Source organism: Bidens hawaiensis, unplaced genomic scaffold (assembly GCF_021521415.1).
Source record: "Bidens hawaiensis isolate Kalapana, Puna unplaced genomic scaffold, B.hawaiensis_p1.1 tig00000001_1, whole genome shotgun sequence".
NCBI classification, from domain to species: Eukaryota; Viridiplantae; Streptophyta; class Magnoliopsida; order Asterales; family Asteraceae; genus Bidens; species Bidens hawaiensis.
The window spans coordinates 2,068,319-2,212,497 of NW_027491014.1; the positions used below are offsets into that span (position 1 = coordinate 2,068,319).

Here is a 144,179-nt window from a genome sequence, read left to right on the forward strand (position 1 = left end):
ACTTGGTGTTTTGATTATTATGGTTGAATAGGCCTATTAGATCATAGAAGCTTGTTGATTGTTGATTAGGATTTTGAATGCTTTGCTATATTCCAATAGCTGTAAGGTGAGGAGTTTTTCATGTGTCTTGGTCAATTGCATGCTAGGATAGATAGTGAAAATATTCTTGCTTATTGTGTTGATCCATGTTCATTATGTCATGTTTAGCTTATCAAGTTATCTAGGGTTTAGTGTTTCGTAAGATTGCTTGCTTTAGATACTATTAATTAACCCTATTTGATAACTTTGCGAAAATCAATTCAACTGATTGCTTAATAATCTAATAATTGTTCTTTGGGATTTCATATGATTCGGTCAAGGGTCCTTTAGGGTTTGTTAGATTAATACGTTTAGAAATCAGTTTCCATAATCATGTTATTTGTCCATTGCTTGGTGATTGTTGATGCATGAGATTCTTACCTAGGTAGATTCCTTCTCTATTTGGTTTCGATCTTGTGTTTGTTTGCTCGTTTCTCGTTTACTGCTGATTTATTTTCTTAGTTTAATATTAGTTTAAAAACCCCCTTAAAACATTAATAATAAATAGTCATGTTGTAATTGAGTCTAATTAGTTAATAAACGTAATTTATAGAGTCCTGTGTGTTCGATATTCCGGACTTACTTAGTTTTAGTACAATTGACCGGTTCACTTGCCGGTGTTTTGTTTAGTTGAGTCTTAGGTCTGGTTTTTATTACTTTTTTAATTTAGTTAATATTTAATTGACTGTTTTGAGCACATCAGTACCCGTCATCAATGCATGCAACACTGGAATTTCCCAATTTATGACTTGAGTTTTGTCACCTCGCTTCGGCTTGACATTAAAGGCCATCACCCTCAACAACAATCTCGCTTGCAACTTCAGATTGTTTCTCAGCATCGTATGGGAAATCCCGGTTTAAAGATATCCAATTTCATTCTCTCGTATAAAGGATGTTTATCCAGGTTTGCATACAAATCATCTTCCTAGGGATACACATACTCTCCTGATGGTTTCGAATTGAATGGTGCTATCCTACATAAGGTGTCCAACGACATAACCACCACTTTGTTGTTTGCCTTTCCAATCAACCTCATTGACTTGTTCGGATTACTTCCCTAATCAACTCTCAACGATGCGACCCACTCTTGAATAGCATCCATGTAAACTCCTTACCTTCATCATCCCCACTTCAACACTGCCTCCTAACCCAAGTTCTCATACATGGTTATAATACCAAACGGCCTCAATAGATTCTGCGAAACCCGTTGCTCACACATAAACCCATTTCTTTTGTTTTTAAGCTTTTCTATCCCATCATTAAATAACTCTGCTTGCCAATACGGATCCATTCCCGATAGCGGCCCCCCACCCGAAAATGGCTTAAGGGGAGGCGTCATTCCTTCTTCTTCGTATGGTTCTTGCAATGGGTCATCCTATCCTTATAATCCCGTAAAATCAATCTTCTCTTGGGAAGAGGCGGTGGGTCGGCTGACGATGAGGCAAATTTTCCGTTGTTCCTTGGTGGGTTTTTCCTAGTATCACCAGTCCTTCCCATCCTACACAATCACAACCAAATAAACAATGCAAGTCAAACAACAAAATAAATCCCCCAATTTTCCCCACACTTGTTGTTGGTTATGGGTGTATGACTTGCTGATAAAAACCACTTCAAACTCTAAGTTGTAAAAGTTTTATCTATGCCATTAACCCAACATGTTTCCATTTATTATATAAACATCAATCACTTTATCATCAATTTCCATCTTGTAAAATTTCAACAAGCCAACATGACCAAATCATTATAACCAATGACACCCATATACCAATTCTTTAACAAATCTAATCTTACAAGTGTGGAGAAATTATCACCATAACAATCCCTAACCTCAATCAATATTCATAGTAAAACTTGAACTTTATCACAAACCTTAGAGTGAAATACATGTCTTTTTAGTGATGAAAGTTGATTTACTAAGCTTCAATTACAATAAAAAACACTTAAACTTGTAAATCCCCAAACTTGATTTTTAGGGTTCTTCACACCCTTACGAATCCGGCAGAAATCGAGAGAGAATTGATGAAAACCGACACCATTAGTGAGTTCCTCTCGAAAAATAATCGGTTTAGAGTCCGGAATCAAGAGATTTGGTTGAGAATTGAGAGAGTTAAGGTTGTGGGTTATGAGTGTTCTTTGGTGGATGGAGATGGAGAAAGAAAAGAATGAGAATAAAGAAAGAAGAAGAAGAAGTAGGTTAAAGTAGTGGTGGAGATTTAATGTCTTTAAAATATTTCTATTATAAATTTTATTTTTTTTATTTCAGAAAAAACTGACCCCCGACTGTAAGCTACAGACGGGGCGGCGTAGCTTAGGACTACATGTCGCAAATAATATGGCGTAAAGCAGTTTCGAATGCTCGTAGCTTACGGACCGACCGTAAGCTACGGTTTTCCGGCAGTAAGCTACGATTGCTAAAGTAAAACTATATATATATATAACTAAAAACAAGTAATAAAATAAGCTCAGGTTGCCTCCCGAGAAGCGCTGAATTTAGAGTCTACAGCCCGACGTTACCTGAACCTTATCACTCAGCTAAATATGATGGTGCAATAGCTATAAAGCTCACCACCGACTCATGTATGCTCTTATTCAAGTCCACATCTTCAAAATATGGTTTCAACCGATGCCCATTCATTACTTGCCTTAGATGATCGTCAAAATCCTCAATTTCGACCTCACCAAACCGACCGACATGCTTTAACTGATATGGTCCCAGCCACTTACTCTTTAACTTACCCGGGAACAGTTTTGCTCTCGAGTTGTATAAGCGAACCCGTTGTCCTTCTTCAAAAGTATTCCTCTTGATCTTGGCAACATGCACATGTTTCACCTGTCGTTATATGCTGACGCACATTCATATGCGTCATCACGTAGCTCCTCCAACTCACATATAACAACTTTATTTCTTTACCTGCAAACTCAAAATCTAGATTAACATTTTTCACGGCCCATAAAGCACGATGGGCAAGTTCCAAAGGTAAATGACACCCTTTTCCGTAAACCAACCGATAGGGGGTGATACCAATAGGTGTTTTAAAAGCAGTACGGTAAGCCCATAAAGCATCATTTAATTTTGTTGACCAATCTTTTCTATCGGGTCTTACTGTCTTTTGTAAAATTTCTTTAATTTGCCTATTGGATACCTTGACGTGACCACTCGTTTAACGATGATATGGTGTGGCTATTCGGTGGTTTACGCCATACCGTTTAATTAATTTGCCAAAATTAATGTTTTTAAAATGAGAACCCCCGTCACTTATAATAATGCGAGGGATGCCAAATCTTGATAAAATATTTGATTGGACAAATTTGCCAACAACGGCATGGTCATTTGTTTTGGTGGCTATTGCTTCAACCCATTTTGAAACATAATCAACCGCCACCAAAATAGAGTAAATCCAGAAGGAATTTGGGAACGCGTCCATAAAATCAATCCCCCAAACATCAAAGCTGACCACAACGAGGATTGGTTGCATGGTCATCTAGTTCCTCCTTGAAATTCTACCTAACTGTTGACATCTCACACAGTTCTTAACATATTCTGCTGCATCTTTAAATAAACTAGTACAATAAACACCATAGGCTAAAATTTTATGACCCATTTTCTGCCCGTTAAAATATCCACCGCAAGCAAGTGAGTGGGCATGTGACAACACACTTCGAATATCCTAATCTGGAATGCATCTCCGATAGACTTGATCATCCCCAACTTTAAACAAGTCCGTATCTTCCCACACGTATTGTTTCACCTTAGACATAAATTGATGTTTCTTTTTCTTGGGCCAGAATCTGGGATGGTACCTGCAACAAGAAGATTAATGATATCAGCATACCATGGTAAGGTAGAAACAACAAATAATTGCTCGTCGGGGAATTATTCATTTATAGCTATGGTATTCTCTTCCTCTTGACCCATCAGTCTAGATAGATGATCAGGAACCACATTCTCGCTTCCTTTTTTATCGCGTATCTCCACATCAAACTCTTGGATCAACAAAATCCATCTAATTAAGCACGGTTTTGCATCCTTCTTCTCCATCTAATTAAGCACGGTTTTGCTCTCACAAATATAAGATCTAAACTTATCCAATGCATATACTACTGCAAGCAACTCCTTTTCTGTAGTTTTGTAATTTATTTGAGCATCATAAAGGGTTTTGCTTGCATAGTATATGGAAACGGGTCTCTTATCCACCCATTGACCAAAACAGCCGCAACCGCATAATCACTTGCGTCACACTTAATTTCAAATGGAATTGACCAATCAGGTGATAGCAAAATTAGGGTTTCAACCAATTTGTTTTTAAGAACGTTAAATGCATTTAAACAATCTTCATCAAAAACAAATGGTACATCTTTTAAAAGCAAATTGCACAACGGTTTTTTCATGACACTAAAATTTTTAATGAACCGTCTTTGAGCATCATGTGCGGAAAATTCGATATGCCATTAGCTTTTGTCCAGTCAACCTCAATCCCCTTACCCGGGATGACATGTCCTAAAATCGTACCCTCTTGAACCATGAAATGGCTCTTTCCCAACTTAAGACCATATTCGTTTTCACACATCTTTTTAAAACCTTTGTTAATTCCCTTAAACATGAATCAAAAGATGAGTCAAAATTAGAAATATCATCCATAAAAATTTCAAGTGATTCCCCGACCATATCTGAAAAGATACTCCTCATGCAACTTTGAAAGGTGGCCAGGGCATTACACAAACCCAAAGGCATTCGCCTAAATGCAAAAGTACCGTATGAACACGTGAAAGTGGTCTTATGTTCGTCATCGGGGTGGATAATAATTTGATTGTACCTCGAGTAGCAATCTAAAAAGCAATAAAATTTCCGACCAGATAGTTTTAGATGATTTGGTTGATGAACGGTAGAAGGAAATGGTTTTTAGATGTCGCGGTGTTTAACTTCCGATAGTCAATGCAAATCCGCCACCCGGTCACTGGTCGGGTGGCAATTTTTTCACCTTTTTCATTGCCGGTTATCTGAATGCCCGCCTTCTTTGGATTCGTTTGCGTTGGACATACCCAAGTACTATCCGAGATAGGGAAATGATTCCCGCATCCAACCACTTCAAGATCTCTTTCTTCACAATTTACCGCATGTTCAGATTTAACCGTCTTTGAGCATCATGTGCGGGTTTCACCTCGGGATTAGTGATAATCTTATGCATCACGATAGATGGATTAATTCCCTTCAAGTACGCAATCGTCCACCCAATTGCTGCTTTATACTCTTTCAATACTTCCATCAAAGCCTTTTCCTTAGTTTCTTCTAAGTTTGAGGCTATGATGGCGGGTAAAGTATTGTTGTCTCCCAAAAACACGTATTTGAGGTGTTTTTTGGAGTTCCTTTAACTCAACTGCTGGTGGACTCTCAAGTGACGGACTCAATTTGGAGTCAATAGTGTCCAGTAGTTTCTCCACATGTTGAGATCATGGTGGCTTCCCGGTACTTGCAGCGTAAACTTGAACTGCTCTTTCCTCTTCCTTCAACTGATGTGAATGCTCTACTGCTGACCAGCAACAAATAACACACTCCTCTGTGGCATCTTCCTTATTTTCGTGAAGATTCAACCCGTCAATGATGTTAGCCTCGAAGGATTCATCACTCACCAGAGGGTTAGACACGTTTGAAAAAAACATTCAACCTAAGATTTTTATTCCCAAAACCCATGTCAACTACTCCGGTTCTACAGTTTATTAAAGCATTAGCGGTTGCCAAAAAGGGCCTACCGAGAATCACGTTCGGTTTCCGTTTTGGGTCAACTGTAATATAATCTAGAACCAGTAAGTCGACCGGGTAATAAAAATCTTTGATCATAACAATCACATTAGTTTCAATTCCCCTAGGAAGCTTAAGTGTCAAGTCGGCTAACACCACGCTGGTGTCGGCTTTTCTAAGTGGACCAAAATCATAATGGTCATATTAGCTTCCTAGGAGAATACTCAACCCCGCTCCAAGATCTAACAACGTCGTTGTCAATTTAAAATCACCCACTTGAATGGGTATTATTGGCATTCCCGGATCTTGTATCTTGGGTGGGAGGATTCATATCAAAACCGAACTCACATTAACTGTTAAATCGACCTGTTTGGGCATTTTGTGAGTTCGCTTTTGAGTGCACAAGTCCTTCAAATATTTAGCATATGTGGGGACTTGTTTAATAGCATCAATGAAGGGTAAGTTAATTTTTACTTGTTTAAAGACTTCCCACATTTCCTCCTGTTGTGGGCCCCTCTTCTTTGATGATGATGTTGCGGGATTCACCAATGCCTGAGGAAACGGAACGGGTTTACCCGTGGGCCCCGTCTCTTTGATGATTGGTTTTTTTTTCCTTTTACCGATTCGTTTAAATTTTTATTAATTGATTTTTTTTTGTTTATTTATTGGTATAATTTCCACCTCATCATCACTGTTTGCATTTTCCCCCAAATCTTCCACCATTCCATCAACGAAGGAAGACAATGTTTTGCCCCGTTATCATAAATCTTACCATTCCTAAGGGTATTTACCTGGTTAATGTGGGTGTTCTTTCCACTTGAAGAAATGTTATTTTGATGGCTAGGATTCTTCAAAGTGTCATTTAGTAATTTGGATGGATTTCTCTTTTGGCTCGCCATTTCTTCAGCCAACTGACTCACCTGTTTATCTCTTGCAGCATTTGCCTTCTTTTGAAGTTTCATTCTTCGACTGAGGTCTGTCAAAAACATCATTTGATTTTTTTAACATTGTTAATACTTCTGAATCTTGAGATGGATTTTGACCTTGCTCTGCTCCCTAACTTTGACTTTGTTGATAACTTTTTTGATAACCCTTTTTGTAGCCCCCATAATCTCTCTGATTGTACCCACCTTGACCATTGTTTGAATTGGTTCCATACTGTTTCTGGTTTGACTAATAACCTGTCTTCTGAGAACTGCCTTGAAAATTTGGGTTATGTTGTGTATTCGGGTTTCCATAACTAAAGTTTGGATGATTCCTGAGGCCCGGATGGTAGGTATTCGAACTCATGTTATTATATATCCCTTCACCCTACACATAATTGACCTCATCTTCCTCAGTTTCTTCTTTTTGCACAACACCATAACTTGAAACCTCATGTCCTAACTCACCACAACCTTCACATACTGGATATGTTTTCCTCGAATTTCCAGCTCCATGTAAACCTGCAACCAACAACCTATCCATCTTCTTTTTCAGTCTATTCATTCTATCATCTGAATCATGACTTTCAACTACTTTTACCACCGCCCTTTTTCCCATCCTGTTTGACTGTGCTTTCCTCTTCGAATTGTTTGCATGTTTCTCCAAATGCCCCTTATCCACATTTTCATCATTTGTAAGAAAAGATCAATTAGTGGTGGCTTGGAGATCACGAACGTCATCGGATCGTGGAATGCCTTTATCAAATCCCATATGGCGATTCCATGATATGGACAACTTTTCAGCAGTCGTTTAAATATCTGGAATGATTCATAAAAGGTTTCACCGGTAATTTGCTGAAAGTTTTGAATGTTGTTGCGGGCCTCGGTGGTTCTCTACGGGGTATAATACTCATCTAAAAATTGTTGCGCCAAGTCCCCCCAAGTGAAAATTATGGCTGATAGCAACGATAAAAACCACTGTTTCGCGGCATCTATCATACTTAACTGGAAGACCACCATCTTTACTTCTTCCGCGGTGAAACCTTGACTTGTGATGAGTGCACATATCGAGTTGAAATCACTTAAGTGTAGGTACGGTTCTTTTGTAGCCTTTCCATGAAATGTAGGTAACCCTATCATACTACTCTGCCTCATAGAAAAATTCTTTTCCCGTCTGACCGGAATAATGATGGGTAGAAGAATCGTAGCCACTTGTGGGATGAATGGCTTTGAACTCTCCTGACTGGTGGTGGAAAAAATGCCCTTGGGACTCCATCATCAAAATCATAGTACGGCTGTTCATGGTTTGGTTGAAGTCTTGGTGCTCGATCTATCTGATTTTCTGGATGATTTTGTTTAATTTTTTGGTCATCACGGGATCTTGTTGCTGATATCAACCCCCCTGTTCATCTCTAAACTCCACCTCATCCTCAGAATCGAAACCAAAGTCGTCCCCTATCTGCCAATTTTCTACCCGTGCACGAGCACGATTAATCTCGGGTCTTTCCTCTCTCAAATCATCGTGTCTTTGACGGTAAACTGGGGAGGATCTAATTGAAAAGTTGTCGTCCACGTTAAACTGCCTCCCGTGGTTACGGTAAACATCTCTTTGGTGGAACAGATTGTAGTTTCTGTCACGGTTAACGTTTTGGTTTTGTGGGACTGGTTTCTCTTGGTTGTTCGGTTGGTAATCATTCTGGTCTCTTCTGTTTCGGGTACTCATGGTCTCTTCTTTTGGTGTTATTACTTCAGGCATTCGGTTTAATGTGGGTTTCTGAGCTGCATGATTTCGTCTTGCTGTTTTCTCGATTTCTTGATCAAACTGTAGCGGCTCATTCTCATGGAAATATCCCGTCTGCATCAACTTGTAATGTTACCTGCACAGAGAAAAACATTAACACCCCGCGTAAAATCAACGAAGAAATAATTAAAAACAACAATTAAAACTATGCTAAACTAGCACTTTGGGTGTTGATTCCCAGGCAACGGCGCCATTTTGATCGATGCCGAGAGGTCAATCAAAAACACTTATAAAATACCTTTAGTAGCTAGGGCAGGTAAGGTGTCAAATCCATAGGGAATAAGTGAAAAGTGCAAGTGAAACAAGTTTATAATAAAAATAATTAAAGTGGAGAGACTATGTCAAGCGGTTTACTTGATTAGTTTGTAAACAATAATATAAAAATAACCAAACTCAGGTTTCGGGTTTTTAAACAAGTTAGGAAAATGATAAACTTCTTTGGACGGGTTCTTGTTAAAATATGTAAATCAAGGACTTAACTATTGGCTATGTTGATCGTCAGAACTGAATTCGAACAATTGACACGGCTTAATGAAAATCTATTTGATAATAGGATTTACTTGTTGAAACACAAAATCAATAATATGGTTAACGATAAATGGGTCGCTGATGAAAGAAGTTAAATCTAATTGTTGATGAACACAAATCAATTAATTGACAAAAGATTAAGAAATCAATTAATAAAAACCATTTAAGCACGAAAGCGAACACAAAGAATTGATCAACCAAATGATTAATCAATTCAAATTCCGAAGTTAAAGTATTTAATATCAAAACCTAACATGCAACTTAACCCTACACCCGGAGATGGTTATGAAGCCTTTAGCCTTACATCTTGATCTTCATGCTCTTGATTATAATGTTAAAGAGGGTGTTCATGGATCAATCGTGTGATTAGGATGTATGTTGGTGGTGTAAGATGGCCTCCAAGAAGTCCCAAAACTGATGATGAATGAATAATTTCAACCTTAGGGTTTTATGGCTTTATATATGAAAGAAAAATACCAAAAACCCATTTTCCGTCAGACCAGGCCGTAAGCTACGGGCTAGCCACCGTAGATTACGGCTCAGTGGCTTAGCTTATGGTTCCTGTAGCCTAGCTTATGGCCCAGTCGTAAGCTACGGCTCTTCTAATCTGCCTTACGGGCACTGCCAGGCCGTAAGCTACTGTATGGAAGGCGTAGCTTACGGTTGGTTCTTCTCTAGTTCCCCGTTTCCTCGTTCTTTTTATTCTCAATCATCCGATTAATCTCCCGATCACCTCTCTTCACATAATCTTGATTCTTCCATCCTCAAACACTACAAACTAGTCCCGAATAATCTCTCTTAATCTCTGCACAACTGTAAACATAAACACACTCAAAGTACTCGTGTTCACAATATATAACTACTTGAAACACACGAATGTAGACACTTAATGATCATACTTTTACCCACACATCAGGAGTACTAATTGTTTTTTCTAAATCGGATTGCTAAGTTTCTTAACCTACCAATCAAGTTGGTCACACCCTTTCGGTTTTGGTAGGAAGTGGTGAAAAATTGCCTTGTTTGGGTTTGGCGAAGCAAGTTGAAGTTGTTCAGAATCCATCCGTATTGGTTGATTTTTATGTATTACCATTATAGGGCTGGGATATGGTGCTCGGGGTGTCATGGTTATCTACTTTGGGTCCTGTGGTGACTAATTACGCTACATCGACTTTTGGGTTTGAATTAGCGGGTACACAGATTTTTTAGCAAGGTAACCCTAGTCTTGTAGCTCAACCTATTCAATTCAATGGTCTACGCCGGTTAGCACATAATGATGCCATAGCAGTTTTTTATCACTTATAGTTGCTTACCCCTGATCATACACTTCAAGTTGCAATTCCGATTGATATTTAACCGTTACTAAAAGATTCAAATTTTTGAACCTGCCAAAAGGTTTACTGCCTATTAGATCCTAAGATCAAACCATTGAGTTGTTTCCCATCAGTTCATGAGTAGCCATTCGTTCATATCGTTACCCTCACTTTCAAAAGAAAGAAATAGATAGTTTGGTTCAAGAAATGGTTACCCAAGGCATCATTCATCCTAATAAAAATCCATTTTCCTGGCATGTTTTGTTAGTCCGTAAGAAGGACACCACATGGTGGTATTGTGTTGATTACCGAGCACTTAATGCCATTATGGTTCGTGACCAATTTCCTATTTCGACTATTGATGAACTTTTTGATAAATTACACGGGCCAATATTTTTCTAAGTTGGATTATTGGTAGGGTATCATGAAACACGTATTCAGGAGGGCGCCATTGCTAAATCTGTGTTTAGTACTCATCCACATTTTTATGAATAACATGAGTTTCTTGTTATGCCTCTCGACTTTAAAAACACTCGATTAACTTTTCAAAGGTTGATGAATGATGTTTTTCGACCCTTTCTTCGCAAATTTGGCTTGGTTTTTTTCAATGATATATTGATCTACACCTCGACATGGACCGATAATATGAGTCATTTGAAAATAGTGTTTCAAACATTTTTAAACCATGGGTTAGTGCAAAATTGGCGAAAATTATTAGTATTCAACAGACCCTAGTGGGCTATTTGGGTCATTTAATTTCAGTCCAAGAGGTTGTGGTGGACCTGCCGAAGATTATTAGTGTTCAACAATGGCCAGTCCCATAATCAGTCAAAAAAGTTCATAATGTACTTGTTTAGCCGGATATTACAGGCGCTTTAATTGTATTTTTGCTTCTATTACGGGCTCGCCTATATATTTACTTTGGAAAGATGCTTGTTGTGGACCATTCATACCGCCACTACTTTTGACCAATTGAAGTCCACTTTAAGTTACACACCGGTCCTTCAATTACCAGATCTTTCCAGACCATTTACGATTGAGACGGATGCTTCCCGGTCTGGTATTTGTGTGTTTCTCTCCCAGGACCATCATCCCATGGTTTTTATAGTAAAAAATTGTGTCTGTGTATGCAACACGCTTCGACTTATCAATGGGAAATGTTTTCAATTAATCAAGCCCTTGCTAAATGGAGACAATACTTATTGGGACGGCGCTTTCATGTCATCATTGATTAGCAGTCCTTATGTAATTTGCAAAAACAATTTATTCAAACGTTGGATCAACAAAATTGGTTTTGAATGTTTTTGGGATATGACTTTGATATCATATTTCGCCATGGTAAAAAAAACACAGTGGCTGATGCTTTATCTCATATGTATTCGGCTGAGTTTACCGCTTTTTCTAGTCAAAGTTTACCGTTTTGGATGAGTTATGGTATGAACTATAAAAGTATTTGAAGACTGTGTCACTTTTGGCTGCTGTTCTCAAAGATACACTTTATGTCCCTGACTACAGTCTTACAGATGGTTTATTATTGTATAAAGGGCGACTTGTGATACCAACTTCCTCTTCCCTCCGGAACCAACTTCTGAAGGAATTTCATGATTCTCTCACTGGCATTACCCACACGTTTCACCGAGTATCTTTCAGCTTTTATTGGAAAAACATGTGCACGAATGTTCATGCTTTTGAAGTTCAAGTCAGATATATCAACAGATGAAGTACTCGTTTCTGCCTCTCGTAGGGTTACTTCAATCATTACCCATCCTTCAATTAGTATTTGAAAACATTTCTACAGATTTTATTACCGGGTTACCTGTCTCCCAAGGTAAAACTGCATACATGGTGGTAATTGTTCGACTATCAAAACATGGTTATTTTATCGTGTTTGTTCCATTGTGGCGGCCGCCTTTGTTGATGAAAATGTTCGTTTACATTGTATTCCTCTTAACATAATATCCGATCGTGACCGCCGTTTCATATAAGATTTTTTGGAAGGAACTCCACCGCTTATAAGTTACCAAACTTTTGTTCAGTACTGGTTATCACCCATGGTCATATGGGCAAACGGAAGCACTAAATAAGTACCTTGAAATGTATTTACATTGTTTAGTTTCTGATTCGCCAAAGGAATAGGTACATTTACTACCATGGGCCGAGTATTGGTATAACACATCTTACCAATCCGCTGCAAAATTGACTCCTTTCGAGGTTTTGTATGGTCGATCACCTCCTACTATTAACCGCTACATTCGGAATTCTATCAGCAACAGGTAAGTCTTGGGTTAGCTTTTAGAACGAGACGCAATTGTGGAGGTTCTCAAAAAAATCTAACAAAGGCACTGCTTCGAATAAAGACTTGTGGTGAGTCACATCGTCGTGAAGTCCAATTTTTAGTGGGTGATTTGGTTTTTGTGAAAATTCAGCCTTACCGCCACGGATCGATCTGACTACAACGTCATCATAATCAAGGTCCGCCTTATTTCGGTCCTTACCATATTCAGGCTTAGATTGCTCCAGTTGCGTACAAGCTCAATTTTCCCATTAGTGCAAAAATTCACAATGTTTTTCATCTTTTGTTGTTGTAGAAGTGTGTCGGTAAACCGGACCAGCAGGTGACTCCCTGTATTTGACTGATTCTTCCGCCACTCAAGCTCTTTGACCGTTCGCTATTTTAGCTTATCGAGAAATTATCAGGGCAAACCGATCAATGGTCCAGTATCTTGTTCATGGGGAAGGTCTAACTTCTGAGGAGGCCACTTGGGAGGAAAAAGATACTTTCTGTAAATCATTTCCAAATCTCCACCCTGAGGACAACGAGGTTGCTAAAGGGGAGGGTAATGTTGTGATAGGATACAAACCTCAACAAGTCGAAGCGGGTGCATTAAGAAGAAGTGACCGTGAGATAAAATTACCATCCAAGCTGAGAGAGTGAACGCTTGCTGCCACGTCACATTTAATTAATTAATTACTTTGTCTTTATATGGAATGTAAGGTAAATGAGTGAGGGAATGAATGTGTGTGATCAGTTTGTTATGTCTTTTCTCATCTTTTTGTAATTGTATTCCCACACACCAATCCTAAATTGTACAATTTATGTTATCTTGTTTTCATTTTAAATCCAAATTCCATTCATACCTAGCTTACTCCATTCACCATCTAAAACCATAAAACTTTAAAAGAAATAACCATTTATCTCACTAGTAGCTCTAAAAGAAGTCGTATCAAAGATTGATTAAACCAAACTTAACCATGTATCTCCACCACAACCCAAACGCATTGAAACCATTGGCCAACCAATCTTTAACCCTAGTCCCTTATCTTAAATCACCCTCAAATTACACACCACCTCCCTCTTATCGCTAATCCCGTTCTTAAATGTAATAAATTGTTGCTCTAAAAGCAAATAAACGATCAAGTGTTGAACATGTATAAGTTAATTACAAATCAAAATAACATGATCAAAGATTTTTAAGTGAAAGAAAAGGAGCATATGTTAAAGATTGATGCACTGACCAAGCTATCTAAAGGAACTCAACGTAGTACAGCCATCCAAGCAACTCAAATAGCTGACATTGAAAAGTAGCTTAGTCAACTAAAGCTCATTGGGGATCAGTTTGAAAAGGAAAAAGGCACTCAAGAAAAAGAATATGATGCTCTAAAGAACACCGTGGATGAATACAAGTATGAACATGATAATCGCAATAATCAACTAGTTGTTGTGCAAAAAGATCTTGATCTATACACGAAAAAGTATCTTCATTTGAAGAAGATCCACAATGATGATAAAGATGTGGTGGGAACCAGTAAGGGAAATGATGTAGATGATGATGATGATGACGACAACAACGACGATAACAATGATAAGGATGATGATGTAGAGGTAGAGGATGAGGATAAGGATGCTAGTGATAGTGAATCTTATGGTGAAGATGGAGCTGGTAGTGGTGGTAAACACAAATAATGATGATGGTGGTGCTGGTGCTGGCAATTCTGGTAAAGGTAATCAATCGGGCTTAGGGAATCAAGATTCACAACTAAAAGAAACTAAAGAACCACAAGTCAGGGAATCAATTGATGTTGCATTTAAAGCTATGATCTCTTAGTTGTCTTTTATTTTAGGTGCACATACTTCTAAAACCTCCAACATTGAGTCAAACTTTGTCCATGATGTGCCTGTCGAATTCAATTTTGAAGAAGAATTAGCAAACTATGTGATAAATTATTCACATGATGGGCAAGAAACTTTCATATGCCAAACGAGAAAAGAGAATCAAGATTGTGAAAGAACCGTTGAAGAAGAACCTGCAAATGAAGATCCTGATAATCCAAACGTGATTGTATATGGAAATCTCTATTGTGTAACCGTGTAGGTCTTCTTCCTCCTATAATCGTTTATTATTTAATAAACAAAAGGACAGGACGTTACCACGAAAACTGAATTTTCATGGTTCAGTATGTACAATAATCGAAGGGATCTTTGGAGCATCAAAGGATTCAATTGCTCCTTGTTCTACTTCAAAAGACATTGATTTCCTCACATTACCAAAGCTTGTTGTCAGAAATTTGGCACGAAAGGATTGTCTTAAGAGGGGTAAAAATTAAAAGCGACGTTCTTTGAAAAAGGTTAGTTATTCAGAAAAGGTTTTCCTAACTTTAAACCAAGAAATGGAAAAAAGTTCCGTTGAAACCCAGTTATCAACGATGTCACACATGAATGGTAGATCGTCTCCAAACACGTAATGTCGGCGGACATCCCCATACTGAATGTTGAGGAACTCTTTCCTAATGATACCATGAAAGACTTTACAGACTGGAAGTAGGATACAAATATTGGTGAAGTTGTAATGTGGTGATGTTGAATTTTGTTTCTTCAAGGAGGTTGAGCTTATTCGATTCAACAATGTATATTTTATGAAACTCTATCGCAACCCACTGCCATTCCTGAAATTTGATCCTTCTACAAACTTCGTGGGAACAATTACAGCATTCAATGACGCTGTCACTACAATATCCAACAATTGATGCGTTATTGATAGTGGTCAGTTCATGCACATAGAGAAAGACAAGCATGTAACTTTTTGACCAAAATCAAAGTGTGCAACGCTGCATCAAAAACTATCACATAATCAAGCTTATATGGAGATTGTAGGTCTAATTTCATTGTATTAGGTTTGTGTATGTTATTCGTACTTGTAGGTTCCCAGCCGGATCTACACAGGAGTATCTCGTAATACGTAGGTGCGGAATCCCTACGTAACACGATACGAGCGTAAGACGTACAATACGTTAAAACCAAACACGAACACACGTTACAATACTAATAAGACACGTTGTATTGCAACTCTTCAACACGTGATATTCAATCAAACAAACACGTTCTGGAATTCTTAAACAAAACAAGCCGTATGCTAACCATATATAGGCTTCAACAACTTCGCCTAACAGACTAGGCGAAGTTGTCTTAACTTCGCTTCTCCACAAGTTCGCTTACATTAGGCGAACTTGTGTGACAACTTATCTAAAACCAAAATAAACAATCTAACACGATTACAGACACATACAAATCACTAGATACTGAACTACTGACATTATGCACCAACTGACTCCCCCTTGGCAGTAGCTTCATATATCTATCTTCAATCACGCGTCTTGTAATCCCAAAAATCTCGTGTCACACGTCTTCAAGCATGAACGCCTTCTCTGACACAAACAGAAACAACTCTCTGATATTTCTTGGCTTCATCTTTCCATGCAGGAATATAGAATATCTTTTTCTCGTTTAGCACCTGCAAGTCAGCTTAAGACAAATTTACCAAGTGCATGGGATCATACACTCTCAGAACTTCTTGTTCATCTTCATCCTCCATAACCGCTTCAGCTGTTTGACTATCAACATACCACCACTTATGATTCTTTAAGACATCCTTGGGCATTGGTTTCATCAGCACTTCTTTCAAACACCGGATCGGCTTATACTTCATTACCATCCAAGGTTTGCCATCAGCTCGCATTCCTCTTTCTTTATCTTCAACAAGCTTCCCTTTCTGCGGCTTTAACAACCCAAACTTTTTCTCTTTTATACTTTCTTTCCACACAATCTTCCCAATAATTATGGCCATATTATCATCACTTCTATTAATCAATCCCAACTTAGCCAAATCCTTCACCTCACACTCAGGCAAGGTATTCAAAGATCTCAACAACCTCCTAATGTACTGAATCCCATCAAAACGTTTAATCATAAATATTCTTAACTGCTCATCATACAACCAGCATATAATACCCTTTTTCGATTCAGCATACCCTTTGATATTGTAACTTTTCTTGAACATTCTCGGAACCGCTGGCTTCTTTGTCTTTACGAACCACTGAGCGTAGCCTTCTTTCCATCTCGGCTGCTATTCCCATTCAGACTCATCACTTTCCATATCTTGACCCACATTTGCCTTATCAACGTCTGGGATATCGTGTTCAACATTGTCATCAACAATCTCTCCCTCTTCAATCCCCCTATCAATCACAATCTCAGCTCCTATCTTCTCAATCTCCTCAACTGGTAACACATCGTCATCACCTACAACATCATCATCCACCATCTCCTCATCATCTACTACCACAACATCTTCACCCCCTGATCCACCTGTTGTACCAGTTGACTCCCCCTGAGATGTGGAAGTCCCAAGAGTTTGTTCAGTTCTTGGCAACTCACCACCTGCACCTTTCGATGCATTGGGATCATCGTCTCTGTCATGACTTTTCTTTGTCCTCAACTCATCGCCCTTGCAGCTCGTCTCCCCTGAGATGCTAAGAACTGTTTTAAAGCATCAAAAAGTTTACCGTGCTCAACCAGGAGAGACGATTGGATCTGATTTTCTGCAAAAAGGCGTTGGATAGCTTGAGTCGGGATAAGATTTATTCTTGATTGTTCAGCCACCACCCTTTCAAGAGCCGCTATCCTTTCAGAGTCTGATAAGGTAGCATCAAAATCAAACCGCATATGAGAAACGTCTTGCGCATACGGTGGAGGTATTCCCAAACTCGCTGGAATATCCGAAGCAGGCTGAAAAGTAACCGCGGGTGGTATTGTCATAGATAACCCCCAGTAGCCACTAATGTCGACTCAACAAATCTTGCAACAACCTCCGATGGAGTAAGAGTAGGAGGTGGCAAAGAAACTATCTCAGGAGCCGAAAATTGAAATGTGGTAGGTGGAGTGCCAAATGATGATGATGTAGTTATCACGGGAGCACTTGAGATGATCGGACCTGTCACAGTCATCGACGCTGGAACCATAGTCATACCGGATAAAGCGGGTGGGGAGAAACGAACCACCCTTGAGCTTTCACCAGCTCCCGAGCCTTCACCAGTTCTAACCCTTTTCGATTGACGTATCAACTGGTCTAACTCCTCCTCAAAGTCAGATTCACTGTCATCCGAGTCTTTCTTTCTTTTTCCATGTATTCTTTCCTGTGTGACCAGAATCTTTCGTGCTTCAGCAATATCGTCAGCGGAGGAGTCAGAGTCAGTTCTCTCAGCACCCGCTACAGACGTAGCTACCATTGAAACATTTACACCAGAAACCTCAGCTACTGAGACTTGAACTTCTGCAGCAGGATCAACTCTCTCCATATCAAAGAACCCTTGGCCCCCAAAAGCAGCCTCAAGATCTACCTGTTCCTCCGGAGCCACAACATGATCAGCAGGCAATGCTTGCTGTACAACAGATGGTGGTTGAGGAACATCAGCCTGTTGCGGTGCCGGGTCCCGAAATTCGTCACCAAGAGGAGCAACATAAGCAGGGTTTATCAAGTAGCCAAATAATGGAGTATGTCGTGGACGAATCTCCGGTTTACTGCGAGCACTCGACGACCTGCATTGCGCAAAGATTCTCTTGCTTACACTCTCTACATATCGAATGGGGCGGCGTTGAGGTAGCGTAGGAGCTACATTATTCAAGATCATCTGTAAGAATCTTGGATACATTAAGAATCTTTCACGAGCGACCGAACGTCTCTAACGATCGATTTCGTAAAACACCATCTGACTGAAGCTGTACGGCTTGTTGTAAGTCAGGGCGGTCATGGAAGATTGCATCGTCGCTCGCATACCGTCAGTACCAGCTTTATGACCCGACATGCACACAATCATTACGTGCATCAGAAAACGCCATTGATCCAATAAGAATCCCTTTCGCCTCTGAGTATCACCCAATGGACCTGAATAGCCCATTCGTAAAAACGCACCATCTCTGAATGGAGCAGAAAAGTCAGTTGGATCATTTGTAGATTCAGCCCCGAACTGCAAGGCGGCCCTGATCTGATTTGCTGAGAACTGTACCACCTGATTGTTCACTGTGGCGTGCATAACCGGGGGCTCAACTCTACAGTCATACTCTACCGTTCGCCAGAAATCTTCAATGTTCGGTAGAGAAATGGTAGAGTTGTAGTAATAGCGTGGAAGATACGAGAGCGAATAAGGAAGGAGATGATCTCGCAATAATCATCGACACCACTAGCATCCGGATCCAGCGTGATATACATGTGGTGCCCCGGAAAGAACTGTCTGTTGTTGTCACCACCTTCGTCACCACCGGCACCACCAGCTCCTGCTACAGCGGCCATATCTGCACAACAAACGGTCTAAGTTAGAACATCGACAAAGTGGATCATAACTTCGCCTGTTACCATGAGCGAAGTTATGATAACTTCTTAAATGTAAGCGAAGTTAGACATATGGCAAAGTTGAGTACAACTTCGCCTTAAACATAACTTCGCCGGATAACAGATAAGAATTTTTAAATAATATAAAGCAGTACGCGAAGTTAAACCTTAGGCGAAGTTGACAATAACTTCGCCTAACTCTAACTTCGCCTGAGAATAATAAGATAACATAATTAATTTAAAATTGATCAGGCGAAGTTATGCCTTAGGCGAAGTTGAGAATAACTTCGCCTAAACTTAACTTCGCCTGAATCTGAAACGGCGAATTACAGAAGTCCGATCTTGTTTTGATTGGTGAATTTGTGATAGATAATATCAAAGGAAGTTACTATGGATATCTAGACGATCACATTAGTTAAGAACACATATGAAATAGATTGGTTATCGGGTGTTTAAAGGTTTGCATGAACGAGGTCACAAATCGGACCAAAACGACATCAGATTAACATCATTGACACGAATTATAAGTTATCCCGAGCCTACACACCTTTAATACGGATTGAAAACGAATAATACCAAGGTTCGATTCAAAGAGTAAGTTCGCCGAGGGTTATGAGATATAAGTTCGCCGGGGTTTGTGAAAATATGTAAACAGTTTGACCAAGTTGACCTTTATATAGGTTTGAATATGCACAGGCGAAGTTAAGGTTAACTTCGCTTACCCTTAACTTCGCCTTTTAACAACTTCGCCCATGCACAACTTCGCTTAGTATTAAACTTACAAAACAGGCCCTTATACATTAGATCAAAGTTCAACTTTCTTTTAAATTCTCCGTTAAACATTTAAACTTTACGATCAAAGAACCAAGTAACCAAGTTTTAAACCATAAATCAAAATATGCAACTTTAATTTTTAGTAAATAAATAAACGGGATCAAATTTCAGTCTTGACGGGTACCAGCATGTTTTAGAAAAGATCCGAACAGGAATCATACTAATTAAGTGGCTGTCACATAGATCCATGTTCAGCAGTATTATGACATAGAGAAACAGGTTGTAAGCAGGTATAAAACTTAGTATGGTTTTCATCGCTTCTGTGATACGGATTAGGTTCAATTAATCTCAAAATTTAGATGGACATCACATGAGAGAATGTGATGCCTCCTATCTATTCTCAAAGCGTATTTGGCTTTCCCTATGTCACCCCGAGTTGACCTAGACCCGTAGTGTCTGATTAATACAATAGGTACATATCAATCATTAGAGTCTTCATCTCGTTCTCTTTCTTGCCTCTTGATTGATAAGTGTAACATCATAAGCTTCAGAAGGCTTAACAACACACATATTTTTTTATTTTTTTATTTTTTATTTTTTATTTTTTTATTATTTTTTTTTACTAATAAGATTAACACAGCTTCAAACAGTAGACGACTGCAAGTCCCGAATCTTGATCACTGCGGGTGCTTGACACACTATCTTCTCAGGAATCAGAACACTCACGGGCTCGTGTATGACTAGGTAATCACTTTTCTGCCTATCATTCGGAAAGATGTATATGGAGACATACACAACTCTAAATGATTCTCCACTTTAAATCGAGGAGATTTAGTTAGTATCACTTCTATTTTTACGCACCATAAAAAGCTATCATGACATACAATGGCCGTTCTAGAGTCTTTTAGGCCTAATAACTTCACTAGTTAAGCACACAGAAATAGTATTTCTATCACTTTCCAAGGTTGGATCAATTTTCTTTTAAACATTGTATTGAAACTTCCTATGAAGTTATAGACTTGAAAAATTATATCATCTCCCTTAAAAAAATTTTAAATTCTATCGCCCCGATCAAGTCGAAGTCTTCAGGTAAACGGCTATCCTGAAGATCCAATGGATCAGCTGGACCGACCACATACGAGTATGTGTCCTTCTAACTAAGTATGAACGACTATTTTTCAGCGAAAGAATAAAAAACAAAAACCCATCATAAGCCGCCCCGGTCACCTTCAGTCATCTGGTTAATGGCTATCCTCATAATCTACTGGTAGAAGTGAGGACCAAACACATCCGAAGATATGTCCTTCAAACTGAAGCAACCGACATAATTTTAAGCGATAGTGACCCCCTTTTATTTTTTTTTTTATTTTTTTTTATTTTTTTTTAATAAAAATGAAAAACACGGTTACTCGGGATTGATCATCCCATTAAGTTCAACAAGATTTTGAAAACGAATTCGGTCAAACGCTTTAGTAAAAAGATCGGCGAAATTATCCAACGAATCAACCTTTTCTAGCACTATTAATTTCTTCTCAGCACAATTCCGTATAAAATGATGACGAATGTCAATGTGTTTAGTATTGCTGTGTTTGACGGGATTGTTAGTTACTGAGATTGCAGCAGTGTTATCAATGCAAATAGGAGTTTGAGTGAAATTCAGACCGTAATCGCGCAATTGCTGTTGTATCCAAAGGACCTGGGAGCAGCAGTTTGATGCTGCCATGTACTCTGCTTCACAGGTGGAAATGGAAACAGAGGTCTGTTTCTTGCACTGCCACGACACCAATCTTCCTCCCAGAAACTGACATCCACCGGTTGTTGACTTTCTGTTCTGGTTGCAACCTCCATAGTCAGAATCTGTGTAAGCGACCAAATCCAGTTCTCCCCCTTTCGTGTACCACAATCCCAACTTAGGCTTGCCTTTGAGATAACGCAAGATCCTCTTCACTCCCTTCATGTGAGATTCTTTCGGGCTTGCCTGAAAATGAGCACAAAGACAAACTGCAAACATAATATCAGGTCTAGATGCAGTTAAATACATTAAGGAACCTATGATTGCCCGATATTGGGTGGGGTCCACGTCTTCATCACTGTCTGAATCAGCACCCAGTTTGTGGTTGACGCAAACTGGAGTATCGAATGGGGTGCTATCTTCCATCTTGAAGCGTTTGAGCACATCATGGACATATTTTGTTTGATGAATAAACATCCCATCTTTCTTCTGATCTACCTGGAAACCCAAAAAGAAATTTTATTCGCCCATTGAGCTCATTTCAAACCTCCTTTTCATGACTTCTTCAAACACTTGACACATGGCGACTTTTGATGTAGCAAAAATGATGTCGTCCACATAGACTTGCACTAGTAGAAAATCTCCCCATTTTCTCTTGACAAACAACGTGCTGTCGATCTTTCCTCTTTCAAACCCATTCTCAAGCAAGTAATTAGACAAGGTTGAGTACCAGGCACGAGGGGCCTGATGTAGCCCATATAACGCTTTGCTCAGTTTGTACACATGATCAGGAAAATCAGGGTCAGGAAAACCCGGAGGTTGTTCAACGTACACCACCTCATCGACTTTACCATTAAGAAAGGCACTTTTCACATCTAATTGGAACACCTTCATCTCATTGTGTGCAGCAAATGCCAAAAATAGTCGAATTGCTTCCAATCTTGCCACAGGAGCAAACACTTCATTGTAGTCGATTCCTTCTTGCTGATTAAACCCTTTAACTACCAGCCTCACCTTGTTCCTTATGATTATCCCTTTCTCATCTCTATTACATTTAAAAACCCACTTTGTTCCAATAGCATGTACATTCTTCGGTTTTGCAACTAATTTCCATACTTCCATCTTCTCGAACTGAGCTAACTCTTCTTGATTGGCTTCGACCCACGAGCTATCCTTTAGAGCCATTTGATAATTCTTTGGTTCAATCTGGCTGATGAAGCAGGTGTACAAACATTCATTTATGATACCCGTTTCTTTAATGCTTGTGTAAACACAAGTGTGTTCATTCAGACTTCTTCTTGTTTGAACACCGTCAGACAGATCCCCTATCACGTTCTCCAACGGGTGATTTTTGTGAATTCCAGTAGTCGGAACTGTACTGACCTCCAGATTGTTTTCTAAGTTTGAAGAGAGTTCATCTATGGGTGATTGATGTTGAGAATGAAATGGATTGTAGAATTCTTCTTCAGTAGGGGCAGCAGAAGTATCAACGGCACTTGACGAAGAAGGTTGACTTTCATCGCATCGCGGACGTTGCACAACATTTTCCTCCTCATCATACAGAATCTGTGAAGAAATTTTCTCATCAACTTCTGCAAAATCCAAGTAAGGAAAATTAAAAGATTTGAAAAGTTTATCATAATCGAAAGCTTCAGCGGGTCCCGTGCTAGGCTTTGGTGATTTGTAACTTGTAAGTTACATACCACCTCAACCTTGTTGTTCGATAAATTAAAGACTCTTCTGTTAGGTGTACCAACAACATATCCGACTAAAATACCTTCGTCGGCTTTCTCACCAAATTTCGAGTTTGTCTTTAATATCGTACATGGGGACCCGAAAGGTTCGAGACCATTCAAGTTTGGCTTTCTACCATGTATAAGTTCATAACAAGTTTTATTCAATCTTTTAATAGTTAAAACACGATTAAGGATATAACAGGCTGTGGCAACAGCTTCAGCCCAGAACACCACGGGAAGTTTAGCATCAGCCAGCATAGTTCTGGCTCCTTCGATTAGCGTTCTATTCTTCCTCTCAGCTACCCCATTTTGTTGCGGAGTATACGGGGTGCTGTACTGGTGGTCTATCCCTTTCTGTAAACAGAACATTTCCATCTGGTAATTCTTGAACTCTGTACCATTATCACTCCTGATGTACTTAACCTTTCTCCCAACAATGTTTTCAACCTTGGTAATTAAGTTAATTACCAACTGAACCGTCTCATCTTTTGCCTTCAGAAAGTATACCCAAGAGTATCGAGAGTAATCATCGGTTACTACCAAGCAGTATGAGGTCCCACCTAGACTCTTTACATTCACGGGACCAAAGAGATCCATGTGAAGTAGGTCTAGTGAACTGACGATTGAGTTAACCTTCTTGGAGTGATGAGGTTTCTTGTGTTGCTTTCCCTTCTTGCACGACAAGCATTGATCTTCAAAGTTAAAATTCTTCAAGGGAACTCCAAGCACTAGCCCAATTTTGACAATGTAATTCATTTTACGAAGATGTATATGTCCCATTCTTCGATGCCATAACTCTGACTCAGACTCAGTTGCCTTTGACAAAAGACATGATTCTTCAGTTGTCATCTCAGTTGACCGCATATCCATTACATACGTGTTCTTTTCTCTTGGAGCTCTCATCACCACCCATGCCTCTGGTATCTTGAAACCAGGATAAAGGACGATTGCCTCGTTTTTATTAAAATGCACCGTGTAGTCTTTGTCACAAATCTGAGATACACTCAACAGATTATGCTTCAATTCTTCAACAAAATTCACCTTTTCTAACTTCATTTTTCCATTTGTCACCGTTCCAATACCAGTGATTCTACCTCCACTCTCTCCAGCGAAACTAACCCTACCTCCTTGAACAGGTTTCCATTCACGTAAAAAATTCTTGTTACCAGTCATGTGCCGGGAACAGCCACTGTCCACAACCCACAGATTGTTTACAGCCCTGTTCAACTGTTCCTGCACAATTAAAGCAAAAGATTAAAATCTGGGGACCCAAGACCTACTGGTCTTGGGTCGATTAAATCTGTTAAACAGCATCCCGTACTTTGGTTGCCCAAAGTCAGTTTGAGGATGATTTCTGTGAGTTCTGAAAGGAAACCTTCTTGAGGATTGACTATGAGGCCATCCAAACCTTAGTGAATTAACTGAATTATAATTGTAAGTTTGGTTGTTAACTGGGAAAAACTGAGATCGATTTATTTGAAATCTTGGATTTGTCCAATGTCTGAAGTTTGGTGAGTTCGCATTCTTACCAGTATAATAATTACCATACTTTTTATACTCAGTTTTCGGAGGCCTCATTCCTCTAAATTTTCTCTGGTTTAGAGGGCAATCAGCAATAAGGTGTCCTACTTGATTGCATCTAAAACAACTCATGTGTTCAACTTTCGTCTCAACCGTTGTTTCAGATGTTGAGGTTACATTATTACCCGTTTGTCTCACATACGGTGGGACGAACGGGTTTAGGGACGAACACTTTTCATCAGGCTTATATTCCTCCCCCTGTTTTAGTAATGTTACCTCTACCTTTATCTCACCCGATTCGGATGACTTGTCCGAATTTGATGAGACAGAACTAGGAACGGAAATCTTAACATTAGGAATTGGCTTACTCGTTTCGCTTTTACTAAGTTCAGGTTCTTTAGTCGAAATTTTGACTGGAACTGTCTGATTAATCTCAACATCAGCAGATTTTTGATTGCTAGGATTATAAGTATAGTTATGGTTATACGGTGGTGGAACTTCAGAAAATCCAATTCCCCCTTTGTTAACTGGGGAACGTTGAACACTTACAATGTGATCAAGCATTGCTAAGGAATTTCTAAATTGTTCAATTTTTCTGTTTAGTTCCACCACTTTTACCTGGTAATCAGCTATCTGTTTATCTCTTTCAGCAATTAATTTGGTTTTTTCTTCTAACACTTCATAACTAAGATCAATTACTTGAATTTTATCAGCTAGACTGGCTTTAAGACTTCTGATGTCCTTTTCACTAGCTTTTATTTTTACCGAGTAACTGTTTTCTCTAGTTTTAGTATAATGATGATCTTCTTTTAACGTCTTAAATTGAGCATCCAAACTAACAAACTGATCAGTTACTGTTTTCAATTGCTCAGACAGATTCTCACATTGCATACAATGAAGTTCAGAGCTTACCTCAGAGAGCTGATCGTTCACTTCTGCCATATATTCTTGATTTTCTTCCGTCTCCCTCTCACTTCCTTCAGTCTCTATGTTTACCAAATTAGCCTGTTCGAACACTTCCTCAACTTGCAGATTCCAGTTGTATCCACCATTCTGTCTAGATACCATAGCCCTGTTCTCACTACCTCCCCCATTTTGTTGTGCAGGTCTGTTCTGACTACGTTCGACTCTCTCATTTGTAGATTCCTTGGCAAAGTGACCATTTTGTTGACAGTTGTAACATCTAACCTTTGATTTGTCAAACCCTGGTCTTTCTCCAACGAACTTTCTACCTGTTTTCTTCATGAATCTCTTAACCCTTCTTACAATCACAGCCATCTGCCACTGCAGATCCATCTCTTCTAAATCATCAGCATCGATCTAATCATAGTCTTCATCCAAAGTTGCAGGGTCGACTATTTTACCTTTGATGTAGTTTTCATACGTTGCAATGAAGGATGCATAGAGAGCAAACTGTTGTTCAGCTGATTTAACACTCATGGGCATCTGTGAGTAATTGTAGCTCGGAACATTTGAGGATACATTACCAGTTGTTGCTTGAGGTTTTGAAGCACTACTACCTCCAGCTACGAAACATACGTCGCCATCCATATTGAGAATCACATGACCATCTCGAGTTGAGTTGGAGTTTGATTCTCCCTTTGAGTAGTAGGCAGACGATTCCGATTTTGAACTTGAACTTGGAGAGACTTTCGCACCATACATTCCCGGCACCTGAACCTGATCAGTTGGTGTCTCCTTTCGAACCATGTTGAGCTCAAAATTTCGTAACTTATTGACTGTTGTTTCAAGATCAATTTTGGCAAATTCTTTATCCTCTCTCATCAAAACCGTATACATTTCCCATTTTGGTGGAAGAGCATCAAGAAGTTTCTCTACTATCTCATCTTCTTTATATACAATGGAGTAGTTGCTGAGCTCGGTCATCAAGTGATAATATCTGGTGATGATATCGTCAAGTGATTCATTTTTCAGATACTTGAATACAGAGAATTGGGTTTTAAGTAGCTTTGTTTTGGAAGCACGTATCCCCACATTACCTTCATATCGATTTTCAAGTGCTTCCCATAGCTCTCTAGCAGTTTTGTACTTCTTGAATGTATGAAGAATCTCTTGTGGAAGAGCCATCGTTATTGCAGCATGAGCTTTACTTTCTGCTTCATACATCTTCTTTTCCTCCTCTTCCATCTTATTGTACTTCTTAATCTGTTCACGACCCTCAAACAAGGCCGTTGGTGGAATGTATCCATCTTGTATGCACACCCACATCTTAGCATCTTGATATTTCACATACTGTTCAAATCGATCTTTCCAAGCAACGAAATCGGTACCCTTAAGCATTTTTGGAGCCTTAGTTGCTGAACCGGCTTCAACCTCCATTTTCACCAGTTCCGTAATGTTTATTGAAGTCATCGTTGAAAGAAACACGACTCGAAAACACAACGAAAGTATTAATTTTTTTTTTTATTTTGAACAGTGATCAGATAGCGAAGTTATGCTTAACTTCGCTTAAGCTTAACTTCGCTTGTTTCCTCAACTTCGCTTAAATCTATAACTTCGCTTAACTTCAACTTCGCTTAACAAACAACTTCGCTTAATTGATAACTTCGCTTAACTTCAACTTCGCTTGATACTCTACTTCGCTTGATTGATAACTTCGCTTAACCTTATAACTTCGCTTAAACCCTACGAACAGTGACGGCAACTTCGCCTGATGAACACAAGGTTTTTGCAGGTTTTAATTTGACGTATTGCAAGGTATGCGAAGGTGTAATGGGTTATATTTGATGGTGGGAGATGGGTAAAACACAGAAACTATGTATTTCAACGTAAACTCGTTCCGCGAATAGTCGAACGGAACGATCTTAACACTCGTGTGATAATCCCGAACCACACAATCACGAGCAAAAGCTCTGATACCAATTGTAGGTTCCCAGCCGGATCTACACAGGAGTATCTCGTAATACGTAGGTTCGGAATCCCTACGTAACACGATACGAGCGTAAGATGTACAATACGTTAAAAACAAACACGAACACACGTTACAATACCAATAAGACACGTTGTATTGCAACTCTTCAACACGTGATATTCAATCACACAAACACGTTCTGGAATTCTTAAACAAAACAAGCCGTATGCTAACCATATATAGGCTTCGACAACTTCGCCTAACAGACTAGGCGAAGTTGTCTTAACTTCGCTTCTCCACAAGTTCGCTTACATTAGGCGAACTTGTGTGACAACTTATCTAAAACCAAAATAAACAATCTAACATGATTACAGACACATACAAATCACTAGATACTGAACTACTGACATTATGCACCAACAGTACATTTTTTGTAATCATTTAATTGTCGTTTTGTAAGTTATCCGTTTTAAGCCCAATGGGCCGCCCCTATTGGGCTTTATGTATAAACTTGGGCCTAGGGGGTATAAATAGGCGTCCTTATTGCCCTAGACCCTCAAACTTGTCACATCAATACACATCATTTCACCTTCGAACACACAAACGATTCTTGCTCGTTCCAATCTTACGATCGAGATTCGAGTATTCAGGTTGCATTCCGCACTCCTCGAATACGGATAGATCTTAAATACAATATTTTGTTCACATTCCGAAAACCACCATTCCACAACTAAGTTACATTTCATCAAATTAATTGCAAAATATACTTACTTTTTATGGAGTATATATTTTAATAATAAAATATATATAAATTAAAGTTTTGGAAAATTAAAAATAAACTCTAAAATTAATAGTAAAAGTTAGATTAATGTGGCTAAGAGAGATGGTTGAGAGAAATATTGTTGAGAGAGGGGTGGTTGAATTATATTAAGGTGTTACTTTACAATGTCTAAACTTAGAAAATGATTATATCTATATAACTATCAGTTAAAAAAAATGAAACTTGGATTTCTTTTAATATAGGTAGCCTTGGAGGTGTGACCCACATATTCGGCCCGAACGACGTCCGGGTTCCCAGACAAACATTCAAGTCGGCCAACTTTGGGTGTGGAAGGTTTGTTGCATGCCACCTCGATTCACTCGAAGGCTTGGGCACGTATTAGTGATTGGTAAGTATATTGTTTTACTGCGAAGTTAAAGCGCATTCAAGAAAATAGTTACAGGGTAGTTGTACAACTTTTAGAGTTAGTCCATGTTATGGTCTAAAATATTGTTAAAGTAAGATAAGATAATCACAATTACCAAATAGGTTACTCATCTTACAAGTGTTTTCTTCTGATCAAATATAAGGCGAAAAAGAAAATAGTTATAGAGTAGTTGTACAACTTTTAGTTGTAGTCCATGTTATGGTCTAAAATATTGTTAAACTAAGATAATCACAATTACCAAATAGGTTTCATCTTACGAGTGTGTTCTTTTGAACAAATATTTGGTAATATAATGTTACACGTTGTTGATGAGAAGTATATTTCAATTATTATTCTTATGATGGGACCATTGGATTCTGTATATTGTTAATAAAATATATAACTAGTATATGTGCTCACGCCAACACGTACGTTTGCATATTTCATAAATCATTTTACTATTTTAACCTTGCCAAATTTAGAAAATTCACGTAAACCCAAAAAAATGACGACAAGTATGTATACATCCAAATTTCATGTTTGAATATTGTCATATAGTTTTACTGACGTGTATGTTTGTGTTTCGATAATTGTACAGTACCATTAACAGCTTGGTTGTAAACAAAGTTTATTTCAAAACCTAAATTAAAATTAAGCACGTTGCTATTGAATGCTCGTAACTTTATAAAATATCATATTTTAAAAATTATAAGAGAAAGAAATAAATATTAGAAATACATTTGTATCTGACTATATACAAATTTATATGCTCCTTGTTTTAGTATATTAATTCACCTAAATATTGATGTTTATAAAGGAGGTAGGGGTATAACCTGCCGAACTCACCAGCGTTATTTAAACAAGTGGTTCGTCCCTTCCACCGACGACACAAAATCTGTTAAACCTCTCTCTCTCTCCTTTCTTCTGTTACCACAACCCGATCCCCCTACCCGATTGCAATACCCGCTAGCGTCACCAAGGTCTCTTGGATTCATAAGACAAATCCATGAATCAAAAGATGTTACTAATTCATGAAGTAAAAGATGCTAAAAAACTTAAAAAAGTATACTGGAATCAAAAGTTTTATTTTCTTATAAGTTTAGACTTTCTTACTATTTTTAACAATTTGTAAGCTTGTTTTTTTGTTTTATTTTTAACATATTTATACGCGTCAATTACTTTAAAGAATACTTATACATGTATTTATGCGTTTAAATAAACCATGAAGAAACCACATATTCGTTGTAGAAAATTTTCACTCCACGTGTATGTATCTTTAATCCACTTCAAGTTTTAGACCAGAATATTATTAATATTGCCAAGAGCTTGATCAACAACGATATTATATCCCTTGTCAGTTAGGTGAATAGAATCCCAGAATAAGTATTTCGAGTCATCTGGGCATATTGGGCTGAGCTCGTTACATAAATAAGCGAACTCTATTGTTCCACTTCCGCAACAGCCTCTGAATTCGACCTTCAAGCCTACAAATAAAGAACAAAAAGGAAAAGAGTCCTTATACAGAAATCAAAACAATTTTTTTTTTTTTTAAAGTTAGCATTAAAGGGTTTCTTATACAAAAAATAGTTGGTATCATTTAGCAACATATGAATTTAACTTGAAACAAAATCGGTTTTAAATTACGTACGTATCATCTGCTAAATGGGTTGACTAGTCTAATCAGTTTATTTTAATGATTTTTGATGAAGAAATGTTTTTTATGTCTTAAACTAAGCTAGTTAGATATCTTATGTTAAAAACTTAAAATTTAAAAGGTATTTTAAACATAATTTTTTTTACATATATTTATAATTTTTGTTTTAAAATGTAGTATTAATGTGCAAAACGTTAAACTAGCTAACAGCAAATTCGATTTAAATAGCGTGTTCATGTCAACACTCAAAAATTCTAGTCGTCTTCAGCTTCATGTGGTCTATGTCATGTTAGGGTTCTCACAAATCCTCAAACATCAAGCATTTAACACAACTAACTTCTACGTATTCAAATACAATATTACACACAACTAGCACATACATACCATATTGGAGAAAGTGTTCGATGATATCCTGCACAATCTTGAAGTAATCAACAATAGTAAATATGGACTCAGGGAGGCTACTGCCAAGAAATTGGATCTGACGATTTAGCATTGTGTTGAAGGTTTGTACTTCTTCATTTAACGGGTCTCCACAGTTTCTATTTACTCCTCCCTCTAAGGTCCGTCCTATTGGAAAACACCCAATTATGGGTGTGTTGAAGAAAACAATCTTTCTTGCTCCCAATTTGAACATTTCCTTAAAACACATATTTGAAACTCCATAACATTTTCATATCATAAAAAAAAAAGGCTATACGTAAACGTAACACAAGTCTAGTAAATCTGTGGAGGTACTTAGCACGGTTTAATAGGTTATTCATAGTATTGTTATGATTTCAAGATCAATCAATGTAGGTTAATTATAAATTTATTCTGAACATTTATATCAATCAAATCAATGTAGTTTATAAATTTATTCTGAACATTTATGTATTTGCTGGTAAAGCGTTCTATCTATTTGTTGGTGTAGCTAATTAGGGTTCGATTACCTGCTACTTTATTGTAATCATTTGAATATTATTATATGATATATGAAATTGATATTATCAACTAAAATATTAGTTACATATTTAAAATACCCAGTCCCTAAGAGCCAAATGAGTGAATGACGAGGCACAGTTTGTTTATAAAAATAAATTAGAAAGAATTACAGTTACCTATAGTAGGTACTCTATAAAAATATAGAAAAAAAGTTAAATGATCAAGATCGACTTCTGGGTCTAATGGTCAACTTGAAAAACCCATTTTGATTCCGGCCAGGGCCGGCCCAAATGAGTTACAAACTAAGACAAAGGCTTTAGGCCTCATTAATATTAAGGCCTCAAATTTAAAAAAAGCTATATAAATTTAAATAAAAGTTTTAATTTGATTTCGAATGTACACAATGTAGCTGTGCCCTACTGTAAAAGTAACTCACATATAATCTAGAAGGCCTTGGTTCAAACCTCATTCCCTACTGTATATTTTGTTTTTTTTTCCTTCAGTATTTTTTGAATCCTACTCCAGGTTTGAACAATTCTCCATATTGGTATTGTCTAATATTATATAATTTAATTTTCTCTTGTTAAGATTAATTCACCATTTTTTTCTACTACTTCAAAGACATTTGATTTCTTTAAAACAAATATTTATTCAATAACTATTGTAGTTCAGCCAAAATTATTTAGAGATTATAAAAGATTAAAATTCAACATATCATTATATTAGATATCATATTTATTTTTCTTTAAATTAAGACGATATGTGTGTACATGCTCGTGCTAAAACTGTCAAATATGTGTAGTATCATCTAAAAAATGTTTTTCATTATCTTCCAGTCAAGTTTTTTCATGTCTTATTTCAATATAGTGACGCGTTCACATTTTTGTTGGTTTATTCCAAAAAAGAAATATGTCAATGTAGTGCACTAGTTTTTGTTACAAAATAGAGTGTCTAAAGATAAATTAAACTAATTTGGTTTTATATTTAGCTTATTGTGAAGCAGACTGAATAAAAATATGATAAGTACTACGAGCCGATTTTTTTGAAAAAGACCTAAAAAATTTTATTCGCTTTAGGCCACCAAAATTGTTGGGCCGCTAATGATTCCGGCCAACGTTTATTATTATAACCGCACTTCACACTATTTCTAGTACACTTTTTTTTCAGAATAGATCTGCATAAATGTTTGAGTAATTTTATGCGAATTATCCAACTGTACTGTCATGCCCAAGTAATTATCCAATGTTAACTGGATTAAGGAATTAAACAAGGACGGTAATATGACAACAAATACACTTTATAGAAAACTTATGCAAGGAATTACCTGTATAAACTCTGTTTCCTTTCTACTAACAAACTAGCATAAGCGGCCATGTCGTATTGAATTCTTCTCACTGGAATAACGGTGTAACTTATAGCCCAATCGTTGGTGCTGCTTGTTACCAAATACAGACTTTTGCTTATTATGTTATTGGCTTCTTCTTCTCCAACAATCCCTTTGATCTTCACAATGTATTCTTTGAACATTTCTATTTGATCCGGTAATGACAAAACATTCTGATGGCATACAACGATGAGAAGTTAAAACAGGTGAATAATCGTCATTCACTACATATAATCGCAAAAGAAAGTGATTAAAAGCAAGTAACGCAAGCATACCACTAGGTTATTAGTTGTGAGATCCAAACCCGAACCAGCAGAAGCGAATGATACACCAGTAACCATATCTTCATCTTGTAGCGAAGGGTCCAAATATGCTGGAAGATAGTCTTTCACTCCAAGTTTCTTAGCTTGATATCAAATAGTATCCAACGAAGTTATTTTAAAAATACATCTAATACATAGATTTTGTTCAACTTACTTACCAACGTAGTCGGCAAGTGTCTTATTATTAGTGAATCTTCCTGTTGGTTTCCCACCAATGAATTCCTTTCCGTAGGGAGGAAAATCAGCCTTGATGATTGTCGTTAAAATGTTATTGTTCCCCAAATCGAAATAAGAATTTCCAAATGCTATGACTGCGGGTACTTAGCTATTTTTTGGTATATTTATCGTTGCCTCACTGTTGCGTAAATATATACAAATGATAAAGACCTTAACAAGAGAATATAGCATTTTTCTAAATATTAGTTGATACTAGAACAGAAGAATATAGTAAGACTTCACCTCCAATGTTGTACAATATATATAGGTATATATAACGAAGTACCGAATGATATATTTATAATTATCTGATCTTGTTATTGTTTTCTAATTTTTATTATCAACAAACCCACACACAACCTACTACTAAAATCATATTATTGAGTTTTTATTAAGTTACAGGATTTTCTTCTTGTTTGTTGAACAACCTCATGATTTCTTGAAACTCAAAAGTTAGGCTTAACATTTTCTAATTTGTTACTTGTTTGATTTTAATTTGGTGGATAGTTAGTTTTAGGGTTTAGCATTTCATGTGAAACTTGAGTTCTTGGATCTAAAAACAAGAAACTTTTAGATGAGTCGATCTGTCAAACAAACTGAAAATTTTTATATCTGGTTCTATGAAATTGAGTGATATAAAAATAGTGACTCCTTTAGAATAAACTCGTGAAATCTCACCGCCAGCCAAATAAGCTCGTTTCTTCTTCGTTTGAGCATTTCCCCAAATGAGTTCAAGCTAAAGTCGTTAGGCCCATTAACAGATAACCAAAGGCCATGATGTGTTCAAGTTATTGACACCAGACATAACTTTTAACGATAGCGGGGAGATAAAATGAAGGCTTTGGGGCTATAACATCATTACATAGAGGCGAATGTGGAGAGCGAGAAGTTCTTGTCGCCCATATGTATGTTTGTTATATTATTATTATTATTATAATTTGTGTGTGTGTGATATATATATATATAAATATATATATATATATATATATATATATAACTATATGATTGATTTCTTTTGATAACCGATTTGAGTTTTAAAAACTCGAAAGAACTCAACGTAACAATTTTTTTTTTAATTTTTTTTACACATGTGTAATACGTAAGTGTAAGTAATTTACAAAAAATTACAGTATTTTTTTACACAACGAATCGACTTTTTATACATGCGTAACTAACGTTTAAACTTGTGTAATCATCTAAAATATTTATTCCCTTATTCCATCTCCTAATTCATTTTTTAATTACATTTAATCTCAGCCAATATATATATATATAGTAAGGATCCTAAGAGAACCCTTTGTAAATTGAAAACTTTGAGAACCATTTTGGATCACTAAAAACATCTTTAAAAAAATACTTAAAAAATCATAAAACAAAAAATAATAAAAATGTTAAAAAAGTAAAAAAACCAAAAGTCTTATATTTCATTCTGGTTTCATTAAAAAAATAGAAAAAAACAAAAAAAAAAACGTTATATTATACACATATGTATAATTTATTTAATCTTTACTTACGTAATATACACATATGTACAGCATCATTTATCTTAAATTATACACATGTGTACAAAAAAACATGTAAATGTATATATATGTATATATTATACATATGTGTATATAATTGAGCTAAACCGAGGTTTTTTTTATGAAACCGGGATGATAAAATAAGAATTTTGGTTTTTTTACTTTTTTGAATTTTGTGTTTTATTTTATTTTATGATTTCTTATTTTATTTTTGGGTTTTTTGTGGTTCAAAATGGTTCTCATAGTTCTCAATTTAAAAAAGGTTCTCTCATGATCCTGATCCAATATATATATATATATATATATATATATATATATATATATATATATATATATATTGGACTACAACACCATTACACCCTAAAACAAAAACCCATAATTTGCTGACTAGACGCCACATGGTTTAATCGTCTCATTTTGTAGTTCCTCCACTACACATAGCATACAGTAAGATAGACATTTTTATGTCAATCATCAAAATATTATTAATTTTCATTTTGACTGAATTAGTTTTAATATATATAATTATTAAATCAAATAAACAGTTTACTCCCATCGCGACGAAGGGTTGTTGATAAGCCCTTTGTCACCATCCCCTAATCCCGTGGTCAGTTCTTTCATGGACCATTAAGAAAATCGAACGAAAACTAGACGTAAAACCTTCAAGAACGCACGCCCGTTGCGACCTGTTAACATGAAAAACTTACACCGAAATATATAAAAAATAAAATAATAACTAAGCCGACTTAGGATCCATGTGTTGCAACGGGGTGTTAAACAAGTAAACAAGAAAAAGTAAACGTAAAAATGTGCAACTACACACATGATTGCAACGTGTAAACTCGCAAAATTTAGACCAAAACATTAAAGAAAAATTTTGTAATAGACGAAGAGTATAGGGGCCTAAAGTTAAAAAGTGTGTTGTGGTTTAAAATGAATGAAAAAAAAAAAAAAAAAACTTTGTGACAAGTTTGCAAAAGATAGAAAGTAACTGCATGTACAACCATTAGAGCACATCAAACTTGCTAAGAGTTAAAAAGAATTAAAAAAACAAAAATATTAACAAAACATAATGTACTATCATTATCAAACTCGCATGTATATAAATTTATAATATTTAATTCAGATTAGTGACGATTAAGTTTAATTTAAAGAAACTAGTTTGTCTAAACGACATCATGTAGTCTCCATACCCATTTGAAGAAAACAAGTTTGACCGAAACACATTATACATATACATTCATATTTGAAATAGAAATTTGATGGTAAATTTATATTTAAGTTTAATTTAGTTAATTTCGTATTTTTTTTCTTGTAAATTTTTTAGAAATTTGTATTTATGTATATTAATATGTGTATTATGTATGTATATTAATGCAACTTTTTCTTTAAAGAAATTTGATTGTACGTTTAAAGTCTTATGAATAGGTTTGTAAAATTATATATGTATTTGTAGCTTATTTTTTTTTCTTTATTTATGTGTATTATATATATATTTGTTTACATGAATGTTTCTATTTACATGCATACACGCATAGAAGAATACGGATAATACATAAACTACAAAAAAACACAAACCTATATATACATTTACATACATACACACACACAATCAGAAAAGAAAAGGATATCTTCAAATTTCCGTTCCTTTCATTATTCTTATATTTTGTTACTCTTCGTCTAAAAAAATTAAAAACTAAAAAAAAAGTTGTAATGAACATACGTATTATTGCATGATATTGTTATATCAAAAATGTGTAATACGTATTTTTACGTTCAAATAGTGTTTTATTGCATATATATAATATTTGTGAATTGTGTGTGTGCAGTAGTGCTGTATTATATGAAAAAAATATATATAAAAATAAAAGTCAATGTAGTAAATATGTGCATTAATGTTGTATTACACATACGTACTAATGTGTATTCGATATGTGTATTAGTCTTATATTTCATATATACAATAGTGTGTATCAAATATATGCAATAGTGTTGTATTCTATGCAATACAACACTCTTGTATATATGTAATGCACACTATGACACATGTACACTAGTCCGACGAGATTACCAACCAGACTTTTTGAACAAGATCAACATATAAGAATAATGAAAAAAGTACAATATTTTTTTTTAAAAAAAAAAATTAAAAATAATTCTTTAAGAATTTTTAAGTTTTCTCTTTAAGAGGAGGTTCAATCAAAAATGAAATTGACGTGCTAACTCAAAGAATTAATCAAGTAGAATATTTATATACAAACAGAGTAATTATGTAATTAAATCATATAATTACTATATAATGTAATTACATAATTACTTTACTTGATTCTCACAATTAGTAAGTTAATTTCATTTGTATGTTAATGTTCCCCTATCTACCTATATAATAAATAATCAACATTTTGGGAAATTGGCTCCGTTAAGTTGAATATGCATCTAAGAGGAGGTTAGACATGTATGTCTTTTTGCAATGGCTTTTTCTCAAGGAAGCTTCCCCAAGAAAGCTTCTCGTTTACACAATCTCTGTGAGAAATCCTAATGCATATTCGGTTATTCATTCTCCAAATTCGATTATAGCATATCTCTCAAACCCTAAATTGTTCAACCAAAACTTCATTTTGTTGATTCCGATTCCAAAACTTCATTCTCCAATTAACAAATTAATTTCATTTGTATGTTAACGTTCCCCTATCTACCTATATAATAAATAAACAACATTTTGGGAAGTTGGCTCCCTTAAGTTGAATATGCATCTGAGAGGAGGTTAGACATGTATGTCTTTTTACAATGGCTTTTTCTCAAGGAAGCTTCCCCAAGAAAGCTTCCCGTTTACACCATCTCTATGAGTAATCCTAATGTATATTCAGTTATTCATTCTCTAAATTCCATTATTGCATCTCTCTCAAACCCTAAATTTTTCAACCAAAACTTCATTCTGTTGATTCCGTTTCCAAAATTCCTTGATTGAACGCAACCCTGCTTAGTTCTCTTTCATTTAATCAAGGTATGTTTTCCATGATTCCACCGTTATCACACTTCATTCTCTGTTGGTGAACTAAATCAGTGAGATTTGTTTAGATATGTGGTTTTTATTAGGGTTCCATTTGGGGTTTTTGTTTTGCGTATATACAAGTTTCATTTGAGATCTTTGGGGCGATTGGACTCAGATGATGACTTCAATCAAGATGTGTGGGCTTTTAAGGAAATTTTATTGTAAGGGATAATTAGATTTGTCAAGTATGATTCATTTAGGGTTTGAAATTATAATTGTGTTGGGATGCTATTAATGCTTTGAGGCTGGTTTATTACTGTTATAGAAAGGTATTTATGACTCATGTTCATGCTCTGGTAATAATATTATTTCAATTTGAAGCATTAATTTACCTGTCATTTATTTTTTAGTTTTCATCTAAATGTTGTTAAATTTTTTTAGTTTTTCAACCGTCTTATGCATCTAAAAAACGGGCTAAGATTGTGCAAGAAAGTAGGCTTATCAGATCAGTTTCATAATAATTTAATATATCATCGATTGTTCATTTGTTTGTTAATATATGTAATACTCTTTTCAAGTTTTATTTGTCATATGTTTTGTCTAGAGTTTTGTGATATAATATTCTGTTTTAATAATTATGTTTTTCTCGGACATCGAGGAAGACTAGTCTTGAAATGGTTTTTAGTAACTAGCTCACACTAGGGATGAGCTCAATATGGTACCGACCGGTACCGGTATCGAAAATATCGATCCCAAAAATCGCTAATTCTTGTTACCGGTACCAAAATATTCGGTCGGTACTGGGATAGTACCGGTACCAAGGGTAAAAATTCGGAAAATACCGGTACCGTACCGATCCCGAAACTTAAAACTTTGGTATCGATTCGGTACCGACGGTACCAAATCAGTACCGGTACCGAATTTTTCATCCCTGGCTCAGACTACCATTTTTGTACAGAAATCAAATTGCCATTTTTGTTTATGGTTCAGGAGTAGCATATTTAGCAAACAAATCAAGGTAACCATTGTTTAGTAACCATTTGAAGGACCAAGGTTACCATGTTCAGTAACCGATCAACAGTGGCGGACCCAGGATTTTTTGTCAATGGGGTCCCAATTTTTCCGGTTTACAAAATTTTTGGGTCGGTCGTTATTCGGGTCGGGTCGAGAGGAGAGGAGGAACATAATAAAACACGAAAATATGGTGTCATCGGAAACGAGTAAGTAGAAAGAATATAGATTAGAAACTAGATAGAACATACACTTTTAATTCATTTTTATTCATACCCGAAAAACATAAGCGTAAGCTATATATATATGGTCTTACATGAATAACCAAGACATGAAAAACCAACTCTTACACAAATAAATGATTAATTATAATATACATACACAAGATAAATAATTTAAGTATATGTAAAATTCATGTTGTCATTATATATGTTGCATGGTGATAATGGTTATATGGGATAAACTAAAGTGATAATGGTTATATGGGATAAACTAAAGAAAAAACACAAATACCCTAACTAAATAGCTAATATTGACTAGAATATTAAAAAAACAACAAAAACTGGGTATGGTGAGGCTTGAACCTGCAACCTCTCAAAGAAAAACAAGGGACTTTCCACTAGACTAGTTCAGCCTTAATAGTATAGGTTCCAAGTATTAATTTTTATGGGGTCCTTAGAAAATTTAATATATCGTCTCTAAGTAATTTTTAAAAAACATTGTTGTCCCGGGACCCCGATGGGAACTATGTGGGTCCGCCCCTGCCGATCAATGTTACATTTTTAGGAAACAGGTCATAATGAGCTATCTTATTAAACCAAAAACATTTGAAAATCTGAAAATCACAAAAATATTGTGCTTTTTGTTCTAAAAATTGGAAAAAACAAAAAGATTGTGAATTTTTGTTTTATAACAATTCGAAAAAGGCAAAAAGATTGTGTTTTTATGTTTGTATAAAGAAAAATCGAAAACATTTAAAAATCTGAAAAATACAAAAATATTGTGCTTTTTGTTCTAAAAATTCGAAAAACCAAAAAGATTGTGAGTTTTTGTTTTATAAAATTCGAAAAAGATAAAAAGATTGTGTTTTTATGTATGTAAAGAGAAAATCCAAAAACATTTTTGCATATGTTCGCTGAAAATTATGTCAATTACTTACATTTGAAGGACGTATACGTGTATATGTTTGGTCCTGATGTTTACTTGTAAAAAATACAAGATAGCTAATTTACCTGACAATGGAACGTAGTTGGGGCGATTGTTATGCGTTTTACTTTATTCTTTCGCTGAAAATTATGTCAGTTATTTAAGTTTGTGGAACATTCTTGCATGTTTTGGTCCTGTTATCTACTTGTAGATTAATATGATAGCCATTAATCTATAGATTGAAAGTGACTGTGGCGATTGAATTTATTTTATGCTCCTCAAAAATGAGTTTTGAAGCAAAAAGAGAAAATGATAGTACATTGATCATTTGACCCCATATCCAGAAAGATATAAGCTTAAAAGACTGAGTGCTTAATTGCATTGGTGCATTGATAGATTTTAAATAAGTTGTTAGAGTAAAGTATGTGATATAAACATAAAGAAAAGCCAAATTGAAAGAGGTGTTAGTCTCTACAAAAAGTCTCGGTAAGGATGGCAGAAATGTAATAGCCTGACATACACAAGCATTATATTTGTCTGATCACCAAAAATATAATAAAGCAAATAACAAGCGTTAGGTTTATGGACAATGTGAGTCTTCATGCGGCTTAATCATCTGGGTATTCATATGCATGAATATTTCAATCGCATTTAGAGCAAAACCAAGTCATTAAACTTGATCACTGTTGTACATTGTACAAACTAAATTACTGACTTGATCTAAATCTGTTGTTAGTCATACATTTGTTCCTCCCTTGCGCGCGTCTCAATACCAGTAAGAAACGGACCCCAGGGGATACAATGTATGTAAGCCGACGGATGGACTCGTGCATACTCACTCATAGTAAAGGAAACTTGATGCAATGCTAAAAAATTTCTATAAATTCAAATTTTGATCGGCATTATAATGGTTTAAGTCAAGTTGGGGTGATATGATAAAAATCAAATTAAGCTTGAACCGGGATTAGAGGCTGATAGTTTCTGATATTCTGTGCTCTAAATGAACGTTTAAGCATATCACAAAAACGCTTGAAAGTTTGTTATAAGATTTAAGTGGACAACAATATCAATGACCGACTTAACGCCAGTCATAATATCGCTGAAATATAAAACTGTGATGGAAGGGCAATTTGGTCAATATGATTCTCTGCTTAAATTCAACAAAAATCCAAAAATATGTACTGCTTTTGAAAAACATACAAAAACACAAAAATATTTGATTTTTCTGCTTTATGTATTACTTTCGGATATTTTACCCGTAAATATTTTGAAACAAAAACGCAAAATACCAAAAAGATTTTATTTTTTAGTTTACATTCTATTTACTTCATTTTAAATTTTGCGTTTGATTGTTAAACAAGTTAAGGTATTACCATTTACCGAATAGGGTAAAGATTAATAAAATATATTATCATCGGGATACGGGATTTCGTTGATTTTATTTATTAATTTAAATATTCTTTTATTTAATTGATTTTTTATTCAATTTAAAATTAAATAAATGTAATCCGTTACTTATATATAACTAATGAGGTTATTTATAACGAACTACGGTAATTCATTAGCTAATTCGCTTCCGCCACTCTGTAACGAATGATCTCAGTTCGTTATACATAACTTAATGAGTTAAAAGCACGAACTAAGCACAAATTGCTGCCAATTCGTTATTAATTCGTGTTAATTATTAACGAATTAACTTATAAATTCGTTTGCCACGTGCATTAATTTTGATAACGAATCAACTAATTCGTTATTTCAAATATAAACGAATAAGATGATTCGTTACCTTGGAGACTGTGCCAAGTTGTTACTTATAGGGATTCGTGAAACCCATTCGTTTCACTCACTATTCATTTTCTTCTCACTTAAGCAAAGAACCTCTGGCAAAATTTTCCAGAAAATCCGAACATTACTATATCCTATTTTGATCTTCATTTCAGATTCACAAGGTAATGAGGATCAAAACATGATGGTTTTCGTCAAATTATATAGTAGTTTATTGGGTTAATTGATCAATTATTTCATCGGGTTTTACCTTAAACATATAACTGATAATTTATATGCTTTAATCCATGAATCAGTTACAATGGATTACATTAATTTATATGGTAATGAATCAGTCAATTTATTATAACGAATCATCAATTCTTTATGACGAATCAATCTATAGAACGAACGACTTTTAATTATTATAAAATACAATTTTAATTTAAATTAATATTATTTATTGATCGTTTTACTAAGTCTCGGGTTTATTTATTATCAGTTATGGCTGACAATATGGATCAAGATCCTCCTGTTGTTGTGCCGCAACAACAACAACAAGAACAAGATCTTCCGTTGCTCTCGTACGACAAGAAGCATAACATTTGTTAGCTTTTATCAGATGTTCACCCATTCATTATGCTGTAACGGCAAGCACGGCTGTTCATTTTAGCATTGCTCGTCCTTTTTGGAAATCAGCACGCTACATTGAGTCCGAGAATGATATCGTAGCTGAAGTTCAAGGACAGTCTATCACGATTACTCATGGTGTGATCCGAAGGGTTCTGCAGTTTGGGGATAACATGGATAATCCATGTGGGACAAAGGGTTGATTAGAGGATTATTTAATCGTCTGTTCTACGCTGGCGATCTCGACATGTCCATGTACAACAAGGTGTACTTGTGTCCCACACACAAGTACTTACTACATGTTCTTATACACTGCCTTGGTGGACGGAAAGGTGGATTTGACGAGTGTCGTATCATGCTACAATCGGCATTCGTGCGCTGATATTGAACAAGCCTTTCAACTTCTCGGAGATGATCTTCTATCATCTCAAAGAGAATTGTCTTGTGGTAAATCGATGCAATAAATTCTTAATGTATCCACGCTTTATCTAGCTGATCGTCCAAGACTTGATTCCAAACTTGGTGTTGGATCAAGGTGTAGTGATGATGTGTTGCCATTGGAACACATGAAGGCTGATACCATCAAGCGTATGAAGACGTATAGGAAGGATCCACATCCTCGGAATAAGCGCTTGATTGATCATCTAGCTAATCCGGATTATGTATGTCCTTCTAATGATCGCTGGATCCATGATGATTCAGATTCTAATGATTGGGATCAGGTGGGAACGACGGTGGTGAGGGAAATGATGGTGATGATCACCAAAGATATGCTAATGTTGAGGCAGCTGTTGCTCAAGTTGCTCAATGAAAGAGAAAAGGAAAAAAGATGGCTAGCGGTGAGCCATCTAAACGTCGGGACTACTGGAGCTAGTGTTTCTTTTGGAGTTCAGCCTCCAAGGTCGTCTATTATTCAAAGACTGGTGGTGCCGCTTACTACTAGCACCCCCATAACTCACATTGACGACCACACTCACATCGGATCCTAGGCTTGGCATGATTCCACAATCCGTTTTATCTACATTGCCAAGGCCTACTACTGCTACATTGGTGGATTCACTAACGCAGACGATGATGCCACCACCACATATGGATATTTCATTTATGAGGCTTAATAAACCTCAAGGTCATGTACAGCTGGTGCCTCCCTCATTTCATGCTATGCCACATGAGACTCAGATGAACATGCTTTTGAGTCTGGTTCATCTGTATGAAAATCAGATGGCTGCAGATTGTTTGGCTCAAGATCGTATGCTGGAAAATCAACGAAAGCTGATGAGCTATTTATCTTTCTGTCAAAAGGAGACTAAAGCTCTTCGTGAGATTGTTATGTCTCAGGGGGTGAAGCTAAAAGAACAGGAGGATTTGATTCTGCAGCTTACATGTAAAGAAGATGAATTAAAGAAGCTTAGGAATGATGACGAAGATCCAGATGAGCCGGGTGCAGGGGGAAGTGAGCCGAAACAAACTCACGGCTCATCCTCTGGTACAGGTATGAGCGGGGTTGCTGGTAATGTTGACAAACAATTGGTCGTTTATCAAGACTCGACGAATGCTAAGCCAATTGAGTCGATAAAGGCTAATACTGTTATATTTGTTGATGGTACGAGGGTGGTCAGAAGCATTGTAAATGCTAATGAGATAGAAGTTGGACAGTTTGTGGAACGATCCTTAACACGAGAGCAGATCTCTATACTGCTGGGTTTAAATGAAGATGAGCTGAACGTGTTAGAGACTAAGAATGATGTGGAGGTTGAGAATGACGAGGAAATCTTGAATGATCCAACGATTCAGATGAACACGTCATATATTTATGAAGATGAGCATGTTGAGATTGAGGACGTCACGGCTGAGGAATACCCTAATCCATTTCAAAGAACAAACGTTGATCAGGGTGCTCTGGTATTTAGTGAAAAAAAAATGTTAAAGCAGCCGAAGATCACTTGGAAAAAGTATCAAAGGGTAAGAGCATTGACACAAGGTTTGACTCGAAGCCTAATCCGTCTGTCGCTGATATCCAAGGATGGTTTTCTTGTCGAAATAAGAGAACTGGTAAGATATTGAGGCGTACAGATACGTCGATAAAGAACAAGAGCAAGAGGCTGCTGCACGTTCTAAAGCTAATCAGATCACTTCATTCAAATCCGTGTCAAAAGTGTGAGGTGATATTATTTCATGGCTATACGATTCTGACTTAAAGGTCTGTATTGTGAAATGGGAGAACAACGTCCAGTATTATGAAAACATTACTGACATTCTCTCATTACCGCGTTAGGATGTACGAATCCTCACGTTTCGACCTTTCATTAACCAGGGGGAATCGTCAAAGACGATGAAGCATGTACCAGTCAAGACGCTTAATCAGCATATGTATTTATCTTTCAACCGCTGGTATTATGACAATCGTACTAGTGAGGCCATTATTGTTTTGGGAAAGGGTTTAAAGACCAAGCTGATTAAGATTATTGATCTAATGTGGCTCGTGAACTTGACTGAGACTAATAATGACGTGCTGTTCAACAATAAAATATTGATAGAGTGCCATGAAGACTATGACCGAGCGATGCAGCTTCAACGTGTCGTTCGTGTATGTCACGAGTATGGAATTCACAGCTGTCGGGATTGGCAGAAGAAGCACTTCAAATAAGTTAAAGACAAAGAGCTCAAGACGAGGGGATGTCTGTTAGTGCATGGTTTTACGTCTCGAGTCTTTGTATCTATCGTTTTGTATTTAATGCTTATTAATATGAAAAATATATCTATATTTAAGTCTAGTTCGTTAAAGTATAACTAGTTCGTTAAGGATGTTTAACCAACTAGACAGTTAAGTTAATGGTTCTCCCATTCGTTACGGATGATTAACGAATGGGATCTTAGTTCGTTATGTATGTTCCTATTCGTCATGGAATGTTGACGAATGGGTCATAACGAATCAAGAGATTCGTTATGTTTTCTTATGAGTCTATAATGTAACGAAGTTGATGCTAATTCATTACGGCATGTGTAACGCGTTAGATCCATCTTCTATATATAGAGGTTCATATCTCTGGTAATTTAATTTTTGGTTTTAACGTAATTATACTCTGTCCATTTCTCTCTCGATCCAAACTGCGTTTTATCAATATATAATATACCTAATACAACTAATATATCATATATATCAATATGCATTAAGAGTAATCAATGAACTAGATCCGTTTAATAGTATTAACAGATCTTATATCTGAATTGACAATTACCAGATATGAGGTTTCAACACAACCAGTTGGGTCCCGTGCGAGCATCTTTAGCGTTAGGCTCTTGATAGTCAACATTGAAAAAGTCCACAATCATTTTAGTCTTTTTGTTGTAAACATGATAAACGGATGAGTTGGGAGCATATCCAACAAAGTAACACTCATCGTCCTTTTCAGCAAACTTAGGATCTGGCTGAGCACATGCATGGAGCAACGTTTATGGACATCCAAATATTTGGGAATAGTTGACTTGCGGCTTAGTCTTCTAATAGACTTAGAATTGAGTCTTCTTCAAGCACTTATTGATGATCACACGGTTTTGTATGAACCAAACAACATTGATAGCTTCACTCCAAAAGAACACTGGAAGTTTGGAATCTGACAACATAGTTCATGCAGCTTCGATTAGTGTTATGTTGCAATGTTCAGCTACTACATTTTGTTGTGGATTGTATGGTGCACTGAATTGGCGATCTATTCCATTTGAATGACAAAAGTCATCCACAATCCTATTGCAAAACTTAGTCTTGTTATCGCTTTTAATGCACTTCACCTTCTTGTTTGTTTGTCTCTCCACAAGAGTAATGAACTTGATAAAAAAACTGAGCGGTTTCATCCTTGTGCCCTAAAAGGAAAGTCCAAGTGAAATGAGAATAATCATCAGTAATCACAAGACAATGTGTTTTTTGGCCGATTGACAAAGGAAGGATAGGACCAAATAAATTCATTTGTAATAGTTGAATAATGGAATCTATGGAATTAATCATCTTGGGCTTGTGAGGGAGCTTGTGTTGCTTGAATTTGGAGCACATAATACATTTTTTAATGCAAGAAAAGCTTTTAACAGGCAATCCTCTCACATGCTCACTTTTGACCAGTTTGTTTAAGTTTTTAAAGTTTACGTGGCCAAGACGTCTATGCCATAGAGATGAGTCGTTCTCTGAGGCCTTAGATATTAAACATGAAGCGGTCCTACATGAGTAAAAGTATTCATGTCCAACATATAAGCATCATTATGCCTTGGAATACGCATCAAAATTCATTCCTCGGGGACTTTAAAACCAGGTTTTATGATCAAACATTCATGTTCGGTGAATAGTGTGGAGTAATTTCGATCAGATATTTGTGAGACACTAAGAAGAGTGTGATTCAATTTCTCCACTAAATTGACATCATAAAATGTCAAGATTCCGTTTAATACTCTTCCCCATTTTGTGATATTTCCTCCCAAGTCTCCGGCAAATAAAATGTGTCCCCCATCAAACGGTTGAACGTCAAAGAGTAAGAGCTCGCCACCCGACAGGTGTCGGGTGCAGCCACTGTCTAGGTACCAAATTCTATTGACAGACCTTCTTGATTGACCCTACACATATTAGCATCCAATTAGACATGGGTTCCCGAGACTTAGATGTCTCGGGAAAGTCAACCACAAAATTACCAAATTTTAATTTCTTGTCATGAATTATAAAGTGTTGAGGTGTGTCAGATTCAGAAGAACAGTCTTTAGGAACCCATGAAGATGCAGGTTTCCTGGTTTTAGAATACTTTATGGACTGTCTTCTTCTTGGTTTCAAAACAAAATCCTCAGATCTTTTAATATTTGAATTTCTTTTCATGTTTCTTTTTGGTGAGTTCTTTAACTTTAAGTCTTCGAACTCCGTTTTGATCTTTCCTTTTTGGTTATCCAAAAATGTGGTTTTCTGGTATTTTCTATTTTTGGACCTCACGTCCATTTCACCAATAGAACTATCAGATTGATAAGTTCTTGTTCTTGGGCTTGTTGTAGTCTTAGAACGAAATTAATTAAACCGACTATTCATTTCCTTCTATTGTCTATGCCAGTTCTTGCAATGTCTAGCAAGGTGAGATGGATTGCCACAAATAAAACAACATTTTCTTCTTAAATCCCTATAAAACTCATCAGAATTGTGATAAACATTGTGGGGTGAAAAAGGTGATCTTGGAAAGGAACATAGAGCTTATCAGATCTGTAACCTCGATCATCATAAGCATTTGAGTAGAATGAATAAACATAATCTTGTTGATGACAACCATAATAGTTGTTATTAAAGTGATTGCATAATTGAGGATGTTCGTATTGATTAGTGGATTTAAAGAAAGAGTTCTCGTGAGGTGGAACGTATTTACCAGATGTGCTAGCCTTTTCCTTTTCAAAATTGTTTCTTTTATTAAGGTCTCCCTCAATTTTACAATCTTTTGTTGAACAACTAGTTATGTTTGTTTCATCAATCATATTCTCTTGCACATTTCTATTAGTGAAAGTTAAATCATATACAGTTTCACAATCACTATCAGACATAGAAACATCATGTTCATTCAAATCAACTTGAGAAGTAACAACATCAAAACTCTCACAGAAAAAATGATCATTTAAAATGTTTTTCACTGTTTTATTACGTATAGGGTTTACAAATGATTGTTTTAGAATCACACTTGAACTAAAAATTGAATTTAAAATATTTTTATCTCCGTAGCCCATGTCCTTTTCCACACATTCACTTCTGTCTACACAACCTTCGGAAGAAGATGAACTACCATTAGGACTAGTTGATGAAAGAATTGGATCAACAATTTTGGAGACAGCAGAAACAAATGTCTTTGGTTTTGGCACATGACCAATACCATAGACCATCTCATCCTCTGGCGGGGTGTTGAACAAAAGTGATGTAGGCTAGTATAATTCTCATTAAAGGGATGTGGAATAGTTGTTATCATATCATATACCTGTCTTTTGTTTCACCCTGATTTATGCCCTAATGATTCCATTTAGTTTATCAGAGGATAACTCAATTTTTTCTACAACTATTTTTCTTTGTTCCAAGTCTAATTCTAGCTTCACAATTTAAGCATTCAACTCCACAACACGTCTTTCGTGATTCTCAGTTAGTTTATTAGACTAAAAAAGTTTTTCATTTAGTTTAGCCATATCATTATTGTGAGTTTAAGTCCTAGCAGTAAAAAATCTTTGTAGCTTTCTTGTAATCATTATCCTGACATCTAAGAACAAGATTTTAATCTATCAAAGAAGTGTTATGAGTTCTATAGTTTTTAACCTTATCAATACAAGCTTGAGTGAAAAATGTGTGTACCTTGGGAATGTCTAAGACTTTTTGGCGTGTCTCTGCAGCAGGGCTTGATGAGGGATTGTTACAACTGCCATCCTAACAAAGGTTAGAGGGTTTATATGCTTAATGAATTGGTAATCTTCCTAATCTGGCTTGTGTCCCTCAGTAATCATAATGATCATGATCTTAGAGCTAGACCCCGAGTTCCCTTATTATGTGTTGCCTTGGCCAATTCTTGGAAATCTTGGATTTGCTAAGGAGCTATGCTCAGGTCTCTTGGCACTTATTCTAACATCATTATCAGAAACCTCAGTAATACTGATGTCGTTTGCTGTCTTTAACGGATTTAAACACTCCCTTGCAAAGTGCCCAGCTTCATTGTAGTTGTAGCATCTGATCTTATCTTTTTCGAAACCAATCCCATTCCCATAAGAGTCTCTAAAACTGTTCCTTTTGTATTTCTTTATGAAGTTAAAGGCTCTATGAACAGCCATGGCCATTTGATACTTGATGCCCATATTTCTAAGAACCTTCTTATTGATCTCGGGAATATCTCATTGTTGAAATTAAGGAGGTAGAAGCTTTTCTTGTAGCAATTCCTCGTGGCTTTCCATGAAGGCATGAAACAGTGCCATATGAGAATCATCAACTTGAGGAGCTTGAGGATCTGAGTAGGATAGGCTGCTTGCAGGTTTCTTGATTCCATGAGCTTTCAAGGCATACTCAACAACTTTATCAACTACATCTTGAAATGAACTTGAGCTTGATGGTGATTGTGGACTTGCAGCAGTCATGTAAGATGAGTTTTGAGCTTGCTGAGAGGAAAAAACATTGACCCCATTAACTGCATGAATTGTAGGGTGTGTTTAGCTTAGAAAAGATATGCTAACTCTGGACCCAGTAGATATTCCAGCATGATTAAGAGAACTTATGTGGTTCCCCATTCTGAGTTTGTCATCCATCTCAAATTACTTGATAATAGATGTCAAATCTGAAAGAGGGGTGACCGAAAGGTTTGTTGTTCTTTTAATAGTGACCACACTACTGTTCCAGGTATATGGTAAGGACTTCAACAATTTGTCATTGATTTAAATTTGATCATAATCGATGCATGTACTTCTTATCTTTGTAATCAATGTTTAAAACTTATGAATGAGAGTTGTAACAGTTTCTCCTTGCACATGGTTAAACATGTTGAACTTTCCTTTCAACATGGCCTGCCTACTATTCGTCATCTCAAAGTTTTCTTCAAATTTGTTCACCAAAGCATCCCATAGGCCTTTAGCAATGGTATGATCACTTAATGCTTGAGCAAGTCCTATGTAACATCCTACTTTTGATAATAATAAATAAAATAATTTCGTTTATTTAATAGTGTGTTATTATTTAGTTAAGTTAGGTAAAAAATAATAAAGTGTGGGCTTGGTCAATAAAAGATGAAACAAGGGAAGGTGATGGCCCTTAGGTCCACGGGCTTAAGCGTATGTAAATCCCTTAAACCTCCTAAACCCCTAAAACCCTCATTTCCATCAACCTTGCCTCCCCGCACATTCAAAAAATACACAAACACTCTCATCAATTCGGACCTAGATCCAAGATGAAGAAAGGTTGGGTTCATGTTCAACATCATCAAACAACACGTGAAAAACATCCAGATGCACATGTTGAATCCAAACCTAAGCAAAACCAAAACAAAAAGGTACGCTTTAGATTAAAGGTTGGGTTTTTTAGGTCAATTTTGCCTAAGATTTGATACTAAGGCAAATCGGGAATTATTATGTAAGAAAAATGTAAACTTGAAGGTAAATGAGATGTTTGGAATGAAACAGGATAAACGGGTAATGTTTGAACTAAGTAAGTATAAGAAAACAATATGGTTAAAGTCCTAGGGTCATTTATTATGCAAGACGGGCCAAACAAGTCGAAAAGAAAGGCTGGAAAATGATGGGAATACAATCAAATTCAAACGAAAAGTAAGTGAATCGAATGAACAAGTAATCGAATCCAGTGGGCAAAGTACTCGAATCGAATGGGGAAAGTTACCGAATCCAATGGAAAAAGTAATCCAATAGAATTCGATTATAATCTGCCATCCAATTAGAATCTGCTATTCAATTAAAAATCTGTCATACCATAATTGTTGCACAGTTAGTAGTGCACAGCTAAGCATGGATAAAGTAATCGAATCGAATCAAGTTGTGACATTTATCAATTTCGAGTCAATCTTATTTTCGTTTTGTAATTGTTTATTATGTAAACAAACACTTTTCGTAAACCGAAACCATTGCTATATTCAAAACGGTGGATTTCATGTTTCATATTTGTTTTACACAAAAACATCATTTTCGGTCCTTAAAACGCCATAAAAACGCTTAAAACGAACTTCGGGGGCCAAAACTGCCAATTTCCAAAGTTGGAAATCACTTGGCCGATCACCCCATCGCGCCACGCGATGGGGCACACCCTCCTGGGTCGCGTATCGAGACGGCTAGCAGACCAGGTCTGCAAATTGGTGTTTTATTGTTTGCTCTATTATCCAAAATCCGGTTTATACCCTCAAAACCTCTTGTTTAACCCTCCAAACCTTGTCCTATAAATACAAGACCCTCTCCAACATTCACCCCTGCTCATAATTCATTTCCTCACTCAAATTCAAGGTTCTTTAAGGTTGTTTTTCATTTTATTGAAGGTTTGACTTTCAAAGTCAAACTGACCAAGTCTTGCATTTTAATTTGTTTATTTAGTCTTAATTAATACTTGAAGCTTATGGCACAACATATATAAAATATACACCCCTTGTTAACTTTGTTGGTCACTTCCCCGATCAGGGTCGGTGGAGTGTCGGGCCTCGTAAGGCAAGGCTACATGGAGGACTTTCGTAGTCCTTGATATATATATAATTAAATAACTTGTTTATACATATTAACCATGCTTAAATTCTGCTCATTTTAGTTTGTATATCATATTTTTGAAGTTCCATGGTTATGGGTTTGTAGAGACTAGCCTCGATTTAACCGTAAATAGCTCTAAACCGTAAACCGAACTTTGTTTACTAATTTTGTTAAATAATTGTTTAAACATGCTTATTGTTAGATTTAAGTTTCTAAAATCATTTTTATAAGTTTTATGGTTATGGGTTTGTAGAATCTTACCACGGTCTTAACCCAAAACAAGAACCGAACCGAAAACCGAATTTTCGTTTAAAGACTTTATTGTTAACTTTTTGGTTTTAAAACTAAGTATCATCACTTATGCTTAGTTATACAAGTTATTTGATATTTGGGCATGTGGTAACCATCCATGAACTTATTGGGATATGGAAACCGAACCAAACCGAACTAAACCGATTTTCACTCGCTTAAGACACACAAGTGTGTTTTTAGCTATCATGACTTGTATAAATCTTTAAAAATAATTTATAAATTGATTTTAATTATTTTCTTAAGTACTTGGAAATGTTGGATCCAACTTGATTTCATAACAAAGTTTGGACCGACAAAACCGAACACTCGCTTATCGGACGTTGTTAGTTCTAAAAACAATTGAACTACATACTTGGTTAATTCTTATTAAATTTTATTTAGTTATCTCATGACATTCATTATTTTGGAAAGTTGAATTTGGGTTTGGTGAATTATCAAGACCCGAACCAACAACCCGGAACACTCGTTAAAATCCATTTTAGTATCTATATTATAAAGGGACTTGCATTCTTGCATTTTTACCCACCTTATTACTTAACATAGGTTGAGTAAAATTAAGAGCTAGATACTTTAACCCGGTTTCGAGCAAATTTATATTTTTAAAGAATATTATTATAATTTCTTGAATATTTATATTTTAAACCTTAAACTTTATATTGTTTGCATTTCTTATCATTTATTTTATTTAAATACTTCCTATAAAACCTTTTTAATACAAGAATTCCTTTCATCTAGACCTTGCTCGTTAAACCTCATCCTTCCGGTTACTTGTCATTTTACTGATCAAGTTTATTACTTGAATGTGAGAAATTTTCATACCCCGTTTTCCATCTTTCGCATTGGGGGTGATATTGCATGCTTATTCAAACTAAATATTTTATACTTGAGTCTTAAACCACAAACTTTATTGTATACTTTACTTAAATAAATGCTCGATTTGGTGTTGGATGCTTACTTGCTTACATGCTAATGTGTTTTCCGCTTTTTGGTTGGTTGATTCATAGAAATCCGAATCTATTTGGTATTCTATAATAGACGATGTCGTTAATGTATTCTTATTAACGATCTCATATAAAAATCCGAATCTATTTGGCATTCTCTTATTGACAGTGTCGTTAATGTATTCTTATTAAGGATCTCATATAAAAATCTGAATCTATTTGGTATTCTCATATAGACGGTGTCGTTAATGTATTCTTATTAACGATCTCATATAAAAATCCAAATCTATTTGGTATTCTCTTATAGACGGTGTCGCTAATGTACTCTTATTAGCGATCTCATTTCATTATCGAAATTATTTCTATTATTTATCGTTTCGTATACAAGTTGTGGAATTTCCTATTACATACTTATCGTTCAAAACTATGAAATTGCTCACCAACCTTTGGGTTGACAAAATTCTATTTTATGCAATTTTACTGGTTTGACTTTGGTTGACTCGAGGACTTGACGAAAAACGTTATCAAGACTATTAGGATATTAGCAAAATGAACAATATATTTGTTTACTTGTATTCAATTTGTTTTTGTATGAACAAGATGTGTTGTTTATTGATTTATGAAATAAATGAGTTGATTAAATATTGTTACTTTAATATTGTCTTGTGTTTAGGGCAATCCGTTGCTCCTCGGCATGTTCCACCGCCTTTGGTCAGGGTGTGACAAAGTGGTATCAGAGCCACAAGACTATATGATAGGTGGTTAGACGTAACGACCTAGTATAGTCTATACTTTAGGGTCCTTATACATGTTGCCTATACGTGTTTACCCTACTCGATTGTTCATTACACTTATTCATTTGTATACTCATTTATCTCATTAAATCATAAATATACACAAACACTCGAACATTCTAAGGTATCCTTACCTTACTTTTGTTTAATTTTATATATACACATACACACACTTTCATAATAATCTAAGGTATCCTTACCATACCGCAAAACATTAGTTTTTATTGTGTTTTATGGATCACGAGCTTAATTTGGATCCCGTTATTTCATATCTCCTTAAAGATGGTCTCATATGAGATGAGCACTTTAAGTTGTCGAATGCGAGCGTTCCGGTCGCCATCCAAATGTTCGGTGTTGAAAAGATAGAACCACGGTGGTTCGTGGACTAGTGTTTTTGACATGACGTTGTATCAAATGAATTTCATCATATAAAAAGGGGGAGGGGGTTATGATAAATTTTACCTTAAATTTTCAAGTAAATCCACATTATATAGATTTTAAATTGTCTTTAAAGTTTTCATATAAGATTTCATAAAAAAAATTATTTTTTAAACCATCTCGTTCATTTTTGAACTGTCATTTCACAATATTATTTATTTAGATTCTCATGACGTCTTAAATTTCATATATTATCCAAATTTATTCTCATAACAACTTTCATTATGAAATTTTTGGGTTCATTATAACCTTTCACAAATAAAATTTGCATCATACGATTTTCCTCGTTTTAAATATCTTATGATAGTTTCGCCTTGATTTTTCAAGAAATTCACAAACTAATAGCTTGTAACTTTCTTGAAATTCTTATGCAAAACTTCATAGAAATTCTATTTTAAAGACAAAAATCGTTTAGTTCGATTTCTCAATTCACAACGTCGGTCATTCTAACTTACCATAATATTTTCGCCACACAATATTAAATGACGAACTTGGTAAAACTTTTCATTGCGCAGATTTGTATTCCCAAAATGACATTCATCATTCAATATTGATACCTCATAACAAATTTTGACATTCAATTCACTTATTTTAAATTCCTCATAAGCAAAAAAAAAATTAATTTGATCCTTATAAAAAATTATTTTGCTTCCTCATGACAATCAACTTTTATATTTTTTTTCAATAGACCTTAAAATACAAACCTTATTCTCATAGTTTCTCATGATATTTGCCACTGCTTAATTTTAAGCATTTCAAAAATGATTTACGTTACGCGGGTTGGTTTATTTCAAATTTTCTCATAAATTATTTTACAAACCTAAGCTGACCCGACGTATCGTAACAACTCTCGTTTTAGTGGAGAATTTTAGCAAAGAAAGTGTTGTTGCGATTCACAAGCTTGAATCTCAATATTTTATTTTATACATATTAACTTGTAATTTTAATTATCAAAAATTTCATGAATGTTTCAATCACTATTTATAATTATGATATTTTCAATTTAATACTTATTATTAGTCAAAATTTCCCTAAATGCAACCCCAAGCTTCTAAACATTCGTATTCAATCTCGAGCTACCACCTTAAATCGAACCATCCCCCCACTTCAAAAGCTTTCCCACATACTCAAGTCTTTCCTCAATATTAACGAAACCTAAACATCCAAAAGTATACCCTCACCAACTCAAGCCCCATGCAAACTCCAAGATGTACAACATTAACCCAACAAAAAGCCCTAAATACCGACACTTCTACGCCATGAAAACCTATCAAACCCATTATCCTAATACTTCGAAGGCACCAACAAACACATCCACCAATGTCTTGAACATATACAAACAAAAGTTTACCCAACTTTGACCCAATCCTTTGACCCATGCTATGTCAAGTCACAAACCATATCGCCACACCATTTCCATCCGATCATAGAGTTCAATATCAAAACAGAAACCCAAACACTCCTTGCAAATTACATGTATAAACCAAATATCAACCCAAAATAGTCAACGTTGACTTATCCAACCCATCAACTTAACCCGAACTCAAATAAGCAACCTCATTCAAATAGCCCAACAACTACACCACAAGTCATCTAAGTCTAGCCCACTCAAACGACCTAAACTCAACAAACCTCATCAATCTAACTCAAGGAAACCCAACTACGCAAGGCCCCTAAAACACACTCACTCTTCACCAAATTTCCCAAACCATTCACCATTCGAAGCCTAAAACCTCTCCATACAAACACAAGCCTCATTTTTCCCTCATATAGTTTTTTATTTATTTATTATACATATAAAACTAATGTATTTATAACGACCTTATGTACCCAAATGCTCATTTTTTTTAAAATCATAAACTCTTTCAGAATGTCAATTTACGTTTTATGCCAATATTTTATAAATCATCTTTGAAAAATATAATATTTTCATGACAACAAAATTCTATTATGAGGATTTGCTTTCAAAGATTATTAAACGATTATATGCTTGTTTAAAGATTATAAATATTGTCACTTAAGGTGATAATCTCATAATCACTTTTTAAATACGAGGTTTCATTTTAAATGTTGAATTCGAGATTTATTCAATAACAAATTACAACTTTCATTATTTTGCATAAACTCAGCGATCATGTCGTTACAACATCTTTTTTTTGGGACACTCTCATAAATGTTTCATACACTAAATATTGTAACATGAATTTTGTTCGATAACGGTTTATGCAATTTTTTACTCCTTATTATCACAAGCATCGTTTCTATCATGATTTATTATCATCACGACAACTTTACGTATGCTAAATCCTTTAACAATTTAAGTTACAAGATTTTCATTTGATAGCAATTTAAGTGTCTCTATAGCTACGAGTTACCGCGATGCTTTGTTATAATATACATTTTCTTATAAACAATAGAACGGCTCTACTTAAGACGTCATTTTCAATTTTATTCTATTATTTTCAAAAGGGTATATGATACACGATTTACATATTTCGTCATTAATTTGAGTCTCATGATTGTTACGATTTTCTTTTCAATTGATGAGATGTTTCGATGGTAATTTTATGCACATGAGATTTCATTTTGTGTTTTGATGGTTCATGACCGAATTCAAGTTATTCAATAACAATTGGTGTACTACTTTCAAAACCTTATTTTTGCTAAAAGTCTCGTTTACATTTTAAATGATATTTTCATAACTATGTCGTTCATGTTTGAGCATTTATGCTTTTCAAGCAAGACACTATTCTATGCATTTTTTTCTTCCACTTCATTTCATTTAATCAATCAACGATCTATGTGTGGTTGTCCGTAAGTTTTGACGCTATTGGAAACCATTACTATAATAACAATTATGTAAATGGCTTCACAATAGGGGTCGTATTCACATTTCATTACATTTCATCGATTGGTTTGTTAATCAAAATTCTGTTTGTTTTATGGTTGATACATTCATGCATCACCCCAAGGAACTCACCTTTTTCTCATGTTAACACATTTCACGCAATCTTATCTGCAAATAAGTATAACCTCAAGTTTGCTCACATGTGAAACTCATCGTACGATGTTATTGTTAATTGTATAGTTGTTTATCCCAACCTTATGTGTTTATTTATTGGACTTTTCATTTCTATTTATCGGAGACCTTATTATCGGGTTTCATTATCGATTTTATTTAGTACCTCAATTTATAGACTTTGACAATTATCTTGATGACTTTTGACTTCAAATCTCATTTCATATTGTTTACCCTAAAATTTTTTTTGTATTTATTCGATTGTCTTCACTTATTTTAAACCGAATTGTTATTTTGACCTTGGTTTATACCTTAAGACTTTTAGTTGTCTAAGTTATTTATCCATTACTTATTTAAAAGTCAACCTCAAAATGTTCAACCACTAGTATAGGTTTGTCAATATTGGTTTGTCAACATTGATAAAATTCAATAGATTTTATTTACGTATTTATTTTCTAAAGATTTCAAAATAAATATGTCTCTTAAACCACACAATGGAACGAACCATGTAGACCATACGACGGTCTAAATAATTATGGGTACACAGTTAATTATCGAAGTCCCCGTATGGAAGCCATAGTAAGTGCGGTTATGTGCGATAACTCGGACCCGAGAATGATAGCGAAAAAACAGTAGAAATGCGGGTTATGATAAGGGCATGGTAGATACGCCGCTGGTACATCCTATATATAAGTGCATTTATTATGTTTCTCATTTGTGACGTTTTTTGAGTCTTGCAAGGATATTTCTTACAATTGCTTTATTAAAGACGACACTCGTTAGTAATTACTTTTTCTTTAAGTTTATATTAATTTCGGGAAGAAATTTTCAAAAAGTTGGGGATAATGTGACATTCGTCAATTTCGGGTCAATCGTGTTTTTGTTTCGTAATTGTTTATTATGTAAACCGACCCGTTTTGTAAACCGAAACCCTAGATATATTCAAAATTATGGATTCTATGTTACATATCTGTTTTACACTTGTTATGTCTCAAAAACATCCTTTTCGGTCCTTAAAACGCCTTAAAAACACTTAAAACGAACTTCGGGGGCCAAAACTGCCTATTTCCAAAGTTGGAAATCACTTGGCCGACCACACGATGCCTCCTGGGTCGCGTATCATGACGGCTAGCAGACCAGGTCTGCAGATTGGTGGTTTATTGTTTGTTCTATTATCCAAAATTCGGTTTTTACCCTCTAAACCTCTTGTTTAACCCTCCAAACCTTGTCCAATAAATACAAGACCCACTCCTACATTCATCCCTGCTCATAATTCATATCCTCACTCAAATTCAAGGTTCTTTAAGGTTGTTTTTCATTGTTCTTGAAGGTTTGATTTTCAAAGTCAAACTGACCAAGTATTGCATTTAAATTGTTTATTTAGTCTTAATTAATACTTGAAGCTTATGGCACAACATAAATATAATATACACCCCATGTTACCATTGGTGGTCACTTCCTCTGGTCTTGGTCGGTGGAGTGTCGGGCCTCGTAAGGCAAGGCTATATGGAGGACTTTCGTAGTCCATGATATATATATAATTATATAACATGTTTATACATATTAACCATGCTTAACTTCTGCTCATTTTAGTTTGTATATCATATTTATGAAGTTCCATGGTTATGAGTTTGTAGAGACTAGCCTCAGTTTAACCGTAAATAGCTCTAAACCGTAAACCGAACTTTGTTTATTAGTTTTGTTAAATAATTATTTAAACATGCTAATTGTTTGATTTAAGTTTCTAAAATCATTTTTATAAGTTCTATGGCTAAAGGTTTGTAGAATCTTACCACAGTCTTAACCCAAAACAAGATCCAAACCGAAACCGAACTTTCGTTAAAGACTTTATTGTTAAATTTTTTGTTGTAAAACTTAAGTATCATCACTTATGCTTAATTATACAAGTTCTTTGATATTTGGGCATGTGGAAACCATCCATGAACTTATTGGGAGATGGAAACCGAACCAAACCGAACTAAACCGATTTTCACTCGCTTAAGACACACAAGTGTGTTTTTAGCTATCAAGACCTGTATAAATCTTTAAAAATACCTTATAAACTGATTTTAATTTTTTTCTTAAGTACTTGGAAATGTTGGATCAAACTTGATCTCATAACAAAGTTTAAACCGACAAAACCGAAAACTCGCTTAACGGACGTTGTTAGTTCTTAAAACAATAGAACTACATACTTGGTTAAGTCTTATTAAATTTTATTGAGTTATCTCATGACATTCATATTTTGGAACGTTGGCTTTGGGTTTGACCAATTATCAAGACCCGAACCAACAACCCGAAACACTCGTTAAAACCCGTTTTAGTATATTATAAAGGGACTTGCATTCTTACATTTTTACCCACCTTATTACTTAACATAGGTTGAGTAAAATTAAGGGCTAGATAGTTTAACCCGGTTTCGAGTATACCTATATTTTTAAAGATTATTATTATAATTTCTTGAATATTTATATTTAAACCTTAAACTTTATATTGTTTTATTTTATTTAAAGACTTCCTAGACAACCTTTTTAATACAACACTTCCTTTCATCTAGACATTGCTCGTTAAACCTCATCCTTCCGGTTACTCGTCATATTACCGATCATGTTTATTACTTGAATGTGAGTACTTTCCATACCCCATTTTCCATCTTTCGTTTTGGGGATGATATTGCATACTTATTCAAACTAAATGCTTTATACTTGAGTCTTAAACCAAAAAATTTATTGTATACTTTACTTAAATAAATGCTCGATTTGGTGTTGTATGCTTACTTGCTTACATGCTAATGTGTTTACTGCTTTTGGGTTGGTTGATTCATAGAAATCCGAATCTATTTGGTATTCTCTTATAGACGGTGGCATTAATGTATTCTTATTAACGATCTCATATAAAAATCTGAATCTATTTGGTATTCACTTATAGACGGTGTCCTTAATGTATTCTTATTAACGATCTCATATAAAAAGCCGAATCTATTTGGTATTCTCTTATAGACGGTGTCGTTAATGTATTCTTATTAATGATCTCATATAAAAATCCGAATCTATTTGGTATTCTCTTATAAACGGTGTCGCTAATGCATTCTTCTTAGCGATCTCATTTCATTATCCAAATTATTGCTATTATTTCTAGTTTCGTATACAAGTAGTGGAATTTCCTATTACATCAAAACTATGAAATTGCTCACCAACATTTGTGTTGACAAAATTCTATTTTATCCAATGTTACAGGTTTGACTTTGGTTGACTCGAGGACTTGACCAAAAACGTTATCAAGACTATTAGGATATTAGCAAAACGAACAATATATTTGTTTGCTTGTATTCAATTTGTTTTTTAATGAACAAGATGTGTTGTTTATTGATTTATAAAATAAATGAGTTGATTAAATATTGTCACTTTAGTAGTGTCTTGTGTTTTGGGCAATCCGTTGCACCCCGGCATGTTCCGCCGCCTTTGGTCGGGGTGTGTCACAAGTGGGCAAATTAATTGAATCGAATGGACAAAGTAATCGAATCGAATGGGACAAGTAATCAAATCGAATGGATAAAGTAATCCAATCGAATTCGATTCTATTAGAATGACATACGATTAATATCTTCCATTCGATTAGAATCTACCATTTGATTGGAAATCTGTCATTCGATTAGTTCAACTTAAGTTTTCTGATGAATTTTAAGTAAATGACAGTTAATAAAAATAAATTTTTTCCATGCTGACTTGGCAGCTCGACCCCATCCAGGGGATCTACCCCTTGAACTCTTCTAGGGTCTACTGCCCCTAGACCCCACTACCAGGGGCACGAATGTTGGCAAGAATACTTAACTTTTAGTTATACATATAAATAGGTAAATCACAATTCATATGTAAATAGTGAGTATTACAAATCTTATGAAAACGCAAACAGCTAAATAGATGTGGACCCGTTTCTATTGATACAAAATCAATATACTTGGGTAAACGTATGATCATACTAGATGAGAATAGATGATGATGAAATACCAACCACCATACATAATATAAGCATTTAAACACACAGAGCATAATCATTAAGGATGCAATAGTCACACACACACATATATTGAATTGTGTTTGGAATATATGTGGTAATAAAACATGAGTAAAAGGGAATAAGGTACACATGTTACCCCTAAAATATAAAAGATGGGAAAAGGGGTATGTAAACTCACCTTAATGAGTGGTATAACGAAGATGAGATGACGATAAAATTAAGATAAAAGTGGTCGAGCTCCTCGGGATACGTCGAAAAAAGTTCCTAATTGTTAACGAATTGTTAATTATAAACGAACTAATTATAATCAAGACTTGCAACTGATTTTAGGGTACATGTATAATATTATTAATTTAAACATTATTATTATGATTATAACCATTAGTTATTATTATTAAATTTTTTATTTGATTCTCAAATAAAATAAACATTAATTATTGATAGATAAATAAAATATTGTAACATACATACATACATACATACATACATACATACATACATATAACTTACACTAGGGGTGTGCATGGGTCGGTTTGGGGCGGTTTTGAGCCAAACCCATAACCATAACCGATATGTCGGTTAATGGATATCCATAACCATAACCGATCCATTATGGCGGTTTCGGTTAAACGGTTTTGAAGGTTATAACGAGTCGGTTTGGGTCAGTTAACCGTAACCAAAACAATGTATCTACGCCTAAAAGTTTGGTACCAATTATTACAAAAAAATGACATTGCATAATCCAACAAAATATATAATCCATAATATTAATACCAAATATTTTTTAAAAAAAAGCGGCAACATATAACCCAACAATGAAATTCCATCAAAATGATATATTCCGACCATATGTTCGGTGGAAGTTAGCCTCAAACGCATTGTTGGTTAAATAAATGGGTCGGTTCGGTTATGGCGGTTTTGGAATTATCTTTAATCAAAACCGACCTATGTTTGGCGGTTTTTGAAAATTTACTAAACTGACCCGCTGGTTATGTCGGTTATCGGTTAAAATCGGTTCGGTTATATCGGTTATGGTTCGGTTAAACGGTTATGGTGGTTAAGTTGCTCACCCCTAACTTACACCCAAAATTCACCATGAATAAAATACCCACGCACATGTAAACATATAACCTACACACGAAAAACAAATAACCTACACATGAAAATTTTATCTTACACAAATACAATTTATTCATACATTAACATTTCTTTTTATTAAAAACCAATTTCTTCCAACTCAACATATCAATATCCATGAACAAGTAATTACATTGTGATGAATAATACAAAAAACTATCTTACACATGTCTGCATTAATTGTCAATAAAAAAAATAAAACCTACACCAAAACATATAGCCTATACTTGTTTTAAGAATAGAAAAACGTATAACCTACATACGAAAAACATATAACCTACGCACATGTAGGATATGTGTATCTTTGTGTAGTTTATATAATTGTTGATATCGAACTGCATATGTAAGTTGTATGCTTTTTGTATGTTTTATGTTTTTATTTCTCTAAACAAGTGTAGGTTATATAATTATTTTTAGATTGTATATTTATTGTTTCTATTTAATGAAAATATTTATATGATATTTTTTTATTATTATTTATGACAATAATTTTTTATAGGCATTTCAGTTGAAAAAAAATATATTATGTTTTGATATTATTGTTAAAAACACGCTGATAAATGTTAATAATGTCACACCCCAATCTAATGCGGAAATGTCGGGGTGTGAGCTGATTGCTCACAGCTCTCAACGTAGTATCATGCAATAATTAAGGTTTTAATTTATATTATTTCCAATTAAATAGTCCAACAGTTTTCAAATACCACAATACATAACCAATCAATAAAATAAGTGAAGACAAAATAAAATTTAAGTTCGTGTTTCTTCTCTCTAGCATGCAATCCTAAGTTTCTTAAAACAAACTTGAAAATCACATCACACAATGAGTTTTTTCTAGCACTAGGTTTAGTGAGTAAAACACCAGATTTAAGACACTATAATGATAAAAAAAAGAGCAAATTGTGTCAAGTGAGATAAGCAATTTAACCAATGAGCAAGTAAATAATGTTGTCGGTAAGCTCCATGTCAGATGAATTGGACGATGGCTAACACGACGGGCGTATGATCATACTAGTCTGCGAATATGTTGGACCTCTTCGACATGTATTCAAATAAAGTATATAAGCATATAACACGTTAGGTATAAATTATTAAACACACAAGACTAACAGTAGCAAGTTTGAGTGTTAAATGATAGTAAAATATCTACGAACGCATATGTCCCCCAAAATGGTTAAAAATAAGTAAAAGAAGGGGAGTGAGATACTCACCTGATTGGAGGAACGAAAATAAAAATATGACGATGTGAGAATAGTAAACCCTTCGGGATATACCGTCAAAGATTTCTAGTTATATAATATTAATATGAATTAATAATGAAACAACATGTATAATGAATTTAGGATTTCGATATGATTTGTGTTATGACAGGGTTTATATTATTATGGATTTGAACGACTGATTTTTATAATAATTATTATTGTGACGATTAATATTATTGCTTATTATTTGTTAAAAACATATTTTTATTATTTATAACATCATATTTGCTTACACTTGATGTGATAAATATAAAATCAAATTTAATAATTAATAATTTATATAACTAATTCTAATATAAAATATACTTATAATTACTATAATAAATAAAATATAATTATATAAATATTTAAATGAATAATTATAATATGTAATAATTCACATAATAATATTTAATAAATTTTTTTATCTTGAAGCTTTAACGAAATTTAATGGTACAAAAGAATATAATTAGTTCGTTTAACACGTTTAATACATTTTACTATATTTTTGTTTAAAAAGAATAATATATATATATATATATATATATATATATATATATACTATTTAACCAATGAGCAATTTAACCAATGAGGAAGTAAATAATGTTGTCCGTAAGGTCGATGTCAGATGAACTGAATGATGGCTAACACGACGGGCGTATGATCATACTAGTCTGTGAATATGTTAGACATCTCTGACATGTATTCAAGTAAATTATATGAGCATATAACACGATAGGTATAAATTTTTAAACACACTAGACTAACAGTTGCAAGTTTGAGTATTAAATAATAATAAATATTTACGAACGCATATGTCCCCAAAACGGTTAAAAATAAGTAAAAGAAGGGGAGTGAGATACTCACCTGATTAGAGGAAAGAAAATAAAATGATGACGATGAGAGAACAGTAAACCCTTCGGGATATACCGACAAGTATTCCTAGTTAAATAATATTAATATAAATTAATTAATAATGAGACAACATGTATAATGATTTAGGATTTCGATGTGATTTAATTTATGACGGGTTACTAGTCGAACGATTGATTTCTATAATAATTAATATTACGAAGATTAATATTATTGCTTATTATTTAAAAGAAACATTATTTTTTATTATTTATAGCATCATCTTTGCTTACACTTGATGTGATAAATATATAATCAAATTTAATAATTAATAATTTATATAACTAATTCTAATATAAAATATACTTATAATTACTAGAATAAATAAAATATAATTACATAAATATTTAAATGAATAATTATAATATGTAATAATTCACATAATAATATTTAATAAAAGTTTTTTTATCATGAAGCTTTAACAAAATTTAATGGTAAAAAAATATAGTTAGTTCGTTTAACACGTTTAATACATTTTATTATATTTTTATTTAAAAAGAATAATACACACACATATATATAGATATATAATATATATATATATAAATATAAGAATAAAAGTTTGTAAAAAGGTTCTACGTCAAGAATCCTCAACAATAGTGTCGGGTTTTAATAAATTAATATTTATTATTAATGTAACTTGTAAGACCCCGTTACCGGTGCCTCACATTCGGAAGTTGGATTTACTCATCAAAATAGTTCCAATCATCAGAGTTAATAAAACGTTCGCGGAATATTAAAACATTCATAAAACATTACACATTAATCCATAACTTGTTTTAAACAAACATCTTGTCTTTCAAAAACAAAGAACTTAAACATAAATCGTCCGGGTCTTCAGATGCCAGCCTCTTATTCATTTGTCACGTGTTCCCCTTAAGCGAGCTGATTCATCATACTCACATGAATGCATACTAAAAGTCAACTACGCTGAGTGAGTTCTAGTTAATCATACAATAAAAAACAGATTCATACATACTTTCGTTCATACTTTTTTAACTGACCTGGATTATGTTACGCTCCCCGTTAATCGTTATTCCCTTTTTTAACTGAGCCCGCTAACTGTTAAATATATATTGTTAATTAACCATATAATTAATTAAGTTGGTATCTTAGTTAACCAACGTATTTTATCTAGGTTGGGCTTGTTTGTTTAGTTCATGATGATGAGCTAGTTTAATTTTAACTTAGGATACGGGCATAGCATTTTTGTGGACTTAGTTAAGTCAGGCCCAACTGTCAATTATCTGGGCCCAATAGCCCACTAAGGTATCTGGCCCAACTAAGTTCAGGTCCAAAGCCCAACAGAATCTTTTTGGCCGAGAACTCAAGGCAGAGAACCATGATGACCTAGAACCCATGTTTGACTGAGATCCCCTATTTGACCGAGATACCCTATTTTACTGAGATCCCAGGTTTGACCGAGAACTCAGGTCACCGAGAACTCGTATTGACCGAGAACACGTGTTTGACCGAGAACATTGACCGAGAACTCAGGTCTGAAGCAATCTGTCCATATATTTCTTATCTTTTATTCCTTTCTTGGCTCAGGTCACGATTAACAGTCCATATCAAAAATTTTAACCACCTTTTTCCAGTCTCCTTAACCGCTTTACACCCCATGGTATTACATCATCAAGATCTAACCCATTTTAGGCATAAAGCTTAAACCTTTATCAACCGCAAACCCGTTTTAGCTAGGTCCTTAACTAACAAGTTGATTAAGTCCATTTTTAACATCAAGTTTGCTACTTTATGGTTCGTTTACACCGATCTACTCTAGGTTTAAGTTTCATGGCTAAGCGTACATAAAAGCATAAACTTTAAGATAAAGAACGCACCTTTAACGTTTGTTAGGTCACGGTTCGGCTAGGTTATGAACAATAGTCTTGAACCTTGTTTAAATATCCAAGATCTATCAATAGGTATCTTGATTTGGGTCTTGGATTCTTTCCCTAGCTTGCATCCGTAAGGGTGTGTTTAAGTGTGTGTGTTTTGAGTGTGTAGAGAATAAGATGGATAAGATGGATGGAAATGGAATGGATTAAGGTTTAAGGGGTATTTATACTCCCTTAAGCCCATGGACCTAAAGCCCATATTTCATTTATGGTCCATAATTAATTCTATCTAATTAGCCTTCTTTTCTTTCCCTCATTATTATATTATTTATTTACTAACTCGAGTAAACTTTTCCATTTAAATAAATAATTTATTAAATGTTTTTATTTGAAAATTTGGGATGTTACAAGTCTTTCCTCCTTAAAGAGGTTTCGTCCCCGAAAGCTAACTATTACTAAACAAGGCAGGATAAAGCTTGTGCATCTCTTCCTCGACTTCCCATGTAGCATATGATCCCTTGCGGTTCTTCCACATCACTTTCACTAAGGGTATAACCTTATGACGAAGATGCTTCTCCTTGCGGTTAACTATCTCGATCGGTTGCTTAATATAGTTTAACCGTGCATCAACTTCAATGTCCATCAATGGCAAGTGCGACGTGTTATCAGCCAGACATTTTCTCAGATGAGAAACATGGAAGGTTGAATGAATGTCCATCAATGTCCATCAATGGCACACCATGCTTAGATACAACCTATTTTATGAACAAGCTTGCTAACGTTTCTGACAAGATAGCCTCTCAGATAGGCAGAAAGTGAGCACTCTTGGTCAAATGGTCCACAATCACCCAAATGGTATCATGATGCTTAGCTGTATGAGGTAGCTTAGTTATGAAATCCATAGTGATGTGTTCTCATTTCCATTCTGGTATCTCCAAAGGTTGCATCTTCCCATAAGGCTTCTGGTGCTCTGCCTTTACTTGTAAACAAGTTAAGCACTTGCTGACATAATCTACTACATCGTTCTTCATCCTTGGCCACCAGTAGTCTCTTTTCAAATCTTGGTACATTTTCGTAGTTCCTGGATGAATTGAATACCTTGACTTATGAGCTTCCTCTAAGATTCAACCTCTAAGATCTCCATGGCGTGGGATCAACATACGGTCGAACCTAGTCTTAACACCATGCGTCTTTTCTATCAAGACATCTTGCTGACCAAAAATCCTTCTTTCTTTATTAGCCCTTCATTTATTAGCACTTCTGACTGCACTTTGATGATTTCTTCAAATATGCTTGAGTTCATAATCAACTGGTATGACTTCATTGTTGCAAGGACTTCCTAATTATTACGGCTTAGCTCGTCGGCGACCACATTAGCTTTACCAAGGTAGTACTTAATATCGCAGTCTTAATCCTTTATTAATTCTAACCACCTTCTCTGCCTCATGTTCAATTCTTTCTGTTCGAAGAAGTACTTTAAACTTTTATGATTTGTGTAAATGGTACACTTAGTACCATACAGATAATGCCTTCATATCTTGAGAGCATGCACTATTTCTGCTAGCTCTAAATCATGTGTCGGATAAGTACTCTCATGGATTTTCAACTGTCTAGATTCGTAAGTTATTACTTTACCTCGTTGCATCAACATGCAACCTAACCCGCGATACAAGGCATCAGTACAAACAACCAAATCCTCGTCACCATCGGGTAAAGCAAGGATTGGAGCTTGCGTAAGTCTCTTCTTTATTTCCTCAAAAGCTTCTTCTTGGAACTTTCCCCAACTGAATACTACCGACTTTCGGGTCATACCGGTGCGGCTATCATGGAGAAACCTTCGATGAATTTTCTATAGTAGCCAGCTAACCCTAAGAAGCTTCGTATATCAGTCGACAACTGTGGAGTCTTCCAATTCGTTATCGCTTCAATCTTAGCTGGGTCCACGGTAATCCCTTCAGGATTTATCACGTGACCTAGAAATTGCACTTCTCTTAACCAGAACGCGCATTTCGAAAACTTAGCGTACAACTTCTCTTTCTTCAGAGTCTCCAATACCTCTCTCAAATGCTCAAAATGATCAGACTCGCTCCTTGAATAGATCAATATGTCATTAATAAAGACGTTTACCGATATCCAACATTGGTCGACACACCCTCTTTATCATGTCCATAAATGCCGCGGGAGCATTCGTTAGACCGAATGACATCACGAGGAAGTCGTAGTGTCCATACCGCGTTCGAAATGTTGTCATAGGGATGTCTGCCTCTTTCACCATTTGTTGATGATAGCCTGATCTGAGATCTCTCTGTGAGAACCATCTTGAACCTTGTAGTTGGTCACACATATCATCAATCCTTGGCAAAGGATATCTATTCTTTACCGTAATTTTGTTCATCTCTCGGTAATCTATGCAAATTCTCATGCTTCCATCATTCTTCTTCACAAACAACACCGGCGTGCCCCACGGGGAAACACTCGGCGTTATAAAACCTTTGTCGAGGAGATCCTGCAGTTCGGACCTCAATTCCTTCTTCTCAGACGGCGCTAGACGGTAAGGTGCTTTCGCTTCGGGTTGGGCTCATTGTACGAAGTCTATCTGAAATTCTATCTCTTGCTCCTGTGGCAACCCCGGAAGATCCTCAAGGAATACTTCTGGGTAGTCGCGCACGATAGGTTCATGTTTCATTTCTTTCGTCTCGGCCGTAGCCTTAACAACATACACCAGGTAGGCACTGCACCCTCACCTTAACAATCACTCGGCTTTTATCATCTAAATGACATTAAGCCCAGAACTTTCCTTTTCACCATATACCGTCACCACACTACCATCCAAGGACTTTAACCTTATTATCCTACTCTTACACACAATCTAAGCTTCATACTCAGATAACCAATCCATTCCCAAAACCGCATCGAACCCTCCTAAGGTCATAACATACAAAGTGACAAGGAACTCATGTCCCTCTAACTCTATCTTACAGTCCTTAACCATTTTCATTATTTTAGCCGAACTGTCACTGGCGTTTTCTACTATAAAAGTTTAAGACCCTTGGCAACATTTCATTTTAGCTAAGTTACTAAATGGCGTGGCTACGAAACTTTTGTTCACACCTGAATCAAATATACTGAAGCGGAAATATGTTTACTAGAAACATATCTCTGACAACATCTGGAATCTGCTTGGCTTGTTCTTGGGTCAGCGTGTAAGCTCTGGTCTATGGCCTCGTTGGTTCAGCATCCTTCTTTCAGCTTCCCCCGACCCCACCATCGGTGCACTCTCTAGCAAAGTGACCTGTCTTAGCACACTTGTAACATGCGGGCTTAGCACTACACTCATGAGCATAACGAATGCCTTTCCACACTTATAGAAGACATTAGATCCAACTCTACACTCCCCAGAATGTATCTTCCTGCACTTATGACACGTATCGGAACCAATACCCCACCTACACTCTCCACTGTGCATCTTACCACAAGTCTTACACGACTTCCTCTCCCACACCTTCTATTTCTTGTCCTAGGAGTTCCACAACTGAGTACCGGGCCATTTAACAGGAGCGACCCACTTCTTATCCTTCTTCTCTTTCCCCCACAACAACATCATCCCCATCCAGGTCCTTATAAACCATCTCCGTGAGTTCGACAGCAGAGTCAAAAGTATCAGGTATATTCGCCCTGACTAATGTGAACTTTCTATGGCAATCCCCTCACATAGCACTTGATTCTTTTAGCCTCAGTGTTAACCATATCGGGTACCAACCTAGACATTCGGTTGAACTCGGTGGTATACTCACGATGTGTCATCGTTCCAGCTTTCAAGTTCAGGAACTTCATCTCCACCCTTTCAACCTTGGCGTCAACACAGAATCTCTACATAACCAGTTCTTTCAGATCCTCCCACTTCATAGCCTTGATATCCTCTTGACTCTTCCTCTACTCAATCGATTCCCACCAATACATCGCCTCATTGTTGGTGCATGAATGTCAGTAGTTCATAGTCTAGTGTCTGTAATCGAGTCTGTAATGTTATTTATGTTTTTGTTATAAGCGAAGTTGTTCACAAGTTCGCCTAGGCGAACTTGTTGAACGAGCGAAGTTATGGACAACTTCGCCTGAACATATCAGGCGAAGTTGTCGTGTATTTAAGTCCTAGGTTACGGCTTCATTTGTGTTGGTTAGTCAGTGAATCAGTTGTTCGTGTAGTTGAACATGTGTTCTGTAACAGTGATATTTACATCACGTGTGTTCGGTTATTAATATATAACGTGTTTCGGTTATTCGTGTGTTTGTGTTCTATACTCGTAACGATCTACGCAGGGATTCCGCACCTGAGTAGACCGCGATATCTCGTGCGATCCAACTTCGCCTGTATAACAGATCCCCTATATAAAGAATACTTAGAGTCAATTTGTTCATTATTCAGCGAACTTGTACCCACCGTCTTTCTCAGCGAACTTGTTATTACAGATCCATACTTATTAACTTGTTCTTCGATTTCAAACCGATCTAAAGGTTGTTTGGGTTCTTTTATCTGATGTTATATGTTCATTGATGTTAATCTAAGGTTGTTTCGACAACCGGTTAATAACCTCGAACAACCGATCTTTAAACCCGAGTTCAAAACTTACTTTCACGTGGTCATGTATAAACTGATCGTCAACCTATCCTTAAAAGCTTGAGTTTAATAGTCCTAAATCGTCAAAATACCCAGAAAACCTCAAACCTTCATGTTTGAATCAATCTTACTGTCGCCGTTTCAGATTCAGGCGAAGTTAAGGTTTAGGCGAAGTTATCCGTAACTTCGCCTGAAGCTTAAATTCGACTGAGGTGAAGTTATCCGTAACTTCGCCTGAAACTTAACTTCGCCTGAGGCGATGTTGTGGTGAGGCGAAGTTATCATTAACTTCGCCTAGACCTTTTTAAGTTAATAATTATTAGACTAAGTTAAAGCTGAAGCGAAGTTGTTCCCAACTTCGCCCCAACTTTAACTTCGCCTATACAGTCCTTATCACAACTTCGCTCATGGTAATAAGCGAACTTGTGTTATGCTTTAATGTTTATCTTACTTGGTTCATTTGTTGCAGATATGGCTGCAGTAGCAGGTGCTGGAGGTGCTGGAGGCGATGACGGTGATAACCAGCGACAATTTTTCCCGGGTCACAATATGTACATTACCTTAGACCCGGAAGCGAGCGGCGTTGAGGACTACCGTGAGATCATTTCTTTCCTCATTCGCTCGAGGATATTTCACGCGATCACGACGACTCTGCCAATATCCTTACCAAATATCGAGGATTTCTGGCAGACGGTGGAGTACGATTGTCGTGTTGAGCCCCCGGTTATGCGAGCAACCGTCAACAACCAACAAGTTCAGTTCTCATCTGAACAAATACGGGTGGCGTTACGGTTTGGAGAGGAGACTCGGGACGACCCGACTGACTTTGTGGCTCCGTTTCGTGATGGAGCATTCTTACGGATGGGATATTCTGGTCCCTTGAGCGATACCCAGAGACGGAAGGGGTTCTTGCTCGATCAGTGGCGCTTCCTCATGCACGTGATGATCGTGTGTATGTCTGGGAGGAAGGCGGGTACTGACGGAATGGGTGCGACCATGCAGTCAGCAATGACTGCTCTGACTTATAACAAACGTTATAGTTTTAGTCAGATGGTCTTTTATGAGATCGACAGGCAGAGGAGGGCCATAGCTCGTGAGCGGTTCATAATGTATCCAAGATTCATCCAGATGATCTTGAACCATGTGGCTCCAAATTTGCCTCAACGACGCCCGATAAGATACGTGGAGAGTGTGAGCAAGCGTATCTTTGCTCAATGTCGCACATCCAGTGCGAGGAGCAAGCCTGAATTGCGTCCAAGGCATACTCCACTTTTTGGGTTCTTAATAAACCCGGGGTATGTTCCTGCTGCTGGGGACGAGTTCAGAGATCCTCAACCACGACAGGCGGGAGCACCTCAGGCTGTACCTGCTGCGCCTGTTGTGTCGGCTGAAGAGGATGTTGACCTTGATGCTGCATTTGGCGGCCAAGGGTTCTTCGACATGGATCGTTTTGATTCACAAGAAGAAGTGCAGGTCTATGCTGCACAGGTTCCGGAAGTGAGTGTAACTAGAGCAGCTACGACGGTGGCTGACTCAGATCTTGACGATGTGATGGATGAAGCGAGGAGGATGTTGGTGACTCGTGAGAGGACGTTGGGGAAGAGGAAGAGGACAGTTGATGATACTGAGTCTGAAGAAGAAGAAGCGGATATACACAAGTTGATCAGACGTTCACGACGTGAAAGGACAGGTGCTGGTATGGGAGCTGGAGAGACTTCATGAGTCATACGTTTTGCTCCATCCGCACTGTCAGGTATGTCAATTGTTCCTACTTCTGTACAGGTTACAAGCGCCGCAGATGTTCCTGTGGTGGCTACATCAGCTGTTGGCATCCCATCCATCACACTACAGACGACGACTCCGGAGATTGTGTCGTTACCACCTCCAACGCTTATTCCTTCAGAGGTGGTGGCACAATTTGTAGAGTCGACTGTCGTCGCAACTGCAGGGTTGTCGGTCACGATACCACCTGCGGTTACGTCCACAACTGCTTCTGAAGTCCCAGTTGCATTCGAAATCCCTGCTGAGTATACTCCAGATACATCTAATATGAGATTTGATTTCGATGCAACCATCTCAGACTCGGAGAGAATAGCTGCACTTGAGCGAGTCGTGGCAGAGCAATCAAGGATCAACTTTATCCAGACCCAGGCTATTCAACGCCTTGTAGCAGAAAATCAACTACAGTCGTCCCTCCTGGTTGAGCATGGGAGGATTATAGATGCTATGAAGGCGTTCTTGGCATCTCAGGGGGAGACAGGCTGTAGAGGCGACGAGTTAAGGACTAAGAAGAGAAACGACAGAGACGATGATCCCAATGCACCGAAAGGTGCAGGTGGTGAGTTGCCAAGAACTTCTCAAGCTCTTGGGACTTCCACAGCTCAGGGGGAGTCTGCAGGTGCAGTTGGTGGTGATGAGGTGGTGATGGTTGATGATGAAGATGATGTGATTGATGCGTTGAGAGAGTTAGATGATGATATGCTAGAGGATGATGTGTTTGATGATGATGTGATGCCGTGTGAGGAGATTGAGAAGATTGGCGCACAGATTGTGATTGAAGATGGGATAGAAGAGGGGGAGATAGTAGAAGAAGATGTTGAACACGAGATCCCAGATGTTGAGAAAGCCGACATGGGTACTGAGATGGATGAGACTGAGTGGGAGGAGCAGCCTAGGTGGAAGGAAGGCTGTGCTCATTGGTTTATTAAGACCAAGAAGCCTGTTGTTCCAACCATGTTCAAGAAGAGTTATAACATCAAAGGCTATGCTGAGTCGAAGAAGGGAATTATCTGTTGGATATATGATGAACAGATAAAGTTGTTTGTGGTGAAGCGTTATGATGGTATTCAATACTTCAAAAGAACCTTGAGATCTCTCAATACGTTGCCGGAATGTGAGGTGAAAGATTTGGCTAGGTTGGGCCTGATAAATAGAAGTGACGACAACATGGCAAGAGTGATTGGGAAGATCGTGTGGAAAGAAAGCATAAAAGAGAAGAAGTTTGAATTATTAAAGCCACAGAAGGGAAAGCTCGTGGAGGATACAGAAAGGGGAATGAGAGCAGATGGCAAGCCATGGATGGTGATGAAGTACAAACCAATCCGATGCATCAAGGAGGTTCCAATGAAGACTATGCCTCAAGATGTGTTGAAGAATCTAAAATGGTGGTATGTTGATTGCCAGACTGCTGAAGCCGTGATGGAAGACGAAGACGAACAAGAAGTGCTGAGGGTGTATGATCCGATGCATCTTGTTAACTTATCGAAAGCTGATTTGCAAGTGTTGAATGAAAAGAAGATATTCTATATTCCTGCTTGGAAGGACGAAGCAAGGAAATATCAGCGAGTAGTCACGGTATGTGTTAGAGAAGGAGTGCATGCGTGAAGATACAGGATTACAAGACAAGAGCTTTAAGATCAAGATATGAAGCTACTGCCAAGGGGGAGTCTGTTGGTGCATGAATGTCAGTAGTTCATAGTCTAGTGTCTGTAATCGAGTCTGTAATGTTATTTATGTTTTTGTTATAAGCGAAGTTGTTCACAAGTTCGCCTAGGCGAACTTGTTGAACGAGCGAAGTTATGGACAACTTCGCCTGAACATATCAGGCGAAGTTGTCGTGTATTTAAGTCCTAGGTTACGGCTTCATTTGTGTTGGTTAGTCAGTGAATCAGTTGTTCGTGTAGTTGAACGTGTGTTCTGTAACAGTGATATTTACATCACGTGTGTTCGGTTATTAATATATAACGTGTTTCGGTTATTCGTGTGTTTGTGTTCTATACTCGTAACGATCTACGCAGGGATTCCGCACCTGAGTAGACCGCGATATCTCGTGCGATCCGTCCAGGGAACCTACACTCATCACCAAACGATTGGGTGCCGTAATCGATAGCTTGGTTGGGACGGCACTCGTTAATGCGGATGACCTTGTCCATAGTGGTTATCCGTTGGAGAGTAGCGATTGCGTCTCCCAAACCAGTCAGCTTCGGCGGGTCACATCCCTTGAATGACTTATAGTTGCACTCACCTCGGCCCCTCCTCCTATCATCAACTTTCACAGACTTAACTACACTCGTGGCCTCCCTCTCTCTTTCATCATCTTTCTTACCATTTCCACCAGCCCCTTCAGCAGTTCTTTCATGACTTCAAACGGACTCTTTAGGAGTCAAGTTCTTCATGGCAGTAGCTACAGCTTGAACAATAGCTGCTTGAATTGCGGGATCTAGTTGAACCCCTTCGTTTTTGTTTGGGTTTCTTCCAGCTGTGCTTCCTTCATCTCCGGTGTTAGAAGCTGTTTCAACCGAAGGTTGTTAGACACGACGAGGCCTGCCACGACGTCCAGTGCGACCTCCAGCTCTCACAATTCCTCCAGTTCCAACCATCATATTCTAAAAAGGAAAACACAAACGTCATCACTCAAGGAACTATTTAGTACAAGGATAGTAAGGCTAACAGGTAATAACAGTAGCCAGCTATAATTAGCTGATCACATTACTTTCCGTGTCCTATACACTTCCTCTTATGAGTCTATTTGTGATGATTCTAATCTTGAACCGTTAATCAATCAAACAAGCAAGAAATCCTATCTGTATCACTAACACATCCTTTCTCTAGCAATTAAGCTAACATTAACATTTATTATCCAACCATACATTTTACCATTACCGAGCTTGCTTGAGTGACACATGGCATTCTTGAACTGGCGTCTTCTTACTTGAATCTCATTCTCTATTCGAGTCTAAGCATGTAGGATGCTCAAATCTCTCGAACTTCGCTCTGATACCAACTTGTAAGGCCCTGTTACCGGTGCCTCACATTTGGACGTTGGATTTACTCATCAACATAGTTCCAATCATCAGAGTTAATAAAACATTCGCGGAATATTAAAAAATTCATAAAACATTACACATAAATCCATAAGTTGGCTTAAACAAACGTCTTGTCTTTTAAAAACAAAGAACTTAAACATAAATCGTCTTGGGTCTTCAGATGCCAGCCTCTTATTCATTTGCCACGTGTTCCCCTCAAGCGAGTTGCTTCATCCTACTCACCTGCGTGCATACTTAAAGCCAGCTGCACTGAGTGAGTTCTAGTGAATCATACAATATACAACACAATCATACTTACATACTTTCGTTCATACTTTCATACTTTTATCTTATACTTACTTACCTTCATAACTTACGGTTTAAAGAGCATTACGCCCTACTTTCCTCGAGTATTATTAGGGCCCGGTTCTCTCATGCCTAGAATATTATTGGGATTCGTTTCCCTCTTGCCTCGAGTATTATTAGGGTTTGGTTCTCTCTTACCTCGAGTATTATCAGGGCCTGGTTCCCTCTTTGTTACCATACAACCATACATCAGTTACTCATACATGTATACATACATATCATACATACATTATACATAGCATTATAACTTGACAGTACGTGCAATATCCGAAGATCTTTCATGTATCGACAAGCAATCATTCATACCTTTCACAAAATCACATAAGGCATACACTTATCTCTTAGGATAAGTGTATTAACAATCACATCGAGTATGCACACAACCCCAAAAACATAGAAAGGAATGGGGCTAGAAACTGACCTGGATTATGTTACGCTCCCCGTTAATCGTTATTCCCTTTTTTAATTGAGCCCGCTAACAGTTAAATATATATTGTTAATTAACCATATAATTAATTAAGTTGGTATCTTAGTTAACCAATGTATTTTATCTAGGTTGGGCTTGTTTATTTAGTTCATGATGATGAGCTAGTTTAATTTTAACTTGGGATATGGGATTAGCATTTTTGTGGACTTAGTTAAGTCAGGCCCAACTGTCCATTATCTGGGCCAACAGCCGACTAAGATATCTAGCCCAACTTGGTTCAGGTCCAAAGCCCATCGGAAACTTTGTGGACGAGACTCAAGGCAGAGAACCATGATGACCGAGAACCCATGTTTGACCGAGATCCCCTGTTTGACCGAGATCCCAGGTTTGACCGAGAACTCAGGTCACCGAGAACTCATATTTACCGAGAACCCGTGTTTGACCGAGAACTTAGGTCTGAAGCAATCTGTCTATATATTTCTTATTTTTTATTCCTTTCTTGGCTCAGGTAACGACTAACGGTCTATATCACAACTTTTAACCACCTTTTTCCAGTCTCCTTAACCGCTTTACACCCCATGTTATTACATCATCAAGATCTAACCCATTTTAGGCATAAAGCTTAAACCTTTATCAACCACAAACCCGTTTTAGCTAGGTCCTTAACTAACAAGTTGATTAATTCCATGATTAACATCAAGTTTGCTACATTATTGTTCGTTTACACCCGATCTACTCTAGGTTTAAGTTTCATTGCTAAGCGTACATAAAAGCATAAACTTTAAGATCAAGAACGCACCTTTAACGTTTGTTAGGTCACGGTTCAGCTAGTTTATGAACAATAGTCTTGAATCTTGTTTAAATATCCAAGATCTATCAATCGGTAGCTTGATTTGAGTCTTGGATTCTTTCCCTAGTTTCCAGCCGTAAGGGTGTGTTTAAATGTGTGTGTTTTGATTGTGTAGAGAATAAGATGGGTAAGATGGATCGAAATGGAAAGGATTAGGGTTTAAGGGTTATTTATACTCCCTTAAGCCCATGGACCTAAAGCTCATCTTTCCTCTTTGGTCCAGAACTAATTCCATCTAATTAGCCTTCTTAAATCGAGTAAACTTTTCCATTGAAATAAATAATATATTAAATGTTTTTATTTGAAATTTTGGGATGTTACATATCTTATAATAAACACACACACACACATAAATGCAAGTTCTCTAGGAGATTTGACCAAAGACGTAACTTAATGAGGTTGGTTTTAATAAAATAATGTTTGTTTTACATTAAATGTTAATTTTGATAATTTATAAATTATTTATAACCTTAAAACCCTTTTATAAAAAGAAAGTAACAAACCGCGTCCATGGGGCGCGAACCCGCTCCCCTGGCCGGTTCACTGGAACTGATCGCCCATAGACTGGCCAGTTGGGCTGGTGTGTCAAATGTTAAACATATGAAACCAAAAACTTTTAAACAGAACCCAGATTCACTCCTAAATGAATATGAACCCTAAATTCACAATTGATCAATTGGTTGTGTAATAGTTAAATCAACAATGGGATAATGATATATGACGATCGACGCATATGTTACATATATGAATTACCTTAATCATAGGCGAATTGATGGTTTAATTTGACTATCTACGGCTGGTTATTGTACGAGCTACGAGACGATGGTGGTTGTTGTTATGTAGAAATTAACCATAAGGTTTTTAGTCGCGAGTTTATAGAGAAGATGCATGCCCGTTTAATTTGATTATGAATGACTCTATATAGTATAATATTGATTTTATTGAGTCGGTTGTGTTTAACCTAGAAACTAAATCAATTGTGATTTTATCTCTTAATTAAATTGTCGGTTAAGATCGGTTTTAGTATGTCAATGATCTAAGAGAATCAAGTTCGTTAATAATACAAGAATTATGGTCCAAGGAAACTAATCGGGTAAATGGGTATAGGATATGGGTTCGGGTTATGGGTGAAAAAGGTGGATATTAATTTGTGAAATTTGCAAATAAGTCCTTGCGCTTTAGTCTTTAAAAATATAGAGTTTAAAACCTAGCTTAAGGGTTAAATTTATATATTTACAAAGTTATAATATTAACAAAATAAAGAAAAGGAAAAATATATTTTTATCTAATGTAATATTTTATTGATTTAAAATTACCCGAAATCAAAAACGGGTCGGGTAATGCCTATAAGTATAATTAATGAAAAGTTCGAGTTGTTACAAATAAATTGAGTGGAAATAAATTATTTTTCTAATATACTAAAATAGTATTATATGAATAAATTGTAATTTTGTTGGATAAAATGAAGAGGGTGCAAATAAAAAAATTAAATTAAATTAGTTTAACATTTTTAATTATTATAATTAAATTAGTTAAATATATGAATTAGAGAGATATTTATTATTGTTTTATTAGTTTTATTAATTGAAGAGATAGGGTGCATTTATTGTTGCATTTACATTTTTTTTAATTATTATTAAATATTTAAAACCTAAAAGCTCATATTTATTTCTCGTATATGTCGCACTAATATCATTTCTCTCCTGAACTTAAGAATATATATATATATATGGGATGGTTCAAGAGAGAAATGATATTATTGCAAGAAATGTAAGAAATGAATATGGACCACTAGTTTTGTTTTAAGTTTTAAATGCTTAAAGCTAAATAAAGAAACTATTAATTATTCTTTTTCTTCAATTAATATAACTAATAAACCATAATACTTATTTATTTAATTAATATAACTAATTAAATTATTATAATTAAAAAGTATTAAGAACTCATTTATTTTTATAAATTAATTTTTGTTTCTTGAATTTTTATCCTAAACAAGTATAATTTATTCATACATTAAAATTTCTTTCTATCAAAAACTAATTTCTTCCAACTCAATATATTAATATTCATCAACACATACATATATTATGATGAATAATACCAAAAAACAATTTTACATGTGTTTGCATTAGATATCAACAAAAAACATACAACCTACACAATAACATATAATCTATATTTGTTCTAAGAATAAGACAACATATAACCTATACACGAAAAACATTTGACCTACACACAAAATTCATCATCAATAAAATACACGCACACGAAAACATATAGCCTACACACAAAAAACATATAACCTACACACGAAAATTTTATCTTACACAAATACAATTTATTCATACATTAATTTCTTTTCAAAACCAATTTCTTCAAACTCAACATATCAATATCCATCAACACGTAGTTACATTGTGATGAATAATACAAAAAACTATCTTACACATGGTTGCCTTAAATGTCAATAAAAATATACAACCTACACAAAAACATATAACCTACACTTGTTCTAAGAATAAGAAAACATATAGCTTACATACGAAAAACATATGACCTACGCATGTGTAGGTTATGTGTATCTTTGTGTAGTTTATATAATTGTTGATGTCGAATTACATATGTAAGTTATATGTTTTTTATATGTTGTACGTTTTTATTGCTTAAAACAAGTGTATGTTATATAACTTTGTGTAGGTTGTATATTTATTGAACTTAAATACGTTTATATATGCTAATATATTTTGTGGAAATTATTTTTATAATATAAATAAATAGTATTATATGAATAAATTGTATTTATGTTGAATAAAATTAAGAATGTGTAAATAAAAAATAAAACTAAAGTAGTGTTTTTATCTTTTTAATTATTATAGTTAAATTAGTTAGATATATTAATTAGAGATATTTATTATGGTTATATTAGTTGTATTAATTGGAGAGAGAGAGTGCATTTATTGTTGCATTTACATCTTTTTTATTTATTTTGAAATATTTAAAACCTAAAATAAACTAGTGGCTCATATTCATTTCTCTCATTTCTTGCAATAATTTGATTTCTTTCTTAAACTTAAACCTATGTATATATATATATATATATTACAGATTAATTAAGAAGCAAAGGTTCAAAACAAGAAAAACATTAACGCGGGGTTCGGTTTATGAAAGTAATGTTTACTTAATGTTTGTGAATATATATTAATAACTAAAAATGATTAAAAAAAACTTATGAAAATAATAATTTCAATACCGGGCCTGGAAACTCGAATCCGCACCCAGGCCGGTTTTCAGTCTTAAGAAACATGTGATGGCCATCAGGCTAGCGTCTTCACTTGGTTAAAACCGGAAAATGGTTTAAAAAATACACAAGGCTTGTTCTTCTCAAATTAGAATACAAACCCTAGAATTCAAAATCAGTTTAATTTATCATCGTTGATTGAAATTTATTTTGGGTTAACGTTAACCGTTTAAGAACGAATCGAATACATGATTTAATTACCTGAATAGGTAATGATATGAAGAAGAACGAAGAACAAGACGTCCGGCTCTGACATGATCTCATAAAGGGTCTGGATGGCTTTGAATAGTGAAAATGATTTAGGGTTTAATTTCGTGAGGGTGAAGGGATGTTACGGACGAGTTTAATTGTACTCTAATCATGTATTTATAGTGTTTAAGAGGTCAAGAAAGCTGCGGCTCGTATAACTTGAATTAGCTGTCAAATTGTTATCATTTACCATGTTTAAAGTGTCGGTGTGATTCATTTATGATAAAGAAATGATTTGGAGTTGTCACTTACATTGATTCCACCGCGAGTTAAGGAGACAACAAGGTTTGGGGGGAGGGGGGTATAACCGGTAGTGGGAAAGGGGGAAGGAGCGAAGAATGGTTTTGGATAGATTTTGAAATTTTGTCGTTAGGGTTAGATGAATAGGCTAAGTTAATACCAAAATAGATAAGGGGGGTAAAAATGCACATAATTGATACTTTTAGAACTCGTTTACAAATAAAATAATATCGAGGGCACACAATGATAAAATAACATTTTACGTTTTATCCAATAACGAGGATTCAAAAATAATTCTAATAATAATAATAAAAATAATGATGATACAATAAGTAAACAAATAAACAATAACAAAAATAAATAAATGGGTCGAGTCTTCAGGTCTAAAAATTGACGAATGCTATAGACCTCCTGGCCGAGACGAGAATAGTTGACTACACCATACTACTTGACCCATGCCTACCAAGCTCAAACCCATCAACCTATGTCCCTCAAGCTTTTCCAATCAATCAAAGTCAACCTTACTTAACCCAACACTACCAAACCCCGCAACCACAAGCTCAAGTTTACTAGACATATTTCCACCAAACAACCTTCTTGCAAACTGTTCGAGCTAACGTTATTCAAGCTACCCCACATCAAACTACCTCTACTGCTCCAACTCCTATGAATGCAACTGATCATGGTGCCTCAAGACACATCAATTAAGCTACTCAACGATCATGAAGACTCTTGCCGTTTTCTTTATTTATCTTAATTTATCTCGTCTTTTCTTAATTACGTTTTGTAACGCCTCTTTATGGCCTTGGATTATTTTCTATTTGAACTATTTACCTTTTATCTAATAAATAAAGTTTCTTTTGATTAAATAGATTGCTTATTAAAGCCTACTTCTATCTTATTTCTTTATCATCAATAACCTTAACTATTTATAAGCTACCCTTCTTAAATTTTATATACTTATATCCTTGCGATGTCTTAGACATTTCTCTATTTAAATCCACTACAACTTTTGAAATTATTTTTATACATTGATGACTTTCTAGTGTTCTAAATTAAAACTCCTTAAAACTTTTTCTTCCTCAAAAATCATGTTTTAATCAAACGTTTTGTAAATCCACACGATGGGACGAATCATGTGGACCATCCGACGATAACAATAGTTATGGTCCGGAACATAATTATCGAAGTCTTCGCATGGAAATCATGAAGCGCGAAGTTGTGTGTCATAATATAGAACTGAAAGTAGTTGGGATAACGGTACAAATGTAGAAATGATAAGGACATGGTGGATACGCCGTCGGTACATCCTATATATAAGTGCCCTTATCGGACTTTCATTTGAAGCGTTATTATAACTATTCAAAGTTCTGTGTCATGATAAATTTTTAAATTTTATTTTAATTTTTTCTCTCTTTAAAATTTAATGGTTTTGTTATAGTATGCTTTAATTTCGAGACGAAATTCCCTAAAGTAGGGGAGACTGTTACAACTCGGGTTTTCCATCTAATATATTATATTCGTTACTCGACCTATTTGCGTTTATGGTAAACTAATCACTAAAATATTATATTATTTAATTATACTTTAATATCCATTTTAACTTTGATTAATATACACTTTTCACCCCTTAACTAGCTTTAACCCAACCTTGTATCCATTTAAAATTTTCAAGGACTAAATCTGTAATTTACTAATATTAATCCACCAATACCCAAACCCATATCCTAATACCCAGGTCCAGCCCTAATACCCAAATCCATATCCTAATACCCAAATCCAGCCCTAATACCCAAACCCATATCTAGAAGACTTGGACCTTAATTCTCGGAAACAATATGGAAACTGGATCAAAAGTTTGTTATACTTGCTTATTTCGTTCACACCGACATCACAATTATGTTAATGCAATCATACTCGATCTGTTTTTCCTTATTATCTTAGTCGACCCTAAGGCTTAAATCGATATACCTTTAATCGTTATTGATAATGCAATTAAACTTCCAGAAACCTTCACACAACCCTCGCCTACAATAACCCTATCATCAATTACATTAAATTTGCCGTTTTATATCTCGTTCGTAAGCATTAGTGGCCGGAAACTGTGGGATCTCATTCACCTTCAATTATAACGCGTTAAGGTAATATAATTATATGGTTTTGGTCGGATTTAAATGGGGATTAAAAGCCCTAAACTTAATCAGTCGTACCTAAACCCGATTTCCAATTTCAAAATTAGGGTTCATGTTCAACTTTGTTCAATCTGTTTCTGTTTATTAAGTTTTGGTTCAGGTTTATATTTGCAGATGCTGGTTAGCCCAGCGGGGTAGTTCACTTGAGTCATGGGGGGCAGGTCGCGGGTTCGATCCCCTGCCACCCCAAATCTTTATTGATTTTTGTTATTTTTTCCTTTCTAAAACCTTAATTAAGTATATTATTAATATTAATAATCAAATAAAACTATTTTATTGAAAACCGCTTTTATGATACTTGTTTTCTCTCATTTACGTTCGTGTATATATGTATAAGTAAGCATATATGGTTATATATATAATAACATAAAAACTAATATTTTGAATATAAATATAAGTAACAAGTAAATTACATATATAAATATATTTATATAATTTAAATTGACAAACTAATAATATTTTTTTAGATGTATTTTTACTTTTATATTTTATATACTTTATATATTTATACTTTATAAAACTAACAATATCTTAAGATGTGTTTTACTTTTATTTAAACAAACTAATGATTTTGTATACAATATCTTTATATATATATAATATGATTAAAAAAGAATATACATTAACTTAATTATCGAGCTTTCATATTTGATCTAGTTCGTTAACTTAGCATATTCGTATTCTATTTTACTTTATAGGCTTTATCGTCAACGCGTGATTTTCCGCATTCTTATTATCTCAATCACCGTTGTTCGCCTATCGAGGTGAGTATCACATTCCCCTATTTTACTTGTTTTCCACGTTTTGGGGACATATGCGTAAATATATTTCTAATTATTTACTTATACTTAAAACTGCAACTTTGTCTTATGTGTTAACAACTTATACCTTACTTGTTTATGTGCTTATTTGCTTTGTATGCTTTCGCATTCGGAGAGGTCCAACATAATCTCAGTCTAGTATGATCATACGCCAGTCGTTATAGCTTTGTGCTTCTCGACATCTCAGTTATACTTGCTTATTTGGTTAATTTGTTATACTCATACGACTTGTTGTAGATACTTATTTTTCTATATGAACCTTCAAACTGTTGTGTTGCTCACTCAACCTTGTGTTGACAAAACTTCTTTATTTTCAACGCATATGCAGGTATCGTTTGATGTGAAGTACAAGATCATTTAAGGATTTATGCTAGAAGAAAACTTAATGAGATATATTGTTATTGATTGATATATGTACTTGTGTATTTGAATTCTGTATGGATAATTTTTATTTGAAAATTAATTTAATAGATATCGACACTTTTAATAATGCATGACAGTAACCTTGAGAGCTGTGACAATCAGTTCGCGCCCCGGCATTTCCGCCGTAGGTTGGGGTGTGACAAAAGGTAAACTATAAATGTAACACCCCGTAACCGCAGCGGAAACGTAAACGGGATGCAACAGACACCTCTGATATCAACCACATTGTTTATAAAGAAAACTGAATACATTAATATACTTCAAATTACATTATCTTGTATTTCATTACCGTCTAGGTGATACACACATCATACAATATCATCATCATCATCATCGTACTCAGTATATCCCACCAATAGCAAAGCTATAGTAGGGTCTGAGGAGGGTAAGATGTAGACAGCCTTACCTCTACCCCATAAGGATAGAGAGGCCGCTTCCGGTGAGACCCCCGGCTCGATAGTAGTTTTGCATCAAGCCTTGGACATAAGGCACATAACACTCAATCATTGGGACACCGGCTGATCGGTGCATGTACCCTTGTCTTTCGGCTATCAACGCCACTACATGATACCTGATTAACCGTCCGTCACTTTTAACGTTATTTTCACGAGATTAGTAAAATAACGTCAAAATTAGTGCGATTTCACTTTTGCCCACCCGAGGGTTCACACATATATACATCACTTTTAACGTTATTTTCACGAGATTAGTAAAATAACGTCAAAATTAGTGCAATTTCACTTTTGCCCACCCGAGGGTTCACACATATATACATCACATCATACAATACGATACACAAATCTATTTGTTATAATGTATCCTAATATCCTGCACTCAAATCTTACACACATCAAGCACTTAGCACGTAAGCAATCACTTCATCTTAATTGTACCTGAAAAACATGTGAGAAAACGGGTCAACTACGAATAGTTGGTGAGTTTCACAATTTGAGTAAACCATGATAAATCCATATCAAAATATAATATTATCTGGGGACACTGTTAACCCAATACTGTACTCATTCCAGGGGCAATGTTAACCCAGAATTACGATGTAATTATGCTGAGCCCACAAGTGAAACCTCTGACTATCACACACAACCCCCGTGGCATATCCCCCGCCCACGGGCCCGTGCCATATCCCCCGCCCACGGAACTGCCCCAAACCGCTATGTCTAACATTACATAGCAAAATAAATAACAACAAAATAGACATGTGCAACTGGCTGGGAAACATCAGCATATCCATGCCGGACCAGTTGGGTTTGTCAAACCAATAGTACTATCCACACTCTACCGGCTTTCAGTTAATCACTCGTGTTCCGGGGCCGTAGAATGTTAGCAACTCAGACAATTACCATCTTAGTACATTTCCGTACGATTCCCGTACAATAAAATATATATAAATCCACGCAAGTCCATGTGTTCAGTATGTATTTAAACATTTCAGTAAAAACATGCTTCCGCCCCGAGAAAATATTCGAAAACAGTTCAGAAAAGGGGGCTCGTGAAACTCACCTTAGCACATGCAAGCAGGTAACAACAATCATTATCAGTTAACACGTCCGATCTGTAATATGATCCCTACGATCGTTACTATACACTCATTATTAATATAACTTTAACCAAGTTAACCGGTACATCTGGGGACACTGTTAACCCAGCACTGTACTCGTTCTGGGGGCAATGTTAACCCAGAAACACTTCTCCGGACTCAGATTGTGATGTCGTTTAGAGTTCCATGGTCACAACTAATATTAGTCGTTTTTCTCGTTTTCCGTGCCTAGCACGGTTATCCGTTTTTACGTTTCAAAAATGAGTTTGGTCACACACGACCCGAAAGTAGTGGTTGACTGATAATTTAATTAAAGTAGTGAGATTTGAGCTCGGTTTATACGCCCCGATTGGTCGCGGGTCCCGTTTCCGTCTTTCACGTACCGGAAACTGTTAAATCGGACAAAAATTACTCAAATCATCCGAATTATTTTCGGATGATTTATTTTTACTTGTTTAACTCATTTATATGAAAATAGTTCATTTTTAGGGTTTTTATACACCAGTCAGCTCGCTTAAGCGAACTTCACCGGTTTACGCGTTTTAACTTTAAAAGTTTGATAATTAGCACAAATAATTACCCGCTTAATCTCGGATCTTGAATTTTGCACAAACCACTTTTTGACAGTGGAGAATTTTATAAAAATATTTCCAGAATTAATTTTTATATTTAAAATTTATTTATCTATTTTTAAACACCATTTAATCACAAAATATGTCGTAAATACCAAACGATCTTAGAAAAATCCCAAATTTCTCCTGGATGTCCCCTGCCATCCACATAGTGCCCTGTAATTTTTCCAGAACCAAAATCTTCTTTTACATGCCATTTTCACTAAAACCGAGCTAGAAAACCCTAGAACTCGTTTAACCGAAAAGCCTACTTAGACTTCTCCAAATGACCTCAAATTTTGTATGTGACTTATACATGATATAAAAAGCGTATCTAAAATTTTCCAGAATTTTTCATGATATTTAACTATTTTTCACCATATTTGGCCAAAACCGAGCATTAAATTCACCAAATATTCATCCTTTATCCAAAAATTACCAAAAATTCACAGAACTCATATTTTTATGTGTAGATCATCCCTGTAAAATTTCATCACCTAAATCTACACGTATCACAATCTGTCCAAATATCCCAAAACCGAACATAACCGAATATACCTTTCGTTTTCCGCCACTACAAGCTACAGACTCGTCTTTCCGCCTTATTTACCACTAAACACAGAACCTACAAACAACATACCACAATACCAAGCAAGTTACACTCACGATCAAGCCATTTCTTTCATGGTTTCGGTTATAATTCCAAAAACAAAGATTTAACCGTAAAAATTCGTTTTTGATTCGTTTAACTCCTTTCTTGGACCAAGATCCCTTGTATAACCCGTATGCATCACTTGATCATGCAAGAATCGGTTTTCATCTTTGAAACCTCATTTTCTTGCAAATAAACTCAAGAAACGAAGATGAACACGTGAATAACTCGATTCTTTACCTTGTTTTCTTGCTACAAACTCTCGGTTTTGGATCATGATCTTGAGAGAGTTGAATATTGTTGGAGTGTTTGATGAGAAAAAAGAAAATGAAGTGGGTTTGTGGGGGTGGTGGTTCGATCGGCCTCTTGGAGGGGTGGGGTGGGACCCACCTCTTCATTTCTAGCCACATGTTTGGATTCTCGAAATCCGGATAATGTTTTGGATAATCTGGTTCAGTTCGTTTTTCGGTTAAATGTCTAATTCGGCTTAAAACGAGGCTAAAACGGTCGTTTTTTCGGCTTAAAAATGAAATTTATATAAAACCGATTTAAAAACTTTAAAAACTTAAACCATGACATTTATTAACTTAAAATATCATATTATTAATTATTGCGCATCTTTTTCGGCTGGATCGATCGTCTCTTGCTCGGTTTGGTATTAAAGGTTTCGTTTAACGTACCGACGTACATTAAATTGAAATTCTTTTTCTGTGCCGTACTTTTCTTATCCCGAAGCATTAATGCTTCGTAAAATCGCTACATATCATATATCTCGTCTATAATTGAACCCTAGATTCGTTCGGGTTTCAATAACTATCGATCGATTGATCGCATATTCAATACGATGAATTATATATTCACGTACAATCCATACAGTGAACCCTGTATTCTCGTATAATTACTATGGTAATTCATGTACCCGACATTAAATATAACGTAACGATTGTCTACCGGTTAGAGTATACCTGGTTTCGTCGGAATCGTTACATTCTCCCCCCGTTAAGAAATTTCGTCCTCGAAATTTTACGCGCCCACTATCCCCTTTCCGAGAGAAAGGTGGGGGTTTTTCCTTCAGAATTCACCCTCGCGTTACCAGGTATAATCTGGTCCTCGCTGTGAATTCCATTTAATCTTAATCAATAAAGCTTGGTGTGTCCAAACTGTTTAGTTTTCCCGTCTACTATTTCTACAGAATTATTTATGATATCAAGTATGTTTTCTATGAGTACTTTCGTTGCCTCATCGCTTAGGTACTTTTCAATCCGTATACAGGGCAAAACGTCATGTATAGTACTTAGCCCATGGAGTACTTTAATCGATAAACTAAATGACCAATCATGGAGATAGTCTCATGAGGTCCAATATATTAAGGAGCTATTTTCGGTTTTGCCAAACCTCATATCACCTCTCAAAGGTGATGCCTTAAAAATGCCTTGTCACCTCTTTCCAGTGACAATGGTTTCCTTTGAACGTTGGCACAAATCCTTTGCCAATCTCGCGCTGCTTTCAACTTATCCTAAATATTATAAATCCGATTGGTTGTTTCTCGAATCAATTCAAATCTTATGGCTTGAGTGACGCCCAATTTCAATTTAACAAATTGGTGATAATTACTTCACCCATAGAAAGCTTCAAGTTCTCGATGCTTCCTTCCCCGCCTTCCAATAATGGAAGTAGGATGACTATTTCGATCTGAGATAATTGAAAATGGTACTCCACGACGAGATACCATTTCACCATCATGAATTTGGGCGAGAATTCATTGTGGTAATCGTCATGGATTGGGATGAAATGCGAGGATTGGTTAATCGATCCGCGATTACCCAATTTGCCTCATGCCTTTGATATATCTTGGGAATTTGCGTCCCGAAATCCATTGTAATTTATTCCCACTATCATTGGCGAATTTTCTGTCGTTGTGGCGTTCCCAAGGGTTTTCGGTATGCAGCCTTATCTCTTGCATAACTTAAATATTCACCAACATACGTAACCATATCTTTCTCCAAACTCGGCCATTGATAAAATCCTTTCAGATATTCGTATCATCAATAGTCTAATCCGATCCCAGATGTATGGAATATTTCGATCTATGCGCTTCGTCCATGATTAATTCACGAAGGTCATGGGGGTCGGGATCCAAACCCAATTTTTGAAGTAGAGAATTTCGTCCACGCGTTGTTCGAAATTCTTCTCATTGCCGTAAAGTCCCTACTTTTCCAATTGCTCCTCTTTCAACGCCTCACGTTGAGCGACTCGAATCAGGTCCGAAAGGTTCGACTGGACTATCATCCCCAGTACTCGCACTCGCAATGGCTTACCCCGATCTTTCCTACTCAAGGCATCGGCTACGACGTTAGCCTTACCGGGGTGATAATGGATGTCACAGTCATAATCGCTTAACAACTCGACCCATCTTCGTTGCCTCCTATTCAGTTCTTTCTGATCGAATATGTGCTGCAAACTATTATGATCGGTGAAGATGGTGCACTTCGTACCGTAGAGATAAAGTCTCCAGATTTTAAGTGTGAAGATAACCGCTCCCAGTTCTAAGTCGTGAGTAGTGTAATTTTTCTCGTGTACTTTTAACTGTCGGGAAGCATAGGCTATAACCTTATTATACTGCGTCAACACGCTTCCTAACCCTCTACGCGATGCGTCACAATACGCGACAAAACCATCGTCTCCATCGGGGAGACTTAAAATCGGCGCTTGGCACATATTTAATGGTTTCTATCTTATTTGGATCTTTGTGAAATCCTTGTTGCTTTACAACATGACCAAGGGATTATGCCTTCTTTATTCAAAATCACATTTCGAAAACTTCGCGTATAGCTCCTCTTGCTTTAACACTTCCGCCATTTTCTTTAGACGTCGTTCGTGCTCTTCCTTACGTTGCAAATATATCAAAATATCATCAATGGATGCTATGACAAATTTGTCAAAATAAAATTTACAGACTCGGTTCATGAGTTCCATGAATACTGCCGGCGCATTTGTTAGCCCGAAAGGCATAACTAAGAATTCATAATGGCCGTAACGAGTCCGAAACGCTGTTGTTGCAACGTCCTCCTCTTGGATGTTTCATTTGGTGATAACTATTTCTAAGATCAATTTTTCTAAAATAAATCGCCCCTTGCAGTTGGTTAAACAGATCATTCACTTCGAAGAAGTGAATACCTATTCTTGATCGTCACTTTATTCAATTCTCCCTAATCAATACATATCCTAACACTTCCGTCCTTCATTTCCCAAACAACACTGGTGCACCCCATGGTGACTAACTAGGTCGTATGAAACCTTATCCAATAATTCTTGCATTTCAGTTGGTGCAAGTCGGTAAGATGCTTTAGCAACAGGGCCAGCTTGAGGTATTAAATCGATTCTGAATTCGACTTGTCGGGTTGGCGGTATTCCAGGAAGTTCTTCTGGGAAAACTTGTGGAAATTCGCGTACCATCGGGATATCTTCTATATGTTTTCTTTTAAATACTTTGGCAATCGCGTTTGTTAAATACACCACGTCTTCTTGTCGTAAATATTATAACATCTCAAGATGAGATTATAGTGGTAACATAATACCATACACTTTTCTCTGTATCAAATTGCTTCATCGTCCGAAGGAGATCTTCTAATCATCTTCTTTTCATATTTGATTTCAGCTTCATGTTGAGTTAGCCAATCCATGCTAACTATTACGTCAAAACTTCTTTACTTTACTGGTCGTAGGTCAATAAGGAAAGGTTAATCGTTCAGAATAATAGGACAATTCCGAACAATTTAGTCAACCATTAGGGGTTTACCGTTAGCAATTCTACAGTATAGGGTCCTATAGTTTCACTAATAGGTATCTTTCCAAATGATAGGAGGTTAATAGGAACTAACTTCTATCGACGACCGTAAAAATATCACTGAAGTCTATTGATTTAAAACTACAATGTACTTAATACCACCTTTGGATCATGACGGGCTTTATTCGAATTACTCACAAAAACACGGCTCCTTGCTTGATCCGAGGTTGATGCTTGTCTTGAGGTTCGTCTTCCAATGACAACTCGGTTCAACTTTGGGCAATTCCTCTTGAAATGTGTTGTACTGCCACATTCATAGCAAGTACAACTGTTTGGCATAATTTGATTTCTTTGGATGGATTGTTATTGAAGTTGTTGGGTTCGGAGTGGTTGTACACGAATGGGTTGGGGTTGTCGGTTCACCTGGCTTCAATTGGTTCTACAATTGGGCATTACGTCCATCTTTACCACACCGGTGGCCTACTATCACTCGACATTCTTCTTCCTACCGATAACCATATTTTCCACATTTAGGGAAGGACCCTTCATGCGGTTCATGTTTCACACCAGAACTAGTCTCAGTATAATTCTGGGTTGTAGGACATACCTACTTATTCAACAGCCTATCTTGCACTATACCTTTATCATTCCTCTTCTTTAACACTCGACGTCTCACTTAACGTCCTTCCAGTCCGCTTCTCATAGAGTCAAATATATCAATGCTAGCTTGTGACACAACCCTTCTAAAGGTTGTATATTTTACAGGATTGACTATACTCCTTATCGGTGGAGTTAGTCCCCAATATAGCGCTCACTTCGCTTAGTTTCAGGAGTAATTAGCCATGTTACCAGACATGACAATTCCTTCAAACGATTAACGTGTTCTAAGTGATCAGCGCACATCATTTCTATCTTCCATAGCTCAGTTTCCAATCTCTGAACTTAATTACTCGAATAAAAGTGCTCTAGCACAAGAATTTTAAATTCTGACCATATCATCTGAGCAATAATTTTCTAACTATAATTTTGTACCATCTTGTTCCATCATGATACAACCTAATCTACCAACATATCTGTGGCATATTTCACTACACAATGTTCTAGACTCTTACCAATATCCTTAACCATTTCAATCTTTTCTATCCACTCGTTAATCTATTCCTCCCTTTACCATCAGTACTATTAATAATTTCCTTAACACAACCAACAGACATATCCCTCATACCGGATCTAATTCATTACAACTACTATTCATGTTTAGTTTATAACTAATACTGGTAGTCATAATAGTATTCGGTGGGACATTATCACTCTTAGTAATACCACTAAGAATTGAAATATTCATATTCATGTGATTGCTCGATCTTTAATTCTGCGATCACATTTGCATCAACACTAGCAGTGATATGTGATACGACATTCGGTATCATCATCTGCTATCTTTGAGCAATTCATGGAATCATATCAATCTCCATCATTGGAGTTACTCTTTTTATGTCATTCTGCCGTACCCATCCCGTACGCAGTGATCAATACTAATCTCACCGTATAACTCGTTACCAGCTCAATCATAACAGCAGGTACACATACACACCAAATATTATCATACAAATTACACATACCCGTATCTAGTATATATATATGTCCCATAAATATAATATCATAAGAACTTAACCTGACGTCGGTTAACGTTTAAATATGTTTCATAACCCTTGTCACCAACTGACATATAGATCTTTCTCAACACAGATTAATGTTTACTATGCTTGATTTCAATATCCTTCTGCATGTCAGCATAACCGATACATTCTCACCGTGAGCACCAAACGATTACGTACCTCGGAGTTATAATATCCGTGTCTATTCGTATATCCGGCATACACGGTATACCACATACGAACGAATAACCAACAATGCTATAATGATTCCATCACCTCTTTGTGTATGGGTAATCATTCTATTCGAGTACACATGGGTATAGGCGTCTAGCGGATGTAAGGATAATATAGGGAGTTGCAAGGTTCAAGGTAATCGCGCAACATGGGTTGCCTTCAAATATTATTAATTACTATTATGGAAACTCTATCACTTGCTCAGTCAATGTCCTCAGGCGTTCTAGGTTCGCTAAAATCGGTAATTCTTGATCTGGATGTGGTATGTCTCATATGTTTGAGAGTGAGAAATACATATATATATTTCTATATATTATTTTATCTGCTCATTTATTCTCAAATTTATTATCATTATTATTGTACTTCATTTTATTTTATCTTATTTATTTATTTATTTATTTATTTACCTTAATGGAATAAGAATGGGTTCAGGTACGGGTCCGTCCGTACGTGAGGGTCGACGGTTCGGGTGAACATCTGGGGTTATTAGAATATACGGTACCGGTATTGGTAGGGTAAGGGATTTATCAATTTCGGTTGGGAGTGACGGTTACTAGATATTTCTGGTTAATGTCAAACGGAAGATCTAACTTGGTAATATCGTAACTATGGCCCGATAAGTCAGGCTTATCATCAACCGATGCTCTAGAAATTTCAGCATCCTTGGTACTTTTATTATTTCATCCCCCGGTTCCTTATCCGGGTCCTATTTCTCAATACATGTACCCACAAGATATGTACATATATATATACACATTAGCACGTATAAATAATATTATATACTTTACACATATGTTGCCATTTTTACCTATTAATGTACCCCGTGACTTCCCCTGAACTCCCTCGTGCGGACAAGTCTGTTATTATGTTCCGGACCATAATAACTCACTTGTCCATCCAAGTTCATCCAGACCTCGTCACTATAAATTATTAGTTGATAGTCAGATCCTATAATACTTGAGCTACTGGTTATATTTTATGTATCTTTTAAAGATATCCTAAATCTTTATAACCAATGGCTCTGATACCAACTTCTGTAACACCCCGTAACCGCAGCGGAAACGTAAACGGGATGCAACAGACACCTCTGATATCAACCACATTGTTTATAAAGAAAACTGAATACATTAATATACTTCAAATTACATTATCTTGTATTTCATTACCGTCTAGGTGATACACACATCATACAATACGATACACAATTCTATTTATTATAATGTATCCTAATATCCTGCACGCAAATCTTACACACATCAAGCACTTAGCACGTAAGCAATCACTTCATCTTAATTGTACCTAAAAAGCATGTGAGAAAACGGGTCAACTACGAATAGTTGGTGAGTTTCACAATTTGAGTAAACCATGATAAATCCATATCAAAATATAATATTATCTGGGGACACTGTTAACCCAGTACTGTACTCATTCCAGGGGCAATGTTAACCCAGAATTACGATGTAATTATGCTGAGCCCACAAGTGAAACCTCTGACTATCACACACAACCCCCGTGGCATATCCCCCGCCCACGGAACTGCCCCAAACCGCTATGTCTAACATTACATAGCAAAATAAATAACAACAAAATAGACATGTGCAACTGGCTGGGAAACATCAGCAAATCCATGCCGGACCAGTTGGGTTTGTCAAACCAATAGTACTATCCACACTCTACCGGCTTTCAGTTAATCACTCGTGTTTCGGGGCCTTAGAATGTTAGCAACTCAGACAATTACCATCTTAGTACATTTCCGTACGATTCCCGTACAATAAAATATATATAAATCCACGCAAGTCCATGTGTTCAGTATGTATTTAAACATTTCAGTAAAAACATGCTTCCGCCCCGAGAAAATATTCGAAAACAGTTCAGAAAAAGGGGCTCGTGAAACTCACCTTAGCACATGCAAGCAGGTAACAACAATCATTATCAGTTAACACGTCCGATCTGTAATATGATCCCTACGATCGTTACTATACACTCATTATTAATATAACTTTAACCAAGTTAACCGGTACATCTGGGGACACTGTTAACCCAGCACTGTACCCGTTCTGGGGGCAATGTTAACCCAGAAACACTTCTCCGGACTCAGATTATGATGTCGTTTAGAGTTCCATGGTCACAACTACTATTAGTCGTTTTTCTCGTTTTCCGTGCCTAGCACGGTTATCCGTTTTTACGTTTCAAAAATGAGTTTGGTCACACACGACCCGAAAGTAGTGGTTGACTGATAATTTAATTAAAGTAGTGAGATTTGAGCTCGGTTTATACGCCCCGATTGGTCGCGGGTCCCGTTTCCGTCTTTCACGTACCGGAAACTGTTAAATCGGACAAAAATTACTCAAATCATCCGAATTATTTTCGGATGATTTATTTTTACTTGTTTAACTCATTTATATGAAAATAGTTCATTTTTAGGGTTTTTATACACCAGTCAGCTCGCTTAAGCGAACTTCACCGGTTTACGCGTTTTAACTTTAAAAGTTTGATAATTAGCACAAATAATTACCCGTTTAATCTCGGATCTTGAAATTTTGCACAAACCACTTTTTGACAGTGGGGAATTTTATAAAAATACTTCCAGAATTAATTTTTATATTTAAAATTTATTTATCTATTTTTAAACACCATTTAAACACTAAATATGTCGTAAATACCAAACGATCTTAGAAAAATCCCAAATTTCTCCTGGATGTCCCCTGCCATCCACATAGTCCCCTGTAATTTTTCCAGAACCAAAATCTTCTTTTACATGCCATTTTCACTAAAACCGAGCTAGAAAACCCTAGAACTCGTTTAACCGAAAAGCCTACTTAGACTTCTCCAACTGACCTCAAATTTTGTGTGTGACTTATACATGATATAAAGCTTATCTGAAATTTTCCAGAATTGTTCATGATATTTAACTATTTTTCACCATTTTTGGCCAAAACCGAGCATTAAATTCACCAAATATTCATCCTTTATCCAAAAATTACAAAAATTCACAGAACTCATATTTTCATGTGTAGATCATCCATGTAGAATTTCATGACCTAAATCTACACGTATCACAATCTGTTTAAATATCCCGAAACCGAACATAACCGAATATACCTTTCGTTTTCCGCCACTACAAGCTACAAACTCGTCTTTCTGCCTTATTTACCACTAAACACAGAACCTACAAACAATATACCACAATACCAAGTAAGTTACACTAACGATCAAGCCATTTCTTTCATGGTTTCGGTTATGATTCCAAAAACAAAGATTTAACCGTAAAAATTCGTTTTTGATTCGTTTAACTCCTTTCTTGGACCAAGATCCCTTGTATAACCCGTATACATCACTTGATCATGCAAGAATCGGTTTTCATCTTTGAAACCTCATTTTCTTGCAAATAAACTCAAGAAACGAAGATGAACACGTGAATAACTCGATTCTTTACCTTGTTTTCTTGCTACAAACTCTCGGTTTTGGATCATGATCTTGAGAGAGTTGAAGATTGTTGGAGTGTTGATGAGAAAAAAGAAAACAAAGTGGGTTTGTGGGGGTGGTGGTCCGATCGGCCTCTTGGAGGGGTGGGGTGGGACCCACCTCTTCATTTCTTGCCACATGTTTGGATTCTCGAAATCCAGATAATGTTTTGGATAATCTGGTTCAGTTCGTTTTTCGGTTAAATGTCTAATTCGGCTTAAAACGAGGCTAAAACGGTCGTTTTTTCGGCTTAAAAATGAAATTTATATAAAACCGATTTAAAAACTTTAAAAACTTAAACAATGACATTTATTAACTTAAAACATCATATTATTAATTATTGCGCATCTTTTTCGGCTGGATCGATCGTCTCTTGCTCGGTTTGGTATTAAAGGTTTCGTTTAACGTACCGACGTACATTAAATCGAAATTCTTTTTCTGTGCCGTACTTTACTTATCCCGAAGCATTAATGCTTCGTAAAATCACTACATATCATATATCTCGTCTATAATTGAACCCTAGATTCGTTCGGGTTTCAATAACTATCGATCGATTGATCGCATATTCAATACGATGAATTATATATTCACGTACAATCCATACAGTGAACCCTGTATTCTCGTATAATTACTATGGTAATTCATGTACCCGACATTAAATATAACGTAACGATTGTCTACCGGTTAGAGTATACCTGGTTTCGTCGGAATCGTTACAATAAACTTCCTATGGAAGAAGCTTAGTTAACTAACAAAGAAAAATACCAATGCCTGGTGGGTAAGCCCATATACCTATCACATATTCTTCCTCATATAGCATATGCAGCAGGAGTGGTTAGCAAATTTATGCACTGACCTCAAGTATCCCACATGGAGGCAGTAATGGGGATTATCAAATACCTTAAAGGAACAGTGGGTCATGAAGTTCTCTTTTAACAAAACAAACACTTGAAGTTTCATCTATATACTGATGCAGAATAGGCTGGAGAGTGGAGATAAAGATGACGGAAGATCAACATCAGGATATTTCACTCTAGTTGGTAGAAATGCTTTTACATGGAAAATAAAAAAAAATAAAAAAAGGAAAAGGCAGTAGCGTATTCTAGTGTCGAAGCCGAATTTCAAGGAATTGCACGAGGCATGACGTAAGTTCTGTGGATACGGAAACTATTGACAGAAATCGGTTTTCCCCAAACCGAAGCCAACAAGATCATGGATGAAAAAGTTGCTGTACAAATATCATAAAACCATGTTCAACACCACCGTACAAAACATGACAGAAATCGGTTTTCCCCAAACCGAAGCCAACAAGATCATGCGTGAAAAAGTTGCTGTACAAATATCATAAAACCATGTTCAACACCACCGTACAAAACATGTGGAACTTGATAGAAACTTCATTGAAGAGAATCTTGAAACCAAGATCATAAAGCAACCTTTCATTCGATCAGAGGCCAATTAGCAGATATATTAGTGATGGCTGTCAACGGGAATATATTTAACAATTGTCTTGACTTGTTGAGTTTCGGAAATCCGACCACTCAATTTAAGGGAGGAGTTAAAAAATAAAATAAAAATAACAAAACATATTCAAGGATTAGCATTGTTTCCATTCTTAGAAGATTACAACTGCAATGCCTGCAAGGAGGAGACACTTGCATTACAACAATCAAGCAGTCATCTTTTTATTATAATTCTATTTCCATGTACGAGCAAAAGACTACTCCTATTTATCTTGTTTATCTTCTGTACAATAATAATACAATCAGTTGAACCAACTCTGTGTTCCATTAGAAATCAAAGTGCATAATCAAATTTTAGAGGGACAAGAAAAAAGGTCATGCCGGTGAAGATTAGGTACAGAAAGTAGCGCCTCCACATCCCTTATGCACAAATGCCACACATTAATAAGAAAGGTGGTTTATAAAGTTGGATATCAACCAAAATCTGAAGCATCAGTCTCTTCAAGTTATGTAAACTCTATATCTAATATAATGTCTAATGATTCTATGTGTTCACATGTTGATGTTTGTGCAGAAAGCCAGAAAGTTTAGTGACGTGAGCGAAAATGTTTTAACAATGCTTCTGACAATGTTTATGGTTGTGACCATATATTTGTTGATTAAAGAAATAGAAATTGGAATCCCTGTAAAGGTTATCATATGGGTTACATTATAATTTATTTATTAATTCTAGATTTGTAATTATTTATTATTTTCACATAATTGTACACTAAGACTATGCGTAATATGGCTATAAAAAAGGCGATGGGGGCGGCAATTTTGGGGAACCCCCCCCCCCTCCGGCGATAAGTTGGGGAGAGGGGGGGGGAGATGTTATTTGTCGCATTGTTTTGGTTTTATATATGCGGCTACAACATCATAAACACAAACTTACTCTTCGTTGACTGGGCGCTATATAACACAAGTTGTCCTATTTTGTAGCATCTCCACTACAAATAGCCTAATAAATAAATTTACATACTTACACGTGTATTAATAAAATTTTTTATTGCGTTTAATTAAACGAAAACTCACTTATACACTTTGTAAGACCATGTTCGTGCCTCTTTAATCCAAATCAAACTGATGCTGAAAGATAGGTGGATACTACAATCTTATATTCCACACTGGCGAACATGTTCATATATTTAAGGCAAATTATCCATCACATTTTGGAGAACATGGTCAACAATGATATTATTCCCTTTGTCTGTTGGGTGAATACTGTCCCAGAACAAGTATTTGGTGTCATCCAGGCATATTGTGCTGACTTGGTTACATAGAATAGCAACCTCTACCATTCCGGTTCCACAACATCCTCTGTCTACAACCTCCAAGCCTGAAATAAGAGAATGAGAAAAAATCAGTAAGAAATATGAATGGACCTAACTTTGTTGAAGATTAATGTGCTTCATGCAAAGGAACCAAAACAATGTAAAAAAAGAGAAGGGAAAAGAAAAGATTACTCACGAGGTGGGTCAACTTGAACACAACCCACTAAAAAGTAGGTTTAATTAAGAGATTAAAGTGCAAAAATTTTAAGTTAAATCATCCTATTTTTTTACGTATAACTATAAACTTTTATAATGAAATTAGTTTCCCTTTTGATCTATTTTATATATTCTTCCCTAGTTACAAGTTTATTTAATTCGTTCTACATGTCAATTCATCATATTCCCTCGTGATTATTCTAATAACGAACTAAATATAAAAACCCAGGTTGGTTAATTAAGAGTGAGATAAACCAATTAAAATAATACAAATTTCAAAAAGGGGTTTAATATATTGGTAAATAAACATAAAATAGGTCGATCCGAACACAACATTAAGTGAGTCGACTTGAACATTAGAGTTGAAAAGTTTATCTGTCAACCCACCAACCTAAAACCCATCAGCCCGCCATCCTGACATGATTTATACCCCTAGTCACTCAGCGTTTGTTAAATTGGTTTATCTCACACCCGTATTTTCAATCATGAACTTATCGCGTAAGACATTTCCGACTGATTTAAAACTAAAAATGCAACTCACTTACTTTAGAAAATGAAAATTTTTAGAAACAGCAACACTAGTTAAAAGCATCAGGTGTTGAACTATATAATCCTTAATACATGTAGCTCATAGAGACATACCATATTGGAGAGAGTGTTCCATAATATCTTGCAAAACCTTGAAGTAATCAACAATGATAAACCTTGACTCAGGCAGGCTGCTACCAAGAAATTGGATCCGATCATCCAGCATTCTGTTGAAGGTTTGTGCATTGTCATTGAACTCATCATCACATTTTCTAAGCATCCCTCCTGTCATTGTTCTTTCTAACGGAAAACACCCGATAAAGGGCGTGTTGAAGAAAACTATCTTTCTTGCTCCCAACTTGTAAATTTCCTTTATTTTGGAATAAGTGCAAGTAAACTTTATTCAGGATATACTACTACAAACTGGTAATATGCCCATTAAAGCATAAACCGATTGGTCCCTCCCTACGCGCTAGACCCGAAATTTTGTAACTTCCATTTATTTTGTTTTTTTTTTTTTTTTTTTTTTTGTAAAAAGACGTCAATGATCTTCAATTTTTTTAATTCAAATGTTTATTTGTACACGTAATTTTGATCATAGGTTGTCATTTTCCGATAACAGTGTATTGCAAAACCGGCAAAGAATAGTTTCTATTTATAAAAGCTACATAATGGTAGTAGGCGAATAATTTATTTTCATTTATACCTTTTCGGGTTTTTTTTGTTTTTTTCTTTGGGTTTGAGCCAGAAAGCTCACATGTTTGTTATGATTGAGAATAAAGTAATTAATGCTAAAACCAAGCACTAAGTGTTAATCCTACCATTAGGGAACCAATCCCTAAGGGTTAAGGGTACCATTAGGGATTCATGGTCAAAGAAATATTCCGGTTGTTGTGACAAAATAATTATAGAGAGAAACCACATCAGTTAAATTACGCGAAAGTGAAAGTTCCGCCTTATATTGCATTGGATACGGTCTTTCATGTTAAAGGGTTAAATGAGATTGAAAAAGATGAAGGTCAACACACCAACGCAAATTATATATAGCCTAAGGTCCACTTCAGTAAAACTCGGTTGTGAACCTGAAACCTGCAGCTTATAGCCCAAATTTTCATTTACCAATCTACCTACGCCAGTTCAGCTAAAGGTTATTGTAAAAAAAAAAGAACTATTGTTGAAAGATGTAATTGTTTGTCAAAACATTCATTCTTGTGTTAGTTATAAAAATTTTTATATTGAAGTTAGCACCAAGGGAAACTAGTGTCACGATCTGATCTGACATGCATAAAGTTTTATATCCAACACAAATTTTTTTAACTATTATAGATGAGAGAATACTTGCGCAGAGGGGTTACCTGTATAAATTCTGTTGCCTTTTTTACTAACAAATCTGCATATGCTGCTGGGCTGTATTGAATTCTTTGTATTGGAACAGCAGTGTAACTTAGAGCCCAATCGTTGGAGCTGCATGCTACTAAATACAGACTTTTGCTTATTATGTTATTAGCTTCTTCTTCTCCAAGAACCCTTTTCAGCTTTACTATGTATTCTTTGAACATATTTATTTGATCCGGTAATGAGAAAACATTCTAATTCATACACTCAGTAGAAGTTAATAAGAATGGTTAAAAAAAGATGTCTGCAAACAAAATTTCATGCATACCAATAGTTTCGCTCTATATGGATCAAAACCAGAACCACCAGAAGCAAATGATACACCAGTAACCATGTCTTCATCTTGTAGCGAAGGGTCCAAATATGCCGGAAGATAGTCCTTCACTCCTAATTTCTCAACTTCAAGTTGATATCAAATAATGTCAGAATTTCCTAGTTTTAGTGATTTAAAAGTATAATTTCGATAGTTCAAATTATTTACCAAAATAGTCGCCGAGAGTCTTCCTATTGGTGAATCTTCCTGTTGGTTTCCCACCCATGAAGTCCTTTCCATATGGAGGGAAATCAGCCCTGATAATTGAGGCTCGGATGTTATTGTTCCCCGAATCCATGAAGGAGTCTCCAAACGCGATGACGGATTGTATTGAGCTCTTTTTGGGCATATTTGCAGTTGCCTCACTGCAACATAAATATATAGATGCATATACACAAATGAGAATGAGTTTAAAAACCGAAGGTAGCATTGTACTAAAAATCAGTTTAAAGTAGAACAAGGGTAGTAAGAGTTCTAAGTGCTTATATATAGTTTAATTCTAGGTCGGCTAGTATCTTAAGTGGATCTTGTCACTACAATTTTAAGACTTATAGTACCGACATGTAGGCATGGCAAATCAGCTTTTCATTTATTTTTATATCCAGCTCATTTTACTCTAAAGCTACCAATCATTTCCATATCTAACCTAATCACTTCCACTTCATTGCTATTTTTTATTTAATCAAATAATTAATTGAATTAGCAAGTGTTGGAAAATTTGTTACGTGTGCATTAGTAGGTTGTTATGACACAACAAATGCACACTAATAGACATTGATGAATGAGATATCGATGTGTGATTGTGTGTATATGAAAGAAAATACTATAGTGGTGTATCCCACATTGGTGGGATGGAGAACTTGTGTCTTGTTTTTCCTCTATAAATAGAGAGGTAAACTAAGTTACAATACACACCAAACCTTACACACAACACAAGCATTGTTGCAAGGTTTTTCCAACTTCTTTTTCTTCTACATTTCTGGTATCTTTTATTCGAACCTTTTTCAGGTTTACGGTTAACTTCGGTAGTACTACTGCTCCGGCTGTTGTACCCTGGGAAACAACGAGTTCTCTTGGGAGACTCGAAATATTGTTTTAAGGGCCCCGTGTTCAACACGATCCTCAGCCAACCTATTGTATTTGGTTTATTTCTTTGATTCTGTATTGTATTTCAGATTCTTGTATTGTATTGTATGAGTAATAAAACTGTTTGTTAATTTTCTGTTTATTTACTAAATTCACGAATTCAGTTCCTACAGCAAGTTACTAAATAATTTGTTAATTAAATAAATAAGTAATTAAGTAACTATGGTGGAACGTAATATCGTGTTTTCATCATTCTGCTAGATCTTTGTCTTATCCCAACTAAATTAGTAAAATCTCAAGGGATTTAAACTCGGATGGCGTTGTGTTGAGCAAGCTTTTAGAACAGATGTTAAAAATGGGGAAAGCACTTGGTTTTGGTTGGATATTTTGGTAGACGACTACCCGTTGTGTGAACAGTCCCCGAATCTGTTTTTAATTGAAAATTCGAAATGGTGTGTGGTAGCTGATCGTCTATACATGATTGATGGGTAATATGTGGAAGATGGGATTGGCTAAGAGATCCTACAAGTGTGACATATTTGGAGGAATATAGAGGTTCATTATCTATTTGTCAACATGTGAGAATTAGACCCGGAAAGGACAAGAGCATTACGTGTGGTAGGGGAGTTTCTTTGGATCAGGTGAAAAAAGAGAAAGGATGGTTCACCTGCGTAGCTTGATTGAAAGGGTTAAAGCTCTTGACTTTCTTTGGATCAGGAATAGGTCCAAAAGTAGAGGCTTGTTTTGGAAGGATTGGAGTAGATTTCGATTGTAAATTGGTGTATTGTTGTATATGTTGTTTTTGTTATGGTGGATGTATTAAGTGGTTTAGCACCTTGCTAATTTGTTAATATAAGTTTTTGTTGGTCGTTCAAATAAAAATTAAGTAAAAAAATAGTTAAATAATTATATATCAGCTAATGTCTCGTGTTCCATGTCGTATATAACGTCCCATGAGAAGATGGTCATGGTACGTAGAGGGTTTCAAAAGTGTCCGAATCCGTATCCGAATTATCCGTTATTCCGTATCTAAACTATCCGAAATTTCGGATATCCGAAAATTCGGATTAGGATAACATTTTTGAGGTTCTAAACTATCCGGAATATAATTTTAATATTTTTTTATTTTATTATATATATTTTTAGATGTAATCTAACCCTAATTTTAAAATTCAAAACAAACATAAGCTGCATTCTTCCGACCGCTCCATCTTTACTCTCTCTATCTTGCTCTCTCACTCCCATCCATCTGCACCACATTCACAACTCCAGTTACCACCTCCGTCCTTGTACAATGCTTAAGGCTCTTGGCTGGGTAGCAGGAGCAACTTTTAATTTATTATGAGCCCAAACGATGGATTCAATAAGTTCTTGGCAACAACCATGCCCACTGAATAAAAACATTAAACAAAAAGCCCACACAAAATGAGCACCTAGGAAATATAGGCAATATGCGGATAAGAAATCGCGAAGCCACTCATTAATAGTAATAGAACTCTGCGCAAAGTTCCTCTCATGATATGAGTTACTACTCCTTGATCGTTTATATTGACCCAAACATGTGACTGCATTTTCCAACTGAAATGAAATATGACAACTGAAATTGAATTGTACATCCAGAATAGTCCTAAGAAGACATGGTCCCAAGCTGATACTTGACATGACCCCCCCCCCTTCCAGGCGAATAAATTCGCGTACCATCGGGATATCTTCTATATGTTTTCTTTTAAATACTTTGGCAATCGCGTTTTTTAAATACACCACGTCTTCTTGTCGTAAATATTATAACATCTCAAGATGAGATTATAGTGGTAACATAATACCATACACTTTTCTCTGTATCAAATCGCTTCATCGTCCGAAGGAGATCTTCTAATCATCTTCTTTTCATATTTGATTTCAGCTTCATGTTGAGTTAGCCAATCCATGCTAACTATTACGTCAAAACTTCTTTACTTTACTGGTCGTAGGTCAATAAGGAAAGGTTAATCGTTCAGAATAATAGGACAATTCCGAACAATTTAGTTAACCATTAAGGGTTTACCGTTAGCAATTCTACAGTATAGGGTCCTATAGTTTCACTAATAGGTATCTTTCCAAATGATAGAAGGTTAATAGGAACTAACTTCTATCGACGACCGTAAAAATATCACTGAAGTCTATTGATTTAAAACTACAATGTACTTAATACCACCTTTGGATCATGACGGGCTTTATTCGAATTACTCACAAAAGAACGGCTCCTTGCTTGATCCGAGGTTGATGCTTGTCTTGAGGTTCGTCTTCCAATGACAACTCAGTTCAACTTTGGGCAATTCCTCTTGAAATGTGTTGTACTGCCACATTCATAGCAAGTACAACTGTTTGGCATAATTTGATTTCATTGGATGGATTGTTATTGAAGTTGTTGGGTTCGGAGTGGTTGTACACGAATGGGTTGGGGTTGTCGGTTCACCTGGCTTCAATTGGTTCTACAATTGGGCATTACGTCCATCTTTACCACACCTATGGCCTACTATCACTCGACATTCTTCTTCCTACCGATAACCATATTTTCCACATTTAGGAAGGACCCTTCATGCGGTTCATGTTTCACACCAGAACTAGTCTCAGTATAATTCTGGTTTGTAGGACATACCTACTTATTCAACAGCCTATCTTGCACTATACCTTTATCATTCCTCTTCTTTAACACTCGACGTCTCACCTAACGTCCTTCCAGTCCGCTTCTCATAGAGTCAACTATATCAATGCTAGCTTGTGACACAACCCTTCCAAAGGTTGTATATTTTACAGGATTGACTATACTCCTTATCGGTGGAGTTAGTCCCCAATATAGCGCTCACTTCGCTTAGTTTCAGGAGTAATTAGCCATGTTACCAGACATGACAATTCCTTCAAACGATTAACGTGTTCTAAGTGATCAGCGCACATCATTTCTACCTTCCAAAGCTCAGTTTCCAATCTCTGAACTTAATTACTTGAATAAAAGTGCTCTAGCACAAGAATTTTAAATTCTGACCATATCATCTGAGCAATAATTTTCTAACTATAATTTTGTACCATCTTGTTCCATCATGATACAACCTAATCTACCAACATATCTGTGGCATATTTCACTACACAATGTTCTAGACTCTTACCAATATCCTTAACCATTTCAATCTTTTCTATCCACTCGTTAATCTATTCCTCCCTTTACCATCAGTACTATTAATAATTTCCTTAACACAACCAACAGACATATCCCTCATACCGGATCTAATTCATTACAACTACTATTCATGTTTAGTTTATAATTAATACTGGTAGTCATAATAGTATTCGGTGGGACATTATCACTCTTAGTAATACCACTAAGAATTGAAATATTCATATTCATGTGATTGCTCGATCTATAATTCTGCGATCACATTTGCATCAACACTAGCAGTGATCTGTGATACGACATTAGGTATCATCATCTGCTATCTTTGAGCAATTCATGGAATCATATCAATCTCCATCATTGGAGTTACTCTTTTTATGTCATTCTGCCGTACCCATCCCGTACGCAGTGATCAATACTAATCTCACCGTATAACTCGTTACCAGCTCAATCATAACAGCAGGTACACATACACACCAAATATTATCATACAAATTACACATACCCGTATCTAGTATATATATATGTCCCATAAATATAATATCATAAGGACTTAACCTGACGTCGGTTAACGTTTAAATATGTTTCATAACCCTTGTCACCAACTGACATATAGATCTTTCTCAACACAGATTAATGTTTACTATGCTTGATTTCAATATCCTTCTGCATGTCAGCATAACCGATACATTCTCACCGTGAGCACCAAACGATTACGTACCTCGGAGTTATAATATCCGTGTCTATTCGTATATCCGGCATACACGGTATACCACCTACGAACGAATAACCAACTATGCTATAATGATTCCAACACCTCTTTGTGTATGGGTAATCATTCTATTCGAGTACACATGGGTATAGGCGTCTAGCGGATGTAAGGATAATATAGGGAGTTGCAAGGTTCAAGGTAATCGCGCAACATGGGTTGCCTTCAAATATTATTAATTACTATTATGGAAACTCTATCACTTGCTCAGTCAATGTCCTCAGGCGTTCTAGGTTCGCTAAAATCGGTAATTCTTGATCTGGATGTGGTATGTCTCATATGTTTGAGAGTGAGAAATACATATATATATTTCTATATATTATTTTATCTGCTCATTTATTCTCAAATTTATTATCATTATTATTGTACTTCATTTTATTTTATCTTATTTATTTATTTATTTATTTACATTAATGGAATAAGAATGGGTTCAGGTACGGGTCCGTCCGTACGTGAGGGTCGACGGTTCGGGTGAACATCTGGGGTTATTAGAATATACGGTACCGGTATTGGTAGGGTAAGGGATTTATCAATTTCGGTTGGGAGTGAAGGTTACTAGATATTTCTGGTTAATGTCAAACGGAAGATCTAACTTGGTAATATCGTAACTATGGCCCATAAATCAGGCTTATCATCAACCGATGCTCTAGAAATTTCAGCATCCTTCGTACTTTTATTATTTCATCCCCCGGTTCCTTATCCGGGTCCTATTTCTCAATACATGTACCCACAAGATATGTACATATATAGATACACATTAGCACGTATAAATAATATTATATACTTTACACATATGTTGCCATTTTTACCTATTAATGTACCCCGTGACTTCCCCTGAACTCCCTCTTGCGGACAAGTCTGTTATTATGTTCCGGACCATAATAACTCACTTGTCCATCTAAGTTCATCCAGACCTCGTCACTATAAATTATTAGTTGATAGTCAGATCCTATAATACTTGAGCTACTGGTTATATTTTAGGTATCTTTTAAAGATATCCTAAATCTTTATAACCAATGGCTCTGATACCAACTTCTGTAACACCCCGTAACCGCAGCGGAAACGTAAACGGGATGCAACAGACACCTCTGATATCAACCACATTGTTTATAAAGAAAACTGAATACATTAATATACTTCAAATTACATTATCTTGTATTTCATTACCGTCTAGGTGATACACACATCATACAATACGATACACAATTCTATTTATTATAATGTATCCTAATATCCTGCACGCAAATCTTACACACATCAAGCACTTAGCACGTAAGCAATCACTTCATCTTAATTGTACCTAAAAAGCATGTGAGAAAACGGGTCAACTACGAATAGTTGGTGAGTTTCACAATTTGAGTAAACCATGATAAATCCATATCAAAATATAATATTATCTGGGGACACTGTTAACCCAGTACTGTACTCATTCCAGGGGCAATGGTAACCCAGAATTACGATGTAATTATGCTGAGCCCACAAGTGAAACCTCTGACTATCACACACAACCCCCGTGGCATATCCCCCGCCCACGGAACTGCCCCAAACCGCTATGTCTAACATTACATAGCAAAATAAATAACAACAAAATAGACATGTGCAACTGGCTGGGAAACATCAGCAAATCCATGCCGGACCAGTTGGGTTTGTCAAACCAATAGTACTATCCACACTCTACCGGCTTTCAGTTAATCACTCGTGTTCCGGGGCCTTAGAATGTTAGCAACTCAGACAATTACCATCTTAGTACATTTCCATACGATTCCCGTACAATAAAATATATATAAATCCACGCAAGTCCATGTGTTCAGTATGTATTTAAACATTTCAGTAAAAACATGCTTCCGCCCCGAGAAAATATTCGAAAACAGTTCAGAAAAAGGGGCTCGTGAAACTCACCTTAGCACATGCAAGCAGGTAACAACAATCATTATCAGTTAACACGTCCGATCTGTAATATGATCCCTACGATCGTTACTATACACTCATTATTAATATAACTTTAACCAAGTTAACCGGTACATCTGGGGACACTGTTAACCCAGTACTGTACCCGTTCTGGGGGCAATGTTAACCCAGAAACACTTCTCCGGACTCAGATTGTGATGTCGTTTAGAGTTCCATGGTCACAACTACTATTAGTCGTTTTTCTCGTTTTGCGTGCCTAGCACGGTTATCCGTTTTTACGTTTCAAAAATGAGTTTGGTCACACACGACCCGAAAGTAGTGGTTGACTGATAATTTAATTAAAGTTGTGAGATTTGAGCTCGGTTTAGACGCCCCGATTGGCCGCGGGTCCGGTTTCCGTCTTTGACGTACCGGAAACTGTTAAATCGGACAAAAATTACTCAAATCATCCGAATTATTTTCGGATGATTTATTTTTACTTGTTTAACTCATTTATATGAAAATAGTTCATTTTTAGGGTTTTTATACACCAGTCAGCTCGCTTAAGCGAACTTCACCGGTTTACGCGTTTTAACTTTAAAAGTTTGATAATTAGCACAAATAATTACCCGTTTAATCTCGGATCTTGAAATTTTGCACAAACCACTTTTTGACAGTGGGGAATTTTATAAAAATACTTTCAGAATTAATTTTTATATTTAAAATTTATTTATCTATTTTTAAACACCATTTAAACACTAAATATGTCGTAAATGCCAAACGATCTTAGAAAAATCCCAAATTTCTCCTGGATGTCCCCTGCCATCCACATAGTCCCCTGTAATTTTTCAAGAACCAAAATCTTCTTTTACATGCCATTTTCACTAAAAGCGAGCTAGAAAACCCTAGAACTCGTTTAACCGAAAAGCCTACTTAGACTTCTCCAACTGACCTCAAATTTTGTGTGTGACTTATACATGATATAAAGCTTATCTGAAATTTTCCAGAATTGTTCATGATATTTAACTATTTTTCACCATTTTTGGCCAAAACCGAGCATTAAATTCACCAAATATTCATCCTTTATCCAAAAATTACCAAAAATTCACAGAACTCATATTTTCATGTGTAGATCATCCATGTAAAATTTCATGACCTAAATCTACACGTATCACAATCTGTTTAAATATCCCAAAACCGAACATAACCGAATATACCTTTCGTTTTCCGCCACTACAAGTTACAAACTCGTCTTTCTGCCTTATTTACCACTAAACACAGAACATACAAACAACATACCACAATACCAAGTAAGTTACACTAACGATCAAGCCATTTCTTTCATGGTTTCGGTTATGATTCCAAAAACAAAGATTTAACCGTAAAAATTCGTTTTTGATTCGTTTAACTCCTTTCTTGGACCAAGATCCCTTGTATAACCCGTATACATCACTTGATCATGGAAGAATCGGTTTTCATCTTTGAAACCTCATTTTCTTGCAAATAAACTCAAGAAACGAAGATGAACACGTGAATAACTCGATTCTTTACCTTGTTTTCTTGCTACAAACTCTCGGTTTTGGATCATGATCTTGAGAGAGTTGAAGATTGTTGGAGTGTTTGATGAGAAAAAAGAAAACGAAGTGGGTTTGTGGGGGTGGTGGTCCGATCGGCCTCTTGGAGGGGTGGGGTGGGACCCACCTCTTCATTTCTAGCCACATGTTTGGATTCTTGAAATCCGGATAATGTTTTGGATAATCTGGTTCAGTTCGTTTTTCGGTTAAATGTCTAATTCGGCTTAAAACGAGGCTAAAACGGTCGTTTTTCGGCTTAAAAATGAAATTTATATAAAACCGATTTAAAAACTTTAAAAACTTAAACAATGACATTTATTAACTTAAAACATCATATTATTAATTATTGCGCATCTTTTTCGGCTGGATCGATCGTCTCTTGCTCGGTTTGGTATTAAAGGTTTCGTTTAACGTACCGACGTACATTAAATCGAAATTCTTTTTCTGTGCCGTATTTTACTTATCCCGAAGCATTAATGCTTCGTAAAATCACTACATATCATATATCTCGTCTATAATTGAACCCTAGATTCGTTCGGGTTTCAATAACTATCGATCGACTGATCGCATATTCAATACGATGAATTATATATTCACGTACAATCCATACAGTGAACCCTGTATTCTCGTATAATTACTATGGTAATTCATGTACCCGACATTAAATATAACGTAACGATTGTCTACCGGTTAGAGTATACCTGGTTTCGTCGGAATCGTTACAATAAACTTCCTATGGAAGAAGCTTAGTTAACTAACAAAGAAAAATACCAATGCCTGGTGGGTAAGCCCATATACCTATCACATATTCTTCCTCATATCGCATATGCAGCAGGAGTGGTTAGCAAATTTATGCACTGACCTCAAGTATCCCACATGGAGGCAGGGATTATCTAATACCTTAAAGGAACAGTGGGTCATGAAGTTCTCTTTTAACAAAACAAACACTTGAAGTTTCATCTATATACTGATGCAGAATAGGCTGGAGAGTGGAGATAAAGATGACGGAAGATCAACATCAGGATATTTCACTCTAGTTGGTAGAAATGCTTTTACATGGAAAATAAAAAAAAAATAAAAAAAGGAAAAGGCAGTAGCGTATTCTAGTGTCGAAGCCGAATTTCAAGGAATTGCACGAGGCATGACGTAAGTTCTGTGGATACGGAAACTATTGACAGAAATCGGTTTTCCCCAAACCGAAGCCAACAAGATCATGCGTGAAAAAGTTGCTGTACAAATATCATAAAACCATGTTCAACACCATCGTACAAAACATGACAGAAATCGGTTTTCCCCAAACCGAAGCCAAAAAGATCATGCGTGAAAAAGTTGCTGTACAAATATCATAAAACCATGTTCAACACCACCGTACAAAACATGTGGAACTTGATAGAAACTTCATTGAAGAGAATCTTGAAACCAAGATCATAAAGCAACCTTTCATTCGATCAGAGGCCAATTAGCAGATATATTAGTGATGGCTGTCAACGGGAATATATTTAACAATTGTCTTGACTAGTTGAGTTTCGGAAATCCGACCACTCAATTTAAGGGAGGAGTTAAAAAATAAAATAAAAATAACAAAACATATTCAAGGATTAGCATTGTTTCCATTCTTAGAAGATTACAACTGCAATGCCTGCAAGGAGGAGACACTTGCATTACAACAATCAAGCAGTCATCTTTTTATTATAATTCTATTTCCATGTACGAGCAAAAGACTACTCCTATTTATCTTGTTTATCTTCTGTACAATAATAATACAATCAGTTGAACCAACTCTGTGTTCCATTAGAAATCAAAGTGCATAATCAAATTTTAGAGGGACAAGAAAAAAGGTCATGCCGGTGAAGATTAGGTACAGAAAGTAGCGCCTCCACATCCCTTATGCACAAATGCCACACATTAATAAGAAAGGTGGTTTATAAAGTTGGATATCAACCAAAATCTGAAGCATCAGTCTCTTCAAGTTATGTAAACTCTATATCTAATATAATGTCTAATGATTCTATGTGTTCACATGTTGATGTTTGTGCAGAAAGCCAGAAAGTTTAGTGACGTGAGCGAAAATGTTTTAACAATGCTTCTGACAATGTTTATGGTTGTGACCATATATTTGTTGATTAAAGAAATAGAAATTGGAATCCCTGTAAAGGTTATCATATGGGTTACATTATAATTTATTTATTAATTCAAGATTTGTAATTATTTATTATTTTCACATAATTGTACACTAAGACTATGCGTAATATGGCTATAAAAAAGGCGATGGGGGCGGCAATTTTGGGGAACCCCCCCCCCCCTCCGGCGATAAGTTGGGGAGAGGGGGGGGGGGAGATGTTATTTGTCGCATTGTTTTGGTTTTATATATGCGGCTACAACATCATAAACACAAACTTACTCTTCGTTGACTGGGCGCTATATAACACAAGTTGTCCTATTTTGTAGCATCTCCACTACAAATAGCCTAATAAATAAATTTACATACTTACACGTGTATTAATAAAATTTTTTATTGCGTTTAATTAAACGAAAACTCACTTATACACTTTGTAAGACCATGTTCGTGCCTCTTTAATCCAAATCAAACTGATGCTGAAAGATAGGTGGATACTACAATCTTATATTCCACACTGGCGAACATGTTCATATATTTAAGGCAAATTATCCATCACATTTTGGAGAACATGGTCAACAATGATATTATTCCCTTTGTCTGTTGGGTGAATACTGTCCCAGAACAAGTATTTGGTGTCATCCAGGCATATTGTGCTGACTTGGTTACATAGAATAGCAACCTCTACCATTCCGGTTCCACAACATCCTCTGTCTACAACCTCCAAGCCTGAAATAAGAGAATGAGAAAAAATCAGTAAGAAATATGAATGGACCTAACTTTGTTGAAGATTAATGTGCTTCATGCAAAGGAACCAAAACAATGTAAAAAAAGAGAAGGGAAAAGAAAAGATTACTCACGAGGTGGGTCAACTTGAACACAACCCACTAAAAAGTAGGTTTAATTAAGAGATTAAAGTGCAAAAATTTTAAGTTAAATCATCCTATTTTTTTACGTATAACTATAAACTTTTATAATGAAATTAGTTTCCCTTTTGATCTATTTTATATATTCTTCCCTAGTTACAAGTTTATTTAATTCGTTCTACATGTCAATTCATCATATTCCCACGTGATTATTCTAATAACGAACTAAATATAAAAACCCAGGTTGGTTAATTAAGAGTGAGATAAACCAATTAAAATAATACAAATTTCAAAAAGGGGTTTAATATATTGGTAAATAAACATAAAATAGGTCGATCCGAACACAACATTAAGTGAGTCGACTTGAACATTAGAGTTGAAAAGTTTATCTGTCAACCCACCAACCTAAAACCCATCAGCCCGCCATCCTGACATGATTTATACCCCTAGTCACTCAGCGTTTGTTAAATTGGTTTATCTCACACCCGTATTTTCAATCATGAACTTATCGCGTAAGACATTTCCGACTGATTTAAAACTAAAAATGCAACTCACTTACTTTAGAAAATGAAAATTTTTAGAAACAGCAACACTAGTTAAAAGCATCAGGTGTTGAACTATATAATCCTTAATACATGTAGCTCATAGAGACATACCATATTGGAGAGAGTGTTCCATAATATCTTGCAAAACCTTGAAGTAATCAACAATGATAAACCTTGACTCAGGCAGGCTGCTACCAAGAAATTGGATCCGATCATCCAGCATTCTGTTGAAGGTTTGTGCATTGTCATTGAACTCATCATCACATTTTCTAAGCATCCCTCCTGTCATTGTTCTTTCTAACGGAAAACACCCGATAAAGGGCGTGTTGAAGAAAACTATCTTTCTTGCTCCCAACTTGTAAATTTCCTTTATTTTGGAATAAGTGCAAGTAAACTTTATTCAGGATATACTACTACAAACTGGTAATATGCCCATTAAAGCATAAACCGATTGGTCCCTCCCTACGCGCTAGACCCGAAATTTTGTAACTTCCATTTATTTATTTTTTTTTTATTTTTTTTTTTTGTAAAAAGACGTCAATGATCTTCAATTTTTTTAATTCAAATGTTTATTTGTACACGTAATTTTGATCATAGGTTGTCATTTTCCGATAACAGTGTATTGCAAAACCGGCAAAGAATAGTTTCTATTTATAAAAGCTACATAATGGTAGTAGGCGAATAATTTATTTTCATTTATACCTTTTCGGGTTTTTTTTGTTTTTTTCTTTGGGTTTGAGCCAGAAAGCTCACATGTTTGTTATGATTGAGAATAAAGTAATTAATGCTAAAACCAAGCACTAAGTGTTAATCCTACCATTAGGGAACCAATCCCTAAGGGTTAAGGGTACCATTAGGGATTCATGGTCAAAGAAATATTCCGGTTGTTGTGACAAAATAATTATAGAGAGAAACCACATCAGTTAAATTACGCGAAAGTGAAAGTTCCGCCTTATATTGCATTGGATACGGTCTTTCATGTTAAAGGGTTAAATGAGATTGAAAAAGATGAAGGTCAACACACCAACGCAAATTATATATAGCCTAAGGTCCACTTCAGTAAAACTCGGTTGTGAACCTGAAACCTGCAGCTTATAGCCCAAATTTTCATTTACCAATCTACCTACGCCAGTTCAGCTAAAGGTTATTGTAAAAAAAAAAGAACTATTGTTGAAAGATGTAATTGTTTGTCAAAACATTCATTCTTGTGTTAGTTATAAAAATTTTTATATTGATGTTAGCACCAAGGGAAACTAGTGTCACGATCTGATCTGACATGCATAAAGTTTTATATCCAACACAAATTTTTTTAACTATTATAGATGAGAGAACACTTGCGCAGAGGGGTTACCTGTATAAATTCTGTTGCCTTTTTTACTAACAAATCTGCATATGCTGCTGGGCTGTATTGAATTCTTTGTATTGGAACAGCAGTGTAACTTAGAGCCCAATCGTTGGAGCTGCATGCTACTAAATACAGACTTTTGCTTATTATGTTATTAGCTTCTTCTTCTCCAAGAACCCTTTTCAGCTTTACTATGTATTCTTTGAACATATTTATTTGATCCGGTAATGAGAAAACATTCTAATTCATACACTCAGTAGAAGTTAATAAGAATGGTTAAAAAAAGATGTCTGCAAACAAAATTTCATGCATACCAATAGTTTCGCTGTATATGGATCAAAACCAGAACCACCAGAAGCAAATGATACACCAGTAACCATGTCTTCATCTTGTAGCGAAGGGTCCAAATATGCCGGAAGATAGTCCTTCACTCCTAATTTCTCAACTTCAAGTTGATATCAAATAATGTCAGAATTTCCTAGTTTTAGTGATTTAAAAGTATAATTTCGATAGTTCAAATTATTTACCAAAATAGTCGCCGAGAGTCTTCCTATTGGTGAATCTTCCTGTTGGTTTCCCACCCATGAAGTCCTTTCCATATGGAGGGAAATCAGCCCTGATAATTGAGGCTCGGATGTTATTGTTCCCCGAATCCATGAAGGAGTCTCCAAACGCGATGACGGATTGTATTGAGCTCTTTTTGGGCATATTTGCAGTTGCCTCACTGCAACATAAATATATAGATGCATATACACAAATGAGAATGAGTTTAAAAACCGAAGGTAGCATTGTACTAAAAATCAGTTTAAAGTAGAACAAGGGTAGTAAGAGTTCTAAGTGCTTATATATAGTTTAATTCTAGGTCGGCTAGTATCTTATGTGGATCTTGTCACTACAATTTTAAGACTTATAGTACCCACATGTAGGCATGGCAAATCAGCTTTTCATTTATTTTTATATCCAGCTCATTTTACTCTAAAGCTACCAATCATTTCCATATCTAACCTAATCACTTCCACTTCATTGCTATTTTTTATTTAATCAAATAATTAATTGAATTAGCAAGTGTTGGAAAATTTGTTACGTGTGCATTAGTAGGTTGTTATGACACAACAAATGCACACTAATAGACATTGATGAATGAGATATCGATGTGTGATTGTGTGTATATGAAAGAAAATACTATAGTGGTGTATCCCACATTGGTGGGATGGAGAACTTGTGTCTTGTTTTTCCTCTATAAATAGAGAGGTAAACTAAGTTACAATACACACCAAACCTTACACACAACACAAGCATTGTTGCAAGGTTTTTCCAACTTCTTTTTCTTCTACATTTCTGGTATCTTTTATTCGAACCTTTTTCAGGTTTACGGTTAACTTCGGTAGTACTACTGCTCCGGCTGTTGTACCCTGGGAAACAACGAGTTCTCTTGGGAGACTCGAAATATTGTTTTAAGGGCCCCGTGTTCAACACGATCCTCAGCCAACCTATTGTATTTGGTTTATTTCTTTGATTCTGTATTGTATTTCAGATTCTTGTATTGTATTGTATGAGTAATAAAACTGTTTGTTAATTTTCTGTTTATTTACTAAATTCACGAATTCAGTTCCTACAGCAAGTTACTAAATAATTTGTTAATTAAATAAATAAGTAATTAAGTAACTATGGTGGAACGTAATATCGTGTTTTCATCATTCTGCTAGATCTTTGTCTTATCCCAACTAAATTAGTAAAATCTCAAGGGATTTAAACTCGGATGGCGTTGTGTTGAGCAAGCTTTTAGAACAGATGTTAAAAATGGGGAAAGCACTTGGTTTTGGTTGGATATTTTGGTAGACGACTACCCGTTGTGTGAACAGTCCCCGAATCTGTTTTTAATTGAAAATTCGAAATGGTGTGTGGTAGCTGATCGTCTATACATGATTGATGGGTAATATGTGGAAGATGGGATTGGCTAAGAGATCCTACAAGTGTGACATATTTGGAGGAATATAGAGGTTCATTATCTATTTGTCAACATGTGAGAATTAGACCCGGAAAGGACAAGAGCATTACGTGTGGTAGGGGAGTTTCTTTGGATCAGGTGAAAAAAGAGAATGGATGGTTCACCTGCGTAGCTTGATTGAAAGGGTTAAAGCTCTTGACTTTCTTTGGATCAGGAATAGGTCCAAAAGTAGAGGCTTGTTTTGGAAGGATTGGAGTAGATTTCGATTGTAAATTGGTGTATTGTTGTATATGTTGTTTTTGTTATGGTGGATGTATTAAGTGGTTTAGCACCTTGCTAATTTGTTAATATAAGTTTTTGTTGGTCGTTCAAATAAAAATTAAGTAAAAAAATAGTTAAATAATTATATATCAGCTAATGTCTCGTGTTCCATGTCGTATATAACGTCCCATGAGAAGATGGTCATGGTACGTAGAGGGTTTCAAAAGTGTCCGAATCCGTATCCGAATTATCCGTTATTCCGTATCTAAACTATCCGAAATTTCGGATATCCGAAAATTCGGATTAGGATAACATTTTTGAGGTTCTAAACTATCCGGAATATAATTTTAATATTTTTTTATTTTATTATATATATTTTTAGATGTAATCTAACCCTAATTTTAAAATTCAAAACAAACATAAGCTGCATTCTTCTGACCGCTCCATCTTTACTCTCTCTATCTTGCTCTCTCACTCCCATCCATCTGCACCACATTCACAACTCCAGTTACCACCTCCGTCCTTGTACAATGCTTAAGGCTCTTGGCTGGGTAGCAGGAGCAACTTTTAATTTATTATGAGCCCAAACGATGGATTCAATAAGTTCTTGCCGATAACCACGCCCACTGAATAAAAACATTAAACAAAAAGCCCACACAAAATGAGCACCTAGGAAATATAGGCAATATGCGGATAAGAAATCGCGAAGCCACTCATTAATAGTAATAGAACTCTGCGCAAAGTTCCTCTCATGATATGAGTTACTACTCCTTGATCGTTTATATTGACCCAAACATGTGACTGCATTTTCCAACTGAAATGAAATATGACCACTGAAATTGAATTGTACATCCAGAATAGTCCTAAGAAGACATGGTCCCAAGCTGATACTTGACATGACCCCCCCCCCTTCCAGGCGAATAAATTCGCGTACCATCGGGATATCTTCTATATGTTTTCTTTTAAATACTTTGGCAATCGCGTTTTTTAAATACACCACGTCTTCTTGTCGTAAATATTATAACATCTCAAGATGAGATTATAGTGGTAACATAATACCATACACTTTTCTCTGTATCAAATCGCTTCATCGTCCGAAGGAGATCTTCTAATCATCTTCTTTTCATATTTGATTTCAGCTTCATGTTGAGTTAGCCAATCCATGCTAACTATTACGTCAAAACTTCTTTACTTTACTGGTCGTAGGTCAATAAGGAAAGGTTAATCGTTCAGAATAATAGGAAAATTCCGAACAATTTAGTTAACCATTAGGGGTTTACCGTTAGCAATTCTACAGTATAGGGTCCTATAGTTTCACTAATAGGTATCTTTCCAAATGATAGGAGGTTAATAGGAACTAACTTCTATCGACGACCGTAAAAATATCACCTAAGTCTATTGATTTAAAACTACAATGTACTTAATACCACCTTTGGATCATGACGGGCTTTATTCGAATTACTCACAAAAGCACGGCTCCTTGCTTGATCCGAGGTTGATGCTTGTCTTGAGGTTCGTCTTCCAATGATAACTCAGTTCAACTTTGGGCAATTCCTCTTGAAATGTGCTGTACTGCCACATTCATAGCAAGTACAACTGTTTGGCATAATTTGATTTCTTTGGATGGATTGTTATTGAAGTTGTTGGGTTCGGAGTGGTTGTACACGAATGGGTTGGGGTTGTCGGTTCACCTGGCTTCAATTGGTTCGACAATTGGGCATTACGTCCATCTTTACCACACCTGTGGCCTACTATCACTCGACATTCTTCTTCCTACCGATAACCATATTTTCCACATTTAGGGAAGGACCCTTCATGCGGTTCATGTTTCACACTAGAACTAGTCTCAGTATAATTCTGGGTTGTAGGACATACCTACTTATTCAACAGCCTATCTTGCACTATACCTTTATCATTCCTCTTCTTTAACACTCGACGTCTCACCTAACGTCCTTCCAGTCCGCTTCTCATAGAGTCAAATATATCAATGCTAGCTTGTGACACAACCCTTCCAAAGGTTGTATATTTTACAGGATTGACTATACTCCTTATCGGTGGAGTTAGTCCCCAATATAGCGCTCACTTCGCTTAGTTTCAGGAGTAATTAGCCATGTTACCAGACATGACAATTCCTTCAAACGATTAACGTGTTCTAAGTGATCAGCGCACATCATTTCTACCTTCCAAAGCTCAGTTTCCAATCTCTGAACTTAATTACTCGAATAAAAGTGCTCTAGCACAAGAATTTTAAATTCTGACCATATCATCTGAGCAATAATTTTCTAACTATAATTTTGTACCATCTTGTTCCATCATGATACAACCTAATCTACCAACATATCTGTGGCATATTTCACTACACAATGTTCTAGACTCTTACCAATATCCTTAACCATTTCAATCTTTTCTATCCACTCGTTAATCTATTCCTCCCTTTACCATCAGTACTATTAATAATTTCCTTAACACAACCAACAGACATATCCCTCATACCGGATCTAATTCATTACAACTACTATTCATGTTTAGTATATAATTAATACTGGTAGTCATAATAGTATTCAGTGGGACATTATCACTCTTAGTAATACCACTAAGAATTGAAATATTCATATTCATGTGATTGCTCGATCTATAATTCTGCGATCACATTTGCATCAACACTAGCAGTGATCTGTGATACGACATTCGGTATCATCATCTGCTATCTTTGAGCAATTCATGGAATCATATCAATCTCCATCATTGGAGTTACTCTTTTTATGTCATTCTGCCGTACCCATCCCGTATGCAGTGATCAATACTAATCTCACCGTATAACTCGTTACCAGCTCAATCATAACAGCAGGTACACATACACACCAAATATTATCATACAAATTACACATACCCGTATCTAGTATATATATATGTCCCATAAATATAATATCATAAGGACTTAACCTGACGTCGGTTAACGTTTAAATATGTTTCATAACCCTTGTCACCAACTGACATATAGATCTTTCTCAACACAGATTAATGTTTACTATGCTTGATTTCAATATCCTTCTGCATGTCAGCATAACCGATACATTCTCACCGTGAGCACCAAACGATTACGTACCTCGGAGTTATAATATCCGTGTCTATTCGTATATCCGGCATACACGGTATACCACCTACGAACGAATAACCAACTATGCTATAATGATTCCAACACCTCTTTGTGTATGGGTAATCATTCTATTCGAGTACACATGGGTATAGGCGTCTAGCGGATGTAAGGATAATATAGGGAGTTGCAAGGTTCAAGGTAATCGCGCAACATGGGTTGCCTTCAAATATTATTAATTACTATTATGGAAACTCTATCACTTGCTCAGTCAATATCCTCAGGCGTTCTAGGTTCGCTAAAATCGGTAATTCTTGATCTGGATGTGGTATGTCTCATATGTTTGAGAGTGAGAAATACATATATATATTTCTATATATTATTTTATCTGCTCATTTATTCTCAAATTTATTATCATTATTATTGTACTTCATTTTATTTTATCTTATTTATTTATTTACCTTAATGGAATAAGAATGGGTTCAGGTACGGGTCCGTCCGTACGTGAGGGTCGACGGTTCGGGTGAACATCTGGGGTTATTAGAATATACGGTACCGGTATTGGTAGGGTAAGGGATTTATCAATTTCGGTTGGGAGTGACGGTTACTAGATATTTCTGGTTAATGTCAAACGGAAGATCTAACTTGGTAATATCGTAACTATGGCCCGATAAGTCAGGCTTATCATCAACCGATGCTCTAGAAATTTCAGCATCCTTGGTACTTTTATTATTTCATCCCCCGGTTCCTTATCCGGGTCCTATTTCTCAATACATGTACCCACAAGATATGTACATATATATATACACATTAGCACGTATAAATAATATTATATACTTTACACATATGTTGCCATTTTTACCTATTAATGTACCCCGTGACTTCCCCTGAACTCCCTCGTGCGGACAAGTCTGTTATTATGTTCCGGACCATAATAACTCACTTGTCCATCCAAGTTCATCCAGACCTCGTCACTATAAATTATTAGTTGATAGTCAGATCCTATAATACTTGAGCTACTGGTTATATTTTAGGTATCTTTTAAAGATATCCTAAATCTTTATAACCAATGGCTCTGATACCAACTTCTGTAACACCCCGTAACCGCAGCGGAAACGTAAACGGGATGCAACAGACACCTCTGATATCAACCACATTGTTTATAAAGAAAACTGAATACATTAATATACTTCAAATTACATTATCTTGTATTTCATTACCGTCTAGGTGATACACACATCATACAATACGATACACAATTCTATTTATTATAGTGTATCCTAATATCCTGCACGCAAATCTTACACACATCAAGCACTTAGCACGTAAGCAATCACTTCATCTTAATTGTACCTAAAAAGCATGTGAGAAAACGGGTCAACTACGAATAGTTGGTGAGTTTCACAATTTGAGTAAACCATGATAAATCCATATCAAAATATAAAATTATCTGGGGACACTGTTAACCCAGTACTGTACTCATTCCAGGGGCAATGTTAACCCAGAATTACGATGTAATTATGCTGAGCCCACAAGTGAAACCTCTGACTATCACACACAACCCCCGTGGCATATCCCCCGCCCACGGAACTGCCCCAAACCGCTATGTCTAACATTACATAGCAAAATAAATAACAACAAAATAGACATGTGCAACTGGCTGGGAAACATCAGCAAATCCATGCCGGACCAGTTGGGTTTGTCAAACCAATAGTACTATCCACACTCTACCGGCTTTCAGTTAATCACTCGTGTTCCGGGGCCTTAGAATGTTAGCAACTCAGACAATTACCATCTTAGTACATTTCCGTACGATTCCCGTACAATAAAATATATATAAATCCACGCAAGTCCATGTGTTCAGTATGTATTTAAACATTTCAGTAAAAACATGCTTCCGCCCCGAGAAAATATTCGAAAACAGTTCAGAAAAAGGGGCTCGTGAAACTCACCTTAGCACATGTAAGCAGGTAACAACAATCATTATCAGTTAACACGTCCGATCTGTAATATGATCCCTACGATCGTTGCTATACACTCATTATTAATATAACTTTAACCAAGTTAACCGGTACATCTGGGGACACTGTTAACCCAGCACTGTACCCGTTCTGGGGGCAATGTTAACCCAGAAACACTTCTCCGGACTCAGATTGTGATGTCGTTTAGAGTTCCATGGTCACAACTACTATTAGTCGTTTTTCTCGTTTTGCGTGCCTAGCACGGTTATCCGTTTTTACGTTTCAAAAATGAGTTTGGTCACACACGACCCGAAAGTAGTGGTTGACTGATAATTTAATTAAAGTTGTGAGATTTGAGCTCGGTTTAGACGCCCCGATTGGCCGCGGGTCCCGTTTCCGTCTTTGACGTACCGGAAACTGTTAAATCGGACAAAAATTACTCAAATCATCCGAATTATTTTCGGATGATTTATTTTTACTTGTTTAACTCATTTATATGAAAATAGTTCATTTTTAGGGTTTTTATACAACAGTCAGCTCGCTTAAGCGAACTTCACCGGTTTACGCGTTTTAACTTTAAAAGTTTGATAATTAGCACAAATAATTACCCGTTTAATCTCGGATCTTGAAATTTTGCACAAACCACTTTTTGACAGTGGGGAATTTTATAAAAATACTTCAAGAATTAATTTTTATAATTAAAATTTATTTATCTATTTTTAAACACCATTTAAACACTAAATATGTCGTAAATACCAAACGATCTTAGAAAAATCCCAAATCTCTCCTGGATGTCCCCTGCCATTCACATAGTCCCCTGTAATTTTTCCAGAACCAAAATCTTCTTTTACATGCCATTTTCACTAAAACCGAGCTAGAAAACCCTAGAACTCGTTTAACCGAAAAGCCTACTTAGACTTCTCCAACTGACCTCAAATTTTGTGTGTAACTTATACATGATATAAAGCTTATCTGAAATTTTCCAGAATTGTTCATGATATTTAACTATTTTTCACCATTTTTGGCCAAAACCGAGCATTAAATTCACCAAATATTCATCCTTTATCCAAAAATTACCAAAAATTCACAGAACACATATTTTCATGTGTAGATCATCCATGTAAAATTTCATGAGCTAAATCTACACGTATCACAATCTGTTTAAATATCCCAAAACCAAACATAACCGAATATACCTTTCGTTTTCCGCCACTACAAGCTACAAACTCGTCTTTCTGCCTTATTTACCACTAAACACAGAACCTACAAACAACATACCACAATACCAAGTAAGTTACACTAACGATCAAGCCATTTCTTTCATGGTTTCGGTTATGATTCCAAAAACAAAGATTTAACCGTAAAAATTCGTTTTTGATTCGTTTAACTCCTTTCTTGGACCAAGATCCCTTGTATAACCCGTATACATCACTTGATCATGCAAGAATCGGTTTTCATCTTTGAAACCTCATTTTCTTGCAAATAAACTCAAGAAACGAAGATGAACACGTGAATAACTCGATTCTTTACCTTGTTTTCTTGCTACAAACTCTCGGTTTTGGATCATGATCTTGAGAGAGTTGAAGATTGTTGGAGTGTTTGATGAGAAAAAAGAAAACGAAGTGGGTTTGTGGGGGTGGTGGTCCGATCGGCCTCTTGGAGGGGTGGGGTGGGACCCACCTCTTCATTTCTAGCCACATGTTTGGATTCTTGAAATCCGGATAATGTTTTTGATAATCTGGTTCAGTTCGTTTTTCGGTTAAATGTCTAATTCGGCTTAAAACGAGGCTAAAACGGTCGTTTTTCGGCTTAAAAATGAAATTTATATAAAACCGATTTAAAAACTTTAAAAACTTAAACAATGACATTTATTAACTTAAAACATCATATTATTAATTATTGCGCATCTTTTTCGGCTGGATCGATCGTCTCTTGCTCGGTTTGGTATTAAAGGTTTCGTTTAACGTACCGACGTACATTAAATCGAAATTCTTTTTCTGTGCCGTACTTTACTTATCCCGAAGCATTAATGCTTCGTAAAATCACTACATATCATATATCTCGTCTATAATTGAACCCTAGATTCGTTCGGGTTTCAATAACTATCGATCGATTGATCGCATATTCAATACGATGAATTATATATTCACGTACAATCCATACAGTGAACCCTGTATTCTCGTATAATTACTATGGTAATTCATGTACCCGACATTAAATATAACGTAACGATTGTCTACCGGTTAGATTATACCTGGTTTCGTCGGAATCGTTACAATAAACTTCCTATGGAAGAAGCTTAGTTAACTAACAAAGAAAAATACCAATGCCTGGTGGGTAAGCCATATACCTATCACATATTCTTCCTCATATCGCATATGCAGCAGGAGTGGTTAGCAAATTTATGCACTGACCTCAAGTATCCCACATGGAGGCAGGGATTATCAAATACCTTAAAGGAACAGTGGGTCATGAAGTTCTCTTTTAACAAAACAAACACTTGAAGTTTCATCTATATACTGATGCAGAATAGGCTGGAGAGTGGAGATAAAGATGACGGAAGATCAACATCAGGATATTTCACTCTAGTTGGTAGAAATGCTTTTACATGGAAAATAAAAAAAAAATAAAAAAAGGAAAAGGCAGTAGCGTATTCTAGTGTCGAAGCCGAATTTCAAGGAATTGCACGAGGCATGACGTAAGTTCTGTGGATACGGAAACTATTGACAGAAATCGGTTTTCCCCAAACCGAAGCCAACAAGATCACGCGTGAAAAAGTTGCTGTACAAATATCATAAAACCATGTTCAACACCACCGTACAAAACATGACAGAAATCGGTTTTCCCCAAACCGAAGCCAACAAGATCATGCGTGAAAAAGTTGCTGTACAAATATCATAAAACCATGTTCAACACCACCGTACAAAACATGTGGAACTTGATAGAAACTTCATTGAAGAGAATCTTGAAACCAAGATCATAAAGCAACCTTTCATTCGATCAGAGGCCAATTAGCAGATATGTTAGTGATGGCTGTCAACGGGAATATATTTAACAATTGTCTTGACTAGTTGAGTTTCGGAAATCCGACCACTCAATTTAAGGGAGGAGTTAAAAAATAAAATAAAAATAACAAAACATATTCAAGGATTAGCATTGTTTCCATTCTTAGAAGATTACAACTGCAATGCCTGCAAGGAGGAGACACTTGCATTACAACAATCAAGCAGTCATCTTTTTATTATAATTCTATTTCCATGTACGAGCAAAAGACTACTCCTATTTATCTTGTTTATCTTCTGTACAATAATAATACAATCAGTTGAACCAACTCTGTGTTCCATTAGAAATCAAAGTGCATAATCAAATTTTAGAGGGACAAGAAAAAAGGTCATGCCGGTGAAGATTAGGTACAGAAAGTAGCGCCTCCACATCCCTTATGCACAAATGCCACACATTAATAAGAAAGGTGGTTTATAAAGTTGGATATCAACCAAAATCTGAAGCATCAGTCTCTTCAAGTTATGTAAACTCTATATCTAATATAATGTCTAATGATTCTATGTGTTCACATGTTGATGTTTGTGCAGAAAGCCAGAAAGTTTAGTGACGTGAGCGAAAATGTTTTAACAATGCTTCTGACAATGTTTATGGTTGTGACCATATATTTGTTGATTAAAGAAATAGAAATTGGAATCCCTGTAAAGGTTATCATATGGGTTACATTATAATTTATTTATTAATTCTAGATTTGTAATTATTTATTATTTTCACATAATTGTACACTAAGACTATGCGTAATATGGCTATAAAAAAGGCGATGGGGGCGGCAATTTTGGGGAACCCCCCCCCCCCTCCGGCGATAAGTTGGGGAGAGGGGGGGGAGATGTTATTTGTCGCATTGTTTTGGTTTTATATATGCGGCTACAACATCATAAACACAAACTTACTCTTCGTTGACTGGGAGCTATATAACACAAGTTGTCCTATTTTGTAGCATCTCCACTACAAATAGCCTAATAAATAAATTTACATACTTACACGTGTATTAATAAAATTTTTTATTGCGTTTAATTAAACGAAAACTCACTTATACACTTTGTAAGACCATGTTCGTGCCTCTTTAATCCAAATCAAACTGATGCTGAAAGATAGGTGGATACTACAATCTTATATTCCACACTGGCGAACATGTTCATATATTTAAGGCAAATTATCCATCACATTTTGGAGAACATGGTCAACAATGATATTATTCCCTTTGTCTGTTGGGTGAATACTGTCCCAGAACAAGTATTTGGTGTCATCCAGGCATATTGTGCTGACTTGGTTACATAGAATAGCAACCTCTACCATTCCGGTTCCACAACATCCTCTGTCTACAACCTCCAAGCCTGAAATAAGAGAATGAGAAAAAATCAGTAAGAAATATGAATGGACCTAACTTTGTTGAAGATTAATGTGCTTCATGCAAAGGAACCAAAACAATGTAAAAAAAGAGAAGGGAAAAGAAAAGATTACTCACGAGGTGGGTCAACTTGAACACAACCCACTAAAAAGTAGGTTTAATTAAGAGATTAACGTGCAAAAATTTTAAGTTAAATCATCCTATTTTTTTACGTATAACTATAAACTTTTATAATGAAATTAGTTTCCCTTTTGATCTATTTTATATATTCTTCCCTAGTTACAAGTTTATTTAATTCGTTCTACATGTCAATTCATCATATTCCCACGTGATTATTCTAATAACGAACTAAATATAAAAACCCAGGTTGGTTAATTAAGAGTGAGATAAACCAATTAAAATAATACAAATTTCAAAAAGGGGTTTAATATATTGGTAAATAAACATAAAATAGGTCGATCCGAACACAACATTAAGTGAGTCGACTTGAACATTAGAGTTGAAAAGTTTATCTGTCAACCCACCAACCTAAAACCCATCAGCCAGCCATCCTGACATGATTTATACCCCTAGTCACTCAGCGTTTGTTAAATTGGTTTATCTCACACCCGTATTTTCAATCATGAACTTATCGCGTAAGACATTTCCGACTGATTTAAAACTAAAAATGCAACTCACTTACTTTAGAAAATGAAAATTTTTAGAAACAGCAACACTAGTTAAAAGCATCAGGTGTTGAACTATATAATCCTTAATACATGTAGCTCATAGAGACATACCATATTGGAGAGAGTGTTCCATAATATCTTGCAAAACCTTGAAGTAATCAACAATGATAAACCTTGACTCAGGCAGGCTGCTACCAAGAAATTGGATCCGATCATCCAGCATTCTGTTGAAGGTTTGTGCATTGTCATTGAACTCATCATCACATTTTCTAAGCATCCCTCCTGTCATTGTTCTTTCTAACGGAAAACACCCGATAAAGGGCGTGTTGAAGAAAACTATCTTTCTTGCTCCCAACTTGTAAATTTCCTTTATTTTGGAATAAGTGCAAGTAAACTTTATTCAGGATATACTACTACAAACTGGTAATATGCCCATTAAAGCATAAACCGATTGGTCCCTCCCTACGCGCTAGACCCGAAATTTTGTAACTTCCATTTATTTATTTTTTTTTTATTTTTTTTTTTGTAAAAAGACGTCAATGATCTTCAATTTTTTTAATTCAAATGTTTATTTGTACACGTAATTTTGATCATAGGTTGTCATTTTCCGATAACAGTGTATTGCAAAACCGGCAAAGAATAGTTTCTATTTATAAAAGCTACATAATGGTAGTAGGCGAATAATTTATTTTCATTTATACCTTTTCGGGTTTTTTTTGTTTTTTTCTTTGGGTTTGAGCCAGAAAGCTCACATGTTTGTTATGATTGAGAATAAAGTAATTAATGCTAAAACCAAGCACTAAGTGTTAATCCTACCATTAGGGAACCAATCCCTAAGGGTTAAGGGTACCATTAGGGATTCATGGTCAAAGAAATATTCCGGTTGTTGTGACAAAATAATTATAGAGAGAAACCACATCAGTTAAATTACGCGAAAGTGAAAGTTCCGCCTTATATTGCATTGGATACGGTCTTTCATGTTAAAGGGTTAAATGAGATTGAAAAAGATGAAGGTCAACACACCAACGCAAATTATATATAGCCTAAGGTCCACTTCAGTAAAACTCGGTTGTGAACCTGAAACCTGCAGCTTATAGCCCAAATTTTCATTTACCAATCTACCTACGCCAGTTCAGCTAAAGGTTATTGTAAAAAAAAAAGAACTATTGTTGAAAGATGTAATTGTTTGTCAAAACATTCATTCTTGTGTTAGTTATAAAAATTTTTATATTGAAGTTAGCACCAAGGGAAACTAGTGTCACGATCTGATCTGACATGCATAAAGTTTTATATCCAACACAAATTTTTTTAACTATTATAGATGAGAGAACACTTGCGCAGAGGGGTTACCTGTATAAATTCTGTTGCCTTTTTTACTAACAAATCTGCATATGCTGCTGGGCTGTATTGAATTCTTTGTATTGGAACAGCAGTGTAACTTAGAGCCCAATCGTTGGAGCTGCATGCTACTAAATACAGACTTTTGCTTATTATGTTATTAGCTTCTTCTTCTCCAAGAACCCTTTTCAGCTTTACTATGTATTCTTTGAACATATTTATTTGATCCGGTAATGAGAAAACATTCTAATTCATACACTCAGTAGAAGTTAATAAGAATGGTTAAAAAAAGATGTCTGCAAACAAAATTTCATGCATACCAATAGTTTCGCTCTATATGGATCAAAACCAGAACCACCAGAAGCAAATGATACACCAGTAACCATGTCTTCATCTTGTAGCGAAGGGTCCAAATATGCCGGAAGATAGTCCTTCACTCCTAATTTCTCAACTTCAAGTTGATATCAAATAATGTCAGAATTTCCTAGTTTTAGTGATTTAAAAGTATAATTTCGATAGTTCAAATTATTTACCAAAATAGTCGCCGAGAGTCTTCCTATTGGTGAATCTTCCTGTTGGTTTCCCACCCATGAAGTCCTTTCCATATGGAGGGAAATCAGCCCTGATAATTGAGGCTCGGATGTTATTGTTCCCCGAATCCATGAAGGAGTCTCCAAACGCGATGACGGATTGTATTGAGCTCTTTTTGGGCATATTTGCAGTTGCCTCACTGCAACATAAATATATAGATGCATATACACAAATGAGAATGAGTTTAAAAACCGAAGGTAGCATTGTACTAAAAATCAGTTTAAAGTAGAACAAGGGTAGTAAGAGTTCTAAGTGCTTATATATAGTTTAATTCTAGGTCGGCTAGTATCTTAAGTGGATCTTGTCACTACAATTTTAAGACTTATAGTACCCACATGTAGGCATGGCAAATCAGCTTTTCATTTATTTTTATATCCAGCTCATTTTACTCTAAAGCTACCAATCATTTCCATATCTAACCTAATCACTTCCACTTCATTGCTATTTTTTATTTAATCAAATAATTAATTGAATTAGCAAGTGTTGGAAAATTTGTTACGTGTGCATTAGTAGGTTGTTATGACACAACAAATGCACACTAATAGACATTGATGAATGAGATATCGATGTGTGATTGTGTGTATATGAAAGAAAATACTATAGTGGTGTATCCCACATTGGTGGGATGGAGAACTTGTGTCTTGTTTTTCCTCTATAAATAGAGAGATAAACTAAGTTACAATACACACCAAACCTTACACACAACACAAGCATTGTTGCAAGGTTTTTCCAACTTCTTTTTCTTCTACATTTCTGGTATCTTTTATTCGAACCTTTTTCAGGTTTACGGTTAACTTCGGTAGTACTACTGCTCCGGCTGTTGTACCCTGGGAAACAACGAGTTCTCTTGGGAGACTCGAAATATTGTTTTAAGGGCCCCGTATTCAACACGATCCTCAGCCAACCTATTGTATTTGGTTTATTTCTTTGATTCTGTATTGTATTTCAGATTCTTGTATTGTATTGTATGAGTAATAAAACTGTTTGTTAATTTTCTGTTTATTTACTAAATTCACGAATTCAGTTCCTACAGCAAGTTACTAAATAATTTGTTAATTAAATAAATAAGTAATTAAGTAACTATGGTGGAACGTAATATCGTGTTTTCATCATTCTGCTAGATCTTTGTCTTATCCCAACTAAATTAGTAAAATCTCAAGGGATTTAAACTCGGATGGCGTTGTGTTGAGCAAGCTTTTAGAACAGATGTTAAAAATGGGGAAAGCACTTGGTTTTGGTTGGATATTTTGGTAGACGACTACCCGTTGTGTGAACAGTCCCCGAATCTGTTTTTAATTGAAAATTCGAAATGGTGTGTGGTAGCTGATCGTCTATACATGATTGATGGGTAATATGTGGAAGATGGGATTGGCTAAGAGATCCTACAAGTGTGACATATTTGGAGGAATATAGAGGTTCATTATCTATTTGTCAACATGTGAGAATTAGACCCGGAAAGGACAAGAGCATTACGTGTGGTAGGGGAGTTTCTTTGGATCAGGTGAAAAAAGAGAAAGGATGGTTCACCTGCGTAGCTTGATTGAAAGGGTTAAAGCTCTTGACTTTCTTTGGATCAGGAATAGGTCCAAAAGTAGAGGCTTGTTTTGGAAGGATTGGAGTAGATTTCGATTGTAAATTGGTGTATTGTTGTATATGTTGTTTTTGTTATGGTGGATGTATTAAGTGGTTTAGCACCTTGCTAATTTGTTAATATAAGTTTTTGTTGGTCGTTCAAATAAAAATTAAGTAAAAAAATAGTTAAATAATTATATATCAGCTAATGTCTCGTGTTCCATGTCGTATATAACGTCCCATGAGAAGATGGTCATGGTACGTAGAGGGTTTCAAAAGTGTCCGAATCCGTATCCGAATTATCCGTTATTCCGTATCTAAACTATCCGAAATTTCGGATATCCGAAAATTCGGATTAGGATAACATTTTTGAGGTTCTAAACTATCCGGAATATAATTTTAATATTTTTTTATTTTATTATATATATTTTTAGATGTAATCTAACCCTAATTTTAAAATTCAAAACAAACATAAGCTGCATTCTTCCGACCGCTCCATCTTTACTCTCTCTATCTTGCTCTCTCACTCCCATCCATCTGCACCACATTCACAACTCCAGTTACCACCTCCGTCCTTGTACAATGCTTAAGGCTCTTGGCTGGGTAGCAGGAGCAACTTTTAATTTATTATGAGCCCAAACGATAGATTCAATAAGTTTTTGCCAATAACCATGCCCACTGAATAAAAACATTAAACAAAAAGCCCACACAAAATGAGCACCTAGGAAATATAGGCAATATGCGGATAAGAAATCGCGAAGCCACTCATTAATAGTAATAGAACTCTTCGCAAAGTTCCTCTCATGATATGAGTTACTACTCCTTGATCGTTTATATTGACCCAAACATGTGACTGCATTTTCCAACTGAAATGAAATATGACCACTGAAATTGAATTGTACATCCAGAATAGTCCTAAGAAGACATGGTCCCAAGCTGATACTTGACATGACCCCCCCCCTTCCAGGCGAATAAATTCGCGTACCATCGGGATATCTTCTATATGTTTTCTTTTAAATACTTTGGCAATCGCGTTTTTTAAATACACCACGTCTTCTTGTCGTAAATATTATAACATCTCAAGATGAGATTATAGTGGTAACATAATACCATACACTTTTCTCTGTATCAAATCGCTTCATCGTCCGAAGGAGATCTTCTAATCATCTTCTTTTCATATTTGATTTCAGCTTCATGTTGAGTTAGCCAATCCATGCTAACTATTACGTCAAAACTTCTTTACTTTACTGGTCGTAGGTCAATAAGGAAAGGTTAATCGTTCAGAATAATAGGACAATTCCGAACAATTTAGTTAACCATTAGGGGTTTACCGTTAGCAATTCTACAGTATAGGGTCCTATAGTTTCACTAATAGGTATCTTTCCAAATGATAGAAGGTTAATAGGAACTAACTTCTATCGACGACCGTAAAAATATCACTGAAGTCTATTGATTTAAAACTACAATGTACTTAATACCACCTTTGGATTATGACGGGCTTTATTCGAATTACTCACAAAAGCACGGCTCCTTGCTTGATCCGAGGTTGATGCTTGTCTTGAGGTTCGTCTTCCAATGACAACTCAGTTCAACTTTGGGCAATTCCTCTTGAAATGTGCTGTACTGCCACATTCATAGCAAGTACAACTGTTTGGCATAATTTGATTTCATTGGATGGATTGTTATTGAAGTTGTTGGGTTCGGAGTGGTTGTACACGAATGGGTTGGGGTTGTCGGTTCACCTGGCTTCAATTGGTTCTACAATTGGGCATTACGTCCATCTTTACCACACCTGTGGCCTACTATCACTCGACATTCTTCTTCCTACCGATAACCATATTTTCCACATTTAGGAAGGACCCTTCATGCGGTTCATGTTTCACACCAGAACTAGTCTCAGTATAATTCTGGTTTGTAGGACATACCTACTTATTCAACAGCCTATCTTGCACTATACCTTTATCATTCCTCTTCTTTAACACTCGACGTCTCACCTAACGTCCTTCCAGTCCGCTTCTCATAGAGTCAACTATATCAATGCTAGCTTGTGACACAACCCTTCCAAAGGTTGTATATTTTACAGGATTGACTATACTCCTTATCGGTTGAGTTAGTCCCCAATATAGCGCTCACTTCGCTTAGTTTCAGGAGTAATTAGCCATGTTACCAGACATGACAATTCCTTCAAACGATTAACGTGTTCTAAGTGATCAGCGCACATCATTTCTACCTTCCAAAGCTCAGTTTCCAATCTCTGAACTTAATTACTCGAATAAAAGTGCTCTAGCACAAGAATTTTAAATTCTGACCATATCATCTGAGCAATAATTTTCTAACTATAATTTTGTACCATCTTGTTCCATCATGATACAACCTAATCTACCAACATATCTGTGGCATATTTCACTACACAATGTTCTAGACTCTTACCAATATCCTTAACCATTTCAATCTTTTCTATCCACTCGTTAATCTATTCCTCCCTTTACCATCAGTACTATTAATAATTTCCTTAACACAACCAACAGACATATCCCTCATACCGGATCTAATTCATTACAACTACTATTCATGTTTAGTTTATAATTAATACTGGTAGTCATAATAGTATTCGGTGGGACATTATCACTCTTAGTAATACCACTAAGAATTGAAATATTCATATTCATGTGATTGCTCGATCTATAATTCTGCGATCACATTTGCATCAACACTAGCAGTGATCTGTGATACGACATTCGGTATCATCATCTGCTATCTTTGAGCAATTCATGGAATCATATCAATCTCCATCATTGGAGTTACTCTTTTTATGTCATTCTGCCGTACCCATCCCGTACGCAGTGATCAATACTAATCTCACCGTATAACTCGTTACCAGCTCAATCATAACAGCAGGTACACATACACACCAAATATTATCATACAAATTACACATACCCGTATCTAGTATATATATATGTCCCATAAATATAATATCATAAGGACTTAACCTGACGTCGGTTAACGTTTAAATATGTTTCATAACCCTTGTCACCAACTGACATATAGATCTTTCTCAACACAGATTAATGTTTACTATGCTTGATTTCAATATCCTTCTGCATGTCAGCATAACCGATACATTCTCACCGTGAGCACCAAACGATTACGTACCTCGGAGTTATAATATCCGTGTCTATTCGTATATCCGGCATACACGGTATACCACCTACGAACGAATAACCAACTATGCTATAATGATTCCAACACCTCTTTGTGTATGGGTAATCATTCTATTCGAGTACACATGGGCATAGGCGTCTAGCGGATGTAAGGATAATATAGGGAGTTGCAAGGTTCAAGGTAATCGCGCAACATGGGTTGCCTTCAAATATTATTAATTACTATTATGGAAACTCTATCACTTGCTCAGTCAATGTCCTCAGGCGTTCTAGGTTCGCTAAAATCGGTAATTCTTGATCTGGATGTGGTATGTCTCATATGTTTGAGAGTGAGAAATACATATATATATTTCTATATATTATTTTATCTGCTCATTTATTCTCAAATTTATTATCATTATTATTGTACTTCATTTTATTTTATCTTATTTATTTATTTATTTATTTACATTAACGGAATAAGAATGGGTTCAGGTACGGGTCCGTCCGTACGTGAGGGTCGACGGTTCGGGTGAACATCTGGGGTTATTAGAATATACGGTACCGGTATTGGTAGGGTAAGGGATTTATCAATTTCGGTTGGGAGTGACGGTTACTAGATATTTCTGGTTAATGTCAAACGGAAGATCTAACTTGGTAATATCGTAACTATGGCCCGATAAATCAGGCTTATCATCAACCGATGCTCTAGAAATTTCAGCATCCTTCGTACTTTTATTATTTCATCCCCCGGTTCCTTATCCGGGTCCTATTTCTCAATACATGTACCCACAAGATATGTACATATATAGATACACATTAGCACGTATAAATAATATTATATACTTTACACATATGTTGCCATTTTTACCTATTAATGTACCCCGTGACTTCCCCTGAACTCCCTCGTGCGGACAAGTCTGTTATTATGTTCCGGACCATAATAACTCACTTGTCCATCCAAGTTCATCCAGACCTCGTCACTATAAATTATTAGTTGATAGTCAGATCCTATAATACTTGAGCTACTGGTTATATTTTAGGTATCTTTTAAAGATATCCTAAATCTTTATAACCAATGGCTCTGATACCAACTTCCGTAACACCCCGTAACCGCAGCGGAAACGTAAACGGGATGCAACAGACACCTCTGATATCAACCACATTGTTTATAAAGAAAACTGAATACATTAATATACTTCAAATTACATTATCTTGTATTTCATTACCGTCTAGGTGATACACACATCATACAATGCGATACACAATTCTATTTATTATAATGTATCCTAATATCCTGCACGCAAATCTTACACACATCAAGCACTTAGCACGTAAGCAATCACTTCATCTTAATTGTACCTAAAAAGCATGTGAGAAAACGGGTCAACTACGAATAGTTGGTGAGTTTCACAATTTGAGTAAACCATGATAAATCCATATCAAAATATAATATTATCTGGGGACACTGTTAACCCAGTACTGTACTCATTCCAGGGGCAATGTTAACCCAGAATTACGATGTAATTATGCTGAGCCCACAAGTGAAACCTCTGACTATCACACACAACCCCCGTGGCATATCCCCCGCCCACGGAACTGCCCCAAACCGCTATGTCTAACATTACATAGCAAAATAAATACAACAAAATAGACATGTGCAACTGGCTGGGAAACATCAGCAAATCCATGCCGGACCAGTTGGGTTTGTCAAACCAATAGTACTATCCACACTCTACCGGCTTTCAGTTAATCACTCGTGTTCCGGGGCCTTAGAATGTTAGCAACTCAGACAATTACCATCTTAGTACATTTCCGTACGATTCCCGTACAATAAAATATATATAAATCCACGCAAGTCCATGTGTTCAGTATGTATTTAAACATTTCAGTAAAAACATGCTTCCGCCCCGAGAAAATATTCGAAAACAGTTCAGAAAAAGGGGCTCGTGAAACTCACCTTAGCACATGCAAGCAGGTAACAACAATCATTATCAGTTAACACGTCCGATCTGTAATATGATCCCTACGATCGTTACTATACACTCATTATTAATATAACTTTAACCAAGTTAGCCGGTACATCTGGGGACACTGTTAACCCAGTACTGTACCCGTTCTGGGGGCAATGTTAACCCAGAAACACTTCTCCGGACTCAGATTGTGATGTCGTTTAGAGTTCCATGGTCACAACTACTATTAGTCGTTTTTCTCGTTTTGCGTGCCTAGCACGGTTATCCGTTTTTACGTTTCAAAAATGAGTTTGGTCACACACGACCCGAAAGTAGTGGTTGACTGATAATTTAATTAAAGTTGTGAGATTTGAGCTCGGTTTAGACGCCCCGATTGGCCGCGGGTCCCGTTTCCGTCTTTGACGTACCGGAAACTGTTAAATCGGACAAAAATTACTCAAATCATCCGAATTATTTTCGGATGATTTATTTTTACTTGTTTAACTCATTTATATGAAAATAGTTCATTTTTAGGGTTTTTATACACCAGTCAGCTCGCTTAAGCGAACTTCACCGGTTTACGCGTTTTAACTTTAAAAGTTTGATAATTAGCACAAATAATTACCCGTTTAATCTCGGATCTTGAAATTTTGCACAAACCACTTTTTGACAGTGGGGAATTTTATAAAAATACTTTCAGAATTAATTTTTATATTTAAAATTTATTTATCTATTTTTAAACACCATTTAAACACTAAATATGTCGTAAATACCAAACGATCTTAGAAAAATCCCAAATTTCTCCTGGATGTCCCCTGCCATCCACATAGTCCCCTGTAATTTTTCAAGAACCAAAATCTTCTTTTACATGCCATTTTCACTAAAACCGAGCTAGAAAACCCTTGAACTCGTTTAACCGAAAAGCCTACTTAGACTTCTCCAACTGACCTCAAATTTTGTGTGTGACTTATACATGATATAAAGCTTATCTGAAATTTTCCAGAATTGTTCATGATATTTAACTATTTTTCACCATTTTTGGCCAAAACCGAGCATTAAATTCACCAAATATTCATCCTTATCCAAAAATTACCAAAAATTCACAGAACTCATATTTTCATGTGTAGATCATCCATGTAAAATTTCATGACCTAAATCTACACGTATCACAATCTGTTTAAATATCCCAAAACCGAACATAACCGAATATACCTTTCGTTTTCCGCCACTACAAGCTACAAACTCGTCTTTCTGCCTTATTTACCACTAAACACAGAACATACAAACAACATACCACAATACCAAGTAAGTTACACTAACGATCAAGCCATTTCTTTCATGGTTTCGGTTATGATTCCAAAAACAAAGATTTAACCGTAAAAATTCGTTTTTGATTCGTTTAACTCCTTTCTTGGACCAAGATCCCTTGTATAACCCGTATACATCACTTGATCATGGAAGAATCGGTTTTCATCTTTGAAACCTCATTTTCTTGCAAACAAACTCAAGAAACGAAGATGAACACGTGAATAACTCGATTCTTTACCTTGTTTTCTTGCTACAAACTCTCGGTTTTGGATCATGATCTTTAGAGAGTTGAAGATTGTTGGAGTGTTTGATGAGAAAAAAGAAAACGAAGTGGGTTTGTGGGGGTGGTGGTCCGATCGGCCTCTTGGAGGGGTGGGGTGGGACCCACCTCTTCATTTCTAGCCACATGTTTGGATTCTTGAAATCCGGATAATGTTTTGGATAATCTGGTTCAGTTCGTTTTTCGGTTAAATGTCTAATTCGGCTTAAAACGAGGCTAAAACGGTCGTTTTTCGGCTTAAAAATGAAATTTATATAAAACCGATTTAAAAACTTTAAAAACTTAAACAATGACATTTATTAACTTAAAACATCATATTATTAATTATTGCGCATCTTTTTCGGCTGGATCGATCGTCTCTTGCTCGGTTTGGTATTAAATGTTTCGTTTAACGTACCGACGTACATTAAATCGAAATTCTTTTTCTGTGCCGTATTTTACTTATCCCGAAGCATTAATGCTTCGTAAAATCACTACATATCATATATCTCGTCTATAATTGAACCCTAGATTCGTTCGGGTTTCAATAACTATCGATCGACTGATCGCATATTCAATACGATGAATTATATATTCACGTACAATCCATACAGTGAACCCTGTATTCTCGTATAATTACTATGGTAATTCATGTACCCGACATTAAATATAACGTAACGATTGTCTACCGGTTAGAGTATACCTGGTTTCGTCGGAATCGTTACAATAAACTTCCTATGGAAGAAGCTTAGTTAACTAACAAAGAAAAATACCAATGCCTGGTGGGTAAGCCCATATACCTATCACATATTCTTCCTCATATCGCATATGCAGCAGGAGTGGTTAGCAAATTTATGCACTGACCTCAAGTATCCCACATGGAGGCAGGGATTATCTAATACCTTAAAGGAACAGTGGGTCATGAAGTTCTCTTTTAACAAAACAAACACTTGAAGTTTCATCTATATACTGATGCAGAATAGGCTGGAGAGTGGAGATAAAGATGACGGAAGATCAACATCAGGATATTTCACTCTAGTTGGTAGAAATGCTTTTACATGGAAAATAAAAAAAAATAAAAAAAGGAAAAGGCAGTAGCGTATTCTAGTGTCGAAGCCGAATTTCAAGGAATTGCACGAGGCATGACGTAAGTTCTGTGGATACGGAAACTATTGACATAAATCGGTTTTCCCCAAACCGAAGCCAACAAGATCATGCGTGAAAAAGTTGCTGTACAAATATCATAAAACCATGTTCAACACCACCGTACAAAACATGACAGAAATCGGTTTTCCCCAAACCGAAGCCAAAAAGATCATGCGTGAAAAAGTTGCTGTACAAATATCATAAAACCATGTTCAACACCACCGTACAAAACATGTGGAACTTGATAGAAACTTCATTGAAGAGAATCTTGAAACCAAGATCATAAAGCAACCTTTCATTCGATCAGAGGCCAATTAGCAGATATATTAGTGATGGCTGTCAACGGGAATATATTTAACAATTGTCTTGACTAGTTGAGTTTCGGAAATCCGACCACTCAATTTAAGGGAGGAGTTAAAAAATAAAATAAAAATAACAAAACATATTCAAGGATTAGCATTGTTTCCATTCTTAGAAGATTACAACTGCAATGCCTGCAAGGAGGAGACACTTGCATTACAACAATCAAGCAGTCATCTTTTTATTATAATTCTATTTCCATGTACGAGCAAAAGACTACTCCTATTTATCTTGTTTATCTTCTGTACAATAATAATACAATCAGTTGAACCAACTCTGTGTTCCATTAGAAATCAAAGTGCATAATCAAATTTTAGAGGGACAAGAAAAAAGGTCATGCCGGTGAAGATTAGGTACAGAAAGTAGCGCCTCCACATCCCTTATGCACAAATGCCACACATTAATAAGAAAGGTGGTTTATAAAGTTGGATATCAACCAAAATCTGAAGCATCAGTCTCTTCAAGTTATGTAAACTCTATATCTAATATAATGTCTAATGATTCTATGTGTTCACATGTTGATGTTTGTGCAGAAAGCCAGAAAGTTTAGTGACGTGAGCGAAAATGTTTTAACAATGCTTCTGACAATGTTTATGGTTGTGACCATATATTTGTTGATTAAAGAAATAGAAATTGGAATCCCTGTAAAGGTTATCATATGGGTTACATTATAATTTATTTATTAATTCAAGATTTGTAATTATTTATTATTTTCACATAATTGTACACTAAGACTATGCGTAATATGGCTATAAAAAAGGCGATGGGGGCGGCAATTTTGGGGAACCCCCCCCCCCCCCTCCGGCGATAAGTTGGGGAGAGGGGGGGGGGGAGATGTTATTTGTCGCATTGTTTTGGTTTTATATATGCGGCTACAACATCATAAACACAAACTTACTCTTCGTTGACTGGGCGCTATATAACACAAGTTGTCCTATTTTGTAGCATCTCCACTGCAAATAGCCTAATAAATAAATTTACATACTTACATGTGTATTAATAAAATTTTTTATTGCGTTTAATTAAACGAAAACTCACTTATACACTTTGTAAGACCATGTTCGTGCCTCTTTAATCCAAATCAAACTGATGCTGAAAGATAGGTGGATACTACAATCTTATATTCCACACTGGCGAACATGTTCATATATTTAAGGCAAATTATCCATCACATTTTGGAGAACATGGTCAACAATGATATTATTCCCTTTGTCTGTTGGGTGAATACTGTCCCAGAACAAGTATTTGGTGTCATCCAGGCATATTGTGCTGACTTGGTTACATAGAATAGCAACCTCTACCATTCCGGTTCCACAACATCCTCTGTCTACAACCTCCAAGCCTGAAATAAGAGAATGAGAAAAAATCAGTAAGAAATATGAATGGACCTAACTTTGTTGAAGATTAATGTGCTTCATGCAAAGGAACCAAAACAATGTAAAAAAAGAGAAGGGAAAAGAAAAGATTACTCACGAGGTGGGTCAACTTGAACACAACCCACTAAAAAGTAGGTTTAATTAAGAGATTAAAGTGCAAAAATTTTAAGTTAAATCATCCTATTTTTTTACGTATAACTATAAACTTTTATAATGAAATTAGTTTCCCTTTTGATCTATTTTATATATTCTTCCCTAGTTACAAGTTTATTTAATTCGTTCTACATGTCAATTCATCATATTCCCACGTGATTATTCTAATAACGAACTAAATATAAAAACCCAGGTTGGTTAATTAAGAGTGAGATAAACCAATTAAAATAATACAAATTTCAAAAAGGGGTTTAATATATTGGTAAATAAACATAAAATAGGTCGATCCGAACACAACATTAAGTGAGTCGACTTGAACATTAGAGTTGAAAAGTTTATCTGTCAACCCACCAACCTAAAACCCATCAGCCCGCCATCCTGACATGATTTATACCCCTAGTCACTCAGCGTTTGTTAAATTGGTTTATCTCACACCCGTATTTTCAATCATGAACTTATCGCGTAAGACATTTCCGACTGATTTAAAACTAAAAATGCAACTCACTTACTTTAGAAAATGAAAATTTTTAGAAACAGCAACACTAGTTAAAAGCATCAGGTGTTGAACTATATAATCCTTAATACATGTAGCTCATAGAGACATACCATATTGGAGAGAGTGTTCCATAATATCTTGCAAAACCTTGAAGTAATCAACAATGATAAACCTTGACTCAGGCAGGCTGCTACCAAGAAATTGGATCCGATCATCCAGCATTCTGTTGAAGGTTTGTGCATTGTCATTGAACTCATCATCACATTTTCTAAGCATCCCTCCTGTCATTGTTCTTTCTAACGGAAAACACCCGATAAAGGGCGTGTTGAAGAAAACTATCTTTCTTGCTCCCAACTTGTAAATTTCCTTTATTTTGGAATAAGTGCAAGTAAACTTTATTCAGGATATACTACTACAAACTGGTAATATGCCCATTAAAGCATAAACCGATTGGTCCCTCCCTACGCGCTAGACCCGAAATTTTGTAACTTCCATTTATTTTGTTTTTTTTTTTTTTTTTTTTTGTAAAAAGACGTCAATGATCTTCAATTTTTTTAATTCAAATGTTTATTTGTACACGTAATTTTGATCATAGGTTGTCATTTTCCGATAACAGTGTATTGCAAAACCGGCAAAGAATAGTTTCTATTTATAAAAGCTACATAATGGTAGTAGGCGAATAATTTATTTTCATTTATACCTTTTCAGGTTTTTTTTGTTTTTTTCTTTGGGTTTGAGCCAGAAAGCTCACATGTTTGTTATGATTGAGAATAAAGTAATTAATGCTAAAACCAAGCACTAAGTGTTAATCCTACCATTAGGGAACCAATCCCTAAGGGTTAAGGGTACCATTAGGGATTCATGGTCAAAGAAATATTCCGGTTGTTGTGACAAAATAATTATAGAGAGAAACCACATCAGTTAAATTACGCGAAAGTGAAAGTTCCGCCTTATATTGCATTGGATACGGTCTTTCATGTTAAAGGGTTAAATGAGATTGAAAAAGATGAAGGTCAACACACCAACGCAAATTATATATAGCCTAAGGTCCACTTCAGTAAAACTCGGTTGTGAACCTGAAACCTGCAGCTTATAGCCCAAATTTTCATTTACCAATCTACCTACGCCAGTTCAGCTAAAGGTTATTGTAAAAAAAAAAGAACTATTGTTGAAAGATGTAATTGTTTGTCAAAACATTCATTCTTGTGTTAGTTATAAAAATTTTTATATTGAAGTTAGCACCAAGGGAAACTAGTGTCACGATCTGATCTGACATGCATAAAGTTTTATATCCAACACAAATTTTTTTAACTATTATAGATGAGAGAACACTTGCGCAGAGGGGTTACCTGTATAAATTCTGTTGCCTTTTTTACTAACAAATCTGCATATGCTGCTGGGCTGTATTGAATTCTTTGTATTGGAACAGCAGTGTAACTTAGAGCCCAATCGTTGGAGCTGCATGCTACTAAATACAGACTTTTGCTTATTATGTTATTAGCTTCTTCTTCTCCAAGAACCCTTTTCAGCTTTACTATGTATTCTTTGAACATATTTATTTGATCCGGTAATGAGAAAACATTCTAATTCATACACTCAGTAGAAGTTAATAAGAATGGTTAAAAAAAGATGTCTGCAAACAAAATTTCATGCATACCAATAGTTTCGCTGTATATGGATCAAAACCAGAACCACCAGAAGCAAATGATACACCAGTAACCATGTCTTCATCTTGTAGCGAAGGGTCCAAATATGCCGGAAGATAGTCCTTCACTCCTAATTTCTCAACTTCAAGTTGATATCAAATAATGTCAGAATTTCCTAGTTTTAGTGATTTAAAAGTATAATTTCGATAGTTCAAATTATTTACCAAAATAGTCGCCGAGAGTCTTCCTATTGGTGAATCTTCCTGTTGGTTTCCCACCCATGAAGTCCTTTCCATATGGAGGGAAATCAGCCCTGATAATTGAGGCTCGGATGTTATTGTTCCCCGAATCCATGAAGGAGTCTCCAAACGCGATGACGGATTGTATTGAGCTCTTTTTGGGCATATTTGCAGTTGCCTCACTGCAACATAAATATATAGATGCATATACACAAATGAGAATGAGTTTAAAAACCGAAGGTAGCATTGTACTAAAAATCAGTTTAAAGTAGAACAAGGGTAGTAAGAGTTCTAAGTGCTTATACATAGTTTAATTCTAGGTCGGCTAGTATCTTATGTGGATCTTGTCACTACAATTTTAACACTTATAGTACCCACATGTAGGCATGGCAAATCAGCTTTTCATTTATTTTTATATCCAGCTCATTTTACTCTAAAGCTACCAATCATTTCCATATCTAACCTAATCACTTCCACTTCATTGCTATTTTTTATTTAATCAAATAATTAATTGAATTAGCAAGTGTTGGAAAATTTGTTACGTGTGCATTAGTAGGTTGTTATGACACAACAAATGCACATTAATAGACATTGATGAATGAGATATCGATGTGTGATTGTGTGTATATGAAAGAAAATACTATAGTGGTGTATCCCACATTGGTGGGATGGAGAACTTGTGTCTTGTTTTTCCTCTATAAATAGAGAGGTAAACTAAGTTACAATACACACCAAACCTTACACACAACACAAGCATTGTTGCAAGGTTTTTCCAACTTCTTTTTCTTCTACATTTCTGGTATCTTTTATTCGAACCTTTTTCAGGTTTACGGTTAACTTCGGTAGTACTACTGCTCCGGCTGTTGTACCCTGGGAAACAACGAGTTCTCTTGGGAGACTCGAAATATTGTTTTAAGGGCCCCGTGTTCAACACGATCCTCAGCCAACCTATTGTATTTGGTTTATTTCTTTGATTCTGTATTGTATTTCAGATTCTTGTATTGTATTGTATGAGTAATAAAACTGTTTGTTAATTTTCTGTTTATTTACTAAATTCACGAATTCAGTTCCTACAGCAAGTTACTAAATAATTTGTTAATTAAATAAATACGTAATTAAGTAACTATGGTGGAACGTAATATCGTGTTTTCATC

The 144,179-nt window shown here is 35.8% G+C and overlaps 3 protein-coding genes across 3 annotated transcripts; all 3 read right to left on the reverse strand.

The window, feature by feature from the left end:
* Nucleotides 1-30,856: 30,856 nt before the first annotated feature.
* LOC143569743 (GDSL esterase/lipase At5g42170-like) lies at nt 30,857-115,893 on the reverse strand. Its single transcript, XM_077055804.1, has 4 exons — nt 115,634-115,893; nt 115,421-115,551; nt 32,768-33,000; nt 30,857-31,159 (listed from the first exon to the last, which is right to left on the reverse strand). The coding sequence occupies exons 1-4, from the start codon at nt 115,812-115,814 to the stop codon at nt 31,108-31,110; spliced, it is 597 nt and encodes a 198-aa protein (XP_076911919.1). The 5' UTR covers nt 115,815-115,893; the 3' UTR covers nt 30,857-31,107.
* Nucleotides 115,894-128,704: 12,811 nt separating this feature from the next.
* LOC143622898 (GDSL esterase/lipase At5g42170-like) lies at nt 128,705-129,498 on the reverse strand. The gene is made up of 4 exons (XM_077094155.1): nt 129,318-129,498; nt 129,105-129,235; nt 128,797-129,030; nt 128,705-128,716 (listed from the first exon to the last, which is right to left on the reverse strand). The coding sequence occupies exons 1-4, from the start codon at nt 129,496-129,498 to the stop codon at nt 128,705-128,707; spliced, it is 558 nt and encodes a 185-aa protein (XP_076950270.1).
* Nucleotides 129,499-142,397: 12,899 nt separating this feature from the next.
* On the reverse strand, nt 142,398-143,191 carry LOC143623803 (GDSL esterase/lipase At5g42170-like). The gene is made up of 4 exons (XM_077094836.1): nt 143,011-143,191; nt 142,798-142,928; nt 142,490-142,723; nt 142,398-142,409 (listed from the first exon to the last, which is right to left on the reverse strand). The coding sequence occupies exons 1-4, from the start codon at nt 143,189-143,191 to the stop codon at nt 142,398-142,400; spliced, it is 558 nt and encodes a 185-aa protein (XP_076950951.1).
* Between the last annotated feature and the right edge of the window lie 988 nt (nt 143,192-144,179).

Coding starts and splice junctions, on each gene's coding strand:
- LOC143569743 (XM_077055804.1), bottom strand. CDS start 115,814: ATGCCCAAAAAGAGCTCAATACAATCCGTCATCGCGTTTGGAGACTCC. Junction 115,552..115,633: donor GACTCTCGGCGACTATTTTG/GTAAATAATTTG, acceptor ATCAACTTGAAG/TTGAGAAATTAGGAGTGAAG. Junction 33,001..115,420: donor CATATACAGCGAAACTATTG/GTATGCATGAAA, acceptor GTATGCCATCAG/AATGTTTTGTCATTACCGGA.
- LOC143622898 (XM_077094155.1), bottom strand. CDS start 129,498: ATGCCCAAAAAGAGCTCAATACAATCCGTCATCGCGTTTGGAGACTCC. Junction 129,236..129,317: donor GACTCTCGGCGACTATTTTG/GTAAATAATTTG, acceptor ATCAACTTGAAG/TTGAGAAATTAGGAGTGAAG. Junction 129,031..129,104: donor CATATAGAGCGAAACTATTG/GTATGCATGAAA, acceptor TGTATGAATTAG/AATGTTTTCTCATTACCGGA.
- LOC143623803 (XM_077094836.1), bottom strand. CDS start 143,191: ATGCCCAAAAAGAGCTCAATACAATCCGTCATCGCGTTTGGAGACTCC. Junction 142,929..143,010: donor GACTCTCGGCGACTATTTTG/GTAAATAATTTG, acceptor ATCAACTTGAAG/TTGAGAAATTAGGAGTGAAG. Junction 142,724..142,797: donor CATATACAGCGAAACTATTG/GTATGCATGAAA, acceptor TGTATGAATTAG/AATGTTTTCTCATTACCGGA.